General features: G+C 38.6%; 3 protein-coding genes across 7 annotated transcripts; 2 read left to right on the forward strand and 1 right to left on the reverse strand.

Moving 5' to 3' along the window:
- Positions 1-36669: 36669 nt before the first annotated feature.
- MMUT (methylmalonyl-CoA mutase) lies at positions 36670-67602 on the reverse strand. 3 transcript variants are annotated; one of them, XM_040983513.1, is made up of 13 exons: positions 67519-67602; positions 63892-64312; positions 62222-62589; positions 59052-59209; positions 56689-56860; positions 54681-54929; positions 53044-53155; positions 51243-51358; positions 50206-50321; positions 48448-48579; positions 46719-46866; positions 42522-42689; positions 36670-37988 (listed from the first exon to the last, which is right to left on the reverse strand). In XM_040983513.1, the coding sequence occupies exons 2-13, from the start codon at positions 64274-64276 to the stop codon at positions 37860-37862; spliced, it is 2253 nt and encodes a 750-aa protein (XP_040839447.1). In that variant the 5' UTR covers positions 64277-64312; positions 67519-67602; the 3' UTR covers positions 36670-37859. The 3 variants fall into 3 exon arrangements, with proteins under 3 accessions (XP_040839447.1, XP_040839445.1, XP_040839446.1); XM_040983511.1 differs by having other exon boundaries at positions 67454-67602; XM_040983512.1 differs by lacking the exon at positions 67519-67602 and having other exon boundaries at positions 63892-65633.
- Positions 67603-69577: 1975 nt separating this feature from the next.
- On the forward strand, positions 69578-81334 carry CENPQ (centromere protein Q). Of its 3 annotated transcripts, none has more exons than XM_040982995.1 (8): positions 69578-69688; positions 70403-70454; positions 72008-72119; positions 72688-72756; positions 75255-75384; positions 79132-79249; positions 79391-79470; positions 80431-81334. In XM_040982995.1, the coding sequence occupies exons 1-8, from the start codon at positions 69590-69592 to the stop codon at positions 80560-80562; spliced, it is 792 nt and encodes a 263-aa protein (XP_040838929.1). In that variant the 5' UTR covers positions 69578-69589; the 3' UTR covers positions 80563-81334. The 3 variants fall into 3 exon arrangements, with proteins under 3 accessions (XP_040838929.1, XP_040838928.1, XP_040838930.1); XM_040982994.1 differs by having other exon boundaries at positions 79132-79242; positions 79393-79470; XM_040982996.1 differs by lacking the exons at positions 69578-69688; positions 70403-70454 and adding an exon at positions 70478-70555 and having other exon boundaries at positions 79132-79242; positions 79393-79470.
- A 6776-nt stretch (positions 81335-88110) lies between these two features.
- Positions 88111-99832, forward strand: GLYATL3 (glycine-N-acyltransferase like 3). The gene is made up of 5 exons (XM_040982998.1): positions 88111-88212; positions 91882-91989; positions 93088-93214; positions 94250-94376; positions 99402-99832. Exons 1-5 carry the CDS (start codon positions 88135-88137, stop codon positions 99823-99825), a joined length of 864 nt encoding a protein of 287 aa, XP_040838932.1. The 5' UTR covers positions 88111-88134; the 3' UTR covers positions 99826-99832.
- The last annotated feature ends 18257 nt before the right edge of the window (positions 99833-118089 follow it).

A 118089-nucleotide genomic window follows, 5' to 3' on the forward strand; every position in this document is an offset into this window, starting at 1 on the left:
CAACATCCCACAGGTTTTGACTAGAATAAGATAGGCTGATATGATTGTAGCTTGGTTGTGCTTTAAAAAAAAAAAAGTAATCTAGATGCTAGTTTTGTTTTCCATGGCAACTCAAAAGCGATTGTCAAAAATGATTAAATTAGACCAATACAAATGACAAATGTTTAGAAATGAACTCTTAATAATTTCAAAACTTTCTGAATCACTTGTAATCTAACGGTCATTTTTGTTCATCTAAGTAATAATAATTCATTAGGTTTCTAATAATTTCTATGTAAGTGAAAATATTAAAAAATGAATCTTGACGTTTATTTTTTATATAGCACAAAGAAGCAGTGAGTTTAAGTCTGTTCGTAAATATGTCTGTTCATACAAAAGAAAATGGGAAATCAGCCATTCCTATAAACTGTGAGATGATGTGAGTCATAGAATGCTGTTTCACATTTTGGGGGATTAAAATTCTAAAATCAACAGTTCCATCCATTTTGTTGCAAATGACAATTTAATTACTTGCACTGCAGGAGTGTAATTCCCTGTATAGACATACCACATTTTTTTACCCAGTCACCTGATGACATCATACTGTATGAAATGAAGAAGATGTGCAAAGAAAAGACCACTAGTTCTCCCCGGCATGGCAAGCTAAAAGAGTTGTAGAAAAAAAGACAATTGGAGTCTGAACATCAAGTGTTTGACTTCCAGAGGCTGTGGCAGGTAGGAGTGGACAGAAAGAAGTAGAAGTGGACACTAACCAGAGTTAGATCAAAGGTGTCACTTCCAATTAGGTACAAAATGTGTATAAGCATGTTTTATTTTCTATAGTTTCCAATTATGAAAGTATAAAATATATTTATATATTACATAGTTTCCAATTATATATTTTATGAAAAAAGGAGTGCTGCAATGTGGCTTCAATCATAAAATATCAGCAAAATAATAGGAGATGCTGATTTCCATGATTGAGTCAGAACACATCATCTACATGTGCTGAAATTGCACACTCTAGTCTATAATTATGTATGAATATTCAGATGTAGAAATGGTCTGAAGTCCAGGGAAGTATTTGTGGCCTGAGAATATATTCACTCTAGCTTTACTGCTGTTAAAATAACGGCTTCAGAGAATGAATGAGCTAATCTGCATTTACATAAAATCCCTCTTCATCATGAGCCCAGATGCAAAGCACAGCAATTCACTAGTGCAGACAAACTCAGGAGGATGCAGACTTGTGAACTCACACTCTAAAAGGTTTCTAAATGTAATCACAAATAATTTAGGTGAGAGCATGTTCTGGCTTGGAGCTCAAAGTTATCAGTGAGAGCCAGAGAGCTTCTCACCAACACATCCACAGTAGGGCACCTGGAAAATGGGCAGTGTGTGTGTCGTACTTGAATGTGTGGAGTGGCAGGGTGGTGGTACTGGCTGAGGGAACAGTCCTGATCAAGGAACAAATTTTAGCTGCAAATGCCATTAACAGGCCAGTTGAGAAATGCACAGGTATTGGGAATAATACCACAAGGGCATTGTTCATTATTGTTTTGATTTAGTTCCTTGGAATAGAAGTATTTCTGTATTGATTAAACATCCTTTTTTCTTTTCAACAGGATTATGACTTCTTATTTGAAGTTGCTGTTCAAGTGCTCGATGACCTTGAGAAATGTTTGGCGAAGAAGCAGCAATCAGTATAACACGCTCCTCTCACTAGAAATTTTCTCTAAAAATTGTTTTCATAATAATTAAAGCGAATAAGTTCTTACCTCCTGTTTAATTTCAACAACTGATATATACTTTCCTTGAAAGCTTTATACTTATAATCTTTACTTACAAACATGTTGTCACGTTGCTAGTAAGTATTCATGTAGAGTTGCATCTTAACAAAAAAATTTTAAATCAGTCTTTAAAAACCTTTCATAGTTGTATCTTATTATGTAGTGGTACTATTTTTTAAACTGATTGTCATTTATCAGAGATACTTGCTATAAACAGATTCACTTTTGATTGTATGAATGGTTATCTAACAAGAAATCTGACTAGTTCCATTCTTTAATTTAGCATTACTTTGACATGCACATCAAACACTGAAATTCATACATTAGTAAAACAATACTTTGCAAAGCAAAGTGGGGAATATTTATGTATACGCTGATTGTGATTGTGGCTTTTGGCCACATTATCCAGAACTTCCTCTCTACAAGAGTATTAAGTCAGACACAACAGTTTGAAATAAACAAATGGCAGACTATTTCTTCATGTCTGATTTTACTTTGCTCCTTAGTGTAAACATGTGACCTTGTTGGTGTTCAGCTTGGCTTAAGACACAGGAGAGTAGAGGTTTATGAACATTTTCTTAATTACAAGTACCTAGGGTGTTAATATAGCGCCTTTCAAAAAGGTGATGCAACCTGTGAGTATACATCTTTTGGTTAAAGTAAGTGAGTATGTATGCTGAGTGAGCCATTTGGGAAAAATAGGTGCTGCTTGCTGGTCCTTTCTCCACCATTATGTGTCTTTTATCTGAACTCCAAAGTGCTAGTTTCAATAACCCTACTATCTGGAAACCCAATTCTTGAAAACCAATGCATGACCCTTAAGAATTAAATGTGGCTCGATCCTAATTTTTATAGTTTCTCATTATTATCTGCACAACATCAAAAATTAAACACTTAAGTATTTATACCCGAATATTCTAAAAGCTAGTTTATGTTTACCTTTTACTGTTGTCCTAATTTTGGGATGAATTTCTATGACCACCAAGCATGACACGTTTAGAAATGGGCAGGATAATGACTAGACGTGGAAGTGTGCCCCCAGAACAAGTCTGACAGATACCCGAGGACCCCAGAACTCACACACGCTCAGCTGACTGAGAGTGCTAGCAGGAAGCCCACTCGGGCTGCCTGGCTGGCCAAGCATGGCTGGGGAGGAGCGGCGCCTCCCTGTGCCTCCTTCCTCATTAGTTGCTTGTAGCCAAGCACATTCCCTTCCTCGGTTAATTGGTTTGATCATCAGAATCGGTTTCTGGAAACATGTTTACTCCTTTGATGCTATGGTGATTGTTATTTCATTTCCTTGTTTGCTATCTTTAGAGGGACTTTCCATGGTTGCCTAGGTAACCTGCCTAATATATATATATATCCTGTTGAGATCAATAAAGTGTGCATTGCTTCATTTGCCTTGCATTCTGTTTCCTGATCTTTCTAGCCATGGTTGTCATAACTTGGTTCCTGGTCTCCTCAGAGGGCACATCCACAGCTAGACATTAAAAGAAATGAGTATATATCTTTTACATGTATCATATGCTCACCAAATGCAAGGTAAATCATGAAGACTCCTTAATTTATTTCTGATTAAAACATATGAAGTCAAAATAGAAGATTCTGGTGATAACTAGAAATCACAATCAAAATATACTTGAAAGAGCAATGTTGCTTATTAAGTATGTGTGTGTCACATGTCATTGTCAGGAAATCTTCGTAATTCAGCATGTTTAGGCCTGGGAATTAAGTGGGCTGTGGCAAGTTGGGTGCAGGCATGAGGCTTCTTGTCTTCTCAAGGTTAGGCACTCTTTCCTTGTAGTGTCACCCTTGGCAACCTGATCAGATGCACGGGAACTCCTGATTGGCAACTCAGGAGCTGGCCGACTCCCTGAGAAATGTGGCAATAAATTTACAAAAGACTGGCTGGCCAGGGTAACAGCAGAGCTTATGTAGTTGATTAAGTGCTAATCTGAGGGTAAAGGGAAGTTCCCCACCTGCAACCCATCTGCCCAGAACCACTGGATAAACAATAAGACCCTATCAATTATGTAAATGTGTCTCTGTGATTTTTTACTTTCCTTTTTTAAAATTTTTATTTATTTATTTATTTATTTTACAATAGCTCAGATCTTTGTAATGATGTATTGGAAGAAACCTAATAAAACCAGTGTCTGGGAGTGACTCTCTCAGCACCCTTCTCAGCTTAGTTTTTAAAAGCTTTCTCCTAATTTTTTGAAAAGATTTATTCTTTTTTATTGGAAAGTCATATTTACAGAGAAGAGAGACCGAGATCTTCCATCTGCTGGTTCACTCCTAAGTGGCTGCAATAGCCACAGCTATGCTGATCTGAAGCTAGGAGTAAGGAACTTCTTCAGGGTCTCCCATGAGGGTGCAGCATCCCAACGTTTTGGGCCATCCTTGACTGCTTTCCTAGGCGAGTAGCAGGGAACTGGATGGGAAATGGAGCAGCCGGGATACGAATAAATGCTAATATGGGATCCTGGTGCATGTAAGGTAAGGACTTTAGCCACTAGGCTACCATACCAGGCCCTCCTAATTTTATTTATTTATTTATTTATTTAGGATTTATGTATTTTTGTTTGAAAGGCAAAGTTGCAGAGAGGGAAAGAAAAACATAGATAGTTCTTCCATGTTTTGGTTCACTCTCCAAATAAGTGCAATGGCCAGAGTTTGACCAGTTCCAAGCCAGGAGTATGTCCCTTCTTCTGGGTCTCACATGTGGTTGTTGTTCCTTGAGCTGTCTTTCATTGCTTTTCCAACAACATTAGCAGGGAAGTAGATCAGAAGTCAAGCAGCTATGACTCAAACTGGTGCCAAATGGGAGGACCACAAAGGCAGGTGACAGCTTAACCTATTACCGGTCACGCTGCCTCCATCCCCAGCACAGCTTATTAAACATTAAACATTATTAAAACTTGCTAAAACATTTACATTATATTTCTAGTTATATCCTCTTGAAAAAGATCAATTTTGTGATGCATGATGCCAGGAAAAGCAACATTTTTCATTTTTCATTCTAAACCATTTCATGGTTTAGATATATTTTCCTGCTTTAGGTTTTTACAGACTAATGCTCAATCGCTCTCTGAGCAACTTATTTGCATACCTCCAGATTAAACAAATAAAGAACCCAGAAATCAGCTAGTATAAATGGATTTAATCAAAGAACAATCATTAGAATAAGTGTGTGACATGTGGATGTGTTTATCCAAGAGGTCTTCAAAACAGAAAAAAAAAAATGTGTTATGAAAAAAAGCATGTTTTTTTTTTCAAGAAACTACCATCATTTAACTTTTGCCAAGGAGTTTTTGAAAGTACCTGACATGTGACTCATTGCAAGGAATTGGCATACACACTTTAAGAAGCTGGCCTACTCTCAGGAAACTTACTGGGCAATCAGGCAAGAACTCGAGCTGGCTGGGATCCCACAGGCACAGGCTGAGGCTTGCTGTCCTCGGGCAGGCAGGCAGCAAGGAAGCTAAGAAGCTGAAAGGAGAACAAATGTGGGTCCAAATGCAGTTTGGAGTCATTGGGCTCCGAACTGAAACAAGCCCTCTTCGAGGGGTTATACACAATCAAGTCAAATGAGCCACTTTGATCATCTGCTTTTCATCAAAGTTAACTGAGTAACGACTTCACGCCTACAGAGTTGGTCCCTTCATGGCCTCATAGTCCCTCTATAGTATCATTTTTGCACCATTGTAAACTTGAAAAAGCATACATTGTGCTATCATAAGTCAAGGACCAGCTGCCTTAGTCTTCCAGCATTACAGGGTTAGTCAAGTCATACAAACACTGTGAGTCACATGTATATTCCTTAACAAAACGTGAGAAGGCTGTTTTTTAACATTCTTTTTTCATCCAACTATTGTTATTTCTCAGGACATTCCAATAGGGTTGCTTACATCTCATCTATATTGTGTTAGTCGTGTCCTATTCATGTGTGAATATTTTCTACTTTATATGTGAATATTTTCTAAAATGATAATTAGCTCGGCTGAGGTTCCTATATGATAATTCTATTATTTCTATCACTTTGGATCCTGCCTCTCTGCACTGATTTTCCCCTTCAACATATGGGTTATGGTACTTCTTTCCACAACTAAGAATTTTCGACAAGAAGGCAGATATTATGAGTTATATATTGTGAGGTCATTGTGTAGTTTGGCTAGGATTTGGTTCCCTCAGATCATGCAGATGTTCCAACCCCAAAGTGTTATGTTAATGGTCAATGGAGTAACAGCAATAGATTAAGCATGAAGCCGTGATATAATTCAGGGGTCCACTAGGTAATTCTAGTAGCAAGTCTAAATACTGTGTGCCAGCCTTAGAAAGGTAGTTCCCCATAGAGGACAGGCTATATAAACCCAATGAGCTGCTGGTCCCTGTTTCCTGGCTTGCACGTGTTTGTCCCACCACCATCCTCAAGCCTCACCAGATGCCTAAGTCCAATTAGGCTGCCCAGAATTGGTCTGTCAGCTTCCAGAAAAAGCCATCTAAACTTCTAAGTTACTCTTGATAAATTGTTAAAATAACCAAAGGCTGACTAACACAGTGCTGGTTTTTGTCGCATTCCCTTAAAGAATTGAACTTTGACTCAGTACATAGTTAAATTACTTGCATATCACTTTGGTTCTTTCTATGCTTGTTACCTTTGTTAGGGTGGATCAATAAGCGCTAATTGAGACCACTTTTAAGGTAGAATTCTTTCTAAAACTACACTATGGATTCTCTGCATTCTGCCTGATAGAGGGGTGAATTATCCCCAACCCTGTTTAAATGCCAACGATTGTTTGGCCTACTGTTCTTAGTTGATGCTTTGCTTGGTCTTGGGAAATTTAACAGCAAAAATACACAAGCAGACCTCAAAGTCTGCATCCTCGTGTCTCATTCTGCACAGCGTCTCCCTCTCTGGTATGTGCCCTACGAATTCTAGCCACATTGACTCTTACCACTCTTTTCAATTCAGTGAAGTTTCTTTGTTCTACTTTAATTTTATCTCCTGCATCGTACCCCAGAAATTACTGCCATTCTGCAAATCAGAGTGATCAACAAATAGTTCTGGAAAACTAGATATCCAACACACTGAAACAATAAGTTGGGTCCTCCCTTTATACCATAGTTATACAGTTAAAGTTATAAAGTTAACTTAAACTGTGTCAAATATCCAAATGTAAGACCCAAACAATAAAACTTTTAAGGAAAACAGAATTTGACAGTGATTTATTGCATATAACACCAAAAGCACAGGCAACAAAAAAAGCAAGATTGATTTGGATTCATCAAAATAAAAATGTTTTTTCATCACAAGACACTGTCAGAAACATGAGAAGATTCATTGAAGAATATATTTACAGACTGTACATCTGACAAAGAACTGATAGAAATCTATTATGCACAAAGAACTGTTAAAACCCAAGAACAGGGCCCGGCGCGATGGTGCAGTGGTTAAGGTCCTCGCCTTGCACGCCCGGGATCCTATATGGGCGCCCGTTCTAATCCCGGCAGCCCCACATCCCTTCCAGCTCCCTGCTTGTGGCCTGGGAAAGCAGTCGAGGACGGCGCAAAGCTTTGGGATCCTGCACCAGCGTGGGAGACCCGGAAGAGGCTCCTGGCTTCGGATCGGCATAGTATCGGCCTGTTGCGCTCACTTGGGGAGTGAATCATCGGACAGAAGATCTTTCTCTCTGTCTTCTCCTCTCTGTATATCCGCCTTTCCAATAAAAATAAAATAAATCTTTAAAAAAAAAAAAAAGGAAAAGGAACAACAAAAACAACTTTCTTGATTTAAAAATAAAAATAATCCATAGAGAATTTCCAAACTCATACAAACCACCAACTGGCACTTAAAGATACTCAGCATCACTTGTCATTAAGTAAATGCAAGTCAAAACCACACGAGACACAATTTCACACTCATTAGGTCTATTAAGCAAAATAAAGGAGACAGGTATCACTAAACACGCACAGAGATTGAAATCTTATGCATTGATGATAGGAATAGCCACTGAGTTACTGTAGAAAATGACATAGTGAAAGAAATGAGATGTAAGATTACTATACAATCCAACAATTTGTCTATGAATAAATACTCAACAGAAAAATCAGGGACTTTGCTCACATAGTGTTAATACTGAATACGTCTTACTGAGATTCATATTTTGAAAACTTAGCCCCTAGTATAATGATATTTAGAGGTGGAGCATTTGGATGTGGTTAGGTTTATATTAGTAGAGTAGGGCCCTCATCATGGAATTACCGAGTTTGTAAAAGAGGCCAGAAATCTTACTTTCTGTCCATCCTCTGCTCTCAGCATGTGAAGACACAGTAAGCATGTGAAGATGTGAAGACAGCCATCTTCATGAGATCCTTCGCAAGGAACAAAACGAGCTGACACTTGAACCTTCTATCTTCCCTGACTCCATTACTGAGACATGTTTAATATACTCAGGCTGTGGGCATGGTGCAATAGCCTAGTGGCTAAACCCTTGCCTTGCATCTGCCAGGATCCCATACAGTGCCTGTTCATAATCCTGGCTGCCCACTTCCCATCCAGCTCCCTGTCTGTAGCAATTGAAAGCAGTCGAGGATAGCCCAAAGCCTTGGAACCCTGCACCCACATGGGAGACCCGGAGAAAGCTCCTGGCTTCGAATCAGCTCAGTTCTGGTCATTGGAGAGGATCTTTCTCTGTGTCTCTTCCCTCTACATCTGCTTTTCCAATAAAAAATAAGACAAAATAAATCATTTTAAAAGTATACTCACTCTATGCTTTTTGTCATAATGACTCAAGCAAACTTAGACACCAATGCTCACAGCAGCACTTTTTTAAATATTCATTTTATTTTTATTGGAACTGCAGATCAGATCTATGGAGAAAGGAAGAGACAGAAAGAAAGATCCTGCATCAGCTCATTCAATCTCCAAATGGTTGCATCTGTCAGAGCTCTGCCGTCGGGAGCCAAGCACCTCCTCTGGGTCTCCTTTATGGTGCAAGGTCCCCAAGCCTTGAGTCAACCTCTACCTTCCTTCCCAGGCCTCAAGCAGCGAGTTGGATGCCAAGTGGAGAAGCTAGAAAATGACCCAGCGCTCATGTGGGATCCCAGCACTTGCAAGGTAAGGGTTTAGACATGGAGCCGTCATTCTGGACCCCACAGCAGCATTATTAATAATAGCCAAAAGGTGGAAGCAATCCCAGTATCCTTAGGCAGATGAGAGGCTAAACAGAAAGTGGTATATAGCTTAACATAAAGCATCATTCTGTCTTACAAAGAAATCAATACATTCTACAAAATGAATGAAACTCGGTAAACTTGCTGCAAAAGGACAAATGCTGTCTGCTCCCACTTACCTAAGACTGCTAGAATAACCAAACACATGGAAATAGAAAACAAGGTGGCAGTTGCGAGGGTCTGTGCAGGAGGTGGCGATTTAGGAAACCAATGGTTAGGCACAGGACTTGGGGGAAGGAGAGACTCATCTGAAGATGGATATTGGTTGTGGTTATTGGTTATGGATGTACATAAATGCATGTAAAGCCACGGAACTACACATCTAAACTCATTAATATGCTCAACTTTATACATATTTCACTACAATCAATAATGTATTCAGGAAATTCTTGGCATGTGATAAGGCTTGATTAGTTTCATTTAATATTATTTATTATCATCCCTATCTTATTGCTTTAAATGAGTGGGTAATAACATGTGAAGCCCTGGAGGGCGGTGTGGATGGCTGATTTTAGGGGTTGAACAGTTAGGGAGTTTTGATATTTAGTCCAAAGGCAATAGAGAGCCACTTAAGGGTTTCCACCAGCAAAATGTTTTTGTAACACTCGGGTTTAAACACAGCAGCTGCATGGCAGATAACTTGCTAATGGGGGCAAGACTAGAGATAAGTCAGTCACAGTGATGTAATAGAGAAATTCTAAGTACTTAAGCTTATCTGCTTAGGTACAATTCAGAGACGGCAGTGATGGAGAGGATCTGATCTTATTTTGGAAGATTGGCTTGATAAGCTGGATTTTATCTCTTAGAAAGGTTTTCGATCTTTGGGTGTTCACTGTGAGGAGGCTGCTGTCTCGCCTCAACTATTGTGGCTGCTCCCATGTGGATCTATTTATGTGCAGTGATTTCATGACTAAGGACACTGCTGCAGTGTCAATATCAGAACAAGATAAAATTACAAAAGTTTTTTTCTCCCGTAATTTCAGTCTGTGCTTTCCATCATTAGGAAAAATGCTGTCAGCTACAAATATTTGTCAAAGGAAAAATGGCATGTTAGTTTTCCTGATTGTGAGTTGTTTACTGGCCCTCACGACTTCTTTTCTTTTCTCATTTGTACCTGTAGGAGTCTCTCTAGGTTCAGGATTATTCTACATGCTCAAAACTATATTTGCCTATCCTAGAAACTCTTAGGTGTCAGACATTCAGAAAAACACATCTGTTATGTAATGTAGTTAGCTGTTCTTCATTTCATTCTTTGTGACTGTGATCCACGTCCAACAAAAACTAAATACAGAAATTGCTTATAAGCTGTGTTCGTCATTGTACTAAACTATATTTCAAAACACAGTGACACTAGAATAGCATGAGATGAATATTGAATTTTAGTTTGTAAATTCATCAACTTACCCTTAGTTCAAGATACTAATTGTTCCTGACCTATTTTCCACTTTGCATTCAAACCTCCACTGCTGTACTGACCCTGTCTGTTTATGATTCACCATGAGATCACCACATGACGTTCAAGGGATTTACACTGAAAAAAAAAGGAACTTAATACACAACTCACTCAAAGGTCTCAAAAAAGATGAAATGTAGAATTTAGCAGTTTCTTTCAAGATCATTCTAATACCCTTTGATTCTGAAAGTATACATGCAAACTATTATTTCAGATAAACACAATAATTAATGTTAATGTATATGTAATTGCTGAATTGTTAAATTCTTATATGTTGTTACTTTTGGAAAATTAAGACACTAGACATTCTTGTGTTTTTACAGAATTACACATGTACAATAAATATTTTTCTGCTGCAGACACAGTTTTTGCTGTCCAAGGTCTTCAATTGAAGAATAAAGCAAGAGTGATAATACTTTCATATTTTCTGGACCATCTTTATTTCACTTTAAACACTCTATCTTATGGCATCACTTTGTTTTGTTATTTTTCAGCTCATATGTAAAGCACAGTGATATTAACGTCAACTTTCTGTCAAACAGAAAAAAATTATTATCTAGGCCCTAAGTATTGAAGGGCAGTAGAAGCTAACCCCTTCAGCCTTGAGAATGCTTCCTTTGGTTTAATGGACTTCCTTTGTTTTGTTTTAGATTTTTTTTATTGGAAAGTCAGATATGCAGAGAGGAGGAGAGATAGAGAGGAAGATCTTCCGTCCACTGATTCACTCTCCAAGTGGCCGCAAAAGCCAGAGCTGAGCTGATCCGAAGTCCAAAGCCAGTAGCTTCTTCTTTCTCCCACATGGGAGTAGTGTCCCAAGGCTTTGGTCCATCCTGGACTGCCTTCCCAGGCCATAAGCAGGGAGCTGCATGGGAAGCAGGGCGGTTGAGACACAAACTAGTGCCTATATGGGATCCGGAGTGTGCAAGGCAAGGATTGCAGCCACGAGGCTACCACACCAGGCCCTTGTTTTGTTTTTTGCCAAGGGTCATTTGTATAGCCATTCACAATTTACACAAAATTAACAACTTAAAATTTAGCTCTCTAAAGATTTATTGGATTTTCTGCCGCACATACAGTTGCCTTAGCATGATCAGAACAAATGATGTTATGGAACTTAGATGGCAGTGGGCTTGATATTTCCCACCCCTGGTAGAATATAATGCTTGCAAGCATGTTCTTTAAGTTGCAGGTACATCTGAACAAAACCTAATGGTAAGTTGACTAAAATTGTACATGGGTTGTATAGTCTCTTGCTCCAAGGGCGCTGTTTGCTTTGTCATTCTTTAGTGATGTATCCCTGCATACATTGTGCTGCAACTATGTCACAGAAGAGAGAATAACAGAACCTGACTCAAATGTTTATCATAAGAATTGAATGTGATTATGCAAGCAAAGTCTTTGACTTTGCACCATATAGTAGAAACAAAGCAAATGTTCACGATAGACATTTTTATTACACTTTATAATAGTCTCAGTTTTGGGTCCTCTAGGAAAAGAAAATGCTTACAGCATGGTTCTTCTCATTGGAGGAACTAGCAGTGAATTTGCAAGGGATGAACTCATTAATATATATATATATGTTTATATATATATATGAAGGTGTAAAGGAGGTCTCCACAAAATGCTTTGCAAACCAAAAGAAACTAGTTATTTTCTCCTGTAGGAGAAATGAAATATTCAAAGAGAGAACACTTGGAGCCTGATTAAGTGACAGGTGTTAAATGGACAGAATCATGAACACGCGTGAAAGAGATGTGTCAGTGCTGCACATCTTCAGGAAAAGGGAAGTGGCTGACGTGGCAGAAGCAGACAATTCATGGAAAGGGGTAAGGTTGAAAATTCAGGGTTAGGATTGTCATAAATTTTTTGCTATGGATTCCTTTTAAAGACTGGATTTCTTGCCAGTTTCAAGTAGAAGACACTAATATTATTGATATAGTGAACTACGTATAAAGACAAATGTGTGTGTATATATATGTAGATTACATACATGTAATAATTCAAGCACAGATGTTGATAATTCATCTTAGATCATTTTAAACACATACAATTTTACCTGGGAGAGTTTATGAAGAAGCAATGGATGTGGAAAGGGCAATTTATGATAACAGAAGCGGAAAAGAGGCAGAAGTAATAAGACAATTGAGGTACCCTCCTTGCAAAGGGTGCTCATGAGCAACAGGCAATTGATACCTTTTAGTCATGTGCATGATTTAGGATCTTGTCCAATCTGATATTCACCATTTACTTTTAATAAAAATATGACTTTATTGAGGCTAAAATTGTGTCGAAAGCAAAGAAACCCCATTAAGTGAAGGATAAGGCACTTCCTCAAGAGAGTGTCAACAGGAATCATATATTTCACAAGGAACCATAAGGGGGGAAGAAACATTTGGCAGAAATGTCACCTGCACACCTCCTCTGCACAAACACATTTGCTCTTTCAAATTCCTTTTTCTCATTAAATAATTTGTGTATTTTAATAGACACACATATATGAAATTAAAAGATGTGAATTTTGGTGTGAAAAATTTTTAAAAATTCATACATAGCTTTCCTACAACATGAATTTCCCCTGAAGATTTTGAAGATCCTTCACCAGCAGGAATTTCAAATAATGTTATTTTTTTATTCCATTTTGATGAACTTTTGAAATACTCTTTTTTTCTAGAATTCTGATTTCAACTGAAGAAGAAATGTCCATTTCCTGATTCCTGTGCCATTGCATAAACGCTAAGTATTCATGCTTTCAGGATTGTACATCAGGATGCAGCACCTCAGCCCAGTTCCACTGAACCATAGTGAATGGGAAAAGAGTGTAGACATGGATTTAAGGTTGACCTATATTCTAGTTCTAGTTCAAGTTCTTACCAGCTGTTAGACTCTAGCAAAATTATCTGCTTGCCCTACTGGGCTTGCTTTCATAACACTTTAATAATCCTGAAGTAATGTTAACATGAGTGCATATTTCCAAGTAAACTGAAGAAACGTTGGTTTTATTTCTCTTAGGGAGAAATACGCAACTTAACACATAACAAAGTGGATAAGTTTTTCCACTAGGTTAAGTCTGCAGAGAACCAGATTTTCATTTTGTTCTTATTGGCTACTAGAGATACCAGAAGATATGATTGTAAAAGATATTGACTTAGTCCACATATAAAGCGTGGATATATCACATACAGAAATCTACAGCAGCACCCCCAAAGAAAATTCTTCAAATGAAGTTTTATTTCAGTCACCTTGTCAGTTTTGCAGCAATGTCATAAATATAAATGACAAAATCTCAAGGAAAGGCAACAGACACGTCGCTTTGCTAGCTTTCACAAAACCTAATTTTCCATGCACTCTCTGGTGCAGTAAAAACAAAATGTAACATCAGTGTTGAAGGGTGTTTCCAGATGGCCTTTTATTAGCTACTGCTTTTATTCTCCATCAACTGCACACATCACAGCAACGATTTTCGCTTTTCTATGCAATAAGCTATTGTGTTTTAGAAGATGCTAAATGAGACATGGGGGACTGTCTATTGAAATATTCACTCACATACCACAAACCTGAATTTACTCTATTTACTCGAAGGTCAGACAATATCAGCAAACACTACTACCCTGTCTTCCCACTATTTCTGCATTTGAACCCCTTTATGAACATGCCTTTGAATGTAATGTATCAGGAATTCTAAGTTGGTAAAAAAGGCATTCTTATTTGAGAGCTTATTCAGCTAGGTATGCTCCCTATCCGAGACTCAAAGTTCCTTTTTTAATGTAAGCCAAGTATTGTTTTAAAATTCCAAGAGTATGAGTGATCTCTTCTTTTATTTCATATTCATGTAAATAAATCTTTGTCTATATTTCATTAAATTTCCTGTATTTTCCAAGGGATTTTCTGGTGGCAAAACTTTCACAAAGATCTGACCAAAATGAACTCAATATCCCTTAGAGATACAAATTGCAGAGAAAAGCCTAGGAATATAAAGAAATCAGGTTATTTTTTTAAAAGCTAAAAAACAGATTTTTCCTAGATCTTCATATGTACAGATTTATATTTATGAAGAATATAAATAATGTCAAGGTGACTCCTTGATCTCCATATGTAGAATTAAGGATCACCAAGACTAAAGTGCCTAATGAAATACAAACCAAGAACTCTGTTTTCTAACTATTGCCATCCTCCCAGAACCCTGCATGAAAGCATGGGATGTCATTCCCCAATTCATTTGCTTATCCAAATGTTTAGAGAATTAAGAATATAGGATACCAGACAGCATTCATCCTGATTAATTGGTGTTCATGTAAATGATCTGAACAACAAGATAATAGTTTTAGTTTTGATTTGTTTTGTTTTAACAAAAGAACAAATTTCATTAGCAATAAATGCCCCACATGAGGGAGAAGAAAGCTGAATGAAAAACTTTGGTATCATGTTACCATGAAGTGCTCTGTTAAAAAGCAAAGATGTGAAGGATACAATGAGGAGTTAGAGCAGAGGTAGAACAAGGGACATTTGCTCAGGACCTTCTGTTCCTTTATTTTTTAAAGCTATTTTCATATTCTTTTTTTTTTTTTTAGTAAGACTTATTTACTTGAAAGTAAGGTGGATGTGGGAGAAAAAACAAAGATCATCTTTCCATCTGCTGGTTCAGTCTCACATGACTGAAACTGCCAAGTCTAAGCCCGGCTAAGGTAGTGCCCAGGAACCCTCCTGCTCCCTACATGGGCTCCAGGGGCCAAGTAGCCGGGCAATTTCCTGTTGTCTCTCCAGTTGCATTAGCAGGAAACTCAACCAGAAGTGGCATAGCCGAGACTTGACTCTGTTCTTTGATATAAGATACTGGCATCACCAGCAGTGGTTTCATTGGCTTCACCACAGTGCCAGACTATTCCCACAATGCTTTTAACTGTTATTTTCCAGTTACTAGGTGAAATGCTAGACACTTGACATGTTACAAAGAAAATAGTTTTGCTTTGTTCATGATTTGGGGGATTCAGATGCATCTTGCTGATGCCACAGCTCTGATGTGAGACTCACAGCAAATGGTGTCACAGGTCACAGTGATGGAAACACACGTGAGATTGGAGAGTGGGGCATGCACATCAGGGAGTCCAGGCTGCTGTCATAATAGTATTTGTGTGTGTGTGTGTGTGTGTGTGTGTGTGTGTGTGTGTGTGTGTAAACCAATCCAATTTCATGAGATTTGCATTCACTTTTTTCAAGGATGGTACTCTCCTGATCCAGTGTTCTCTCTGTTTACCCAATCTTAAAGATTTCACCAGCTTCACACCACCACATGGGAGAACAAATTTCCACAGCATGAACCTTTGGGACACACACACTAATCCCATTCAAACCCTGCCATTGTCTGAACAAAACCCTGAGAGCCCTCTCTTGGATACTGCAGTGGGAAACAGAGACTCTCAATTCTTTGATATTTTTCTATTTCCATTTGTTGAAATTTATTTCCCACTTGTCTGTCACATAAAAGCAACTTACAACTTGCTTCCTCCTCTTGCTCCTTGACCAAAAGCCTCTAAGCCTCTTAACAATACTTAATTTTCCCTTTAGAGGCAACAAAGGGAAACAAAGAGATCAAGGTAGCATCCCATCAGGAGACAAGGGAGGAAGAGATCATCTAGGAGATACAAAGAACTGACTAAACAATATTGAAGAATACCTAGGATACTCTGAATAGTCTTAAAATAGAAGACCTTTAGTTCTTATTCATGGAGGTACAAATAAAACACTGTAAACATATGTTGTCAAGGAGCACAAATGGAACTAGCTTGACTACCCTGAATTCAGTTAGGGTATGTTACCTTTCCTGTTGGCCCTCTGTCCTCTCCTCCTCTAACGGAGGAGACCTGCCACTGAGAAGACAGAGTAAGTTCCTGGATGTTTAACAGATTGGTTGTAGTGAAACCAGTCTTAAACCTGCAGCTGCCCATATCAAACCATGGTGTGAGACAGGATGAAGGTCTACAGACTCTCTTATGACATCAGCCTTTGCGAATGTTCCTTGCTTCACTTTCTTTCTCTGTCCAGCCTTCTAGCTCAGGCTCTGTTCAGTTTCCAACAAGCTAGACTCCTGCAAATGGCCCTCTGAGTCAGTCATGTCCTACCATCACTTGAGGGTAGACACAGAAGTTTTCATGGTACACAGGTAACAGATGATGATACACTTTAAATGCTGAAATTGTGCAGAGAAAACATAAGCTTCCTTCTTCGCTACAGTCCTCGGACGTAATCACTACAAAATGTTATCTGTGCACTGGTTACATACAGTTCAATGACTAGGCATTGCTTTTGTTTGTATGCAAATGGGAAATTCAACATCTCTAGTTCCATGAACTGCATTAAATAAACATTCCATGTGCCTTATGCCAGTGTAGTAGGTCTACATTATTCTTTTTAGTTTGTCGATGATATTTCAAACCTGGAATTATAGAGCAGTTCTTTTTTTGAGAAATTTTGTGTTGTTTTGAAGTGTGTGCCAATCTGAACATTTATTTCAAGATGAGCTCCAGGATTGGAACTGTTGGCTCAATGCTTTTCACCATTAATATTCATGCTTATGTTTAAAATAGAAGCAGCCTTCTCTTCCTTACCTGATTAAAGGAAAACTTGTCATAGCATGTCATCTTGGTCAGTCTTGGCTTTATAAAAAAAAAAAAAAAAAGAGTGAAGTGACCTCACTCCGGGTGAGCAGCGACCAGGACACATCCTTGAACTTTTGTGAAGATGATGTTCTAACTCTTTCTAAAATGGGTGGTCTTTTTTTTTTTTTTTTTTTTTTTGCTCAAATGTATGAAGCATGGGGAAACTCTTGCCTGAAAGAAAAAATATAATTATTTCTTAATATCATCTTGAGGTAGAATCAGGAAGAATTATTTGCCCTTTGGAGTTCCATGCTTAGTCCCCATCTTAGAGAAAGAATCTGTACTTAACTGGGACTGACAAAAAGGAGGCAGCTGAGTGTTCTTGCTGTTCTTAGTTCTTTGCCCAAGTATTCACAAAACACCAGGATGATTTACTGTGATATTTTGAGCTTGTGCTTATGTTGTAAGCAAGGCCAGATCTCTGGGGTCAGAGGCCTCATTCAGAGGGTCAACGGAAGGGAGGGTTTCACTGTCTCAGTATTTAGATGGATTGGCTGCACCCAGCTGAGCGCAGGGCCTACTCCAACAGGCAGGCATGTTCAAATCTTAACCCTGTTTGTCTCTTCTTTGTGGTTTGAAATACACAAGGGAATAAAGGAAAGGTGACATTTGGTAAAATGCTTCCTTTGCAGAATTATTGAAAGCTTTTTAGTGGTTTGACTATCAGATGAAGGGTACAGCACCAATATTTTCTTACTGAGGAAAACAGATGTTATGGCGATGATTTTTCTATTATTAATTAATTTTCTACGATAACCTCAGAAAAACATGATTACCACTTTTTGTGTCCTTTTTATTTTTTAAATATTTATTGACTCATTTATTTAAAAGACAGAACAAGAGAGACATAGCAAATGAGGGAAAAGAGAACTATAACGCTATCTAGGTCTGCCACATGGAAGATGGGGATCTAAGCGCGTGGACCATCCTCGGCTGTTTTCACAAGTATACTAACAGGAAGCATTCATATGATTGTTACTGTGAGCTTATTGTGGAAATGAGCTAGACACTGGAAAAGTAATGAGTACTCAAAAATTATTTAAAAAAATACATATTTTGAGAATTATCAGGACATTCTCTTCACTAGTGAAAGGGAAATAAACAAAACAATTCGAAGAGTAAGGAAAACTGGATTTGCACAAGTCAGCACGCTAGGCTGCAAAACCTAGCAGTAATTAATTAAGAAGGCAGTACAATAAGTCTTTCAAATTAAGGGAAAGCTGAAGAAGCAGACTCAGAATGCAGGCTAAAATTTGGAACTACACGGCAGCAAAAATTGCAACTTGTGCAAACTTGGTCATGATGCTCCTTTTGCGTCATCGGGGCTATGGATGCCCGAGATGGCACTCCCTGGTGCCCCCACCACAGCATCCGACACACTTTGCTTTTGCTTCACTCTCAACATCACCACAGCTATAGTGAGCAAACACCAATTGTTCATTTCTTCCAAACACGTTTTCGGAATTTTTTCAGGTTGGACATTTTGCCCTTACCTAGAGTTTACGCCCAAGCGTTTTTCTTAATGTTGCTGCAAATGGATTCCTTGTTTTTTTAATTTCATAATAAGATTGGTTATCACTAGTGTATGACAAAGTTTTTGTGGTCCAGAAATTACTAAATACATTCATTAAGTCTATAAGAGTCTTTTTTTTATTTTGGAAGAATCACTTAATTTTTTGGAAAGTGCAGTATACAAAGAGGAGGAGAGACAGAGAGGACAATCTTCCATCCAATCATTCACTCCCATGGTGGTCATAATGGCCAAAGCTGAGCTGATCTGAAGCCAGGAGTCTGGAGTCTCCTCCAGTCTCCCACACGGGTGCAGGGTCCCAAGGCTTTGGGCTGTCCTCGACTGCCTTCCCAGGCCACAAGCAGGGAGCTGGATGGGAAGCAGGGCTGCCAGGATTAGAACCGTGCAAGGTGAGGACTTTAGCCACTAGGATACCGTGTCAGGCCCAATTAGAGTTTTTAATGAATGTATTAGTATTTTCTACATGCAAGATCATATTATCTGAAAATGGAGGTCATTTTGCTCATTTTTTTTCCTTTTCATTGCCTTTTTTTTTTCATATTCTTGTTCTAGATCCTGACCAGAATGGAAATCGCAAGAGAGAGAATGTCTTCTTTGTTGTCCATCAACCTTACTTCCATTTTTTTGTTGTTGTTGTTGCTCATAATGTGAAGAGCACCTCAGGACCACTCTGGTTGTCCCTACCCATCTGGTGGCCCGAGCAGTGGGAGCTGCATCCCAGGCTCCAGCAGTGGGCTCAGTACTGCAGTCTTCAGCAGGATGTTGTAATTGAGAGTCAAGCCAGGTCGGTAAGCCAGGCACCCGTTGACGATAAGAGATGCAGACATGCCAAGCAGCTTCTGCAGGTTCCTCCAGCATTTTCACTTTCAGATGTGCGATGCTATTAATTCAAACACAATGGGACCTCTGTGATCTAAGTTACACATGCCAGCGGCAACACGTGAGAGGATCGTTGATGAGATGCGTTTTATGTGACAGAGATCCTCTTTTCGTCTTGAAGCCATTCCCTGTTTCTGAAGGAATACGGTGTCATCTCAGAAACACCAGAGTTCACCTTTTTCGCCATTCAGTTCCGAAGCTTCTTTGTAATTCTTCCTCATTCTCCTTATTTCTGATGTCAACACGTCTCTACATGTTTACTACCAAAGAAAGCATGGAGATTCTTAGAAATACCTCCATGAGACTTGAAAAATGAGTCGGAGGAGTTGCGTGCTCATTCAATCTTACCTCTCCTGGGAGAGAGAGCTCGTCTGACGTCACATGAGCTGAACGTGACGACAGTTCATCTTAAGCTCTTTCCTTTAACACGGAGATGCCACCCCAGGGCAACAGAGAGAGAGAGCAGGAAATTTTGTTGTTCTGAGTAGAATCAGCTTGAAGGTCTCAAAATCAATGGCCCTGCATTTGAGTTCTCCTCCTCTTACCTTTTGGTTGACGCTGTGTGGAGGGAAAGCTTCGCTGATAATAAGACACATTCATCATCCGGTGACAGAACGTCTAGCCTGTTTCCCAGTACAATAGTCAGAGTAATGAACTCACTCTCTGATTATACAGGAATGCAAGCTAAACATGCTCTGACATTTAAAATGAACCAAGCATTTTTTCTTAGAAATTCAGGTTTAAAGTTTAAGGAAATCCTTCTGAGTCGTAGTGTAGACAGATCAGTGGGAAACTGAAAATCATTGTAAGGTCATTTACCCTTTTTTTTTTTTTGAAAATAGAGTTGAGTCAAGTTTATATTCTTGCCATAGGAGAAATCCATTCTTGGATGGATTTCTTTTTAAATGTGAAAAATAGCCCCTAAAATGTGAAACTCCGTTAGTCTACTCTCATCATTAAGATTCACATTATGGGTTTCAGTCATTATTCTTCTATAATGCTCTCTATCCTTTAAAATTATATAAATTCTTTTTATCTTAACATGAACTGTACTGTGTATGTTTGAGGCTCAAAACTAATGGTGCAAGCATGAACATTGTGGCACAGCAGTTTTAGCTGCCTCTCTTGACTCCTATATTCTGCACTGGGGAGCCTGGGATCAGGTCCCATCTCTGATTCTGATGCAGCTTCCTGCTAAAGTTCATCCCTATAGGCTGCAGGTGATAGTTCAAGCACTTGAGTCCTTGCTACTCGTGTGGAAAGCCCAGAATGAAGAAAAGAGATAAATTATGAACAAAGAAAAAATAACACCTCATAGAATATATAGAGTCAGTGAAATATTTACTCTGTTGGTAACAAGAGCAGCTAAAATTGACTTATTTAACAAAAATTTCAAGTATAATTTTAGTAACTGTAGATCTCATACTCCACATTATATCTATAGACTCATATTATACATCTTTTGCACTCTCTTCTTTTAAAATGCAAATATTCTTGGAAGAAGAAACATGGCATTTGTAGTTACATTTTCTTTATTTAATAATTTGAAACATTTAGTTTTTCCTTTGTTAACATAAGACATCTTTAGCAGCTATAACATGAGGTACTCTTTGTGGATGTGGGGAAAAATAGAGGATACATTACAAAATATTCCTCTAGAACATAAAGACTAATTAAGGACATGATGCATGCATATAAATAACTTGAATGTAAAACAAATACTTGGAGCAAAGCAAAGGTAGACCACTTATTAGTTCAAAAGTTCAATTTGGAGAATACATACAGAGGCATGCTATAGGCTGGGCATGCATGAACAAAGTGTAATTTCTTCCTTCAGAAGTCAAATACGAGGCTGTTACTGCATATGTGGTTATAAGGTAAATGCTGAATATAGTGAAAGGAAGCAAACACATGAATGGAAGTAATGCCTATTTAGTCTGGAATGTATCGAAGCAACACTGAGTCGGGATTTAGTACGGCAGAGCAATTATGTACTTGTTAATATTTACAGTGCTGGACTCAAGGCAGAACAGTGGGTGGTTGGTCCATCACTGAAACAAAATGAATTAGAGATGGCTCATTTCATTGTATGTGGTTTATGTCCACTCTTATACAGATCTATATTGTTGCTTTTGTATTAGCCTTCTTCCATAATGGATTGAGAAGGAACACTACTGAGAGATAATTATTAATTTAAAAAAAAGTTATAGTGTAAGTACAACATACACCTACTTGTTTAAGATACTGCAGATTGCAATCATATTATACTTTGTCCCTCATTACAAACTGGATATAATTCATCAAAGTGTCCTAATAATAAGAATAATATTCAGATCAAACCCAAAACGAATGAGATGCCAGGAAGTAGTAATATCTTCAATTAACCAAACAAAGGAAGAGTGCTCTTTTTCCAAGACTTGCTAAGCTTTTATTCATCTCAAGGAATTCATGCAAACGTTAGGCTGTGAATGTGAGTTTCAAAAAATCAATTCTAATTAAACAAGAATAGAGGCTCTTCTTTCTAATAGTGCCACTGAGGAGGGAAAGTCTGACATTGGCCACAAAGCTTCCTGATAGCACATCAGACCTTAGTGGAGGTGATGGCTGCATAGCTGCCCAGAGAATCCACACATAACCCACCTGGAGTGTGAGCATGTTCCAAAGATGAGAAGTTGTGTATTCTATCCATTTTATGATTAGGTTGTAAAAATTATAAGAGGTTGATATTACACACAAAATAATTTAATGATAGCTTTGTAATTTTGTCGTCTAAGGTGTAAACGATATAAGCAATCAAATTTTCTTTTTAGAATCAGGTCAATATTTTACTGTGTCTCCACTTCATTAAAAAAAGAAATTAAGGAGCCAGCACTGTGGTGTAGTGTGTAAACTCTCTGCCTGGAGTACCAGCATCCCATATAGGTGCTAGTTCAAGTCCTAGCTGCTCCACTTTCAATCCAGTTCCTAATAAAACACCTGGGAAACAAAGTGGAAGATAGCCTAAGACTTTTGTCCTCAGACCCATAGGAGTCCTGGATGAAACTCTTCACTCCTGGCTTTAGCCTGCCCCAGCCTTGGTTATTTCAATCATTTGGGAAATGAACCTACAGATGGAAGATTTTCTCTCTCTCTTTCCTTCCTTCCACTCTCTCTCTTTCTCTGCATCTCAGTGTCTATAACCGTATTTTTCAAATAAATAACTAATTGTTTTTAAAAACGAGGCTTTGATGTGCTTGCTCAAATTCTATGTCCTCATTTGTATATACATGCTCAGCTCCTTAGTTCTATTTCTGGGTTACTTGACTGCCCCATTTACTCTTCTAGTGTTTTTATTGTTATTTCCATTTTACAGTTTTGTAAGTATAGGGCAACCCCCCTTTCCAGCTTTCATCTCTTTACATGTGTCATGACCTTGTTGGTAGAAGCAATGGTAGAGAGTCTAGTGTTGTGTTGTTAAGGAATATTTAATGGTTTTATTGGAGGCTTACTTTTATTTGGGAGTAGAGATACATACTGTCCATCTTCTTTGATTCTGAATATCCCAGTCTCTGTTACACCATCTGTTTATGAAATTACAAGTGTACCTTTGTTTACCTTTATATCTTATCATTTTGTATTGTGGATGAAAGCTGTCTTACATACAACAACTTAACTACATTGCCTTTTTAGATGCGTCCTCCATTTTCTATGTACTTTTACCGTTTCTCTTTCTCCTGGCTTGCTTCTCTTAACCTTTATCAATATCCTTGCCAAGAGACGCATTCTCTGTAACACAGTAATTCTGTTCTTCTCTGATGTTCAAAAACCTTGAGCATACACTCTACCCACCTGTTCTCACTCCTTATTTACACTGTAATCCATGAATTTCTAGTTTCTGTCCTTACTGCTCAAATGAAACTGCCTTCATTGAGGGAATTACTGATTTGCTAATTAGAATTCCACTGCACATCTTTTACTAATTGCCTTTTTGGGTTGTTCTGCTTAACTGATCACTGTCACCTTGTCTTTTGAATCTTTTTTAGCTTCTAATAAAAATTTCAATATATTTAATATACATTTTAAAATTTGTAACTGAAATGTAAAAGTTGTATGCTGGGTAATATCTAATCATGATCAGGATGATATTCCTGTCCCCAGGATGTTGATCTCTTTTGAATTCTCAAAACGGCATTCTGTTTCTTTGAAAACAGCACCAAAGTCTATAGCTGCTCTTGATACTTCGCTGTCTATTCCTTTACACTTTTTTGGTAGATTCTTGCTGCACATACATTTTCCAAGTGACTACCCGAAAACCTACGTGAAACTCAGCTGTTAAGATATCACTTGTTTTATGTTTTCCATGACTTGCCAGTGATAAATCCTTTCATGTGACAAATATTCTCATCCACACTTTATCCTCTGCCTGGTCTGACAGCCTCTTGTCTCTTAGTTCTCTGCTTTGTAATTCATAATCTACCCATGTAGACCTTTCCATAGCTCTGCACCATGCTTTCTTTGTATGTTGCTTTTGCTCATGTTACCCCTTCTACCTGAATGTGCTTCCATCCACTGTGCTCCTCCACCATCCTTTGCCTGGCTAACACCAGCACATGTGTGTGATTTCTGCTAAAGCAGATGCTCAGGAAGCCCTTCCGTTAGCCTGAAAGTTAGGTTAGGGATAGTTCTCTGGTGTTCATCTTGTAATTGTATCATCCCCATTAGTATACTCACCTCATAATAGCATAATTCGGGTATTTATATTCTCCATAGACAATGAGTTTCTTGTTATCAAGAACTATCTACTCATCTCACCAAACTCAACACAGCATCTGAAATATCAACTTGGTTAATCCTTTATTTTGATTGTCAAAAAGGACTTCTCAAGAGATAATCATGTTTCTTTGAGTTATTCTGCCAAAATTTTTTTGCACCTGAGTTAATTTCTGTCATATTTATTTGTTGTATTTATAATAATTAAAGGCTTGAGAGTCTGGAAAACAGAAAAGTAAAATAGTTGAAAAGATATGCTGTTTTCTACAAATTCATATAATGGGAATTAAATAGATTTATTTTATTCCATAATGCCAAAAACTTATAGAACTTATATAGTGGCATTTCTATTTATGAAATAGTACCCATTGTATTTTTTTCTTTTTAAAAGACTCATTTGTCATCATTGTAAAGGCAGATTTATAGAGAGGAGACAGAGAGGAAGATCTTCCATCCACTTCCATCACTTCCCAAATGGCCCCAATGGCCGGAACTGAGCTGATCCAAAGCCAGGAGCCCAGAGCCTGTTCCAGGACATGAACTAGTGTCCCTATGGGATGCTGTCATGGCAGATAGTCTTTAATAGCTCTGCCCCAGTGCTGGCCCTTAAGTATGATATTTCTAAATATTGTCCATGTGACTCATGAACTAGGAATACAAAGATCAAGTTACACTTTCCAAGTGGAGCAGTTATCTATAAGTGTGTTGTCAGCCAAACATGCAAAAAGAATACACAATCTGGATCTTCCTTTTGTAATCCCAACATTCGTGCTTCAGAACTTCCCCCATTGCTAAGGCCAAATCAGACCTCAGAAAACAGGTATCTCCAAGATTGTAATGCTTGTTAGAGTACTCTAACTCAGATCCATATGCCTGAGTTACTGAGTGCCTGGTTTTACTCTGCTAGTAAAATATGAGACCCGGGTGCAAACATTTGGTACAGTGGTTACAATACCACCTGGATGGCTGTGCCCTTTTCTAAGTGCCTGGGTTTGAATCTTGGCTCTGATTCTGATTCCAGCTTGCTTTTAGGGTGTAAACTGGGTGGCTGAGACAAGAGCTCAAGGAACTGAGTTCCAGCCATCCATGTTGGAGTCTTGTATTGAGTTTCTTGCTTCTGCATTCAGCTAACACAGTCCAAGGTATTGAAGGCATTTGTGAAATGAACCAAAGATAGATCTGCGTGTGACTTTGTCTCTTTTTTGTCTTCCAAATAAATAAAACAATTTTAAAATATGTATGAGTCCCAGAGATGAAATCAGCTACTCCATCTACAGTGTTATATAATCTAAGCCTGTCCTACTTTCCTTATATACCCTTAGCATTTACCTTTGGGTCTACCTTCTTTAATTAAAGATATCATAATAGTCAAACATAACACCCCCAAAATACTGCAGATGGCATCGACTTTAATTATTAAAAATGCTGTATAAAACATGTGAGACTTCACTTACAATTACGATTTTTGTTGATACATTGCAACAATGGGCCTTTCTTTCCTGACTCATTCCTTCTTTCACAGCCGCTAAACCTTCTCTGATTGTTGTTTTATTCATGGACTCTTGGGAGGCATTGCTGCCAAATGAAAGAACATATTGCAGGAAAGGAACAAGTTTCTGTCCCTGAAAATCATCTGGGACCTTCATTAAAAAATCAGGCAACTGTCCTAATAAATTATAGGAAAGGCAAGTTGATTAGGCCTTGGTATCTCCTAAAAACATATTCTCCCGAGATAGAAATCTCTTCTATGACTTTCATAATTGCTAGCAATTCAGCTCCCATCTGGACAGAGCAGTGAGGGACAAGACAAAATTCTTACTCAGTGTTTATTTTCAGTACTAATTTTGAGTAATTTCTCAGGGATCTTTTTTATTTTATATTTTATTCATTGCTTCACATTCGCCTTAAACATTTCCCAAATTCAGATGGCTGGCTCTCTTCTGATGCTTACTTTTGTTTAGCGTGCATCAGCTTTTAGCAGCAATAGAGATTTCGAATCATACAGATGTTTTTCTGAATCTAAATTCCATCACATGGGTTGTCTAAAAATCACACAAAAGGAACAAGTTCCACTCAGTTCATACAGGCAGTTTTAAGAATATAACACTTTCCATCCTACACTCCCTCCTTCCCTTGTTTCAACATTCCCTCTTTCTTCCTTATTTTGAACTTTTACCGGTGACATCATTAAGCTTACTTTATAATCACAAACTTAACCCACCAATGAAGAATTCAATTATTCCCTTTTTTAAGATTTATTTATTTTTATTGAAAACTCAGATCCATAGAGAAAAGGAGAGACAGAGAGGAAGATCTTCCATCCAATGATTCACTCCCCAAGTGACCGCAGCGGCTGGAGGTGAGCCAATCCGAACCAGGAGCCAGAAGATTCTTCCAGGTCTCCCATGTGGGTAAAGGGTCCCAAGGCTTTGGGCTGTCCTCGACTGCTTTCCCAGGCCACAAGCAGGGAGCTGTATGGGAAGCAGGACTGCCGGGATTAGAACCAGCGCCCATATGGAATCCCAAAGTGCAAGGCGAGGACCTTACCCACTATGCTATCGCTCCAGGCCACATTATTTCTTAATTGAGGGACGTTAATTGAGTCACCTAAACTCTCTAAGCTTCATGGATTTTTTCCGTCTGTAAAATGGGGAAGAGAATGATTACAGAGTTCTGTTAATAATTAATTTTGTTAATATGAGCACATATTAATTTCATCCTCTTTACTTTAAAAGGAATTGGGAACCCAGTATAAAACAATATCCCTGATAAAGGAATTCAATGTTTAATAGACCAAATGACATGTGTTGATTAGTACACCGTTTAGTGTCTTACCAGAATTAGACATACATTGCTAGTCTTTATATAGGAAAGCACTTCAGAAAAACTCATGAGAAATATGGAATTAATTTGTTTAATATTTTAACGTTGAATTACTTTTTGTTGCAATATGAATTTTTCATGAATTTTAAACACTTTTTTATGAAGCAAGGAGATAGAAGGAGAGAGAGAGAACGAGAGGGAGAGAAAGTACTTCCATTTATTGGTTACTCTCCAAATGCCCCCAGTGGCTGACAGCTGGTGTCAGGAGGCAGGGACGCAGTGTAAGTCTCCCACAGCAGTGGCAGGGAACCAATGACTTCAGTGCCATTCACTGCCTCAATAATAGGAAAATCGATTGAGGAGAAAAGGTGAAATTCAGACCCAGGCACCGTGTCTCGGCTGGCAGGCATTCCAATCAGCGTCTTAACTGATAGGTCAAACAGCCAGCCCTCCAGGAACTTTTTGAAGATCCTGTGTATGTCAAGATTTCAAAAAATGAACTTAACATTTCACTGTGTTTTCCACTATTATTGTTATGTATGCGTTTATGTCTCTTCATTCATCAGATTGTCCGTATTTATTTAAACATAACCTTTAAAGGTTCAAAAGTTATATGTATATATATATATATATATTAAAAGGCTGAAGTCATGAAGAGGGAAGCAAATCATATTTTACTCTGAACACTGGAGCCATCTGGTGGTGCTTATTTTCAATTGCTTTTGTACATCTGACAATTTTAGGATCTTTTATCTCGGTCTTCTACAAATTAGGATTATCTTTTACGCATTTATAAATCAGAAGAATCCCATTCAGCATTATTTTAAATGACCTTGATTTCCACCTCAACAATCATATGTGGATTGGTTCCCACAACCAGTTTTGAAACACTTTTTTTGCTGCTGTTTCAGTTTTATTTTGCCAGAGCGTTGCATTTCGCATTTCCCTGTCCCTGCTTCAATGCTTCTGTTCCACCCAGGGACATTCAGCCTCTCCTCTCTTCCAGATATGAGGAATTCCTGAAAAGTGACTCATTGTGGTAGCAGTGCACCCTTCATTTGGTTTTCAGATCTCTAACTGTTGCTGTTCATATCTGCTATGCTGTTTGAGTCATGTGGAAAATACTAAAGACAGGCCATTCTTTACCTTCCTCTTTCCTGTTTCTTTTACCATCGTCAGTACCGCAGTATCCAAATTGATCGTGTTTAAAGAGGCTAGTTAACTGAATCCAAGAACTTGAATCCTACACTAGTCCAGGCAACAAGGCTGGTTTTCTGTTCCATTTATGAAAAAAAAAAAAAGATATTTCTATACATACAGATACATGAAAAGAATAATTAGTATTCTCAAAAAGAAAAAAATTCTTTTACATCTTTTGGGCATCATACTTAATTACAAACATTGCTTACACAGATATATTTTGAAACCATTGTTTATAGCCTAAGTATGTATTAGTTTTCAATAGAGTGAGATGAAAAAAGTCTTCTCTATTATTTATTATTAACAACATATCAAAAGCTGAATTTATTAGTACCTATGGCAAAGTACTTAGTGTTGTTGAGTCATAGTTTGACCCACTATGAGAATAAAGTAACTTCTGCAGTGAGGTCGTTGAAAGACTGAGAGCAAACACTGTACAAATTTTAATACAAACTCCTCTTATTAAGTCCCATCTAGTGTATGAACTTTGGCTTAACATTGTGCTTGCCTTTGAAACACCACGCATATTCATTCTTGCACAATCCAAAATGTCCTTTTTCTTGGAATCCTAGATACGATGGCTCCTTGTGTCAATACGCTTCCATTTGTTGCTCTAACAGGTAATATCCTTACTAAGTCAATACCCCGTTAAATTCACAGAACATGACTGTTTGAATGAATATATCATGGATAAATTTGGCCAAGAAATGTTCCCAAGAAAAAATTGAAGATGGAATGTAATTTTGGCCTAATATCTTTCATTTTCCATCTGTGCTTAATGAACCTCCCAGTTCTCAAGTGGGCTGGAGACAAGAGCATATGATTCTGTGTAAAGACGGCTGGTGTTGAAGGTTCCAAAGGCTGCTCTCCTACATGACTCAGAGAGTACTGCTTCCACAGCTCAGGGTCAGTGCAGATGCAGGATCAGCACTTTCCTTCCATATTTGCAGTTTGACTTAAATTTTGCTCTGAATAAACTGATAGGAAAAACACGGTGATGTCAGAGATACTGGGCTTCTTCATGATACCAGGCTGCTTTGTCGTGTGAACAGCTTAATGCATTTGATGCAAAAACATGACTTCATGCTTACTGCACTGATTTGATTCTTTTTTAAAAATGAAGCAGCTGATTTGAATTTTAATTTAGGAATAAAGACAACTGGTCTTCCTTCATAGTTGATGAAAAGGGACCTCAGTGCCACCAAATTTAAATAATGGACTTTGCAATTTTTAAATGTTTTATTAATATAAGGAGAACAAATTTCATTAATTTTATAAGTACAATTCTGAAAAAAAGAACAATACTTTCCCCCTTCCTCCCTTCATTCTTCCTTCCTTTATTTCTTAAATTTTGCAAAAGCATAATTTCAAGCTACTATAAACCACAGGCTTAATTTCTACTTTTAATTTTTCTAGTATTATGGTTACCATAATTTCTGAGTTCCACAGAAGCACAAACAAGGATTAAAATCAGCAAGCAATCAGTGAATCCCTGTCCAGTTCCTCCACTTTCTATTTGTATTGTATTTTAACTCCCACATATCAAAAAATATGTGTTTGTCTTTGAGTTCTGGCTTATGTCACTAAGCAAAAGTGTTTTCAGTTGCTTCCATTTTGTTTCCAAAGATAGGGTTGCATCTTTTTTATGTCTGAATGCTATTCTGTACTGTATCTATGCCACATTTCTTTATCCAGTCATTCATTGATGGGCATCTGGGTAGATTCCAGATCTTAGCTATTATGCACTGAGCTGTAGTAAATAGGGGAGTGCAAATCAGTTTTTCTTTCATATGTGGATTTTATTTCATTTGGGTAAATCCCCAGGAGTGTCTGGCTGGGTCATACGATAGATCTACTTTCATATTTCTGAGGAACCTTCACAATGTCCTACATAATGATCGTATTAATTGAAATTCTGGCCAACAGTATATTACCTTCCCCCCCCCCCCCACATCTTCATCAATACTTTTCTACTTTTTTGATTCTTTTGGCTAAGCGCCATTTAATTAGGATGAGGTGAGACCTCATTGTGGTTTTCATTTTCTTTTCCCTGATGGCCAGGAATCCTGAGCATTTTTTTATATGTCCATTACCATTTGTATTTCATCCTTTAAATAATTCCTATTTATGTCGTCTGCCCATTTCTTCACTGGATTGTTTGTTTTGTGTTGGTGAGGTTCTTGAGCTCCTTATGCATCCTAGACATCAATCCTTTCATGGCTACCTAGTCTGCATGTATCTTCTCCCATTTTGTAGTGCAGAAGCTTTCCTTTTGTTCAGTATTTCCTTTGTAGTGCAGAAGCTTCTCAGCTTGACCTTATTCCATTTACTTTATTAGCCTATCTTTTACTTAGTTTCCTATGCTTCCAGAATCTTTTCCAAGACACTTTGGCCTACGTCAGTGTATTGCAGTTTCCCAGGTGTTTTCCTCTAGCAGTGTCAGCGATGGTGTCAGGCCATAGACTCACATTTTTGATTCACTTTGAGTTATTTATTTTGTATAAACTGTAGGTTACAGCTCTTGTTTCATATTTCTGCATGTGTAGATCCAATTTTCCAAGACCTGCTTGTTAAAGAGATCGTCCTTCTCCAGGCATTAATTTTAGCTCACTTGTTAAACACTAGTTGGTTGTAGATGTGTAGATTCATTTCTGGGGTTTCTGTTTTGTTCAATTGATCCATACAAGCATTTCTATGCCAGTGTGTGGATGTTTCAATTATAACTGTGTTGTATGGCTGGGAGCATGTCTTGAAGCGTGGGATTATAATGGTGCCAGGTTTGTTTTCAAGTTTAAGATTTCTTCAGCCATTCAGGTTCTCTTGAATTTTTTTATAATTTTATAATTTTAATTTTTTTTAATTCTCTAATTCTTGATAGAGCTGTTCAGGTAAATGACTACATGTCTTAAAGTTACCGTCCTTCTTTAGGCAACTCTATTGTTGCGTTATTTTCATTATTGTCGTCAAAGGTGTCTTTCCTCTCACTCCCTCTCCATCTGACCACACACTCCTTCTGTCTCTTTTGTCCTTTCTCTAGTGGAATTTAAAAGACCCGCTTCTTTTTTCCTTTTTTTCATCCATTTTCTTCTGTTAATCTCTGTCACTTGCCAGTTTCTAAGTGGAGTCCACCAACAGGAACCAACAGCTCCGTGTTTATGGCCTGATAAGGTACTGAAGAATGGCTTACATCCTTAGGCTCCTGCACCTACATGGGAGACCTGGAGGAAGCTCCCCGCTCCAGGCTTTGGATTGGCTCAGCTCCAGCTGTGGCAGCTAATAGGGGAGTGAACCAGCAGATAGAAGACCTCTCTTGCTTTGCCTCTCTTTCACTTAGTAACTCTGCCAGTCAAATAAAAAGTTTAAAAGCTCAGAATGTAACCTTACCTATACCATACAGATGAGAAACATTGGACATAATCAAAAAAATTATGGAGAACGAAAGAACAAGCCTGGAAACTCATATTTCTGCATTTCAAGATTTCAAGATTAACTGCAGCTTTCAAAAAAAGTATAGTGTTAAGGCCTAGTGCTCACCTTGCACACACCAGGATCCCATATGGGCACCAATTCTAATCCCAGCAGCCCAGTTTCCCGTCAAGCTCCCTGAGAAGGCAGTCAAGAACGTCCCACAGCCTTGGGACTCTGCACCTGTATGGGAGACCCAGAAGAGGCTTCAGGCTCCTGGCTTGGGTCAGCACAGCTTCAACCAATGAGGCCACTTGGGGAATAAAGGGAGTGAATCAGCGGACAGAACATCTTTCTCTTTGACTCTCCTCCTCTCTGGATATCTGACTTTGCAAATAAAAGAATAAGATCATTCTTTAAAAAAAAAAGTATAGTATTAGCAAAATGATTACATAAATCAATGGCATTGACAAAATTTTTTATATTTTCCACATGACAATAAGTTATAAAATCCACAAATAAATCTATGCGTGCGATTAATATATTATTAACTGACAAAGATAATTTGATGAAGAAAAACTAGTCATTTAATCCGTGACCTTGGGCTATTTGCAAAAATAAATAAAACTCAATCCATAACATATGCCTTGTAAAAATGTCCCTAAATGCATTATCAATGAGAATGTTAAATACAAAACAAAACAAAACAAAATTGTGGAAAGAAATATTGAAAAAAAAGGGTGGCTGTGCATTAAGCTAAGATTTGCTCACTAAAACACACAAACTAGCTGTTATGTAAGAATAGAACAGAAATTGTACATTATCAAAATTAAAAGCCTACCCTTCTGGAAGCAGTGCCATGGTGCAGTGGGTTATGCTGGCACCTGAAGTACATTTTGCTAGACTTCTGTGGACTTAGGTAAATCAGGACACCTTTGCACTGCGACATTTGCAGTCATCTCCCATGGGAGACCTTGCTTCCAAATCCATCCCTCAGCCGGGAAGACAAATGACACAGTGTTATTAGGCAAGAGGGAAGGAAGGAAATGAGCAATGTGATCGTCCCTAATTTGGAGATGATTGGTACTGTATTTTTCAGCCATTTCTTATCACTTGCAGATTCTAAAATTTTATAAAACTTGTAAATAATTTATATAAAATTTTATTACATTTACATAAGATATGGACATTTTTATATTAAAATGATGTAAGATTTATGTTCTAAAGATTTTTAAGTCTTATAATTTCTGTGAGTATAAAAAATAAAATATACACAATTTTATATCTTTAAACAACACTTACAATAACCATATTATATAATGCAAATTACATTAATTTTGCAGATTAAGAAAATATTTTAATATTTTACTAATTTTAATTAATTAATATTACAATTACAGATATTAAAAAAGTATTTAAATGTTAATATTAACACATTGATGATTTTAATAAAATTTTATAAGATTTTAATGAAATGTTAACAATTTTTTTAAATTAATAAAATTTTTATATTTAGGCAAAACAAAACACTTTCAATTTTTAAAATTTTTAAAAATCATATTGACTTTATATTTCTTGAAAGTTGTCAAAAATTTAATAATCTTAAATGTTACAAAAACTCTGATATAACTATTTATGCTAATAATTTTTGGATTTATGTAAATTTTACTAAAATTTAAGATAGTAATTTTATTGAATCTAATTTTAGATTTCATTAACATTTTGTAAAAATTCTTGAAAATGTTAATGAAATTTTGGACATTAGAAAAATTCTGGTGAAATTACAATAAATCTAGAATTTTCTCAAAAATGCTTAAAATTATTAAAAAATTTTTTAAAATAGTAATTTTACAGAACTACATTTTTTTCAAATTTTATGGAAATTTTATAATTTGAATATTAAAGAAAAATTGGCAAAACTAAAGTAATTCCAAAAATTTTTCTAAAAATTCAAAAATTCTAAATTTATAAAAATTCTTGAAGGTTGTATAAAAAATTTAATGAGTCATAAATGCAATACAAATTCTGGGAATGCTACAATCATCGTAAAATGTTTTCAAAACTTTAGTTAAAACAAAAAACTACCCATTTTTTAAAAATGTATTAAAATTTTAAAATATGTAGTTGTTTTACAGAAACTACATTTGTTTTAAAATGCTTAAAAAATTGGGCCCAGCATAGCAGCCTAGTAGCTAAAGTCCTAACCTTGTATGCACCGGGATCCCATATGGACGCTGGTTCTAATCCTGACAGCCATGCTTCCCATCCAGCTCCCTGCTTGTGGCATGGGAAAGCAGCTGAGAACAACCCAAAGCCTTGGGACCCTGCAGTTGCGTGGGAGATCCAGAAAGGACTCCTGATCCTGGCTTCAGATCAACTCAGTTCCAGCTATTGTGGCTACTTGGGGAGTGGATCAACAGATGGAAGATCTTCCTCTCTGTGTATCTGACTTTCCAATAAACATATGCATTTTTTAATTTTTTTAATTATACTGAAATATTAGAGTATGCTACAACTTTATGGAAAGTACAGTGACTAACTTTTTTGTAAAAGTTTCATATTCTAGCACAATTTTTAAAATTTTGAGGAATCTTTAAAATTTCAATAACATTTAAGATAATTCAAATATGATAGTCTACATTTTTTCAGAAATATTTAAAATATTAAAATTATATATAAATACGCTTTCAATTTTTTGGTAATATTTTAAAGGTTATTAAATTTTTGGCGAAGCTACAAACCTGAAAATTTTTCAAACATTTTAACATACAGTAACTTTAGGGAAATTACAGTAGCTCTAAGAATATTTTTTAAATGACAGCCTCTGAAAAAGTTCCTCCCCAGATCTGTGAGTATTTGAGTCAACACAAAATTGTTTCTTCTTTCAAAATTTTTATTAGCAGCTGTGCAGGCATTCTCTGTAATTTTGGGCTACTCAATTGTGTCATAGAAAACAATGGGTTGGTATAAATAAGGCCGATGCACTTTTATCACATATAAATATGAAATGCATATTGAGTCTCGGAAAACAGATCCAGGCTCTAAACATGGCATGAACACAAGTGTTGCATTTTGTTGTTCTTTTCCTCTCTGCATCAGTTGCATTAGTTAGAAATTGAGACGAAACCATTCCACTCTGTGTCGAGCTAGAACGGACTACACTCCCCCAGTCTGTTTCCAGACTGAAAGGGGAATTATTCTCTAGTAAGTTTTCAAGACAACTTGAAAACGCGCGCGCACACACACACTCACACACACAGCCTTCTACCAGTTCATCAAGCATTCCTCTCTAAATAAGGTTATGGAGGGACCGTTCCTGTAGATGAGAAGTTGCTACTCAGCTAACTTTGATTAGAAGATGATCAAAGTGGCTCATTTGACTTGATTGTGTATAACCCCTCGAAGAGGGCTTCTTTCAGTTCGGAGCCCAATGACTCCAAACTGCATTTGGACCCACATTTGTTCTCCCTTCAGCCTCTTAGCTTCCTTGCTGCCTGCCTGCCCGAGGACAGCAAGCCTCAGCCTGTGCCTGTGGGATCCCAGCCAGCTCGAGTTCTTGCCTGATTGCCCAGTAAGTTTCCTGAGAGTAGGCCAGCTTCTTAAAGTGTGTATGCCAATTCCTTGCAATGAGTCACATGTCAGGTACTTCCAAAAACTCCTTGGCAAAAGTTAAACGATGATAGTTTGTTGGGAGATTTTTTTTTCCCATTCTATATAGATATATATATTTCGTTCATATGAGCTGTTTGAAGGCCTTTTGGATACACACATCTACATGTGCACTCACTTCTACTGATTTTTGGTTAAAATAACGTAAGCTAGCTAATCTCTGAGCTCCTTTACCCTTAGAGCCATGTAGGTGACTTTCTCACAGTGACTCATCATTGGCCTGTCAACCTAAAGCAAGCGAAGATACCTAGATTATCCTGGATAGGAATGTAAAAGGTTGTTTTTCCTGGCATCACGCATGACAGCACTCACCTTTTCCAAGATGAGATAACCAAGACCGCCATGTGGTCTCTGGGTGTTCTAACCAAGCTGCCTAATGAGCTGAGGCGGGTGATGGCCTGGGATTAACGCATACTTAACAAGTTAAATTGCTCTGTGAAGCATATTTTGATTGTGATTTCTAGTTATCACTGGAATCTTCTGTTTTCATTCCACGTGTTTTCATCAGAAATAAACGAAGGAAGTAGTCTTCCTGATTCATGCTATTGTCTATTACTTTTGGTGAAAATGTGATACCTGTACAAGACACATAAGACACATATCAACTCTTTTAATATCTAGTTATGGTCCTGACCATATGTAAATGTGTCATCTTTGGTGGCCAAAGTTTTCATCCAAAAAATTAGGACAACGATGAAAGCCAGATAAAAAGTAAAATTTACTTTGGAATTTTCTGGAATTTAAATTTTGCTTAAGTGTTAAAACTTTGATATTGTCTAGATATAACAGTAAGAAACTTGAATCTTAGGGTCAGGCCACATTTAATTCTTAAAGGCACAGCACTGATGTTTCAAAACAGGCTTCCAAACAATAGTGTTACTGGAACATTACATTTGGTGGTGCCATTTTCAGCAAGCCGCTGTGCTTCTTCCTAGATGGGCAACTCAAAACACACCATGAGGCTGCTGCAGTGGCATAGCAAGCTAATCCTCTACCTAAGGTGCCAATATCTCATATGAGCACTGGTCCTATTCCGGGCTGCTCCACTTCTGAACCAGCTCCCGCTTATAGCTTGAAAGAGCATCACAAGACGCTGTAGTCCTTGGGCCCCTGCACCAAAGTGAGAGACCGAGAAAAAGCTCCTGGCTCCAAGTGGGCTCGGCCCTGGCCACTGCAGCCATTTGGAGAGTGAACCAGCACATGGAAGGGCAGAGCTTTCTGTCTATATACTTCTTTCTGAAACTGCCTTTCAAATCAAAATAAATAAATCTTAAAAAAAAAAAAAACAAAGACATTACATGTCAACTGGCACAAATACCTTAAAGAATTAATTTATTTCACATATTGCTTAGAAAAGAACTGAACACATCACAGAAACCAAGCACCTACTGAATCCACATGCATTTCTTTATAAGAAAAAGCAAAGAAAATGCTAAAGTAAATATATCATTGCACTTGAAGCCATACCACTTATCTGTAAAATGGGAATAATCTGAACACCTTTCTAATACTTGTGTTCTAAAAATTAAAACAAGCTATGTTACAGTGCAGCTTACAACTTTCACAGCTATATGTGTGCATAATACCCAGCAAAAGATTATTTTCTAAGGTAATAAAATATAAAATTACAAAAGAATTTGTTTTATCACTTAATATCTGATATTAAGAAAATAAAACAATTTTCCTTATTAAATAAGCAAATTTTATTAACAGCATAGCACAGGATTGCTTTGTGATATTTTATTTTTGTGGCTTATCATTGGGGAGCAAATTGTACAAGGCGGCCTCTTCCTGACACACTCACAGCTTGCATGTCACTCTGGGAGAAGCTGTACTAACACCCTAAGCACATGTACTTAAGAGAATTGTCAGAAACATCTACTCTCCTGAGTTTTGAGCCAACCTCAGCAATAACAAGGTCACATGCTCAAGCTGAGGAACCAAGTAAAATCAGACTTGCAGAAATATTCTGCCATTTATCTATTCCAATCTGCTGTGCCTGTTTTGCAAATCCGATAATGTAGTTAAAATTTACAAGCATAATCGGCTTAAACATAAGTATTCTCCACTATTCCTTTTCCAAACAGGCATTATTTTGCTAATGTCTGAGTTTCATTTTCTTCTATTCAAATCAATGTATTGCTAACTTAAAGAACTGAACTACTCAGATTTTTTTGTTGGATAAAACTTAATTCTTAACAGCAAATGTATAAGAAACATTTCCAATAAATAATCACCATGATTTGTAAATATAGAGCCATTTTCTAATAAAGTATTACTCTGGAGGGTTTTTAAAAAATTTTAAATTTCTTTTGAAGTGCAACTCTGCATGCTTATAGCATGACAATATTCTTGCAAGTAAGGAATTTCAGAGTAAAGCTTTTGAGTGAAGTACGTATCAGTTGTTGAAACTGAACTGGAATTAAGAACTTATTCTTTTTATTATGAAAAGAACATTTTAGGAGAAAAAAAAAAATGAGACCAGCATTTTATGCTGATTGCTGCTTCTTTTCCAAGCATTTCTCAATGTCATCAAGTACTTGAACGGCAGCCTTTGGAATTCGAGTCCCAGGACCAAATACATTAGAAACACCAACTTCAAATAAGAAGTCATAATCCTGTTGAAAAGAAAAAAGTTTGTTTAATCAATACAGAAATACTCCTATTCCAAGGAACTAAATCAAAACAATAATGAACAATGCCCTTGTGGTATTATTCCCAATACCTGTGCATTTCTCAACTGGCCTGTTCATGGTATTTGCAGCTAAAATTTGTTCCTTGATCAGGACTGTTCCCGCAGCCAGTACCACCACCCTGCCACTCCACACATTCAAGTACGACACACACACTGCCCATTTTCCAGGTGCCCTACTGTGGATGTGTTGGTGAGAAGCTCTCTGGCTCTCACTGAAAACTTTGAGCTCCAAGCCGGAGCTTGCCATCACCTAAATTAATTGTGATTACATTTAGAAACCTTTTAGAGTGTGAGTTCACAAGTCTGCATCCCCCTAAATTTGTCTGCACTAGTGAATTGCTGTGCTTTGCATCTGGGCTCATGATGAAGAGGGATTTTATGTAAATGAAGATTAGCTCATTCATTCTATTAAAACTGTTATTTTAACAGCAGTAAAGCTAGAGTGAATATATTCTCAGGCCACAAATACTTCCCTGGGCTTCAGACCCTTTCTTCATCTGATTACTTGTAGCTATAGCTCAACTTTGGGTCATGCATTAGGGTCCTGCTTCTTCTCCCGTCATGTCATCACGTGCGTACACCGCAACAAGGTCCTGGCAGCGTTTATTGTTGCATCGACCTTTTAAATAGCACCCAGCATCTCGCTCAGGTGATCATATTTGGATGATAAGTTGATCTCTCAACTATTTATTTTCTTTCCCTACTTTATCATTACAGCATTCTATTAATGCTATAATTTTGTATTGCCACTTAACACTTTATAGAACTTGCCTTTTCCTAGTCTACGAACTTCTTAGAGCACAGCATGTTCTATTATATACGAAACATGAAATCCACAGAAATGCTCAAAATACAGCACTGTTCTTAAGCAATGTGAAATATTTTAGTAACAATCATCTCCAGATGAGGTATGGTCAGATTGATAGTCAATATCCTTCCGTATTTCCTAATCACACAGCACTCTGCATCATCTGTCCTCACTTCCAAGTGATGGATTTGGAGTCAAGGGCTCAAATGGGAAAGAAAGGCAAAACACTGCAGTTGAAAAATGGCTTCTGATCAACCCAGGTCTTACACAGTATGGTAAAATGTACTTCAATGAGGTGTCAAAGGTTGGCACCAAGTGAATTTAAATAGAGGATATTCATGTGTCCATTTTAGTGTTTATACTTTGGTGTCTCATCTTGTAGTAGGAATGTCTTACAGTCTGCTGTGCCAGGGGCACCACATTGTCTGTTCCATGATGGAAGAAGGCATTCTGAGGTTGCTCAACTTGCCTCAAGTACCTGGCAGTCACTGCAGCCTTTATAGAGCTGAAAGCTCTTGATTATTTAACACACTCGTGAGGACAGACTATTTATTTAATGAGGCTGTGGAAACTGTACGCTGTACATAGGTAGTAACTCTCCTGATACATGTTACTGCATTTTGATTTTAAAACGAAGTGACTTTCTATTGAGTCACAGCAGCAAATAATCAGAGAAAACAGAAGGGTACAGAAGCACTGAGACAGAAGTGTGCCATACAAAGTGGCCTTTACATTTTAACTTCCAAAGAAAAGATAAGACAAACTCTTAGAATGTTCCAAATAACTCAAACATCAAGATGATTACTATGACTTGTGTCAAATAGATCTCTTTAAAATGTCAGCTTACTGGAATTGCTGTGGTGAGTTAAACAGTCGCCCCCGATGCCGGCATCCCATATGGATGCTGGTTCAAGTCCTGATGCTCTATTTCTAACCCAGCTCCCTGAAAGCAGCAGATGGCCCAAGTGGCAAGGACTCTGCCACCCCACAGGAGACCCATGTGGGATTCCAGGCTGCTGAATTTGGCCTGGCCCAGCCCTTTGTGGTTATCTGAGGAGTGGACCAGTGAAGGAAGATCTCTTTCTCTCTCTCACTCTGTAACTCTGCCTACAATCAGGAAAAAAAAATGTGAATGGATCTACATGTTTTTCTCAATATATATTTCAGTTCAAATACTTCCTGCTATCTAAGTGTTTTGCTTCTTACATTTTATTATCATACCTAAGAGCTGAGGTATTTTAAACTTCATGAATAATTTAGATAGAAGAATTCCATAGGCAGACAGCAGTGGAGAAAAACACTTGATTTTCTCAAACATTAAATACATTTATGAAAATAATAGGGAAGTATGTTTTAAACAGGAATTTTGTGTTGAATGCATCACAATGAATATTGTTAGAAATTAAAAGAAAGTTTTGACTAGTATCACTCTATGTCCAACCTCAAGACCTTCTACATTTGTATTTTCTCATTTCCTAAATATTAAATATTCAGTGTTCTATATTTAGCATTGTAAAGAAAAAACCTCTAGATTTGGAAATAAGGTCATATTACTTGAAAGATTCTTGCTACCGGACATGGCTCAATGGCCTAGCAGCTAAAATCCTGGCCTTGAACATACCAGGATCCATATGGCCACCAGTTCTAGTCCCGGCAGTCCCACTGACCCTGCACCCATGTGGGAGACTCATGGGAGGATCCTGCTCCCAGCTTCGGATTGGTGCAGTACCAGCTGTTGTGATCACTTGGGGAGAGAATCATTGGACTGAAGATCTTCCTCTCTGTCTTTCCTGCTTTCTGTATGTCTGCTTTGCAGTGGAAATAAATAACTCAAGAAAGAAAAGAAAGAAAGAAAGAAAGAAAGAAAGAAAGAGAGAGAGAGAGAGAGAGAGAAAGAAAGAAAGAAAGAAAGAAAGAAAGAGAGAGAGAGAGAGAAAGAAAGAAAGAAAGAAAGAGAGAGAGAGAGAGAGAGAGAGAGAGAGAGAGAAAGAAAGAAAGAAAGAAAGAAAGAAAGAAAGAAAGAAAGAAAGAAAGAAAGAAAGAAAGAAAGATCCTTGCTACAGTGCTGAGGCCAATATAGCACCAATAAATTATTTACTTGGGGACTATATAATTCTCTTAACCCAAAAATTTTTTTCCATTCTAAGTTAAAAAACAAAACTGGAAGCTGTAATGTAAATGTTTAACCCGATCCGAAATGTAATACTTGTGCATAGGAGGTGTCCTCAATCCCAGGCCAACAGATGCTAATATGACATCAATGACTGCTATTGAGCACACATTTTACTGTCTAAGAGGCCCCACATTTTTGTTTAAATAGCCACCTTCCCTCCATTCTGCTTATAATTTTCAATTAGATGATTTTTGGTTCCAAGAAAACTATGACTTAATCAAACAAGCTAAAATGAGAAGGGGCTTTTAAAAGCCTATGTAATTGACACAGCTCTGAAGGAAAACAGAGGCGGAAAAGGGGAGGAAATAAGCAGGACAATTCCTCCCTGACAGACGTGAGCTAGAAGACTCACTCTGTCCCCATGGTAAGGAGTCCCATCTTGTGCAGTCTGTCCTCTACATACACCAATGTTCTCTAGTCCACCTGTGAGAGCCTATTACCTTTATGTTCTTCTTTCTCCCTCACTCCTATTAAGTAAGAACAAGATAGAGATTATAAATTATCAGTTAGTAAGAAAGTCGTTCCTGGGTACGTGTGTTGGCTCAATTGGTTAAGCCTCCACCCCCAAGCGTTGCCTTCCCATATCGGCGCTGATTCATGTCTTGGCTGCTCCACTTGCCATCCAGTTCCTTTTCTGTGGCCTGGGAAAGCAGCAGAGGATGGCCCAATACCTTGGGACCCTGCAGCTGTGTGGGGGACTAGGGGAGGCTCATGGCTCCTGGCTTCAGATCGGCTCAGTTCCTGCCACTGCAGCCACTTGGGAAATAAACTAGGAGATAGATCTTTCCGTCTCTTCTTTGCGGATCTGTCTTACCAATAAAAATAAATACATAAATAAATCTTTTTTTCTTAAAAGATTTTATTTATTTTTATTAGAAAAATTTATTTTTAATTTTTATTAGATTGACAGATCTTCAGAGAAAAGAAAAGACAGAGAAGCTGATCTTCTGTCCACTTGATCACTCCCTAAGTGACCACTATGGCAGGAGCTGAGCTGATCTGAAGTCAGGAGCCAAGACCCTCCCCCTGCTCTCCCACACAGGTACAGGGTTTCAAGGCCTCAGGTCATCCTTCTCCGTTTTCCCAGAGGAGGGAAACATGGGGCTGGATGGGAAGTGGAGCAGCTGGGACATGAACCGGTGCCCATGTGGGATCCCGGTGCATGCAAGGTAAGGATTTAGCCACTGGTTCACTGCACCAAGGCCCCAAGATAAATAAATCTTTAAAAAAGAGAGATAGAAAGTTTTTCTCTCATGGAATCTTTGTAACCTGTAAAAGTACACATGACATATTACACTAATGTTTGAGTAATAAACATCATCATCTATTTTTGGATTCCACAGAATTGACTTATACAAATCACTAGGAAATAGGTTGCCTACAAATCTATAATAAATTTATCTTTCTAACTACATAAAAGTTTTATTGTCCAGAATTCCCATGATAGATTTAAATAAATGTAAGAGAGAGAATACCTGTGGTGGTATCACCCCTCCACACATGACAAGAATATCTGGCCGTCCCAGGGAGTTGAGCTCTTTGATGAGTTCGGGCACCAGGGTTTTGTGACCGGCAGCCAGTGTGCTCACACCCACAGCATGTACATCTGCGTCCACAGCCTGCTGGGCCACTTCATGGGGAGTCTAAACAATCAGAAAGGAAATAAACAAGCCATTGTTTACCTCTGGGCAGTGATCAGAAGAAAGAAGATTTTGTTTTAAAAGCGTTTGACTACTTAAGCGAATGTTCCAAGACTGTCCTCACTGACATAAAGATCACTGAATCTTTCACCATTATCAAACTGTAAATTGCACTCACATTATTAACATAACTAACATTAATTCTGTTAGTTCCAAGAATTAAAATTCATCTACTTGGTCTAAGACCAAAACAAAACACCTCCTCCACACAGAATCTTCCAGAACCAGAAGAAATACAGAGAAACGAATAGTTCTCATTACATTCTCTTTAATGCGCATCTATTAATTTTGTTATTAATGTTTATTGGATGGCTGTGTATCATAAGTCAATATTTTACAATGTCTATGAGGAAGTAAAAGACTTAACCCAAAGTGCAATGTAAAAAACTAAACAGGGGGTGGTGCTGTGGATGAGCAGGTTAAGCAATCACCTGCAGTGCTAACATCCCCTATGGTCACTGGTTTGAGTCCTGGCTGCTACATTTCTGATTCGGTTCCCCAATGCACCTGGGAAAGCAATAGAAGACGGCACACATTCCTGCACACATACAAGATATCTGGAGGAAGCTTCTGGCCTCAGCCTGTCACAGTCCTGGCCCCTGCAGCCATTTCAACAACAAGCCAGTGGATGAGAATTCTGCTCCTCTGTCTCTCCTTTTCTCTCTCTCACTACCTCTCTGTGTGTAACTCACACAGATAAGCAATTTAAAAAAAAAAAATTGAGTCCTGGTCTTTAAAATATGATTGGCAAGTGTGATGTCAGTAAAATGTGGAAGACTCAGGAGTTCCAAATCACTGTTCCATGGAGATTCCTGGTTAACAGTAATATGTGAATCAAAATACCTTTATGAGAACTACAGAAACTCGCTAAGGGACTACAGCACTAAAGCAAGTGCATAAGAAAACGAAGGGACGAGAAAAATGGTGTGCTTTGCATTTACTAACTGAGTCTCCATGCTGGAACATGAAATCGCAGAGGACATGTTCAAGCGGTCTCTTATTAGCTGAGTGGTCCAAGATCAGATCCGTGGTCAGCAATGATGAGTCTGCGACACAGCCCTGGTAATTTACATGTACTTAAGTGCTTTCACATAAAATGTGCCTGCAGATTTCATTCTTTCAATATTCTAACTATCATGCTTGGTTGGTAAACCCCTGTGTCAGAAAACATATCCTGAGTGCAAACTTGTGTCACATTCCACTCAGAAGCTAGTATATGCTCTGTGATAAATTTGAAGTAGATAAATCTTTCAGTATAAGATGTTTTCGTGTAAAGAGTTTTGGGGCTCGGGCATGATGGCTCAGTAAACTAATCCTCTGCTTGCAACATGGACGCCAGCTGGAATGATCTTAGCTATAGTGCAATGAGCTGCAATAAATGAGAGGGGACAAATCAATTTTTCAGATGTTGATTTTATTTCAAGGAGTGTATAACTGGATCACATGATATGCCTGCTTTAGGATTTCTGAGGAATCTCCACAATGTCTTCCAAAATGATGACATTAATTTAAATTCTGGCCAAAAGTGTATTACTGTGCCTTTTCCCTCTCATTCTTACCAGATCTCTCCCTGTCTTTCCAAACAGGCATATCTTACATGTTCCTGAAGGCATGGAAAGAGATTGGATTGGAATGCCTATCAATGACATTATGAAAAAAAAAAATTCCCTAATATGGAGAAAGAGACAGATATATAAGAAGTACAGGAGGCACATGGACTTCCAGATAGACACAATCAGAAAAGAGCCTCAACAGTCAACAGTAAAACACAAAGGACAGATTCTCACACGTGTGGGAGACAAGCCATTTTATCTTCAGAGGATTCTCAATTACACTAACAACTGGTTTCTCAGCAGACATCCTATAGAACAGAACAGAACTGATGGATGTGGTCCATGGCCTAAAAGAAAGAAACTGCTAACCCAGACTACCATACCCATTTATAATTGAAGGTGAAATACAGACATTCTAAACACACAGAAATTGACAGACTCTGCCACGTCTTGCCCAGCCTCACAAATGATTCCTAGGGATGTGCTACACACAGTAACAGAAAATGACAGTCATGATTATAAAAGAATATGAAGGCAGAAACCGCACAGTGAAAGTCAAAAGCAGGCTTCACCTCAGCCCAGACAGAATGACTATCATGTGAAAATCAAACAGTAAATACTAACAACAAGGCAAGATAAAAGATGTCCTAATCCACTTTTGGTGGAAATACCAGCTGGTTCAGCTTTTATGAATGACAGTAGAGAGATGCCTCAGAGATCTGAAAAAGGCATATACCTTATGACTTGGAAATTCCACTCCTGGGAATTTGCCAAAAGAAAGCAATCAGCATATGAGAGAGTTATTTGTATCTATTTATTCCAGCTCATTCACAACAGCTAAGATACAGAATCAGCTCAGATAACTGGATAAAGAAATGTGTGTATGCACTATGGAATTCTGCTCGGTCGGAAACAGAATGAGTCCTGTTTTACCCAACATAATGGATAAAACTGGAAATTATTTTGCTTAGTTGAATAAGTCTCAAATAGATAAATATATTTTTCTATGTGGCAGCTAATATAGGATACTATACATATATATGCATGCATACACATATACACACATACAAATGAGATGGTCACTGTGGGATATGATTGTCCTTTTTAGCTGAGTTTGTAATTCAATGGAACTGGTTCGGTCCTACTTTTTAGTTGTTATTTCTTATAATTAGTGGAAAATGAAGCCTTACTATAGAGTGGATCCAAATCATATTTCTGCAAAACCTGATGAAGCCAGTGGAAGTAGAGGTGCTGGGGCACGGGAGCAAGCGAGCGAGGGAAGTGCAAAAGTTGCCTTCTTGGAACTGTATCTTCGGGAAGCAAAATATCTGTTCTCTTAGTACTGAAAACATTTTTTTTTAAAAAAGGTAGCAGAATACAGACAGAGCCAATCACATAGGGAAAACTCCACGAGGAATTTAGAGTTCCTCGTGGAATTCTCTGGCTTGAATTCTAAAGCCATATATGACAGAATTTGCAGAAGCTAAGAGAAGGCCTAGAGTATATCCTTCAGAAGGATCCACTGGTATCTTTCTTTCCGCACATCATTCTTAAGACACCTCTAGAATTGTGACAATAAATGTGTATGTTAGAGGGGGAAAAAATAAAACTGCCCAAGATACTTCACTGTAGCAGAATGAGCACTGTGTTATCACTTGCAGAGAATTTTAGGTTCATTGCAACAACTGATTTTTATGAGCTTAACATTTTGTGACTAAAGAAAAACTGAGGCGAATAGAATAAAACCCGAGGAACTGAGTAGACTATTGTTTGACTTCCTTTTTAAAAATACTTTCTACCAAGCCCATGTCTGTTCTCTTTCCCTCAAAGCATTAACTACTTCTTAAAGAGTGCATGAAGATTTCTGGGCCAATTTTCAGTTTCAGAATCCTCATAAAAATTTTGAAGCTACTTCCCGGACACTGGTATTCCAGGAGGGCTCCAGTAGGAAAGCTAGGTACTCTACCTCTGAGCCAGCCTCCCTGAAAATGGCCTCTGGGAAAGCAGCAGAAGATGGCCCAAGTGTTTGGGCTCTTTGCACACAGATGGGAAACTTAGAAGGCCTCCAGGCTCCTGGCTGCAGCCTGGCCAAGCCCAAACATTGCAGCCATTTGGGAAGAAAACAGACAAGAGAGCGATCTCTCACTCTCTTTCTTTCTCAGCAACTCTATCTTTCAAATAATACAAAACCTTAAAAAAAAATTAACATGAACTAAATTTAACTTTTACTTCTGTCATAATTATTTAAAGTTTTACTTCTGTCATAATTAAAGCAATATACATGAAGAAATAAATTGAATTTTTAAAAAAATATATTCATTGATAACTTTAAAAACTATCTTTTTCTTCTATGTTAATTTCTCTACATTTAAGTGACTTAAGGCATACCCTTGGAAATTGTCCCCAACAATTTTAGTACCTGAAAAAGAGGACCTATATCGACATCAAAACCAAGGTCGGCAAATCCGGTAGCGATGACTTTTGCTCCTCTGTCATGGCCATCCTGTCCCATTTTTGCCACAAGAAGACGAGGTCTGCGACCTTCACGTTCCATAAATTTATGAACCCTAAGAAACATTGTAAAAGACAACAGTTAAATATGATCTTTTCAATGGTAGACTTAAAACCTATAATTCATACATAGAAAAACCTTTCAAGTTTACTTAAAAGTACTCATTGGCTTACTTGTGTATCATTAATATGTCAAAGCCTGCATTCAAGCCCGAAAGCATTCACCATCTCCCACTGAAAGTTTGAAAGGCAGCATACATACCCTGTCATCACTCACATATAATGTGGGCCCCATTGGCCATTTTGTGTTTGTCTCAGAGGCAGAAAGAGAGTTCCCACGGCTTGCTAACCCCCCCCCCCCCACCCCCCGCACATGTCTGCAATTACAAAGGCTGGGCTGCAGCCAGAGTCAGATCCTGGAATGCAGTCCAGGTCTCTATTGGCAGGAACGTAGTTACTGAAGTCACCATCGCTGCCTCCCAGCACTTACACTGGTAGTAAACTGAAGCCAGGAGGTGCAGCTGGAGAAGTCCAGGCACTTGAGTGTGGTATCCAGACACCCTGACCATTAACCTAAGCACATGTCCCTCGCTGGTTCTTCTAAATCGCTCACATCACACTTACTCCTCACAAATGTGAATTCTTCCTAGCTGACTGAAACGTCATTTTCACAAATAGTTTGCTCGTTTAAAGTGACAAACTTGCATACAATGTAAAAACTTTTTATTTCTGTTAAAACATTCATTTGAATGTATACATATGGTATAGTTTATTGCTTCTCTGGCTGTGATAAACCAGACAACTCAGCATTAAATCAAGCACAATGTCAACTGATGCAAATTAGTGAAACTATAAACACAAGATAAAGAAGGAATCCTCGAAAACCTCATCAAAACTGCATATTATAGAAAAATTATATGTGAATTTCAGTTTCTTGTGCTAAAATAAACTTATGTTTTAATTTCATTTTCCCACAAATTTTCTAACGTACTTACATATGCAGCTGCTGCCTGCATAACATGGAACAGTTTTAGAGTAAACATTTTTCAAAGCAGAAGTACAATGGAAAAACTGATTTAAAACCACAAAAATCAGTAACATAGTTGTTTGTACTATTTATCCAGTATTATATACTGTTATAATATTATGCTGTGTTTTTCTATGATTGGTAGAAAACCTAAATCCGTACTGCCATGCACATGTAAGTAACATGCTAATGTCCAGAAGAAAGACATCATGGGAAGACAGAAATCTTCCAGTCCTGTTACAGTATCATAGAATTACTTTAACTTATACAGATTATCATTCACCAAAAATGCCATCAACGTTTCACCTGTTAGTGAATAATCGATGCATGTATAATCATATATTATATATTATAAATGAAATGTATATAATGCATATTTAAGGAATTATGTATAAATTGTATATTTTAATAACCATTGTGCATAATTCACTATATTCAATATAAATGCTCTAATTAACATTTATTAGTTTTACCAAAACTACAGAATGATAGGAAAGTCAATTCAAATATTTTCCAGGCTGTGCATGACAAAGCTAAACTCCAGCAGAGTCGAGGTAATTGTGTTAACAAAAAAATAAATTATGGCTTTAAGAAAAATCTGACATTTTACCTCTTTATAGCAGATGTTATCTCTTTACTTTCTCCAAATTCCTGGCGATAGGCTCCGCTTACCATACGGTCACTAGCTTTATGTTCACCAAACACCTTCTTCATGGCATCTGTGATTTCTCCAACTGTACATCTAAAATAGTAGATGCAGGTTCCAATAACATTAGTTTCAAGTAAAGATATTTAATAATCAATTCAATTAAACATACTTTATTATACAAGTAGAAAATAGGGGTCAAAAACCTAAATAAAGTTTTTAATTTATTATGGAAATACCTTTCCTGATAGTGCTTATGAAAAAGCAATGCTTGATGTCTTTACGTATTATACTCTCTTTTCAATACTAGTCAACCAGAAGTAATTGAATGAACTTAAAACTTCAAGTAGAGAAGTATCTGAAGGTTACTGAATAATTCACCATTTAAAAATACAAATCAATATGGGGACAAGTACAGTGGCTCAACAGGCTAACCATCTGCCTGCCAATGCTGGCTTCCAATATAGGTGCCAGTTTCAGTCCTGGCTGTTCCCCACTTCCTATCCAGCTCCATGCCTGTGGCTTGGGCAAAGCAGAGAACAATGGCTGAAATCCTTGCGAGCTGTACCCATATGCGAGACCTGGAAGAAGCTCCTGGCTCCTGGCTTCACATTGGCTTAGTTTTGGCCAGTGTAGCCATTTGGAGAATGAGTCAGTGGATGGAAGATCTTTCTCTCTGTTTCTTCCTCTTTGTGTAACTCTGCCATTCAAATAAAATAAACAAATGAATACAACTCAAAAAAAGTGTTAAAAAACATAAATGACTCCCACTAATGCTTTTTCATAAGAAGTGAATCTTTCAGCACATTCCACTCAAAAAAGGAGCTTTGGTGAAGATGGTGCAATCTGAGAGAAAGCAGATGCGGGCCCGGCGCGGTGGTGCAAGTGGTTAAGGTCCTCGCCTTGCACGCCCGGGATCCCATATTGGCACCGGTTCTAATCCCAGCAGCCCCGCTTCCCATCCAGCTCCCTGCCTGTGGCCTGGGAAGGCAGTCGAGGACGGCCCAAAGCTTTGGGACCCTGCCCCCGCGTGGGAGATCCGGAAGAGGCTCCTGGCTTCGGATCAGCATAGCATCGACCCTTGTGCTCACTTGGGGAGTGAATCATCAGACGGAAGCTCTTCTTCTCTGTCTCTCCTCTCTGTATATCCACCTTTCCAATAAAAAAAATAAAATAAATCTTTAAAAAAAAAAAAGAAAGCAGATGCAATGGGGAAAAATGTCAACAGGAGACACAACACTGTGAAAAGTACTCTACTCCTGAAACAATAAATGACTTTTTTAAAAAAGGAAGAACGAAGTTGGTCTTTTTTTGGTTGCTTTATGATTGAAAATAATTCAGAAGCAATGACAGGGTAAGTTCTTCCCATAAAATTTCAGATAAATGTGCCCAGCCATATACTTATTGAAATATCAAGATTACAAACGTTAACATGACGATATAAACACAGCAAATTTCAACTTGCAAATTTCAACTTGCAAAAATAGCTTCAAATGCCTTAAAACATGGTAAAACACACAGATTTTGTATGCACTAAATTCCAAGTACATAAACATTATAGATGTACAGATACATAAGGGAAATTAGAATCACATTGATTCCGATTTTCATTATTTTCCTTTTGGATTTACATGGTTTATATGCTCAAAGTTTTATTAAAAAAAAAAAACTACAAAGGCCACGTTCCAGAATTCGGAGATCTCCACACCTACACAGCTTTACCTTGCACGAGCTGCATCCACCGCAAGAGCCAGGATATTCCCATCTCCACTGGCAGCGCATTCCGTTAGTGCCGTAAGACAGCGTTCAGCCACCGCTTGATCCCTGCTGGCTTTGATCTGAAGCAAAAGGACAAGTACACAGGTAGGATTGGGCCCTGACATATACTAAACAGACTTGTTCAACAATCCCAACCTCAAAAATAAGAGACAAAAAATGAAAGGGGGCAGGCATTCTGGTGTGGTGGGCTAAGTCGCCAGCAGCAACACTGGTATCCCATTTCTGGGTGCTAGTCTGAGTCCTGGCTACTCCTCCTCTGAGTCATCTCCCTGCCACTGCACTCAAGTCCTAAGGCCCCTACACCCACATGGGAGCCCCCAGGGAGGTCCGGGTCCCGGCTTCGGTCTGGCCCAGCCCAGGCCACGGCAGTCATTTGGGAGTCATTTGGGAAGTGAACCACTGCACCGTTCCTCCTCTCTCTTCTGTCTGCCCCATCCTCTTGGTAACCCTGTGCTTCACATAAATAAATAAATGTTAAAAAGAAAAAGAATAATATAGAACGAAGGAAATTCATTCATTTGGTGAATTTATTGACCCAGGGTTTTCTAAAGTAATATTAGTTTGATAGAGCCCTGATAAATCAGAAACAAGCAAAGTAGTTACATTTCTGATTTTCCCAAGCACGCTTTAGGCCTTTGTTTTTTCCTAGAGCAGAAAGACACCAGAAACAAATGGGTCAATTACATAAAGTATCTTGAAGAAACACTGAAGATTACTAAAGGGGGAAAAATAGAACTTTTACAGAATATTTAGTTATATTTCAAGTTTCCCTTAACTAATTAACAGGCTGGATTGAATTCTGGCTGCCAAAATTACTTATCCTGAGCAAATTTGTCAGTTTCTTCTTTAGTTTTCTTATCTTTAATATGATAGGAAATAAAAACAATCTCATGCATTGTCATAAGGAGTAAGTAGGACAATGTAAGGACTTATCCAGTTCCTAGAACACAAAAATACCAAACAAAAATAGCTGTGAATACCTTTTTGATTTTTTCAATCTGCTTGTTACGCACTGAAGTGTTATCAATTGCCAGGACTTCTACAGATTCTTCTTTTTCCAACTGGTACTTATTGACTCCAACGATTACTTCAGAACCTATTAATTTCCCAAAAAGAAAGTAGCATGTTGATTCTATTTATAAGCAACTGCCTACAGTCACACTCTAATGACAAGTTTAATCTTAGGTGGTTCTCCTTACTCTCAGTAAAACTGCAATACAGATCAGCAAAGTCCAATCTAGCCTGGGACCATAAGGAGAAAAGGAATATACTCAATTGCACATAAGGGGCCAGTGTCGCAGGTTAAGCAGGTGCCGGGAACAATTGCATTTTATATCTAAATGTAGGGTCGAGACCTGGCGCCTCCACTTCTGATCCAGCACCTGCCAACAAGCCTGGGAAGGCACTAAATGATATCACAGTTACTTGAGTGCCTGACACCAATGTGGAAGGTTCCATGGGCTTCTGGACTTCTGGTTTCACTCTGGCTAGCCCCAGCTGGGAGAGCATCTGGGTGCATATCTAGCTGGCCTATCTTTCTACTTCTTTCTGTCACTCGGCCACTCAAAAACACACTAAGAAATCTCTGTAGAGTAAAACTTGTAGTATTCTCCCAACCAGTTTCTGAGACTTTCTGGTAAACTCTCTTCAATCAGAGGCCCAGCACAACTGTTCAACTAATACTCCCCCTACAAGTGTCAGGACCCCATAGAGCCACCGGTTCATATCCTGGCCTGGGAAAGCAGAGGAAGATGGCCCAAAGCCTTGGGACACTGCACCCACATGGGAGACCCAAACGAGGCTCCTGGCTCCTGGCTTTGGATTAGCTCAGCTCCAGCCTTGATGCCATCTGGGGAGTAGAGTATGAAAGCTCTTCCTCTCTGTCTCTCTTTCTCTCTGGAAGTTGGTCTTTCCAATAAAAATCAGTAAATTAAAAAAAAAAAAAAACTTCAAACAATCAAAGCAGTAATTAACTTAGTAATCAACTAAGATTTATAAGGTAGAAATATTTTTGGTTAAAGGTTAATTCTCTAACAGTATCTGGAATTATGTTACAGCCAATAACTATTTTTTTAAATATTTAAAGTATTATTTTTAAAAACACTATTTTTAAATAAGCATTGTTGTTGAACTGAATCAATGAATATCTCCAAACACAATACGATGACTATCAAGAGTCATTGAGGTTATCGTCAAAACACTGGTGCCATCCACTTACAACGTACATGACAATATCTCAACATTTTTGCAAAAACAAATTAAATTATATATTTTGGTGCAAGAAATGTAAAATGCATATATGCTTTTTAAATAATAAGCATTTTCCATAAACTTTTTTGAAGTCCTTCACATATATGAATTTCAAAAATTTCTGCATGAAAATAAATCATCTTTTAATTCTCTTCCCCAGAGACTTTCGAGGTTTTACTGATTTATTTATTTATGCATTTACTTATTTGAGAGGCAGATTAACAGAGAGCAATCTCCTTCTACCGGTTCACTCCAAAAATGACAACTATAGCTAGGTCTGGGACAAGACCGAGGATCCTCTGCCAGGCTCCTGCAGAGAGGCCATCTCGCGCTGCCTTCCCAGGCACGTTAGCAGGCAGATGAATCCAAAGTGCAGTGAAGACTCAGACACAATTGGGGCATCACAGACAGCAGCTTTTCCTGCCGCACCACCTGACTCCTTACTCTCCACCAACTTATGAAGTATCCGGGTCAAGCAAAATCATATTTTTAAATCCTAGCTCTCATGTATCATTTGTTTCACTTTCTTACCAGAATCTATTCTAGCCTGTCTTCGGGCGGCACATTCTTCAATCTTGAGTTTAGGTATTCCCTCGGCAACAGCTTTAGCCATTCCACCCATTTCCTCAATTTCATTGATGAGCTAAAAAGAAAAAAGCAGATTAATAAAACCAAAGGAAAACATCAAATTTTTCTAAAGTGCATGAATTATTTATGAATGTTGTATAGTTACCCTAATAAAATGATAAGTTAATGTTTCACAATAAACATTGATGGCACCATCTGGGATTTCTATGTTCAAAGTTACACATAAAAAAAAAAAACAAGCAAAGGTGCTTCAAGAAGTTCACAGAAGGAATTGAAAGATATTTTTTTTTGCAAAAAAAAATATTTGAAATCTACAAATTCTTGTCGTAACACATATTTTCCATGGACTTTTTGAAGACCCCTCATGTTTTGGAAAACACAGTCGTCTCATTCAAAACGTGGGAGGAAAGTGCAGACAGCACCAATGTTCTCAGTTACCTTTAGTTACATAAACCAAGACAAAATATGTTTCAAAATGGAATTGTACTTTTGATTTGAGAAAGAGAAAGGGTGTAACTCCTTCTTTAATGAAACCAGGAACAATCTAAACCTTCAATCAGTTTCATATTTGATGACAGAAAAGAAGCGGTAGGAAAGAACAAAAGAAGTAGAAAAGAAGATCAAACTTAATTTTCCCTGAAGAATTCAAGAAAGAATCTATCAGATTTCAAGGAAGATATGGCCGGATGGGAAACTGAAGAGAAGGAGACTGAGACAACTTGAGTACTTGCAATTGCCTTCCTGATTCTGTGAGAAGAACTGAAGTTTACTTTCTGAATGAAATCCCAAGAAACACAGGGAAGGCAACAGTGAGATACTTCACTGAAATAAAAAGCTGTATAGTAAACAGCAAGCCTACAGACTAAAAGCAGTTAAAACAAAGAAAACACAAAAAAGAGACAATACAAACTGTATTAGAAAACTTTGAAATTTCTGAGTGGAAACAATTTCAAGCCGAATCAGACTATGAATCAAGTATAAGAACGAACATGGAAATTTCCAAACAGAAAATTTAAATAATTGATCTCTTATACCATTTTTGGAGGTTGCTGCTATATGAGTGTCATAACAGAATTTAAAATTCATCCCAGGGCCCGGCGGCATGGCCTAGCAGCTGAAGTCCTTGCCTTAAACGTGCCAGGATCCCATATGGGCACCGGTTCTGATTCCGGCAGCTCCACTTCCCATTCACAAGCTCCCTGCTTGTGGCCTGGGAAGGCAGTCGAGGATGGTCCAAAGCTTTGAGACCCTGTACCCGTGTGGGATACCCGGAAGAAGTTCCTGGATCCTGGCTTCGGATCAGCATAGCATCAGCCATTGCGCTCACTTGGGAAGTGAATCATCAGATGGAAGATCTTCCTCTCTCTCTTTCCTCCTCTCTGTATATCTGACTTTGTAATAAAAATTAATAAATCTTTAAAAAAATTTCATCCTAGAGAGAGTGTAAAGATATTCTCAGGATAGTCACAGAGAAGTTCAGGACCTATGCCCAGAGAGAAACCAATTCAAGCAAGGACGGGATGGGAGCACTTCAAGAACAAGCATAGGAAGCTGCTTCAAAAGCTTCCTTGAAAACTGACCTTCAAAGCGGCGTTGTAAACATCGTTAGTGAGGCACTCCATCATGTACGAGCCTCCCCAAGGGTCAGCCACTTTGGGAATCCCAGATTCTTCTTGAATGATAATTTGAGTGTTCCTGGCAATCCGAGCACTTTTCACAGTAGGCAAACCCAAAGCTTCATCAAAAGAGTTTGTGTGCAAGGACTGAGTCCCGCCAAACACAGCTGCCATCGCTTCTATTGCAGTGCGGACAATATTATTGTAAGGATCCTAAAGTGTTTGTGAAGAAACAAAATAAGCAAACAGTTGATAGTTCCTGTAGCTATAAAAACAGTATCATTACCCATGACTGATTTATATTCTCTATACCAATATCTATATTAGGTTTCTGAATACTTAATAAAATTACCATCTTAGTGAACAAATCAGAACTAAAATTAAGAGGCCAAAGATTTAATCTATTTTGAGGCAATAAAACATTGCCTCTTATAGTCCTCTCAAATATGAAATACTTCTTATGCCTACTCTATCATTAGTATATTACAAAATATACCTTTTTTTTTTTAAAGATTTATTTTTATTATTTTGTTATTGGAAAGGCAGATGTACAGAGAGGAGAGACAGAGAGGATGATTCACTCCCCAAGTGAGCGCAACGGGCCGATACTATGCCGATCTGAAGCCAGGAGCCTCTTCCGGGTCTCCCACGCGGGTGCAGGTTCCCAAAGCTTTGGGCCGTCCTCAACTGCTTTCCCAGGCCACAGGCAGGGAGCTGGAAGGGAAGCGGGGCTGCCGGGATTAGAACCGGCGCCCATATGGGATCCCGGGCGTGCAAGGCGAGGACCTTTAACCACTTGCGCCACCGCGCCGGGCCCAAAATATACCTTTTTTTAAAAAATTTATTTTTTTCTCAAAAGCAGAGTTAAAGAAGGAAAGACAAAGATCTTCCACCTGCTGGCTCACTCCCAAAATGGCTGTTACAGACAGAGCTGAGCCGATGTGAAGCCAGGAGCCAGGAGCTTCTTCCAGGTCTGCCACACAGGTGCAGGTTCCTGAGTTTTTGGGCCCTCTTCTGTTACTTTCCCAGGCCACAAGCAGGGAATCAGCAACCCTGTGATATGGTAGTGCTTACAGGTAGATTAACCAGGTGGTGGATAAAGCCACCAGCTGTACCGCTGGCATCTCCTATGTGCTCTGATTCAAAACCAGGCCGCTCTACTTCAGACCAGGTTTCCTGCCAATGTAACTGGGAAAGCAGGAGACTGGTCCAATGACTGGGAACCCTGGACCCATGCTGGAGACACAAAAGGACCTCCTGGCCTTGGGACAGCCCTGCTCCAGCTGTTACAGCCATTTAGGGAGTAAACCTCTGCCACTCACGCTCTTGAATTTTACCTTTCAAATAAATAATAAATTAAAAATTATAGAAACAGATTAAAGCACAGGACACAAACTGGCACCCCTATGAGATCTTCAGCTACAACCTCCCACACCAAACTTTTTAGATAGGAAAAAGGGCACCAATTTGACTTCAGTGATCTTTATACTACTAACCACTAGAGGGAGCCCAGATTACTTGTTACAATATGGGTAACTACAAATCAAAGGCCCGAAAATATCTAGGATGCAGGGCTCCTGACTATCCCATTGTTGCTTAAAAGAGTAACTTTATTAAAGTCTCTATTTATTTAAAATCTAGTATTTATTTTATTTTAAAAATTGATTTGAGAAGTAGGGAAAGGAAAAGAGACAGAGAAATCTCAAATCTGGTTCACTCCTCAAATGAGAGCAGGGCCAAAGCTAGGATACAAGAATTTAACGCAGGACTCCCACGAGGGGAGTGGGGGGGGCAGAACTCAATTATCTGAACTATCACTGTGACCCACCATGTCTTCATTATCACAAAGATTGGAGTCAGGAGACAAGGGTGGGTAGCAAACCCAACCCCTTGCATAAATAACATGTGCATCTTCACCAGCGTGTTAACCGCCAGAGCAGTCACCGCCTGGCAGCTCTGCTTCCAAGCATACCTGTTCAGTAAGGGACCATCCTGATGTCTGACAATGTGCTCGTAGAAGAAGAGATTTAGAGTCCTTAGGCTGGAACATTTTCTCTATTAAGTGAGCCCAGAGTCTTCTCCCAGCTCTCATCTTTGCTATTTCCATGTAGAAATTCATCCCAATTCCCCAGAAGAAAGACAACCTTAAAACAGTCATGTGAAATCCAGAGTTTGGTTAAACTTACCAATACAAAAAAGAAACTATATGATAAAGCTATATGTGATATATCAGAAACAATATAAAATAAGAACACAAAAACACTAAGAAACCATGGTCCAGGTTTTATATAAAATAACTGAATTTGAATTAAAAGCACTAAACATATATTCACGTAATACAGATATAACTTTATGCATGCAGAAGAGATAACTGATTATTTGCTTCAAGCAAGAATTATTTATTTTCAAATTGGTTTTCTTTAGGAATTTAAGAATTTTTATGTTCTTAACTATTAAGAAAGATCCATTTGCAAAAAAGAAATTTTGGGAAAATCTAATATGCATATATAAGGCCAGGATCGTCTATGAAGGAAACAAAACAATAAACTACCTTTGTTTGAACAAAACAAGTTTTTGTAACGAGTTTTTTTTTTTAATTTTTAAAAAAATTGGGGAGGGCTGGTTGGTGTTGTAGCATCAGCTTAAGCTGCCACCAGCAACACCAGCATTCTATATGGGCACAACTTCTTGTCCTGGCTGCTCTACTTCCACTCCAGCTCCATGCTCATACAGCTGGGACAGTGCAGAAGCTGAGCTCCTGCCATCCATGTGGGAGAACCAGCTGAAGCTCCTGGCTTTCTTCCATCTGCCCAACCCAAGCTATTGCAGTTACTTAGACAGTGATCTAGTGGATGGAAAATCTCCTCTCTTCCTCTCTCTCAGTTTCTCTGTCTGTAACTCTGTCTATTTTTTAAAGATTTATTTATTTTTATTGGGAAGTCAGATTTACAGAAAGGAGGAGAGAGAGAGGAAGATCTTCCATCCGATGATTCATTCCCAAAGTGACTGTACTGGTCGGCACTTAACAGATGTGAAGCCAGGAGCCAGGAACTTCTTCCAGGTCTCCCACATGGGTGCAGGGTTATAAAGCTTTGGGCCATCCTCAATTGCTTTCCTAGGCCACAAGCAGGGAACTGGATTGGAAGCGGGACTGCCAGGATTAGAACTGGCGACCATATGGGATCCTAGTGCATTCAAGATGAGGATTTTAGCCATTAGTTTACCACACCGGGCCCAAGGAAAGACATTTTTAAATAATTTATTTGCAAGGCAGAAAGACAGAGATCCACTTACTAGCCAATTTTCCAAATGCTTGGGATGGTCCCAAGCTGGTATCTGCTGAAGTGGAAAGCTAGGAACTCAATTAAAGTCTTCATGTGGCAGGCAGCAACCATATTACCAAAGCCTTTGAAGCTGCCTCAGTCTCAGAATTTGCTTGACTCTAAAAATTACTTGAAATTCTATATAATATTATAATATTTCTGTGTTTGGGTGATAATATATAAATATTTTATTTACTAGTTCATTTAGAATAACAGTCCTACATAATAAAAGTAACATTACTTACAAAAAGATAAATACACCTCTTGTACACTTGCTGTACACTTAAGAAAAAAAAAACACTTGGAATCTTGTATTTGTTTCTACATTCAATCTGTTGCAACATCATGTATCATGTAACTTCCAGAAAACACCACTATAAACTCTTGAAAAAATGAAAGTGAAAGAGAAGTTTCAAGGTTATCAGAGAAAATAATGTTTACTTCAAAGACGCTAGAAGTGATCCTGGCTTATGCCAGGAGCCTATGGATGATCTTTTGAGAATTGCTGTTGTTAAAGTTTACAACATCCTTATGTACAGGAACAATCCTTGCTGAAAGAACTTTGTGAAGGCAGAAGCCATGGTTGCTCTGTTACATTACCAGCATCTGGCTTGGCCTTCACAAAGCTTAACAAGTGACTGCTACGCTAACCGAACCATTGACTGATTTTTAACCCCCACATGGAAATACTTTATAACTTCATGTATGCAAAAATAAAAGTTCAATGATCCTAATATTATGGTAATATATCAGACTAATTCGTAAATAAACTGTGTTCTGAATAGCTGCTGATATGTGTCTAATTTACAAAGCAATATGTCCAAATTGAATTATATTTATTTTGCTTATAAAGAGCATTCACTTGTTCTCTTATTGCTCATATACAATGTAAAAGAGTCTAAATCTAGCATGACATTCTTATATAAAAACTTTCATCTGTATTTTGCTGTATACTCATAAAACGATCCTATTCATTTTCTTAATAGTGAGACAATATCTAAATTTAGCTTACCTTGGTGCAAATTCATCAATTGTGAGGCCAGCCTGCAGTCCAGTTCTGCAGTACTCCAGTCCGTCTGCTATAGTATAGGCCAGCTCCAAAATGGCATCAGCCCCTGCTTCCTGCATATGGTATCCACTAATTGAAATTGAGTTGAATTTTGGCATGTTCTGTGTAAAACAATAAAAATATAATGGTGAATGAAGGTCCAAAAAGGTTCTCCTAAATCTATTTTGCAAAATAAATACTATCTTAAAATCATGTTCAGCTCAGATATCCTCAGTCATGTGTTACCTGAAAACATGGAATGCTTTTACTTGTTACATGAAATTTACTCTCCAATTTAATGATCTTTCTAAAATGTTCTTACTTATTCGAAAGGCATCATGATAGAGGGGGAGACAGACAGAGAAAGAACCCTTCACTCCTCCGAGGGCTACAAGGGCTGAGACTGGGACAGGCCAGAGCCAGGAGCCAGGAACTCCCACTTGGGTGACAGGGGCCCAGTGACTTGGACCGTCTTTTGCCACTTCCCCAGGCACATCAGCAGGGGCCTGGCTCAGAAGCGCAGCAGCTGGCAGTTACACCAGCACATGTGATGTCATATCCCAAGAGGCAGGTTATCTTGTTGTGCCACAAAGACAGTCCATACTCTCAAATTGAAATGATTCACCCATGAACCATCATCAAATTTATACCTGTTTTCCCATTCCGGTGGGAAAGAACAGGAACAAAACATTAAGGCTAAAAGTTTAAGTTTTTGTTTTTTAAAGATTTATTTTTATTATTTTTTTTATTGGAAAGGCGGATATACAGAGAGGAGAGCCAGAGAGGAAGATCTGCCATCCGATGAGTCACTCCCCAAGTGAGCACAACGGCCCATGCTATGCCGATCTGAAGCCAGGAGCCTCTTCCGGGTCTCCCACGCGGGTGCAGGGTCCCAAAGCCTTGGGCCGTCCTCGACTGCTTTCCCGGGCCACAGGCAGGGAGCTGGATGGGAAGCGGGGCTGCCGGAATAGAACTGGCGCCCATATGGGATCCCGGGCATGCAAGGTGAGGATCTTTACCACTGTGCCACCGCGCCGGGCCCAAGTTTAAGGTTTTTTAATTATCTAACTGAGGTTAAAAACACAACCTTTGGCTTGAGAACTGAACAAGGACATCTTTAATTCTAAACTATTCGGACTTTAACTCCACAAGACTTCACAGAATTTATAACTGGTTTCATCCGTTGAAGATGTATAAACTTAATGGTACTTACTAGTTGCTAATTTCCTTACTTGAATGAAAGTATCAAACATGAATAAGCACATAATAAAAAAATCATGTCCTATATATTGAAACAAAGCCAAAAAAAAAAACAAGGCCTAGAAATGAGATTTTAGCTTAATTTACTATGAAATTTAATGGTACGCATTTCCAATATGGATTCCTTCTGCCACAATCACTACGGAAATTAAAAATTAAAATATTTTCCCAAGTTTATACATTAGGTGGAGTATATACCACACATATCCTAGAGAATTAAAAAATTATCATCCTTCCCATGACAATAAAACATAAGTCAAATGAAAACTTTGCAGAAGCTCAGTACAGTGATAGTCTTCGAGTCACACCACTTAAATCATTGTCATTTAAAGAGCTGAGGCTGTAGTTTCCTAAACTACAAAATAGATAAAATAACTGTAATCTTCCTCATGGATTGTTTTAGGATCATTAATAACTATTCATCAAAACTAGCTGATATTGTCATTCCAGTACATAGTAAGCACCAAAAAAGTTGCTTTCATCGTTAATGTATGATATGGATTAAATAACCATATGCACGTATGACATGCATCAATCATACGCATTATATGAGCACATACACCTCAAATATATAGCGTACATTTTCAAACGTTTCATATACAACTAACCAAAATTCTTAATACGCCCTCTCAAATCAGTCACATAGACCTGCAAATCTCCTTTTTCCCTGGACTGTACATACAAGAAACAACACACAGGCACTTGGTTATGCAGCTTATTTGCTGAATTTAAGAATAGCAGAAAAAATACAAAATTGAAATATTATTCAACCTCTAAAAGGAAATTCCAACACATGCTACAACATGGGTTAAGTCTTGAGGATATTACCGTAGGTAAAACAAGCCTATCGTAAAAAGCAAAATAGTACATGAATCCACTTATATGGAGAAACTAAATTAGTCCAATTCAGAAAGACAGAATGCGGTCCCTGGCACATAGGCACACCTAGAGGGACAGGGAGGAGAAGGAGAAGTTACTGTTTAACAAGCACAGAGTTTCACACTAAAGAGTTCTGGAGTTAGGTGGTTGCACAATGTAAACATAACCAACGCCACTGATCTGTACACTTAAAAATAGCTCAGATGACAATTTTGTTAAATGCATTTTGTCACAATTAGAATTTTTTAAATATAAATGAACATTTTCTGGTCTGTGTCTACAAGCAACTATAAATTGGTGGATGACATTTTACAAAGTGAAATGACTAAGCATAGATAGTACAAACTGGTCCTCTATTTCCCTCCTCCTGGAACAGAGGAACCATACATGCAGAGTGCAACGAAGAAAAACTACGCTCAAGCTTTCCTTGCTATGTGTGAGAACACATAAGGCTTTTTAGTGTTCCTCCTGCACATTTCCCCTAAGTCAGAGATACAGGTTCTGCTTTGCTACAAACTTAATCCACCTCCTTCCTCAACAATGAGCTGACACTCTGACAAGAAAGTGAGAAAGAAGATGGAGTCCTGATAACTGTGCAGTTGACCATATCAGCGAGCTCCTAACCCACAAAAACAGGAACAACTGTTATTTGTCTTTGTCATACATTCCTAAATAAAATTCTCCTGTGTAAATGCTTTTGCAATTGAAACAAGATAATAGAACATACAATTTTATTCAGTGCAACTCATCAACAGAAGTAACTAAACAGTACAGGTAATAATAAATATCTATTGCTCAGGTTCCTACAGCAAATGACAGACCATAAAATTATTAAAAAATAAAAAAAAGTAAAGATAGCTTTACCAACACCCTAGCTTTAGACCGTAGCTATTACTCAGACTTGACTACCAAATTCAGATCAATTCACAGCATTGTGCAAAAATGTCTGCATTCAAAAAACAAAAGCAAAAGTTGCAGCCATTAATAAGCTATACCTGTGCTGTGTACTGGAAGATGTCAGCAATGATCTTCATGGACGGCTCTGGAGGAAAAATGTAAGTATTTCTGACCATAAATTCTTTTAAGATATCATTTTGGATTGTACCAGTGAGTTTCTCTTTAGGTACTCCTTGTTCTTCTCCAGTTACTATAAAATTTGCAAGAACTGGGATAACTGCCCCATTCATGGTCATGGAAACTGACATTTTTTCTAAAGGAATTCCATCAAAAAGGATTTTGGTGTCTTCCACGGTGTCAATGGCAACTCCAGCCATTCCAACGTCACCACGAACTCGGGGATTGTCTGAATCATAGCCACGGTGTGTTGCCAGATCAAAGGCAACCGATAATCCTTGCTGACCAGCTACAAATACAAAGACAAGCAATGCAGGGGTAAGAGTTGGCCAGCAAGATCAACTGTTTACTAGTAATTCTACTAAAATCGTTAACTCATTTCAACATTGCGTACATTTACAACAAATCTTTCTATGCACAAACTCAAACAAATTTACCCAGATACCTAAGTTCCTAAGAGACTCAGTTGTTTCCCACATGCCAAATATACAAATTAAGTCCTGAATTTCATTATAAGAATGGAAAAATCACAGGATTTAACCTATCTCGGATCTGAGTCTATTTTTTAAATACGAATAGTTTTTGATGGAAACATTCTAAATTTAATGAGAAGATCTAATGGTTCATAGTTCACATGTGGCATTTGGATGGTCACCATTTCTGCTTCTTTTATCTTACATGATCGTAACAGGTGTCTTGACTATTCTGGCATTTCAGAACTGAATTCTAAAAAAATCACACCTCACTTTCCAGAGCAAAATTATAAAAGTCATACAAAAATTTTAAGTAACCAAAACAGTCCACACTAAATATAAATTCAATCCTCTATGAGCAATATAAACTTAAAAATCCTCCAATTTAGCACTCAAATAATAATTGCATTCTAGATAAGAAGATTTCATAAGTACAACTTGCAGCAAATGAATGCCAGATTGTACTAAATTTGTTAGCAATACATTCTAATGTTTCTTATTTCCTTTAGGTGGTAGGCTAAGCATCAGCCTGCAATGCCAGCACCACATGCAAGCACCAGTTCTAGTCCAGGCTGCTCTGCTTCTGATCCAGCTCCTTGCTTAGGGCCTGGGAAAGCAGCAAGGACGGCTCAAGTCCTTGTCCCCTTCAACCACATGGGAGACCTGGAGGAAGCTACTGGCTCCTGCCTTCAGATCAGTCCAGCTCCAGCCACTAAGGCCATTTGGGGAGTGAACCAGCAGATGGACAATCTTTCTCTTTTCTTCTCTCTGTAAATCTGCCCTTCAAATAACAATAAAACTTTACAAGAAATAAATACTCTCCCCTGCAATTTTTATCCTAACGTCCTATCTCTTTGTTCCCATACAACTTCACTTCATCTAAGTGTTTTCAAATAGCATGTACATGTTTTTCATTTTCAAGGATTTAGCACTTCATTCTTACTCGTCTATTTGACCATGGAAGTTAAACAGCATACATTTTTTTTTCCAGAGTATGGATTTAGCTAGAAAATTAAAAGTATCATCTTAACAGAAATTAACTAACCTTCCTTGCTTAAAAAAATAAATAAAAGATATGCATCTTATAAATACAATGTCTCATATTTTTAAAATCTCACCCTTAATATTATCCTTATAGAATTTGTTGCTCTCTTCCACGGTGCTAAAGCCAGCATACTGGCGAATAGTCCAAGGCCTAAAGGTATACATGGTGGGATATGGCCCACGTGTGAATGGCTTTACTCCGGGAAGCTCTTCAGGTAAGTCCTGAGTATCCCTCCTGGAATATAAGGGCTTTATAGAGATGCCTTCTGGGGTGTGCCATATTAGGTCTTCTGGGTTTTTGCCTTTCAGCTGCTTCTTAGCAAGGGCAGCCCATTCTGGATGAAGTGGTTGTTGCTGATGCAGACACCGTGTCCTGATTAGCCTGGAGCTCCTTGACTCTTTTATCCCCTTCAGGCAATGGGGTGAAAGTGAAAACAGCTGAGTCTTAGCTCTCAGCATGCTGGAGCAAAACACTCAACAGTGATCAGAACTGACCTAGAAGAGAAACAAAATACATATATATTCAGCAGACATGGGGGATATTGACAAGACGGCTAAAAAGAAAGCACAGGGTGTATCAGTCTGATTTCACCTATTCCTGGTTCTATTCACTGTGACTGATACTTCTGGCCGCCCTTCTCCACACTCAGGGTCTTTGTTCCAGCCTGTCTTCTTTCCTACCCTCTTGGCTGGCTTTGCTAACCCTATCTTTCACCCCCTCTAATCAATTCCACACTAGGACAACATTTTCACAAAATGTTTCAGAGGCTCTGTGTCATTTAGAGGACACAGTATAGCATCCAAATTATTGCTTCATGCAAAACATTTGTATTTAATATCTACTTTGTGACAAATATTATTCGGTGATAGAGATCAACCTGGGGAAAAAACAGACAGAAGTTCCGGGACCTGGTCTCCACCCACACCCTGGATTCACTTCTGCCTTTGTGCTCCAAATGTTTCGTGTTCAAAAAACACCAGATTACCCGTTGTTTCCTGCAAAAGCCAAGTTCTATGAACCTGTTGCTGCTCTTATTCTTGTTCATAATCTTCTTTGGCTGATTGAGGTAAGCCACTGACTCCAAAATGCAAGGTTTCTGTGTGCTGAGCACAGAGAGGACGCTAAGGACTTCTCAGACAGCGGTAATTTTAGTCCCCACAACACCAGCAAGAAGTAGGAACCAATATCATCTCCATTTGACAGAGTATCCAGCTGAGGCACAGAAAAAGCAGCAGTTGAATCAAGACAACTGCATTTCAAGCCCATGCATTTATTTAACTAATAGGCTCACAAACTGTCCATGAACCCCTTAGGTTGGGCTGATTGGATTCTGCATTGATCCAATTCCCCATCAGTCTAAACTGTTCCTACATTATGACTAATTCCCAGTAAACAGCACACAAAATTCACAAAGTGACTGGATCCAATTTCAACATTTTATAGTTTTTTAGAAATCAGGATTCAAAAACAAAGGGCTTAATCAAAATTCCACATAACATTGAACCATTCACCTGAATTACGAAATGCTTGTTAGAATTACACAGTCTCAATATAGTGCCTATTATTTTAACAGGTTTGAGGTGTATACTTTCTTAATATATTCATCACACATTATAATGGATAAGACAACAACTAAAGTAACTATAAAATCATATTTTCAATGCAATGTATCAACTATCAACTTAATTGAGCTCAAGTTAACACTTATTTTCGAGTCATAAATAAGGTGCACAAACCACCAGTGTATTTACTTAAACTACTTTATAAAGCAAGTCATCCCTGGTGCGGTAGCCTAATGACTAAAGTCCTGGCCTTGCATGCGCCGGGGTCCCATATGGGCACGGTTCTAATCCCGGCAGCTCCACTTCCCATCCAGCTCCCTGCTTGTGGCCTGGGAAGGCAGCAGAGGATAACCCGAAGCCTTGGGACCCTGCACCAGCGTGGGAGACCCAGAAGCTCCTGGCTCCGAACTGATTCACCTCCCCGCCATTGTGACCACCTGGAAAATGGAGTAGAAGGAAGCTCTGTCTCTCCTCTCTGTATATCTGCCTTTCCAATAAAAAATAAATAAACCTTTTTTAAAATGTAAATTGCCGGGCCAGGCGCGATGGCGTAGTGATTAAGGTCCTTGCCTTGAATGCCCGGGATCCCATATGGGCGCCGGTTCTAATCCCGGCAGCCCTGCTTCCCATCCAGCTCCCTGCCTGTGGCCTGGGAAAGCAGTCGAGGATGGCCCAAAGCTTTAGGACCCTGCACCTGCGTGGGAGACCCGGAAAAGGCTCCTGGCTTTGGATTGGCTCAGCTCTAGCCGTTGCCGCCACTTAGGGAGTGAATCATTGGATGGAAGATTTTCCTCTCTGTTTCTCCTCTCTGTATATCCGCCTTTCCAATAACAATAAAAATAAATCTTTAAAAAAAAATGTAAACTGTCAACATATATTAAAAAGTTTTAGAAATGTCTCAACCATTCCACTGAGAAATACCACACCGGGGAAAGTTGCTATAATAACACATAAAATTAATGTTTTCTGAGGTTTTCATAAAGTGAAAACTACATCATGTGAGTTATAGCCTATACAAATGATAATTTTTAAGGAGTTACTAAACTATACTTAGGGAATAATCTCTGAAATCGTAACAGTAGTCATGTTTGGTACTAGTACAAAGGGAAAAGCAGCAAGCTCTGAGGGCTCACACTGTAACATTGTGAGTTCAGCTGCCAGCGCCTGTTCAAGTCCTGGCTGCTCCACTTCCAATCCAGATCCCTGCTAATGCACCTGGGAAAGCAATGGAGGATCGAGCGGGCCCCTGTACCCTTGTGGGAGACCTGTAAGAAGCTCCTGGCTCCTGGCTTTGGCTTTTGCCGCAATTTGGGGAGTGAACCAGAAGATGGAAGAACTCTCTCCCTCTGTCTTTCAGGAACTCTACCTTTCCAATCAATAAAATTTTACTGAGAATATTCATAGAACTTTCTTAAACCCTAGCAAATGCTTGCAAAGTGCCTTAACGACAATTTCTTGAGAAGTGCATGGCAAATTGGCAGAGCCTGTAAAAAATCGTTTAGGTAAGAAGGGAACTGCTCTTAGTGGCAATAAACACTCAAAGTTATCTCGGAAGACCCACCGAGAGAGAGGTTAAGAATTGAGAACAATGCGCAAGGAGAACACAAGCTACTGATGACCAGTGTTTCCCACAGAGCAATAAAACCCATTGGTGATCTCCAAAACACATCTGTCAAGGGCTTCGTGGTTATTAAAAAAAAAAAAAAATCGCCCTCTTTCTAGGCAAAACTGAGAACTCGTTAGTGACTGCCACTTCTCCGTGACTTGAGGCTTTTTGTTCCCATTCCATGTTTCTCACCCACCGACATTCAGAGTCACGGTGAGTGTCGCCACCTCTTACAAAACCTCACAATAACCCGAAGCGCACCACAGGGCAGACGCAGCGAGCGTGCAGTGTCTCCCTCAGCCCCTCGGAATTTTTGGGGGGCGCAAAGACAGATAATCCCCTTCCTCCAGACAGTCCACTCGCGTTCTCGAGAGCCTCGATGAAAACTGTGATCCGAGGAGCTCGGTTCAAGAGGAGGAACCTGTCACAGCAGAATCAGACAAAGTCAATAAAGGACAAAGGCTCACAGGAGACCAGAGGTGCCGGGAGCCAAAAGCGTGCAGAGATCGCAAAGGCGCACAGAACTACTCACTGTCCAGCCTCCCTTCACCTCCACTGCAGCCGCAGCTGCTTCACCCGGCCTCAGCAGCCAGGAGCGGACCCACTCCGCCTGACCTCTTATCCCTGTACTGCGCAAGCGTGACGGGGGCGTAGCCCGACACCGCCCTCCTTCCAGCCAATAGAATCGCGCCGACGCTGGCGCGTTTCGATGACGTTAGCAAAGGCCTAGAAGCCGCCTCTTGCTATGGGCTTTCCGCTATGTGCCGGTCAACATCCGGTTCTTCAGAGTTTTGAGTGTTTGGGCGCGAATTGAGTGACAGGTCTGAGAGACGTCGGTGGAAGCGGTAAGTGGCGGTAGGCGCTCATCCCGTGGGGTGGGTCCGCCCGGCGGGATCGAGTCCTTGGAACCTGAGCAGAAACGAGTGCTGCTCTACCAGGTCGGCACTTGGGAGCCGCGAGGGGCGACGCCAGCTCCGGTGGCCCTGCCCGGCAGCCCGGTGGCCCTGCCCGGCAGCCCGGTGGCCCTGTCCGGCAGCCCGGTGGCCCTGCCCGGCAGCCCGGTGGCCCTGCCCGACAGCCCGGTGGCCCTTGCCCGGCAGCCCGGTGGCCCTGCCCTGCAGCCCGGTGGCCCTGCCCGGCAGCCCGGTGGCCCTGCCCGGCAGCCCGGTGGCCCTTGCCCGGCAGCCCGCGGTGCGTGGGCTCGGCGCGGAGCCGGCCTCGGTGTCCCGCGGAGCTGGAGATGCCCGACCTCCAGCCGACGGGCGAGGGAGCAGCTCCTACCTCCCGCAGTGACCCTGCCCGGACCAGCTCAGCCTTCCTTGGACCTCTGCTGTCTTCCTTTCCTGAAAAGCCTCGCTGGAATGTTCTTGGCCCTGAACACACACCACAGTCTTTCCAATTGTCTTGTCACCCAACTCTGGCTGTTTGCTCTTGAATGTTTTATTTCTCTTCTTTCTGCCAAAATATAGCAAAACGTGATTCTAGCAATTTTTCTCTGGATACTGCATGTTCTCACGCATATCACACACACAAGCCAAATCTGAAAGACTGATTCACTCCTTCCAACTTCGTTTTTCAATCTTATTGAAAAGAGAAAGAAGAGGGGTTTGTGGAAGGTTGGTGTTTTTAAGATATAAAGAAAGAGATTCACCTGAAGTACTTCCTTTATTGTCTGTGTCTAGCCCTACAAATTACCTATATGATTTAGCTATGTTGTGTAATTAATTCCAGGGGTCTAGTGGCAGGATGGTTACTGGTTTATCTACATAGGAGGCTTTAAATACATACAGAAAGTAGCACACCCGTATATATGTATACATGCTGCTTATCTGCTGCCCCTAACTTCTAAGTTACATTCTTTATGGCCTAATACAAGCGTAAGTGAACTCTCCTCTGTGCCTTTTGTCAGAAATGAGCTTGGTAATAAAGGATCATTAGAAAGAGAACAGGAATTACTCTCACTTCTGCCGTTGACGTAACCATCCACACTCTCATGTCCGTGTTTCCATTTGTTGGAATACCAGATTCCATTTGAAATACCCAATTCCGTCTGTTGGAGGACAGAGTAGATCGGTATCGCTTGTACCCTTAGCACAGAGTGAATCACAGCCGACTGTAACATGGGTTCCCACAGCAGAGGTGGACAGTGTAATCCTAGAAAAGGTCTCCTTTTGTTGGCATAAATTGAGTTAATGGTAAGTCTGTTACTTAATGTGACGCCTGCGTATTACTCTGGACGGACAATACACATACCACATTATATTTCCATTTTGTTGTATTTAACCATGGAGATATCGTCTGATGAGTGTAAAGAGTTCAAAAACTTCTCTAAAGCCATACAAATGGAAGTAATTTCAAGAGGTAATATTTAATTTGATGATTTAGTTAGGTTCTTCTTTCTAATGAAAACCAACGTTATTTCTATTAAAACGCATTTAAAATTTTAAAAGCCCAATATACAGTTGCCAAAATTGTATTTACTATTTTGTTTATAAAAGAGCTTTTGAAAATATTATAGTTAATCTTTCAAGCAAAGCATTGTGTAAGGCAATACCTTGTGTGTGCTTTTCATCTGCGCAGATTTTTGAAGTGTTTAGATCAAGATGCTTGGAAAATCAAGTGTATCCAAGAAGACTCCACAGGGAAAGAGAAATCCAAAAAGAAAACTTGATAATGAGGAAGCAAAGCTGCCAGAGAAAGAGGTAATGAACGTGTCAAATTAACCATTTAGAACTGATGGAAATATCAGCTGTTCTTTTAAAGAGGAGAATGTGAAGACTAGGGGTCATTTTTACTACAAATTGTAATTAATATTGTCTGGGAGCTTTTGCAACATGATTTGTAAAGTTCTGAGATGAAAATTGTTTACTTAAATTTCTAAAAAAGTGTTTTCTGTAATATTATTTGGAGACAAAAGACATTGCTAACATGCTTAAATAGGACTCTAGAAATAAAGTATGCAAATTCATATAGCATTCAGATGTTAAAGGACAATAAAAATCGTCAGTTGATGAAGGGGATTTTTTAATTACACAGCGAAAAAAAAAAAAAAGTAAGAAGTACTTTAGAAGGAATTAGTTTCTTCCTACCATAATCTTGATCTTGTTTATAGGAATAAGAAAAAGAAATGATTTGATTCTTTGGGAGGAGCTGGGTTTTACGCTGTTCCTTGGGCAGCACTTCTCTTTGTTTTGCAGATAATGTATCGATATCTTTAAAACGGTTTTGACCAAATACAAAATTCCATCTGTCCCCCGCCATGGATAGACTGGTTGTCTGTGTGCGTGTCTTCCTGCTGTACAAGGAGCAGCGTATCTTTATTCTCAGAAAGTATGATTACTCTTAGATCAACGAGACAAGTCTGTAACCAAAAACTTTTCACTCAACACTTTACTCTGTATGCTTGTGTCTTCTAGGTTAAAAAAGCAGTGAAAAGTAAAAACCACACAGAGCGCCTGTCTCTTGGAGGTACTTACTCTGTCTGCCTAACCTGTGAGCTTCTTAAGCTAAGTGTATGCTTAATGAAAAAATTCCCAACATCGTGTGTATGAATCCTGCAAAAGCAAAAGGTAGTAAGAAACAGCTGCATTTACATTTGTGCAAAAATAGGTAATGTTACTTATCTATTTCGGTCAGCTGGGATTTACTAAACATCCCTAGTGAAATATTATTAATGCTTGTTTTCCACTAAGCTGATATGAACTGGTTTGGAGTGAGTTCCTTTGGGGTAGGTAGTCATGTTTTCTTAAATATCACTTTTTCTTTTTTTTTTTTTAAGACTTATTTATTTTTATTGCAAAGTCAGATATGTAGAGAGGGAAGGAGAGACAGAGAGAAGTACCGTCTACCCAAGTGGCTGCAACGGCTGGCGCTGCATGATCCAAAGCCAGGAGCCAGAAGCTCTTCCTGGTCTCCCATGCAGGTGCAGGGTCCCAAGACTTTGGGCCATCCTTGACTGCTTTCCCAGGCCACAGGCAGGGAGCTAGATGGGAAGCAGGACTGCCGGGATTAGAACCAGTGCCCATATGGGATCCCAGTGTGTTCAAGGTGAGGATTTTAGCCCCTGGGCCTTTTTTTTTTTTTTTAAAGATTTATTTTTATTATTTTTTCATTGGAAAGGCAGATATACAGAGAGGAGAGACAGAGAGGAAGATCTTCCGTCCAATGATTCACTCCCCAAGTGAGCGCAACGGGCCGATACTATGCCGATCCAAAGCCAGGAGCCTCTTCCAGGTCTCCCACGCGGGTGCAGGGTCCCAAAGCTTTGGGCCGTCCTCGGCTGCTTTCCCAGGCCACAGGCAGGGAGCTGGAAGGGAAGCGGGGCTGCTGGGATTAGAACCGGCGCCCATATGGGATCCCGGGCGTGCTAGGCGAGGACCTTTAACCACTTGTGCCACTGCGCCGGGCCCAGCCCCTGGGCCTTAACTATCACTATTCCATGGAAGTATTCCCTACCTTCCCTCACTCGGGACAGGGTTCTTCCTTTATACTTATGTAATGAACAGTGCTTTTTCTTTTGTCCTGTTTTACACATATATATTTTGTGTAGTTTTCTTCCTCACTAAAGCTATTTTTTTCTTGACAGACAGTCCTGCATCTCCCTTTTTCATGTCTTTTAGGTATCATTAGTACTGACCAGTGAGGTTTCATTAAACTGTTTTGTTACAGTTGCTACCTTGTTACATGGCAGAAAAAATGTTCTAGTCTTCCCAGTGAAACTTTTAGGGAATTCATTTTTGAGAGCCAAATGTCTAGTAATTATAGCTTGATTCTTCATTTTAAATTATTTGCTTTGAGTTTGTATTTTGATGTCAGTATAGAGTATACATTTAACACAATAGCAAGTTCATATTCACCACCTAAAATGTTTTGGCTGTGAATTAAAAGATCAGTTAAACAGCTTATACTGCTTCATAGAGCTCGATCCTATTTCCATAAGCTTTTACATTTAATAAATCACGTTTTACATAAAAGCATGTAACTTCTGGATTGGTCAAAGTCTCTTCTATAACCATTTACAGGGCAAATAAATCTAAAACGGGTAAAAATAAGTGTCAACAAGAGAAGAACTTGGCAGCCTCTTTCAAGTAACACCAGGGAACATTTGCAGACTGTGATGGAATCAGTAATAATGTGAGTATAAACTCTTTCAGTTTTACTCTTGGTTCCTACATATATGTTTGCCATATACATCGTTCTAAAGATTAATATATAGAGAAAATAGAGCAATTTCCTGTATTAAAAGCTGCATTCCTAGTGTTGCGATAGCATTAGCCATCAGTTAAAAAAAAGTTTTAATGGGTTCTAAAATCTTGGGATCCCATTAGTAAAACAGAAATGAAGTCTAGATGGCCTGATATGTCCATACATTTTCACTTATTCTCTCAGCAGAATTTAATAAGCAGTTGAGTTCAAAGTGACACTTGCTGTGGCTCCTCTGTCCTTGAGGGAATGCCAGGTAAGTGAAGCACTGTTTGGCTGTACTTGTCAGGAGAGGCGAGCAGAGAAGCTAATCATTACTGTACAATAATCAAAGGAGAACTGCATTGTACATTTGTGTAAAATGTAGTTTAAAAAGAAAAGGAAAAGTGACTGACCACGGCAGCTGTGATGGGGAACATCTTGAGAAACCAGAGGGAAAAGGAAATACAGATCGTATTACTTGTCTTTTGGATTAATATTCAGTCATTTTTTTTTCTAGAGCAATTTTGAGTAAAAGCGTTAAAGACAAAGAGCAAATCCAATATCATCTCAACCTTCTGAAGAAAAGGTAATATAGTTATGAAATCTGGAATAGGTAAAACTTCATTCTACTTAAATAGACATTGATGAAATATAGAATTTTGTATGATGAACAATTTGGAAATATTTATTCTTTCATACCTAAACTATTGCTGCATATTTTTCTGGAATGAATTGTAGAGATGGTTACAGAAATACATGCATGTACTGTGTTTATATTTGAAAGGCATTTTCTCAACTACTTTAAATTTTCATTTTTCATTACTTTATCTGGTATTTTTGCATTGCTTCTTTTTCCTTCAGAGTCTGTTATTTGCAAATACAAGCAATAATTATTTTCTAAGCTGTCACGGCTTTTTGTCTTGTAGCACATCAATAGTAGAGTTTTCAAAGTTTTTATTTTTAATTTTTAATTAAATTTTAAAGAGCAGATCAGGTACAACTCTAAGAATATAATTTCTTTCTACCCCTCCCACTTCTTTCTCACCCATTTTCAAGTATATTTTAAAGAGAAAAGTACATATTTATTTGAAAGTTAGTATTACATAGACAGGGCACTTCTATTATCTGGTTCACTCCCTGAGGCCAGGGCTGGGCCAGCCAGGAGCCTGTTTGCCACAGGACAGTGCTCAGTGTCAGCTAGCCCATCTCAGGTCTCCCACAGGGGCAGGTACATTTGTCTGACCCAGGAAGGTCCTCTGGTCTCAGCCTGCTAATTTATCTTCAAGTGCAGTGGCCCAGTCTGTGGAAGTCCCCACGGAGGTCCCGGAAGTCAGTCCTCACCTGTGATGCATTCCTTCAGCAGTCCCCCCACCACACATCCCGAAACCTCCTTCTCTGGGCAATCCACAGTCCCCACACCCCGAATGCACATGGGTCCCTGGTCCTGGTCTCTTTTCCACATATCTTGGAAAAAAAAAAAAGAAGAAAGAAAAGAATATACAACTATCCTGACATACTCGAATCATTAATACATAAGGTTGACATTAATCAGGCCCAGAATGCCCACGAGCTACTGGCTGCTGTTCTCCCAGCAGTGTAACACTTGTTGAGGTACAAGCAACCTGGGGACTATCTTGAATATAACTTACCAATATTATGTTTTCAAAGATTTTGATAATGCTTTAGAACAAAATTTCAGTCGTAGCATTTTATATACCCTAAACTTGGTTTTCTTTGATATTATGTCAAGTAACTAATGAAAATTCTTGGTTGTATTCTTTTTTAAAAACAATTTCTTTATTGTTATTTCAAAAATAGATTTACAGAGAAGGAAAGACAGAGAAGAGATCTTCCTAAATGACACAATGACCATTGCTAAGCCAATCTGAAGCCAGGAGTTTTCTTTAGGTCTGCCATGTGCAGGGACATAAGGTACAGGGGGCCTTAGGACCAAACCATCCTCTGCTGCTTTCCTAGTCCGTAAGCAGGGACCTGGATTGGAAGTGCGCCAGCCAAGATATGAACCAGTGGCCATATGGGATGCTCACACTGTAAGCAGAGGATTAGCCTTCTATGCCACCACACCAGACCTCGCTTTCTTTTAAATGAGATTCGAAGTTCAGGGTCCATAATTAAGACTTTATTACTCAACAATGCATAATACATTATAGATTTATATACTATAGCATTTAAGAATTATATTTGGATGATATAAGACATTTAAATTTACAATGTATACAAATAAATTATTAAATTAGAAATTGTTAGTAAAACAGCCTCCGTGCCCTATGGTGTGGGGAGCGGGGTGCTAAAGCCGCTCCTGGGATTGGGAAGGGCCGTTGTATGATGGCAGCTGGCCCACGGCCAGGAGGTGGAGTTGGTCTTGCCAGCAGGTAAACAGGAAGTCAGAGGGATGGGCTAATGCCCCGCTGTGATTATGTCATTACTACTGGCCTTACAGATAGCGCCAAGTGGACCCACAGGGAGCAATGATTGGTGGAGAACAATGTAAAAGTAGCTGGTAAAAGCTAGGCAGACGACAACCACGGACGGACTAGAACAGACGCTGCTGGGCAGCAGCGACACTTTGGTTTTAAATATGTGTGAATGAAAAGAATATTTAACTGATGATCTATTAAAAAATCAGATGGTTAACAGTTATCACTGTTAGGAAAAAATAAATAATGTATCCCTTAGAAATAATGACAACTTGTTAGAAAACTTAGAAAAAGAATATTGATAAAACTCAGAATAATCATGTTTAGGAGCTGGCATTGCAGCGCAGTGGGGTAAGCCACTGTTTGCAGTGTTGGTGTCCTCTATCAGCACTAGTTCAGGTCATGGGCCGCTCCCTGCTAACGCTCCTAGAACGATGACCCCAAATAGTTAGGCCCCTGTCAGCAGCATAAGAAACACACATGGAGTTCTGGGCTCTTGGCCTGTCCCATGCCCAGCCTTGTGGCCATTTGCAAAGTAAACCAGCAGATGGAAGATGTCTTTCTCTGGCACTTTCTTTCTCTCATTCTGCCTGTAAAATAAGTAAATAAATATTTTTTAAAACAATGTCCATATTATATGCTCAAGGTTGCTACGCCTGTATGAAACTCTCAAAGCCCCTTCCAAAAAGCTGAAAGATCTCACCAATGTGCCGAATCTGCTGAAAATGGAAAGAGCACGGGAAAAAGTAAATGAAGACGGTCTGACATCACTGCAGGTATCAATTCAAGAAAGAACCTATAATGAGAGGGTTTAGGGACAAGGGAAAGGGGTTATAGTGCCTTTAAAATTAGCATAATAGTCTCTCTAGTAATGAATAGTAATGCTTGGGCAAAAGCTTTCATTTTATTCTTTTGTTGTTGTTTAATCATAGTCAAAACTGTAGCTGATTTTTATAGCTCTGAAACTGAAGTATTCCTAATATTTGTTGTTAAATAATCGGAATTGTTTCACCAGGCTCATTACTTTAACTGTGTTAATACTTTTAATTAACAGAGTATACGAAATGCTCACCAAATCTTTGAAATTTCAAAACATGTATCACATATGACAAAAAATCTAATCACCTATGTCATTGTGACAGCGAATGAGCAGTGAGTACCTTTAACCGTTGCACTGTATCGTTACATCCGTTAGTTCCCACAGAGGCTTGAAGGGTGTAACCTAAATAATCCTCATTTTGCAAATTGGGTAAAAAGAGTGCAGAAATTTATAACTGAGCTTTTCAAACTGCTTAAAGGGAAGATGTAAACCTTGTCAGGCTGACTTCAGCACATGATTTTTAGCTTTGATATGTTTCATCCTAACAGGAAATAACATTCGCTGTCATCAATAATCCCCAGCATTTAATTAGTAGATATCTAAACAACTTTAATGACTTACCAAATAATTAAGACTAGAGAAAAAAGAAGGACCCAGCGCAATAGCCTAGGAGCTAAAGGCCTCGCCTTGAAAGTGCCAGGACCCCTTATGGTCGCCAGTTCTAATCCTGGCAGGCCCACTTCCCATCCAGCTCCCTGCTGGTGGTATAGGAAAGCAGTCGAGGTCAGCCCAAAGCCTTGGGACTCGGAAGAGCTCCTGACTCCTGGCTCCTGATGGGTTTAGCTCTGGCCATTGCGGCCACTTGGGGAGTAAACCAGCAGACGGAAGATCTTTCCTCTTTGTCTCGCTTCCTTTTTATATAACTGACTTTCTAATAAAATAAATAAATCTTTAAAAGAAAAAAAATTAGGCCTTATGTATCCTTTACACTATTTGAAGTAGTTTGTAGATGTGGTACTTAAATATTTACTAACAATTCAGTAAATTTCAGGTAGTTTATATAAGGAATGTATCACCAAGAATTTTTAGTAATTCAAAATTCACAAATAATGTACTTCAGTTCTTCCATGGGATTGAAAATAAAATTGAAGAAACAAGTATCTAGAAAACAAATCTACATATATTGTCAGTTAATGGGGATGCATTTAAGAGGAATTGAGGGGCCCGATGCAATGGCTCAGTAGGTAAATCCCTGCCTTGCATGCACTGGAGTCCCACTCGGGCATCAGTTCATTTTCCAGCTGCACTGTTTCCCATCCAGCTCCCTTCTTGCAGCCTGGGAAACAGTAGAGGATGGCTCAAAGCCTTGGGACCCTGCACCCGCATGGGAGACCTGGAAGAAGCTCCTTGCTCCTTACTCTGGGATCTGCTCTGCTCTGGCCAATTAGGGAGTGAACCAATGGATGGAGGATCTTCCTCTCTGCCTCTCCTTCTCTCTGAATCTGATCTGCCTTTGCAATTAAGATAAATAAATCTTTAAAACAAACCAAAAAAAAAATGAATGAAGGAAAAACACGTATAAAAGATTTTGGCAAAGAAGATAGAACATACAAGAAGTAGCATTATTGAAGGAAGATAACTAAAGCTGTGCTTCCAGGTCAGCCTTTTAAATTACACTGAAGAAAAGAATTCTTACTGTACTTAGCTCATCATTCAGTGCTATTATTCATTACCTTGTTTAGCTCGTTCAAGTATAACCCCCGATAGAGTATCTCTATGGTCCTTTGGAGCCCATGAGTGTGACTTCACTGGAAGACTTTCTGGATGAGATTTCCTTGGATTATTATGTATGAGTGCTAAATCCAGTAGCAAGTGGTTTTTTTTTTTTTATAAGAGGCAAGAGCAGGCACAGGAAGTAGAGAGAAACCCTGTGGTGACGAAGGCAAATACTGGGCAGGAGGATGCAGTCAGATGCTGTAAGAGACCAGAAACATTCTGCTCTGATCTTCAGAGGGCTCAAAGCCCTTACAACGCGTTGATTTAGGACTTCTGCCCTCCAGAACTGTGACAACAATTTTGAGGACATAGTGTTAACAGTAGCCACAATAAACTAATAGATGTGATTACTTTATATTAGCACCCTTTAGATGCCATGACCAGTCCACAGAAACATAGGGATAAATGTCACCAAGAAATACAAAATTCATTTTGTGAAAAATTCCACAAAGCACAATATCCAATCCCCTCAAAAAATAAATTGTAATAAGCAGCAAAAAACAGTTGCGACCAATAAATGAAGAGACTTAAAATTAGACACATGAAAATTATATCAACTCAAAAAAAAATTCACATTTAAGATAAACAATAAGGTAAAGAGATTTCAACAGAATGAGAAGAAAGACCTGTAAGCTATTTAGAAAGAAAGGATTAATATACAAAATACATTAACTCAGAAAGCCCAAAAACAAGATAATGACCAGTCCAGTTGAAAAATGGGCAAAGTACTTGAATAAACGGTCCTCAAAAGAATAAATACAAATTATTTAAAAATTTTTCAACATCACTAGCCATCAGGGAAATGCAAATGAAACCCACAGTGAACTGATCTATCAAGCAGAGACCTGCTCCACCATGTTTGTAGCCACACTTTCCACAATAGCCAAAATAAGGACTCAACCAAAGTGTCAGTCATCAGACGCATGGCTAAAGACATTGTACCATATATGCACAACACAATGCTGACTGTTCAGCTGTTGGCAAAGGGTGGAATCTTATCATTTGCAATGTTGAGTGAAATAAGCCAAGATTGGAGCATAAACACCATATATTCTTTCTTATATATGGAAGTTAAACTAAAAAAAAAAAAAAAATCGGGCCCAGCGCAGTGGCGCAAGTGGTTAAGGTCCTCGCCTTGCATGCCCGGGATCCCATATAGGCACCGGTTCTAATCCCTGGCAGCCCCACTTCCCATCCAGCCCCCTGCTTGTGGCCTGGGAAAGCAGTCGAGGACGGCCCAAAACTTTTGGACCCTGCACCTGCGTGGGAGACCCGGAAGAGGTTCCTGGCTTTGGATTGGCATAGCATTGGCCATTGCACTCACTTGGGGAGTGAATCATCGGACGGAAGATCTTCCTCTCTGTCTCTCCTCTCTGTATATCCGCCTTTCCAATAAAAATAAAATAAATCTTAAAAAAAAAAATCAAGACAGAATGCTTGATTAATAGAGAGTAGAAGGATAAAGGAATTTAGATTAAAAAACAAAAGGGTAACTGAGGAATTCATGAACAACTGAAAAGTTCTTAGCTTGAGAGTTCTCTCTGCTATACCAACTTCATGGTTCTTAGGGAAGGCTGCTATTTGCTGCTGTCAGTCCTCGGGCTGGGCAGTGGTCACTTTGGGCTGTTCAGAATCTCATCCTGGCAGCTGTGGGAAGTGTTTAAGGAAACATTCATGAACATGGGATATATATATTTTTTTATTTCAAAATTTATATTTTTTCCTTGTAATGAATTATATCAGAAAAGCAGCTTGCTACCAAGTCTTTTTCCTAAGAGAAAAAAATAAAGTCATAAAATTCTTTCAAAAAGTTCTGTAGTATCCAAGATACATAAAATGCATGTAGATAGTAACATATGTTAGGAATATATATATATATATATATTGAAATTTTTTAACGTTTTTTGTTTGTTTCCATCCAATTCAGGAAGAAATAGATAAAATAGTAGAGAATGCAGAGATGATGACGGGGAATATTCAGAGCCTGAAGAAAAAAATTCAGATTCTAGCAAATGAAGTGGAAGAAGAGGAGCAGAAGGTAAAACATTTTTAATTGTTAGAAAAGGATATGGGTAACATTTGGGTATCATTTTTAGTATCTAAATTTTGCCCAAATCACTTGTGTGCATGCGTGAGATGAGAGACACAAGCCTTTTGAAATCATCTTTAGCTTTCTTTTTTACTTTAGATGCTTCAAATGGGTGCTAGTGAGGTACTCTCGCTTCCACAACTGCCTCAGGACAGCCTTAAAGCACCTACACTCCAGGTAAGTACCCATTTCCCATTGTCACTGTATCCCTAGGTAGGCCTGGATAAGCATACTAGGTTTTCTCACTAGCTGTGTGACATTTGATTACATGCATATATAATACTGTAATTTGTAAGTTGCTGATACAAATCACTTTTATATTATGGATAATGCAGGGCATACCCTAATACATATCTCTGTATTTGTTACTCCTGCCTGTAGAATACTTCTGGAAGTGAATTTCGGTGCTTGTATTTATTTATATTCCTAACAGTGGCATATAGCTCTTTATAAAATAGCACTGAATTATTTGTCATACATTCCACTGCGATCATTTTTCTTTCTCTTTAAAAAAATTCCAGTACATAGTATAATATAAATGTTTTTAGCAGTAGAAAGTCTTCATACTTTCCCAAAAAGCATTGCAGAATTTTCCTACCTGTAATCCAGCAGTGCTGAAAAGAGCAGACGAAGGACAGGGAAGGACAGCTTGGCAGAGAGAGTGACTGGGCTGGCACTTGGCTGTAGCACAGAGGGTTGCTGCTTGTGACACTGGCATCCCCTCTGAGCACTGGCTCGAGACTAGCTGCTCCACTTCTGATCCAGCCGCACGCTAATGCACCTGCGCAAACAGCAGAATACGGCCCAGGTGCTTGGGCCTCTACCCACACAGGACACCCGAATGACCCCGCAGCTGCTGGCATAACCCTTGGTCAGCCCCAGCCACCTTGGCCATGTAAGGAGTGAACCAGCAGGTGGAAGATGTCCTCTGCCTTTCCCTTTCTTTCTGTAACTCTGTCCTTCAGATAAATAAATCTTTTAATAAAGGAAGGAAAGAAGGGGAGGGAGGGTGGAAAACAATGAATGTTGAGTTGATCATGACTGAAGTTGAGTGATACATACTTGAGATTACTATACCATTCTCTCTAATGTTGATTTAATAACACATTAAAACTGATTATACTCTCTTACCCACAGAAAGAAATTCTGACATTAATTCCAAACCAGGCTGCTCTCCTGAAGGATTTGCATGTTCTTCATCATTCGTCCCAGGTGAAGAACACGCTAACGTTCATCGAGGAATCCTATAAGAAACTAGATGCCTCTTAGAAAGAACTTTTTAATATTGGTCTGTATTTTAGGTTTTTATATTTGAAGTTGTTAGCATATGATCATATTACAAGGATAAAACTTAATATCTACTAATATGCACTTTAAAATTATCCTCCGGGAACAAGTGTTTGTCTTAGTGGTAAAAACCGTTGTGCCCCGCACTTCAGTGCCTGTGCTCAGGTAGCAGATGCGGTTACTGGAATTCCTTCTCCAACGTCCCAGCCGCCGCTGTGGGAAGCACCCTTAAGACTCAAGTGACCGAGCTCCGGCCCTCTCCGGATGGCTGTGATTGTGTTCCGGGCCTAGAGTTTGGCCCAGACCCTTTCCTGACCTTTACAGACATCTGGAGACTCAAGCAATCAGTCTTCTCAAATAAATAACATTTTTAAAAATAAATGAAAAATTATAATTGTAGTATAGCCCTAGAAAATGTGTTGTCAGCAATTGCTAATCCTGGAGGTCAGTATTTATATGCCTGTACTTATTTGCTTAAAGCCGTAAATGAAACGTAGTTATGTTAATTTTTGTTTGGAATGCATCTGTTGGTGAGCACAGAGGACTTATAATCGGATTTAATGTATATAAAGTATTTATATTAGATGCCTAGTGAATAAAAGCACAGTGTTTGTTTTCACTCATTCTATAACTTACATTTTCATTCTGGTCATCCAGAAGGTGAGACATCCTCAAATGCCTTCACCGTTTCCTAACTCCCTCGTCTTTGTGATTATGTCATGGTTATTTTTGCTTGTAAAATTAATAAAAGAACTGCAATTTTTACTGTAATTTTCCTGATGTAACTTATGTTGTCAGTTAATTTAGAAGTGCCATGATTGCATTAGTACTCAGCACATCAGACAGAGACCATCAGACACACCCCTGCAGTTAAACAAGGAACATTGAAAGCTTATCGTAATGGCGGAGACCACACGTCACGGGGACTTTTAAGCATTTCAGATCCAGGGTCAAGAGCAGTATCCTCTTAGGAAATAACATCAAGGAATATCTTAGTAGATGTGAGGGGTAATCCAAGTCAAGAAAATTAGGCATGGTAAAATAAGTGAAACTAACAGATACTAGAAAATGTGTTGAAAACCCTTCCCTGGGAAATTTAAAGCTTCCATGTTTCTAGGGTGAATAGTCAAATCCTAGCTCATTATTCTAAGCTTAATGATGACATTTATAGTAACTTGGTCTGAAGGAAGGATTTACATTGTATGTTTTGTATCCCTCAGAACCTCAGTTTAACAGGTTACGGAAAGTCAACCAAAATTTTTGTTTGCTGTTGCTGCCTTATATGAACTGGTCATGCTGGCCTCGTATGTATGATCTAACTTTGAGGAATCTATAGTGTTTTCTTTAAAGGTGACATTTTGATTGACTCTTTGGGGGTTGATTTAGGGTTAATTACAGAAAAAAATGTCTTAATGTCTTATTTTTTGTTTCTGATGATGTTTACATAGTTGACCTGGGTGGGAGGGGACAAGGACTAGAAGAGAGTGGGTGAGACCATTGTTTCAGAATTTTCCTTTTCTCCCTCCTGCCTCAGGGGAAGTGGGGAAATAAGGGAAAAGCTACACCCAGCCTCCCAACTACCCCAGTATCCAGGGATAGGGAATGGCTTCCCCCAGTGTCATCCAAGGGTCCCCAATGTGGAGCATGCTCTGAGAGTTCTGCTCAGGTGGTTTTGATGTTATGAAATGCTGTTGATCGCACCGATCCAAGGATGAGGAAATCTTTCTGAGGTCAATTTGCTGTCAAGGACATCACAAAAGCCTTGTGACCCTGCACCCATGTGTGAAACCATGAAGAATCTCCTGGCTCCTGGCTTCAATTTGGCTCAGCTCCAGCCATTGCCATCACTTGGGGAGTGAAGTGGCAGATAGAAGATCTTTCTATCTCCTTTCTGCAAATCTAACTTTCCAAAATAAATTGTTTAATAAAAATTTTTAAGATAATAGAATTTTCAAAATATCTATGCCATACTAAAGACAATATAGAATGGAAAATACTATATATATATAAAATAAGCAATTTCCTATTAATGAAGGGTCCTAGGAATATCAACCAATAACAGAATGATAATTCTCAAAGGAATATTTATAAATGATCAATAAGGTATTTAAAATATTACCAACCCTGTAGTAATCACATATGCGAACTAAAGTAATGATATGTTTTCACCTATCAGAGTCACAAAGATTGAGTAAAAATTTAAACTAGGTGTTAGATTTGTGGCACGATGTTAAAGCACCCTTGTGACACTGGCATCTCATATGGGTGTAGTTCTTTGTCCAGGCTGCTCCACTTCTGTTCCAGCTACCTTTTGGTGACCAGGGAAAGCAAAGTAAGTTAGACCAAGTGTGTGTGAGTCCCCGCCACCTGTGTGAGAGAACCAGATGAAGATTCTAGCTCCTGGCTTTGAACTGCCACTGCCCCAGTTTGTGGCCAAATGGAGAGTGACTATCAGATGCAAGATTTTTCTGCCTGTCTCTATAACTCTTGACCGAAAATACATCAGTCCTAGTAACAATAATGATAAAAGGGAAAATTGCTGAATGTATTTTAAAAATGGGTGTAGGGTAATCCTGAAGGAAGGGAAATGATATGATGAGACATTGTATTAGGTATTCATTGCAGAGCTTAGTGTAATGTCACCTAAAGCTCTTTATGTATGAGCCTTTTATTTTCTCCAATTCATATGTGTTTAACAAATGAATTTTGTTTAAATATGAGCCACCTCCATTGGATCCTATAATTAAGGGATTTGCTTTATTTCCTGGTTTGGATAGAATTTCTTCACATTCTTTGCTTACCAAAAGTATGCAGTTGCACCTGTCAAAATTAGTATTTGGTTTGTTCACTTTGGTTTGGTTTCTAAGCACAAGCCTTCTAAATCCTCTCATGTTTCACTCATCAAATAAGATTCAGCTTTGAGAAAGAAAAAGGAACTACGAAAAGCAAAAGCACAGAGAAATTCCGATTTCTTTGTTGAGTTTTAACCTGTCTTAAAATGGGCATTTTTGTGTGTTTTTCTTAAGAGTTGTGACCAGTATATATGCTTCTTTGCTACGAAGGCATCATAGAACTACTTTTCTTAGCCTTGCTTCTTATTACCTCATTACAGTGATCTCTGCTGTAAAGTTTCTGTAGTAAACTTATCAAAGATTGGTTAGAAGTGGCCTAAGATGTAGTTGTTAAGATTGAACAAAGAGGAATATGAAGAAGAGATATTATTATCCCAAGACAGACTCAGGTATTGTGTTGCATGCTGAGATGCCCAAGTAAATACCTACACGGTTGTTGATATTACAGTCATTTAAGGGAAGTGAATAAATTCTGAATAAATTCTAAATAAGATCAAGTGTGTATGAAAGAAGAAATTGAGATTCTCATAATGGTTCCAAATTCTTCAGGTAACCTCTTTAGACGTTAGACCCTTTCTAAAGCCTTGGGAATTTAGGACACCAAAATAATTTCCTTCAGAATAGATAGGCAAGAATACATCAGACCTCAACGTTTCTATCTTATTTTGTTATAGTACTCCGTATTTACCTGGTACTTCCATGCCTTTTTATTCCCTTGCATGAGATCCTGGTGAATAATCGCTCTGTGTGTGTGTGCAGAAAGTGTGATTCTCTAAATAAAGAAGAGGATTAACTGAGTTTTCCACCATAACCTAAATGAGACAGAAGAGACAGGAATAAATTACCTGTGCTGTGATTGGATTTTTCACCCAACCGATATCATAAACCCCTCCCCATCCACAGGTGTGGGCATTTTTTTCTCTCTCTCTTTCTCCCTACTCATTTCACTAAGGACTAATTAGGGAAGTAGCCTAGAAGTATAAATTTACCATTTATACAACAGGAGCTTTGCACACTAGTGCACAACTAAAGGACCTTGGCTTCAGACTGCAATCTCAACATCAGGTAAGCATTTTTTATTAAAATGATAAAATCAAGTTATGGATTTAGTTTATAATCACAGGAAATAATACAGAAATAGGTAAAATTTACCATCTATAGAAAGAATAAATTACATTTGATTTAATTACATTTAAGATTAGAGGATAAATGTGTTATTTGGGTGTGGTTTTGTTTTTGTTGGGGGTTTTTTAAAAACATTTCAGACTGGCTTCTTATTATTTTAAACTTAACAAAACAACAATTTTGAGGTAGTAACATAGCAAATTATATAGCCTTCCACTCATTTTACCTGTTAACATCTGGTATTGTAATGTTTATCACAAACAATGAACTGTCCCCGGTTTTGCCTATTTTTTATCCAAATTCCTTTCATGCCTCCCACCCTTACCAGCCTCTACTAATCAACATCTTATATTCAAATTTTGCTCTTTAAGAAAAATAAATAATACACAATATTAGATTATTTTCATTGTGATGGGAGCACAGCCAAAGCTTTGGAGGGTAAACTCTAAACAAAGAAGCTGACAGTTTGAAAACTAATTCTAAGTATTGATTGGAAATATTTATTTCTTTCTTCCTTAACAAATGCTCATGACTGTATTTTAAATGGCACACTACACCACGAAAACAGATCTTTTATTTGTAAGAATTAAAACTTTCTCGAGGAGGAAAGATCATGCTTCCATTGTATTATTAATAGAATATGTTAGGTGCTTGCTCTGTGCTGTTGAATACTCAAATATCCCAAAGAAATGTTGGTTTTTATATCACCTCTTTCCTTTTCTTGACAAACACATTTGACAACAGTTTGGTTAAGGGAGTTGCAAACCTTTTCCATTCAGTTCTAGAACTGCATTCTGATCATGAGGAATCTAATTGAGAGCTAAGGATGTGACATTATGACCGTGTAACTGTCAGTGATAATTGCTATTATTATGACTTTCTAACATAATTTAGAATATATAAAGTATTTTCTACCTCTGAGAATTTCTGCATCCTCTTTTGTGACATTTAAAGACACTCATATGACCACAGAAAATTTGACAAGTTTGTGTTAATTTGTCAAACGTTGAGTGTTAATTATAGCGTTCTTTCTGTGCGAAACCATGGGAGGGACACATTTTTGATTTTGTCATGCTGACTCATTTTTTTGTATGTTAGTCTAGAAAGATACACTGTTGTCTGATCAAAAAGGGTTTGTTCCATTAAGAAACTGGACAACAAAGCTTTAGCGGTGACACAGTGGAAAGTAAATAAAAGCGAAGAGAAATCACGTTTGTTTTTTCTGTTAACTATTAGAAAACTTGAATCAAAAGTGGGTTTTTTCCCTACTTCAAATATAGTAGATTGTCACCGTTTGTAGTACTCACGCTCAATAAAGTCACACCAAACATTGATTTTGCCAGTATGGAAACATCACACCATGTGGAAATACAAAACTGGATTTCCATAAACCTTTGATTTCATCAAAACCTGAATCCATAATCTAGCTTTTTGGGAGTGTTTTACATAAAAGCACAATATATTCTGTTGAATAATTGTTGCTGAACTCATGACAATAGCAACTTAACTCACACCTACTATACCTAACACATGTATTTTCTCCTTAAGACACATCAAGGCTTTATTGTGTTTAGAAGCAATAAAACAGTAATTAGACCCTAGCTTGGGAGAGTCATTCTAACCAGCAAAATCACTGGCCAAAACAACAAAAATGCAAAAAATAGACCATATAAAGTACGCTAAAGTATTTACAATGTAAGAACTGAAGTAAGAAAAACCATAACGAATGCCCTGTTAAAACTCAACTGAAAATGTGTGTTGGGAGAAAATGCGTGCTGGGAGAGTCCTGTGTTTCGCTGCTCTGCACATATCTGCAAGTGACTACCAAAGCATTGCAGGTACTGATTTGATGGTTACAAATTTGATGGCTACAATTTTAGCAAGAAGGTGAATTGTCAACTATGGAATCCAAGAATAAGGAAAAGCAACCATTTATGGTAGTCTATTCCATTTGTTTTGCATGGTAATTTCATTTTTTACTCTGAATTTATTTTATATCTGTGTTTTTACTGTTACTTGGATATTAGCTTTAGCTTGTTCTTCCTATCATGATACATTTTATCTATTTTCATAATAGTGTTGTGCCTTTTAGAAAACAAACTAGGTAATAAATAAGCAAATCATCAATTCTTTGTTATTCCTATATTTGCATTAGCTGCTTTACAATATATTATATTATAAAACATCTTCTATACATCAAACCTAATAGAGATTTATGATCAACTGCTCTTTGAAACAATTTTATTTCAGAATGGATTTAATAAGAGTATCTAGTAAAAGGGATAATATTTTTATCTAGAGATTACTCAAATGAGTGAAAAAAAATCAAACAATACTAAAATAAAGAGATGATAGCTAATCTTCCCCTTTCTTTGCTCATCTTAAAATCTGGAAACTTACTCTTTTCAAAGTTTGTTACATTGCCTTCACTGTGAATATGAGGATTTTTTTTTTTCTTACACATCTAGTGCTGCCCTGGTTCTTCGCATCTCTTCTGATTTCTGCAGAGAACACAACACCTCAGTTGAACTGCTCAGTGAACTAGTTCCCACAAGACTCGATTGAACCTCCTAAGATTCATATTCACAAAAACTTCAAGATAGTTTTGCTGTGGTTTTTAAGTAGATCACAAGCAAACACTTGAGTGCTTTACAATCACACAGATAAACCACGAAGAGAGAGATCAAGTAGCTTTCTCTGGCAGAAACTGCAGTAAAGGAATAATTCCCAAAACATCACGTTCTCATGTCTGAGTTAAGTTAACCTCCCTAGTGCCAACTGCCAAGAGGTGTCTATCGCTCCACGAAGCTGAAGGTCGGGGTTATTTGTTTGTTTATTTGTTTGTTTATTTATTTTTGGCCCATATAAATCAGCCAAGTCCTGATTGGAACTGGAGGGAAAGGTTTTCTTGAGAACAGCACTTCAGGGGAAGTAGAGACTTTACTATCTAGAAAATGTAAATGTACGAGAATAGATGTGCCTGTATGAATCATGTTTATGTCTTTTCTCTTTTCAATGTTACGCGGAATGAGACTGCCCGCTCAGACTCTTGATCTTCTATCCAGGTGTATACCTAGAGGCTGTGCCATGTAACCACCTGCGTTTCTCAAGTGTTTTTTTTTTTTCCCCAGTCTTTGCCCCTCCTTATTTGGGGGGATTTTCCTCATTTAGCCGATCCCATCATTTTTACCCTGAGCTTCATATTAGCTGTTCGACCATTTAGAATGTCCCTGCCATGCACCAGGCCCTGTAGGAGGCGCTGTTGACACAGTAAAACAAACAAACAAAAAAAAACACATAAAGGCTAGGTTCTGGCAGCTCAGTGGCTACCTAAAACAGATTCAGGTCAAAGAAAGAACAGATAAATGTAAAATTAGAACTGTTCTAAGTGCCCTGAAGGAAGAGTTGAACACAATTATATCACTGCCTCTCGGTTTCCAATGTATTGGGTTGCCCACTGAATTACACCCAATGACAACAATGATATTCCTAAGTTAACATGAATGTTAACAGGCAGAAATTTAATGTGCACTCCAAATTTCTAATTAGGTGTGGCATTGCAAGAGTTCTGGAGAAGATGTTGGTGTTAAATTGTTCTGCCAAGTTGATGATACTGGAGAAGATGTTGAAGAGTCATTTTCCTGAGTCACTCAAGGTACCATGACCCTAAGAACATCATTCAATTTCTTTATTGTACCAATAATGTGACATAATGTCAGGCTTGTGGTTGCTTCCATGTTTTTTTCTGATCAGACTATGGACACTTTTTAAACTCACAGCTTCCCAACTGTCCCTGCTAGAGACGAATTCAGTAGAATGGAAATAAGGCCCAGGGAACTGTAATTTTTACAGTCACACTAGATGACACCTAGACAAATTTAAGCAATGCTTATTTCTGAAACAAATTCAACTTTTAAGATGTTTAAAGTGGCAGATGATAAAATTAAGATGTTTTGCAATTTAAAAGTGAAATCTAGGGACACAATAGAATTGAAGTTCAGGTTTTTATTTTATTATTATTTTATTTTATTTTATTTTTGGTCAAGGGAGAGTGAAAAAATTATTTAAAATTCACAGTTGTACAGAGAGAGAACTATTCCATGCACTCCCAGATGATTGCAATGACTAACACCGTGCCAGACTGAAGCCAGGAGCTTCTTTAGGGTCTCCCCTGTGGCTGACAGGACACAAACACTTGAGCTGCCTCCCACTGCTTCTAGCCGACCATCAGCAGGAACAGGATCAGAAGTGGAGTGCCGGGGACTCCAACTGGCTCTCCTATGCGATGCCGGAGACCCAGATCCAGCCTTTACCTCTGTGCCACAATACTAGCCCTGAGGAGTTTTTATAAAATTATGTTTCCATTTATTTCAAAATCTTTTTTGAAATTTTGTGAATGACTCTATTCATTAAAAAGCCTCCATCTGTTCTAAAATTCAGAAGGGCCAACTGATAACACTACTATGGAAGATGTCACTAATCAAATATTATAATAAATGTAAAATTGAAATATAATAACTTAGCTGGGGGAGAAATTACAGAATCCAATAAAATTACTCCTAAGCATTGAGTTTCCTTAGCAGAGCCACAGTGCTATAATGGTGTTTTCCCGTGATAGTGAAATGTAAATATCCCAGGAGAAAAACCATCAGAATTTGTAAAGATAGGAATCAGGGGGCCCAGCGAGGTAGCCTAGTGGCTAAATCCTCTCCTTGAATGCACTTGGATTCCCATATGGGTGCTGGTTTATGTCCTGACTTCTCACTTTCCATTCAGCCCCGTGCTTGAGGCCTGGGAAAGCAGTGGAGGACAGCTCAAAGCCTTGGGACCCTGAATAAGTTACCTAGAAGGAGCCATATAGTACAGTGCACTGTGGTGATCAAATATGGTCGTCTTGGCTTACTAACAGCACTTAAACTGTATACTATGAAAAAAAAAAAATCTGAGGGAGTCACTGTTGCAGAAGAATGGGTGAAGCTTCACCTTTCTGGTGCCAATTCGAGTCCTGGTTGCTCCACTCCCAATCCAGCTCCCTGCTAATGTGCCTGAGAAAGTAGTAAATTATAGAACCAATGCTTGGTCCCCTTGGAGCCACGCAGCAGTCCAGGATGAAGCTCCTGATTGCTAACGTTAGCCTAGCGCAGCCCCGCCGTGGAGGCCATGTGGGAACAGGAATCAGTGAATGGGAGATATTTCTACCTCTCTTGTTTATGTATCTCTGCCTTTCAAAATAATTTTTAATATTAAAAATCTGAATGTTATTCAGTGTTTAAAATGGCACTAAATCAACCATATGACCCAAATTTTCCATTTTGAATATTAACACTGAGGTGGATTAATGGAATAAGAGGCTTCTTTGCTTTAATAATATGTCTAAGTAATTCTGCAAGAGATAGCTGAAAATATTTCTCATTAGCAGGCACAGGGATCCATTCATTCAAGGTATCACCAAATGATAAGCCTCGAACAGGAGTTTCTCAAAGGAAGGCTGTATTTGCTTGTGACAAGCAAAGGAGACAAGGGGAAGATATTTTCCTAAAGAAGATGCCTCTCCAAGAAGTAGTTTGCCATGGCTTTTGTAGCAAGAGTTGGTGGAATGTCCAGTACATAGAAAGGGGGAGAGGGATGTCTCTCTCTCCTTGAGCAATTTTTATGCTGAAAAATATGTCTGTTGTACTTCTGGGGGAAAAGAAATCAAATGAGTAAAGTGCTTTGTATTCTGTGCTCACGCTCCTGCTCCTGAGCCTAAATCCTGTATTCTGTGTTCGCCTGTCCTCCTTTCTTTGGAGTTGATAACTATATTTTGTAACTGGTTCAGTGTTTAAGTGATCAAATGTTCCAATCTGCTGACCTGCCCTGGATTTTCATTTCTCACTCCTCATTCAACGCTTACTCTTTGAATAAATAAGAATTGGGAAAGTTCCCTTTTTTAAATCAAAGCTAAATCTTTCAATTCATTCCAAATCTTACACAAATACATTATTTAATTAAATATTGAGTGTGTTCCCAAATGATTGAACACTCCAGTGAGATATGAGTCATTTTCTTAAAAGATGAATGTCTAATTTCCTCATTTGAAACCATTTTGATAAACATCACTTGGCCTCCTTATGGTAACAGCTAGAGAATGTAATGATTAACAGACAAGCTGAGCCCTTCCAGGTTACTTCAGTTCTTGGATTTACACTGAGTGTCATCCATGCTGCACACTGACGTCAGCCAAACTGTTTTAAAAGAAACATTCTGTGAGTGTTTGAGTGAGGTCATGGCTTGGTGAGATAAGAGCATTATGTAATGTTCAGACTGAAAAGAGGTGGGTGATAGAAGGTAGTAATACACTAAGTAAGTAGACTCCAACACCCTTAACATTTTTTTAAAGATTTCCATTGATGTCTAAACACATTCAAAAAATGTATGTGAAATAATCTGTTTGATGAATTTTCACAAATATATTCAGTACCTTTTCTTCTGATGCCATCTCTTCCCAGCCAAAATGCTCTTTTCTAATCAGTTTCCTGCTTTGCCAAAACTGATCGAAAGCCTGACTTCCAGACCATAATTTAGACTTACTTGTTGAAGGAAATATTAAAAAGTGTCCTCTTTGTATCTAGCTGCTTTTATTCATTTTCTTGTGTGTTCAGTGAGGTTCATAGAGATCCAGGTGCCTTTAGTTTGCTGGTTTGCATTGCAGTTTTATAATCCATTGTATGAATATACCACACTTTATTTAGTCATCCCACTGTTGGTATCCATATAGATTGTTTTCCATGTTTATTATAAAATTACTATGGGAGATGGTGCTGTGTTGTAGCATGCTAAACCTCAACCAGCAACACTGCCATCCCACGCAGTACCAGTTCAAGCCCTGAAATATTGCCTATATTTAAATTTAGTTCATAATTGAAGTAGTTGCACTGGGCAGGTTGTTTTCAGATAGAATTGTCAACTTCAAAAGCAGCTGAGCAACAAAGTTATCTGTAGAACTTTTTAAGTATGCATGAGCCTTAAATTCATACAGCTGTTTCTGGTTATTACTGCAAGTATTTATTGCCGGTCTAAGTATCAAGCAACCCCCTAATAAGCCTATCAATTTGGTAGCTTTTGCTGTTGTAATAAAAACATAAAAATGAAAAGCAGGTTTTTGTGTGGAGAGAATTTCATAAATCCCAATACACTTTCTAAAATAACAACAGCGGAATATGTAGATTCTATGTGAATGTGCTTGCGGTCTCCTCTCTCTGCTCTGATTGTATAGAAGGACAGGAACTAAGAAAGGTAAGAGGCAGCGGTGTGATTGGTTTTCTCTCTGGAATCCCTGGCTCAGGTGTTTGGAGCAGTGATGAACATAAACCGTGGGAATCCCTTTCAAAAGGAAGTGGTGCTGGATTCATGGCCAGATTTCAAGGTTGTCATCACTCGGAGACGGAAAGAGGTACAGTTTTGAAAAGAAATAAAACTGAGCATGAGCTGCATAGGGTATTTAGCCTGCAGTTAAGATGCAGATTGGAATGCTCATGTCCCACATTGGAGGGTCTGGTTCAATGACTGGCTCCAGTTTCCTATAAATGCATAGTGAAACCATAGCTGCATGCCTTGTTTTATTGTGCTACACATTTTATCATTGATTTCTCAATTTGACTGGCTTCATGGTGTCAGGGATTTGAAAGACCTGTAGCTGAAACAATAAAATATCTTCTTAGTCTTTCAAAAATCCCTAGAAGAAGCATGGGGCACACATGGCTGATATGTAGATACTTTTCGACTGAGTGAACGATTCTTTTGGATTCGTGACTTTAGTTAAATCAGTAAATATGAAACAAAGATGAAAAGTAAAACATCAACCTCATTATTCTTCTGAGACCAGAGATAAGTTCAAGAGATCAAAGAAGTGCTGTCCTGCCTGGGCACACTGGGAAGACTCTGAGAGTTCTGATTCTCAGAGGCAGATTCATTGAGCTGTATGTTTTTAGGTAAATAAAATAGTTTAAAATGTGAAATAGGGAACCATGTTTTGAACACTGGGTAAAGCCATCTCCTGTGATGCCAAGATCCTATATGAAGGCAGGTTCAAATCTTCTAAACCAGTTCCTTACTGATGACCTGGAAAAGCAGCAGATCATGGCTCAAGGGTTTGGGCTCCTACCAACCATATGGGAGACGCAGATCAAGCTTCTGGCTCCTGGCCTCAGCCCTAGCCACTGTGGGCTCTGGGAAGTGAACCAGCAGATGAAGGTTTCTTTCTGTCTCTCCCTCTGAATATCTGATTTCAAAAAAAAAAAAATCTTTTTAAATGTGAAATATCTTAAAACAGTTATTATCCTCAGAAAAAGGAATCAAGCAGAAGTGTAAGAATTTTCCTTCCTACCCTCACTACAATTTATTAGCCTCAGACTCACATGCTTGTTTTTAGGTAGCTGATATTGCTAACAGAAAATTAGGTATGCATGTCCAGCTAATAATATCCAATCTACCTAGAAGTTAGGTTATCCAGACAACATGTTTGTTTTTATGATTGTATCTTCTGTCCTAGGCTGAGGCGGATAATCTTGACCATTATACTAACGCCTACGCTGTGTTCTACAAGGATGCCATGGCTTACCGACAGCTCATAGAAGATCATGACGTTATTAATTGGGACCAAGTTTTTCAGATACAAGGTGAGATCAAGAGCAACTGCATACACTATCCAGTCACATGTTTCTCCTTTTTATCATGTACTAATGTGAAGTAGTGCCCAACACATGGCTTTAAACACAAGTACTGAATAAAGATTTATAGATAATGTAGTACAATTATAATAAACAAGTGGGATCTGAGTGAATTAAGTTTTGGATAAATCTTACCAGCAACAAGCTTACACTGCAGTGTTTTGGTTTTTTTGGGTTTTTTTTTTTTTTTTAAGATTTGTTTTTAATCTGAAGGCAACAAATTTACAGAGAGGAAAGATACAGAAGTTCTTCCACCTACTGGTTTACTCCCCAAATAGCTACAATGGCAGAACTGGTCCAAAGCTGGGAACCAGAAGCTTTCTGTGGGTCTCCCACATCGGTGCAGAGTCCCAAGGACTTGGGCCATCTCTGCTGTATTCTGAGGCCATAAGCTGGCAGTTGGTGGAACAGCTTAGAAACATATTGACATCAATATAGGATGTAGGCACCATGGATTAGCTTGTTAAGCCACAATGCTGGCACCCACCCCCTTCCAATTTTATAATGTACATTTTGCCAGCAAGCTGGAAAAGAGTCTATCAGTTTGGTTTGCTGTTGCAGTGAAATCTGTATTCCTACACTTCTACCCATATGGTAGATCACAGACTTTTAGAGCTATGAAATATGATTCTTCACTTCATAAGGTTCAAGATTAATCTGAGTAATCAAAAAATAAAGTAAAATCCATATGAGAAATTACAATATCTTACGGGATGGTCCTATCAAAAATTTCCAGAAAAAGAAGATGATAGGTCATCATAATGAGCATCATGATTGGAATTTGAAAATTCCCCAGAAGTTTTGAAACAAGGCAAGGAATACCTTAATATTCTACATATAAAGTAGTTGAAATAACATGGGTGATAATGATCTTATTAATGATACCCCATGTAAAAATACAACAAATTTACCTTCTTTTCAGATAAATGTTTGCAAATGCTTTCTCAAATAAAATGTCATGTTTCTAATTATGTCTTTATATAGGGCTTCAAAATGAATTATATGATGTTTCTAAGGCTGTTGCTGACTCAAAGCAGTTGGCTACAAAGCTAACTTCCTTTATGGCTGTCCATTTTTCTCCTGTTTCATCTCTGCCAGACACCCATTTTCTGTATGTATAACTGCATTCTGCACTTGAGGGTGGGATTTATAGCTATGAAAATATATAAAAAGTCATTGTGTGTCACTGAGCCTAAATTTGTGTTTAAGTGTGTGTGTGTGTGTGTGTGTGTGTGTGTGTGTGTGTGTGTGTGCATGTGTAGAGACACAGAATATCACAATTTTCTTCTCTGGACTTGGTTGCTTAATTTCCTTAAAAACAGTATCAGTATTTTCATCTATAATTAGAAATGAACTCAACATATCTGGATTTTCATAATCTATATAGAGAAAATTATTGCTTAGTATCCTGTTCCTTAATAATTCACTCTGCAAAAGCCCACAGTAGCCAGGGTTGGACCAAGAGCAAAATCTGGAGCCAGGGAACTCAATCCAACTCTCACAGAAGGGAGCAGAAAGCTGCACACTGCACCCATCACACAAGCCTCCTGCAGTCTGCATTGATGAGAAGGTAGGATCAGGAGCTGGAGCTGGCAACTAGACCCAATTACTCCAATGTGCAACATGGGCAATTTTTACCCCTGGTCTTAATACCTACTCCTTGTTTTTTAAACAACTGAAAAAAAAAATCTACAAATACTGAGAGAACAGTATAAAGAGCCTTCCATCATTATTTGGTGGATTTTTAAAAATTCATACCCTTATATGCTTTTTCTTCTGTCTCCTTGTGTATCTAAAAGGAAATGTTCCAGATATCATCCTTAAATATTTCAGGACTAGATAGTGTCACTAAAAGTTATGGGCTTTTTTTGGGGGGGCGGGGGGCAGGGAGAACACTGACTCATAAGACTCAGAAAATATAGTCATAGTGATTGCCATGGTTGATCACAACGAAACCATACAAAGTAAAACCAACACAAAGAAAAGATGGATTGGTCCAAAGAAAACTACTGAGGCTTTCAAAAGTGTTCTTCCTGTAGAGTCACACAGAATGTGCTTAACTTCTCAGATATTAATTATGACAACATATGTCAAATATTGGCTACCAGGGAAGTTCATTAGAGGCTCAATGTCCAAGATCTTTATCGAAGGCACCTTCTGCTTAGAACAAACTGGTTCCCTAGAATCCAAGAAAGAAAACAGGTGTACAATGTGAGCCACGTGATTTAAAGAGTTCAATCATGGTGAGACCAAGAGCTACTCCTGTCAGTCTGGAAACAGCAAGACTGTTCCAGGTCCAAGTTCCCAGACGCCATTCCAGGAACTTGCCATCATACCTTTCTAAGGATGATGACCTTACACCTATTATGTTAATTCTCTCTGCACAAGCCCTTAAAACTTTGTTGACAATATTTAGCATTCACATTTCCCAAATTGGCATAATGTTTTTAAGAGTTTGTTTTGAATAAGCATCCAAATATTGTCCACACTTTGGGATTGGTTAATATTTCTGAAGTTTGTTGTAACAAATCAGTTTCCCTTCATCTTTTTATTTATTTTTGTTGTTGTTGTTGTTGAAGAAGAATCCAGGCCACTATCCTTTTGAGCTTCCCACAGTCTGCTAACAGTTTTATCCCCAAGATCTAATCTAAAATGTTTCTCTTTCCCTAATCAGGACTTTTAAATTGAATTTTGTTGGTTATTTTTTCTATTTATTTAAAAAATTATTTGTATTTTGAATTGACACAAGCTATGTATGTGTGGTATAGATGATGCTATTTCAATACAGGTACATAATGTGTAATGACAAAATTGGGCAACTGATACTGTCATCTCTTTAAACACTTATTATCACCATGTGAAGTCTAATTTTAACCTGAATTGTTCTCTTTTGCAAAAGAAGGTGAGGCAATTTGGCTTTAATAACTGTCATTACTCAAATTTGTGAACTCTTAAATACCACTTCGTTTAGCTGCAAGGTCAAAGCATCCTGACACATTTCTGCCTGAGCCATCACTGCCCTTGCTTTAAAGTATGTTTTTGAAATGGGATTAAAAAATGCTATCAAACCAGTTATGTTTGTTTTTACCCTTGCTAAGTGGAGGGCTGACGAGCCCAATGCCAAAGCTGAGCTTATGCTAGAAATGTGAGCTCACGGCACACAGCTCAAAAGAAAAGAAAATGCAACTGAAAGTTTTATAAATTATATCCAGTGATGTAAGTCACTGAAGACGATCTTGTGAACTTGAAAACTTCAAGAAAACAAATTCTGAAGCGTTATCAGCCTTGTATGTTTTCTACTAAGTAATCTGAGTTTCTAGAAGTTGCAGCAATTCCCTTTTTATCTTAATAACTGATTTTATACAGTAAATTAATAGAAACTTGCATAACATTAGTGGCCTATAAAAAAGGAAGTGGAAAAACTGGAGATTGTGAATATTCAACCTAACGAAGAACACACCCAAGCAAGTGCTCTGGGGAAAAAAACTAACATTTCTAGAAAGTATGTGTTTATGGCTAGCATATTAAGCAATTTGTAATTATTTTCTGGCCATAGATATGTAAAAGTAAGGTTCTATTCGAAGACATTTATTTACTGAACAACAACAACAAACAAATAGCATTTCAGAAATTTAGCCTTGCCCCAAACCTCACAAAATGTTTCAGTAGAACTCAGGATTTCACAAAAAGAATTCTATTATATTTTTTTTTTAAGCAAAAATGTGGTACCAAAAGAAAAGCTTTAGTCAATTTAACTTTAGCTAAGTTTGTTTGATTAAAGAACAGTTCATGAGTCTTGCTACACTCCAAGCAGAGGCCTTTTTTTTTTCCGGCCAGATGTAGGAGAAATGTAGAGAAATCAGAGGAGATTAGGTGCGTTCAGGGTGGTATGTCTATAGACAAGTGTATTTAATGAAACAATAAAAGAAAATTTTCCTAAACTGGAGAAAGAATTAGCAAACAACATCTAGGAAGGGCACAGAACTCCCAACAGGGTTGACCCAAAACAATCTTCACCACGAATCGTGATAATCAAGCCCTTGTCAATCAAACATAAGGAAAAGATCCTTAAATGTGCTTGAAAAAAAATCAGTTGACATACAGAGGAAAGGCAATTAAATTCACAGCTAATCTCTCACAGGAAACTCTACAAACCAGAAGAGAATGGAACAACATAGTCCAGATTCTAAAAGCAAAAAAAATTGCCAGCCCAGGATAACATATCCAGCAAAAGTTTCCTTTGTCTGTGAAAATGAAATAAAACTCTTCTACAGTCAAGAAAAGTTAAAAGAACATCCCTCTTCCAAACCTGCTGTGCAAATGATAAAGATGTTCTCTTGACAGAGAAAAGGAATAGTGCCCACCAATACCAAAGGCAAATATGAAGAACGTCACAGTAAAATAAGAACAGAACACTAAATCAATGAATAACCCATTGCTAAATGACAGGACAAAATTATTACCTATTTATATTAACCCTCAACATAAATGGCTTAAACTCAACAATCAATAGATTAGTAGACAGGATTAAAATAACAAAACCCATCTGTTTGTTGCCTCCAGGAGATACATCTCACTGACAAAGATCAGTGGAAACTGTATCACATGGATTTTGATATTTTGTCTTCATTTCATCAAAACACATTTTTTTCCCATTACATTCTTCACTGACTCATAGATCATACAGTAGTATCATTTTCTTCAGGAAGGTTCTTGATTTTCTTTTTCATTTTTTCAGCAACACATTAATCATTCATTATATACTCATGGCGTTGCTTCTATTTTTTTCTTCCTGTTGCTTTGTTTTGTGACTTTTCATTTAAGGGGATGTATAATAACTGTGTAATGGAGACTATCACATCCAGATGTGAGGACACAATGCAGTATGTATCTCTACTTCCAGACAAAAATGAACTCCCAATGAAACTGTTTACTATATCTTGACAATAGGATGCTGGACTCTCTGCCATTGTCCATGCCCACAATGATGGATTTAAGACTGCTTATGAGGAACTATGCTGTTTTAATGCCAGGGGAGAACCCTGTTGTGGCTGGAGGGGCGGGGAGGGAATAAGGGAGGGAGCGGAGAAAACCCCAGGGTCTATGGAACTGTGCATGAGGCATGAGTCCAGCCCGGCAGGGTTCTGCAGACAGCTAGCTGACAGGATAGCCATGAAGGATATCAGCAAGGGCTGTGAGAGCTGTAAAGTGCATACAGTGACCGTGCATGCATGCCATTGTGCACTAGGGCAAGGCTATGGAATCCCGAGGCTCCCAGATGGGTGCCTGAGCCAGGTTTGGACTTCAGCTAATGCCAGTGTCCCCACAGGATTCCGTCCCTCTCCATATCCCCAGTAGTGCAGAATGTGGGAGAGACATACATCAGCATATTCACCCAGATTTGCTATAGACCCAAAACTGCTTCACTTAAGCAGAATTTAGCTTAACACAGTCTCAGGATAAACCTCTGGATCTTTGAGTATAGTTTCCTCAAATGATTTTCTAGATAAATTTGAAATAATATAATTGTGTTGCTATTAAATTTGTCGACTCCCAATCCAATGTTTTTGCTTTATAATAAATCTGATGAGTTTTACATTAAAAAAGAAATATAGCGAAACCACTTGATTCCCAATAGGTGGATGCCCGCCTTATTTGGGCGTGATGTCATGACGCATTTACCTTGTTGGAGCATGATCTGATTAGTTAGCTGCTTGTGAGTGACCCTAGGTTGGCTGCTTGTAATTGCGTGAAACTCAGGTCTTTGTTTTAGTCCCAGTTAGGTTTTGGTGTATATTACTGTAAATTGCAGTTGGCTATATGCCAGTATGGAATCCTGGGATGCAGGAAACCTTAGCCCTAACTTAACAAAAAGAAACGCATTCCTTGATCTGTATTGAGAGCAAAACAAGTGGTCATAAAATCAGAAGGAATACTTACTTTGGTTAAATCAAATATTCTCTTATCTGAAATGAAACTCTGAAAAAGGAGAGGAATGGTAGATTCTAACTCATTGAAAAGCGTTGAGCATGGTCCTGGGGATAGTATCACAGTTTTGAATCAGTACGAAGAGATTTGTTTAAAGTCACACGATTCTGTGCTTGCACTTATTCTTATGTCATTTGTTTGTTTTTAGAACAGATTCTCCCCCACGACTAACCTACCTGAGTGTTGCTGATGCTGATCTGCTCAACCGTACTTGGTCAAGGGGTGGCAATGAGCAATGTCTCCGGTACATTGCCAACCTCATTTCCTGCTTCCCCAGTGTGTGTGTCCGTGATGACAAAGGAAACCCAGTCTCCTGGGCCCTCACAGACCAGTTTGCCACCATGTGCCACGGCTATACCCTCCCTGATCATCGTAGGAAAGGTTACAGCAGGCTGGTGGCCCTCACGCTAGCCAGGAAATTGCAAAGCCGGGGATTCCCTTCTCAGGGAAATGTCCTGGATGACAACAAGGCATCAATAAGCCTCCTAAACAGTGTTGGCGCTGAGTTCTTGCCCTGTCGTTTTCATAGGCTTATTCTTACCCCTGCAGCTTTCTCTGGTCTAACTCAGTGAAACTTCAGTAATTCTCTTTTTTAAAAAAAAATATATTTTTATTTTGAATTTTTGAATTATAGTTACAATTTTGTATAGACTGGGAATCCCCTGCAAACTCCCACCCGGATAGATTTTCCCCATTTTGCTACAATGGTATAGTCCTTCAGTAATTGCCTTTGCTTGCCTGACCATAAACACACTTTTACATGACAATGAGGAGGGTAAGTAAAGCTAGAATCAGAAGCATTTGAGTTTTGAAAAGGGACGTGGAAAAGACATGCTGGGTTAACCCACACAGCCTTGCAGGTTTCCCCAACAAATTGCTGTGTGGGTTAGCACAAGTTATCCCAAAGAACCGTGTCATTGTCCTTCTTAAGGAAAAAAAAATTATTCTTCTTAGGAAAAAACAATTTTTTATCAAGTCAAAAGTTCATAGCACAGTAGCAGAAATGAGTGTATACTAATAAATAACAAAGGACTTGTGGCTTCTGTGTGTGTTATTGTTGAGTTTGGGGCTTCTGCTTCTCACCACCACACCAGTTCCTCACTGCAGAAAAGCTGTGCATCTCCTGCTGCTCTACCTCACCTCTGTGCCTATCATTCCACCCCACGTTCTCTAAGTTTTCTTATGTTTACCCTTTCCTTACTGACTTCCCCCAGGGGATTAGGCACTCAGCAGCAGTTCTCCCCTGGGGCTGTTTAGATGCAGTGGTTCTCACCTCTGAGTGTTTCCCTGAGCCACCTGGAGGCCTACTTACAACACAGAAGAACAGACTCCTCCACCATCACTCCTGAATCAGCCAAGTAATTTGCATCTCTGAGAGGTTCTCACTGCTACTTAACTTGAATGGGTGAAGAAACAGACATTATAATGCTATAAACAAATTCAGCAGGGGACTAAACCCTTCCTAATAACCTGTTTCAGGACCCTGCTCTTACAATCGGCTTTCTCATCAAAAACTCAGGCTCACTTTGTGGTGTGAAGATGAGCCAATTAACATAAGTGTATTTACATACATATCCTATTCATATTTCCCATATGCATATATACACAAACTTGTGATAAAGTAATAAACTTCAGCCCTCTCATGTAAAACTTGAGGACCAGGAAGAACAAATAATTTCTTCAAAATCATAATCTACATAATATCAGGGTCAAGCCAGAAGTCTGTAATTTTGATTTCAATTTCTTTTTTTTTTTAAAGATTTATTTTTATTATTTTTTCATTGGAAAGGCGGATATACCGAGAGGAGAGACAGAGAGGAAGATCTTCCATCCGATGATTCACTCCCCAAGTGAGCGCAATGGGCCAATACTATGCCGATCCGAAGCCAGGAGCCTCTTCTGGGTCTCCCACGTGGGTGCAGGGTCCCAAAGCTTTGGGCTGTCCTCTACTGCTTTCCCAGGCCACAGGCAGGGAGCTGGAAGGGAAGCGGGGCTGCCGGGATTAGAACCGGCGCCCATATGGGATCCCGGGCGTGCAAGGCGAGGACCTTTAACCACTTGCGCCACTGCGCCGGGCCCTGATTTCAATTTCTTATTTCACCAAATTATGTATAATTTTTATTTTAAAAAGTTAAATTTTATTTACATTTTATTATATTATTCTATTATCTACCAGCACTTGTTTCTAATTAAAGTTTCAATTGTTTGCATATATCTGCCAAAGACAGTAGAGGATGAAAAAACCATCCCAAGCTGTGTTCTCAAGTTGGAATAAAAGGCATAAACGCAATGATTGGATTTATCTGGTCTAGAGACAAGTGTGTGACTTAACAATGTATTTCCATCAAGACCATAAAATCCTGACTGTGGTCATGGAAAATCCAGTATTTACTCTGAGAAAAAAAGAAGCAAACTTGATGAAGTAAGGGACATTTTCATTAAAAATGAAGACACTTTGAGAAGGAACATAAGCTGACGTCATCCCGAGCCAGTGGTTACCTGGAAACTTATCCTTGGTGGCAGAGTGGAGAGACTCTAAGTAACCAGTCCATAAACCTCTGGGGGGAATGTGGGCTAGTGTCTGCTCCAGGGATGCTCATTATCTTTAGCACTGCTGAAGCACAAGTTACTTCCATCTTCCATATGGTGATATGGTAGCTTTACTTTCTTCCTAGGGATACTTAGCCTGTTATCTGTTTAACATAACCTAAACCTTATTAAGGTATCCTCTCACTGCGAGAATTGTGGCTTACAGGTGTCATGATTCATCAATAGGTATGTATGCTTTTAAGTGGTCAAGTCATGATCATAACCGGGTTTGTCAGAGTCCAAACAAACTGTGTAATTATACTATGCTATTAGTCATTATGCTAATTGGCTCTTAAGAAGCTTGGGGCACTTTGCAGCTCAGGTAATTATTCCATCAGTGCATTGCTTTCTAAATTTTCCACCCCAATAATGCATCTTATATTTTGGAACTTTTTTTTTTTAACCAAATTGCACTTACCACCTTATTTCATTTTGTCCTCCAGATGACCATGTTGAATTTAAGTGTTCAGCTTTTAACACTGTGCTGGACACTTTTAGGAAATACGCAGAAAAATATCTGGCATAGGAGAGAAAGACAAAAAGAGAGAGGTTCCTCAAGCACAACGGATCTATGTTATTTGCTAATTAAAGGAAATTCTCTAGTATAATATACAACCAATCTCTTACCAATGAATATCAGTTTTATGTGGTGTCAATCTGTTTGGAAATTAGTAGGGAGTCTATAACACAATTCAAAATGACAGTAATCTAAATTTGAATTCTAGTAATGATGATAGTGAGACATGGATGATTCCTGAGCTAGTTAAGATGAAAAACTGACAGCTTAGAAATCAGATGACTGTAGGAGATGTTAGAAACCTCAGATGTTTCTGTTGTGAAAATCAAGGCCTGTTGTATTTTGACTCAGATCAGAAGCACTGGAAGAATGCCAGGTCGAGGACTACTGGGAGCAGGGAGAAGTCTTCATTTGAGGAATGTTGAATTTTGAAATATGCAAATGATGGGGCTGGGTTAGATGCCTGCAACTTAAGCACAGAGAAATTATCTGGAGAAATGATCAGTGAAGTGAAATTAATATCAAGAGGTCAAGAGCACATGATGGGGGTCTGGTGCAGTGGCCTAGCGGCTAAAGTCCTCTCCTTGAACATGCCAGAATCCCATATGGGCACCGGTTCTAATCCCAGCAGCCCGACTTCCCATCCAGCTCCCTGATTGTGGCCTGGGAAAGCAGTTGAATGGCCCAAAGCCTTGGGACCCTGCACTGGTGTGGGAGACCTGGAAGAAGTTCCTGGCTTCTGGCTTCGGATTGGCGCAGCACCGGCTGTTGAGATCACTTGGGCAGTAATCATCAGACAGAAGATCTTCCTGTCTCTCCTCCTCTCTGTATATCCGACTTTGCAATAAAAATAAATATTTTAAAAGGATTTCATAAGGAATGAAAATTTTCATTGAAATAATACATACTAACTATAAATCAGAAATAAGATTATACATTTCAAGAGTCTATTTACATTCATAAAAAGTCCAAAGCCAGACAAAACTAATCTCTATTTCTAGGTAGTGACAAGAAGAGGAGACAAAAAAAAAAAAAAAGGCCAAAAATTGGCCCTATACAGTCCCCAAATGGTGGACGGAAAGAGGAAAGGCAGCCAGTTTCAGCCCCTGCTGTTTTCCTCTCTGTTTCCTGCCTCAGCTCTCAGCTGTACCAGTGCCACGAATGTTTCCAACTCTGTTCCATTTTTATCCACTTTTTAAGTGAAGTGTTTTTTTCCCCCTATTTGGGGAATTCTTAAATCACTTTTTATTCTTAAATCACTTCTTTTTTTTTTTTTATTGTTGCTTACATTATATTATGTAGTACAGTTTTATAGGCGCTGGGGATTGCCCCCACCCCTCCCATGCCCCTCCCCCCCCCATGGTGGATTCCTCCACCTTGTTGCATAACCATAGTTCAAGTTCAGTTGAGATTCATTGCTTGCAAACACATGCCTAGCATAAAGTTCAGCGTCTTATTGTCCAGATAAGTTCAGTGGCCTCTTGGGGAGACCTTCTATGGTCTGAAGATAGGTCTAACAGAGTAAAGATCCAGTCAGTTAAAAGCCCCAACAAGGCCTCAGTATCATTATACAACATTATGGAATTAATTGACATAGTATTGGGTAAACAATATGTTAAAAATAATGCAAGTTCCATTCTTCGAAACATCTGGGTTGAGACAGTATCAATGACAGGTTCAAAAAATAACAAACCACCAAACAAAAAATTACAGGTTAAATCAAGGCAAACATGTGGTATCTAATCTTTTGGGATTCGCTCATTTCCCTTAGCATTATAGTTTCCAGTTGTGCCCATTTAGCCACAAAGAACTGCATTTTGTTTTTTTTAATAGCTGAGTAGTATTCCATGGAGTAGATGAACCAAAGCTTTCTTATCCAATCTTCTGCAAGACCTAGGAGTAGGTCCTGACTTTCTAAGAAGGACACCAAAAGCAATAGCAGTTGAGAACAGAATAAACAAATGGGACCTCATCAAACTAAGAAGCTTCTGTACAGCAAGGGAAACAATCAACAAAGTAAAAAAGCAACCCACAGAGTGGGAGAAGATCTTTGCACACGATATAGGCGATAGGGGGCTAATTTCCAGGATATACAAAGAACTTCAAAACAACCAAAAAACCAAAACAAACAAGCCACTCAAGAAATGGGCACGGGAAATGGGCAAACATTTCACAAAGGAACAAGTCCAAATGGCAAACAAACATATGAAAAAATGTTCCAGCTCCCTAGCAATAAGGGAAATCCAAATTAAAACATCGATGAGGTACCACCTAACACCAGTAAGATTGGCCCACATAAACAAGAACACCAACGACGCTTGCTGGCGAGGATGCGGGGAAAAGGGAACCCTACTCCACTGCTGGTGGAGCTGCAAATTGGTACAGCCTTTATGGAAATCAGTCTGGAGAACACTCAAACAACTCAAAATCTGCATACCATATGACCCAGCAATAGCACTCCTAGGAATATATCCAAAACACCTGTTTTACAACAAACCAACATGCATCCCTATGTTCATTGCAGCACAATCAGTAATTACAAAAACATGGAAGCAACCGAAATGCCCATCTTAAATCACTTCTTATCCTATGATTTAAAAATTCTAAAAAAATAGATCTGGGTGATCCCTTTATAAAGAAAAAAAGCGCAACTTCCGTTTTTGCTAACAAGGCAAACTGCTTTTTTTTTTTTAAAGATTTATTTTTATTATTATTTTTTTTTATTGGAAAGGCGGATATATAGAGAGGAGAGACAGAGAGGAAGATCTTCCATCCGATGATTCACTCCCCAAGTGAGCGCAACGGCCCATGCTATGCCGATCCGAAGCCAGGAGCCTCTTCCGGGTCTCCCACGCGGGTGCAGGGTCCCAAAGCTTTGGGCCGTCCTCGACTGCCTTCCCAGGCCACAGGCAGGGAGCTGGACGGGAAGCGGGGCTGCCGGGGATTAGAACCGGCGCCCATATGGGATCCCGGCGTGCAAGGCGAGGACCTTAACCACTTGCGCCACCGCGCAGGGCCCCAAGGCAAACTGCTTTTGAGTTTAGGTCCTATTGGAAGACATTGCTTTTGGTTCACATCCTGACTGCCCCATTCCCAATCCAACTCCCTGCTACTGGCCTGGAAACCACAACAACAAAACAAACAGAAGAGTGGCTCCTACTATCCACTCGCAAGATCTGGAAGTTCCTGGCTCTGGGCTGGCTCAGCGATGGTTGCCATGGCAATCTGAGCAGTCAAGCAGTGGACCCAAGATTGCTGTTCTTTCCCTCTCTGTCATTAACTTTCAAGTAAATTAACTAATCTTTTTTCACAAGCCATTGCTTTTAATAAGGCTTTCCTTTAGTTGATATGATGCAGTTATGACAATGAACGCTAGATGTCAGATTTGGGGTCGAAGTTATTTCCTAATAGTTGGAGGATTTGCATTATTTCTAGTTATTTCATTATAATTTTTGCTAATTTTAGGCTATTCCTAAAGCCGATTCCTGTCAGGATAACCACCACATCAACGGAGATGAACATATAAAAAGGTTGTTATATAATGTGGAACTTATCTCAAATGATTTGGCCATGTTTTCTCACTTCACCCCACTGTCCCGTAGCTGAGTAGTTGCATTTTATGTTATAAGCAACAAATAAAAACATGTTCTTAATGTTATGGTAGGAAGAGACACTTATATTTATTAAAATTTATGCTATCTGGGGCCCGGCGCGGTGGCGCAAGTGGTTAAAAGGTCCTCGCCTTGCACGCCCGGGATCCCATATGGGCGCCGGTTCTAATCCCGGCAGCCCCGCTTCCCTTCCAGCTCCCTGCTTGTGGCCTGGGAAAGCAGTCGAGGACAGCCCAAAGCTTTGGGACCCTGCACCCGCGTGGGAGACCCGGAAGAGGCTCCTGGCTTCGGATCGGCGTAGTATCGACCCGTTGCGCTCACTTGGGGAGTGAATCATCGGATGGAAGATCTTCCTCTCTGTCTCTCCTCTCTGTATATCCGCCTTTCCAATGAAAAAATAATAAAAATAAATCTTTAAAAAAAAATTTATGCTATCTGATTTGTAATACAATTATCTTCATTTTTAATTCTTTAAATATTGCTAATTACTTTGGTATATCTATTTTTTTGTTTCTTTGTTTCAAGAGGCAGAGAGTCACAGAGACAAAGAACTCTTCAAATGCCTACAGTGACAAGACGGTGGCTGAGGCCAAAGCCAGGAGCCACACTCTTGATCTCCCTCTCCCACATGAGTGGCAGGAACCCAATAGACTTGAGTCGATTTGTCCACTTCCCTATATACACACAGTTGGGAGAAAAGAGAGAGAGAGATGAAGAATTCTAGGTAGCTACACAGTTTTTTAAAAATTAAATAATAATTTCATTTAATCCTTTTCAAGTACCAAAGAGACACAGATCTTCTACCTACTGGGTTATTCACTGTTTTCGTAGAGTTGTCACTAACAGAAAGCTGGAGCCAGGGCCAGATAACAAGCCCGGGTATCCAGCTGTGGAACCATAGACACTTAAAACTGCTAGGACAGATATCCACCCCTTTCCTATATCTGTGTAATCATTAATTAGGACAGATTGTTTACTTGTTGAGCATATAAAGCCTTTCATTACTTGTTTTTTAATTTCTATTCTTTGACTTTCACATTACATTTATTTTTAAATTAAGATTATGTTAAAGTATGTCAAAATATCATGAAAATTGTTAAAGTTTAAACTATACTTATGTAAAGCACATAGTGATTTGATATTCTCATCTCCCAGTCCTGCTACTTTTTAAGAATACAGCTAGTAAACCTTCCTGTGTCTAGGGTATGTATGTGACACAGTAGCTATGGTATTGCCTTGAATGCTTTTCTATGAATGTCAGCTACTCTCTTCTGATGCAGCTTCTCGCTAATACATACCCGAGGAGGCTGCAGATGATGGCTCAAGTAACTGAGCTCCTGCATCCATATTGGAGATCCAGATTAAGTCCTGACTCCACTTGGCTTCAGACTGGCCCAGCCCTAGTTGTTGGAGGCACTTGGTGAGTAAACCAGTAGGTGGAAGATCTGTCTGGCACTTAAATGAGATTAAATAAATAAACTATTTAATTTTTAAAAAGAACTGTGTATCTGCCTAGAGCTCTTCATCTCTCTCTCTTTTCTCCTTTCTGTATGTGTGTGTGTAGGAAAGTGGCCTATATAATAAAGATGTGAAAACCTTGATTATTCGTAAAATGAATTTATGCTATATACATGACATATATTGCTTTACTTCTTATATTTTTTCTTAATATAATTTGATTGTTTTCATGTTCATAGCAATTTTTCTTTTTATGATTATACTAAATGGTATATTCCACCCAAGATTTAAATATTAGCTTTTGACCTATTGTAAGGATATAATAGTTTGATTTTTCTTTTTAGCTATTGCATGAAAATGTAATGAAATTTAGTGGTATGAACTTTTGTTTTTAAATACAACTGGAATTTATTTTAGTTTCTGATGTGTGTTACATTCCAATTTATTTTATAACTATGAATTAAGTTTGCTAAGCAAAATTTACACAAGAGGCTTGAACATTTTAAATAGTGAAAATGTATTAACTTATTCAAGCCACAAAAAAACTATGTCACAATTGACTTGTTTATTAAATGAGCTTATATCTTAGAGTACCTTTAGCTTTTTACCTTAATTTTCATTTTTATAGCTAAAAGTTGGAAAATGACATTAATTTTATTTATTTATGTATTTATGTATTTATTTATTTATTTTTAAAGATTTTATTTATTTTTTTGCAAAGTCAGATACACAGAGAGGAGGAGAGACAGAGAGGAAGATCTTCCATCCTATGATTCACTCCCCAAGTGACCAAATGGCTGGAGCTGAGCCAATCCAAAGCCAGGAGCCTCTTCTGGGTCTCCCACGCGGGTGCAGGGTCCCAAGGCTTTGGGCCATCCTCCACTACTTTCCCAGGCCCAAATCAGGGAGATGGATGGGAAATGGAGCAGCCGGGATTGGAACTGGCACCCATATGGGTTCCCTGCGCATTCAAGGCAAGGACTTTAGCTGATAGGCCACTGCACCATTGACATGAATTTCAAAATATTTCATTGATCACATAAAGTTCTTGAATACAGGATTCAACATAAAAAAACATGAATTAAGAAGGAAAAAACAAAAGTTACTGTTGTTTTATCTATGTAAGAATAGATGGATCCATTCTAAAGCACATGCATAGAATATATAGATAAGAATAACCATATAAAATGTGAAAGACAAAGAAAGAAATTGAGATTAATCCCATATATAATGAGGCCACAGTTATGTAATGCTCTACAATTATGTGAAGCAGGAAAAAAAAAGTACAATAGCAGCAAGTATTTGGGAAAGATAAAAGTGTCATTTCAAATCACTGAGATAAACATGGGATTTTAAATCTATGACAATGAGAAAAAAATAAGCAAATGACAAGGCGACAGTTGAACAATGATTAGAAAGAATAAGTAAAATGGGATACCTACTTCACACTCTATTCCGGGATAAATTTCAAGCTGATCCAAGGAATAAATTAATTTGAAAAATGTGGAAAGAAGGCTTACAATATTAGAAGCAAAAATGGCTTAAATTTTTAGTGTATTCTAGACAAGTAGAAATCTTCCCAAAAAAATCTCCAAATATGGAAGCAATAAAGGAAAAAAAATTATTATCAATAAATTAAACATGTATGTGTACACGTGTGAGTTTTCAATGGCAAAACAGCAAAACTACAGCTAAAGTAAAAGTGACCAACTATGTAATGAGATTTACATGGATAAAGGGCCATTTTCTATAAAACTAAAACTGAAATGTGGAAAAATGTTCAAAACCCAACAGAAAATGTACAATTACAGAATTGAACAATGTGGTCCTTAAACACATGAAAAGATGCTGAACTGAAAAGCAAAACATTGTAAGGAGATAACATTTCTTATATATCTGACTGACAAAATTCAAATCAGGTTGAAAAAAATAAAAAAAATTGAAAGCACACGGTTAATGATACTGGGTAACACAGCTATAATCATACAATAACTGCAAGCCAGTGAAATGAATCTGGTAATATCTAATCCAACACATATGCATTTACCCAAGTGATTCAACTTCTAGGAATTTACACTAAAAATCCCTAGGAACTTTATAAAATAAACATTTACATAGGACCATTCATACAATTTAATTTGTAATAGTAACACTGGGAAACAACCTAAATTCCCATCTTTCAGGCTCTACCAGAATAGATCATCCATCCACAAAATGGAACATTAAGTTCTCTATTACATGAAATAGAGTAGTTACAATTGTTTTCTTCTGCTTTTATGTTTGTTCAGCATATAATACTTGCACACTTTCATAGGCTACAGTACGTTATTTCAATATATGCATAGCCTTGGGAACCTGAACCCATGTGGGGGACGCAGAAGAAGCTCCTAGCTATGGATTGGCTCACCTCTGGAAACTGTGGCAAATGGATGAAGAGCAGCTATTGGACAAAAAGAACATCAAATTCTCATCCTATCTATTGTAAAAGATTGTTTACTTAACTGCAGCTTTATGCAGAGATAATTAGAGCTTACCATTTAAACCCATGATTAGCTTAGCATAAGTAACAGCGGAACAACCTTGCACTTTGTCTTCTAATACAATCCGATGAGAAATACAACATATCACCCCCAAGGAAGTACGTTAACTTAGGGGTGACCATTTAGCCTAGAGATTAAGACTCTGGTTAAGAGGCCTCTATGATACATTAGGATACCTAACTTTTCGTACTTGGCTCTAGCTCCTGACTCCAAATTCCTATGATTGTAGATGCTGAAAAAAAAAAAAAAAATACAATGATTCAAGTGACTGGGCCCTTGCCACCCATGTGAGAGACATAAATTTTGTTCCTGGCCTTAAGCTTGAACCCAGTTCAGCCCAGCCCAGCCCAGCCCAGCCCCAGCTCCAGCAATTGTAGGCATGTATAGAAGCAAAAAATTAAATAAATAAATTGCAATGGATAAATAAATAAATAAATAGTGGTGAGGTATGAAGTTTGTAACTTAATTTCAAGTAATTTTTAGTGAAAGAAATTCATATACAATCGTATATGCGTATGAAGAGAGAAAGAGAGGCCAAATGCAGCAAAATGTTAATAATGAGGCCAGAGGAATAATGAACAATTTATTATGCCATTATTTCAACTAGTTTTATATTTGAATCAAAGTAAAACCAACAAAATGACTAAAGATTAACAGTTTAAACTCTGTACAAAACATTGAAACAGAAACCATTGTACATTTAAGACAGGGCATTACATAGAAAATGTCACTTATGCAATTAATTATTAACTAATTTTATTATTACTAATGATTACTAACAAATTTGAGTTTTCAATGCTTTACTCTTTTCAAAACCTTAAACCCAGACATAAGAGACACGAGTGGCAGCAAAACATGATGAAAACCTAGTAGGGAAATACTGCACAAATAGAAACAAAGTCATCTCACAGACTAAAGAAAGACAGCTTCTAAAAGAGGAAACAAAATAACACAAATATGACAGAAGCTAAGCAAGGAGCACATCACCAATTCAACAGTGGTGTCTAGTGTTGCTGTAGTTATCCGGAACATAGCAATGAAAGTTACACTATTGTGAACAAAAGAAGCAACCCCCATCCGTCTAGTCAGATGATGCACTAGTCAGTCACTAAGTGGCAGCACTATTGCATGAGCTTTACATATCCTTACACATTTTAATTTGCCCTATTAGACTGGTACTCTCTCTCCCTTTTTTTTTTTTTTAAATTTTCACTTTCACTTGATAAAACTAAGGCAAAGTGAAAAGTAAGTATCCCATCCAAGACATCTTAGAGCTAGTCGATAGCATAAGCAGTAATTAAGTTTAGGGAGTTTGTGGCTATACTACCCACACGTAACATTAGAGAGTAAAGAAAGGCTATTGGGGATTTCTCTGCAACACCCATCCAAAAAATGTTCTGCACCCAAACTGTTGACTGAATATAAACCAAAATTGAAATGTCTATGAAGAAGTCACAAGATGTGGTTAAGAACCTGCATTTTCCTATTAACATATTGGTTAATCAATACCATGTCAATTAATACCATAATGTAGTAATTCATTGTTGATGCTATGTTGGGGCTTTTAATGGATCTGGATGATACTCTGTCAGCTCTACCTTCAGACCAGAGACGGTCTCACCAAAAAACCGTTGAACTTACCAGGGCAATAAGATGCTGAACTTTATGCTTGGTAGATACTTCCAATGAAAGAATCTCAACTAAATTTGAACTGGGATAATGCAACAAGGTGGAGGAAACCACTAGGGGGGAGGGTTGGGAGAAGGGTGGGGGGAATCTCAGTATTTATAACACTCTGTCACATAATGCAATGTAATTAATAATAATAAAAAAAGAAAGTAAAGAAAGGTGTACACAGAATGCAAAAAATATATATTTTAAAAGGCAAGAGAAATATAGAAAAAAAAAAAGAAATAGAGCACTTGGTCAGAGGCTTACATTCTGTAAGTTTCCTGTTGAGTTAAAAGTGGAAGTTGAATAAGAAAAGAGGAATAGAGTTAGAGAGAGAGGGTTGGGTTGACTAATGAACAACTACCATTTGTCCCATTTTGCCAAAACCTTGTTCTTAAGGCATGAATTATGAAGTATATACAAAAGATAAAGAGGGACTATTTCTAACCATTTTACTTGAGCTTATGGACATTCCGGATCAACTTGTTTGAGAACTTGCTAAACAACAGACAGTGTTTTCCACCGATCTTTTGCTTTGTTGATATAACATAGCAGATTCATAAATGTTTATATGGAGCTAGCCAGTTACGATTTGAAAGTTCCACCAATGCAAAAGGTGGATTATTGGTGATTCTTACAATTGTCAACCCCTATTCTGGTCATGTACGTAGTGGTTATATAACAATAATAAAGAAAGAAAATGACCTTACTTCCCTAATATTTTTATTATAATCTTATTAGGATTGGTACTGATATAACTTTTATTCCACTAACCTGAGTGATTGCTTTGCCCAAAATACACAATAAACATTTGACCTCCATTGAGTAAATGATTAAACCCTCATTGAAATAACAGAAGGTGCTGCTGTTAAGCAGATAAACATATTTATGCTCAATATAGATATGAACTAAAGGGCACTGATTCTTTATGACCATCATTAAATGCTGACTTGTCACTAGTGATGTAATTTCCTGTCTAGCAAGTTGCTTATTCATACTCAGTCACACAGCTTAGTCTCAAATCCTGACCTTTGACAGGAGAAGGCCATGATTAATACACTTTGATAATCTGGGAAGCTGATCTTGAATTAGAGTTTTAAAAAGCTCATTTAAGCAGTTGTTGTTACTCAGAGTGCTATGTGAGTCATTCCTTACAGTTCTCTGGAAAATTTCATCTTGGTCTTTTAATTTCAAATATCAGAATGTTGCTTATATTAGTTTGGGAATTTCCACTCTGCATGAAATGTAAGGACCTAAGTTTTATTCAAAGCATATATGTAAGTTAGTGTCACAGCCACGTGTTGGGTAAATTTAAGCCCCTTCTTTATCCCAGAACATTCAGGCTAGTCAATCAAAATTTATGCCACAAATTCCCATCTTTAAAAATTATATTATTTTCATTTTATCTCACATTCTTGTGCTAAACTACTTGCTATTCACTGAATTGCCACTCTCCCACTCTTCCTTATATGACTCCTCAATTTCTAACTATCAACATTTATTTTTCTATCCCAAGGTTTGAGTTTGGTTCTCATTCCCTAGAAGCCCCTTGATTCCTGCATCTTTCCCTAGGAATCTCAGCAAAAGTTGTGCCTTAGATTTCAGTTCTAAAAAACAATAGGACGGCCAGTGCAGTAGCTCAACAGTCTAATGTTCTACCAACAGCACTAACATCCCATATGGTAGCTGGTTCTAGTCATTCCTACTTCACTTCTAATCCAGCTCCCTTATTACAGCCTAGAAAAGTAGCAGAGCATGGCTCAAGTCTTTGGACCCCTACACTAATGTGGGAGACCTGGATGAAGCTCATGGCTCCCAGCTTCAGAGGGGCTCAGCTCTGGCCATTGTGGCCATTTAGACAGTAAACCAATGCAATAAAGACAACTCTCTCAGGAAATTTGCTTTTCAAATAAAAATGTATATATATACACATATATGAATCAAAACAATGCACTTTAAAATTTTAGAAGTATTTTACAGTTTTTATATTTTTAAAGAGGCTACCAGAATTGTGTCCTTGTGTTAATGCCATTGTAACACTGGAAACAAGCAGTGAAGCTATGATTTCTGCCTCGTGGGTGAGAACATAGCTGTGGAAACATTTGGAGACTTGCCCAAGATAATATAGGACATCCAGGTCTCCTGATGCTTATTAACACAGTGTTGTTTTGTTTGCACAGACTGTGTTTTCCAGGTCATAAGAATCTTAGTTATAACAGGAGATATGATTGAAAGATCTCCTAAATGGCTCCGTGGTTTGAAAGTTCATCTATAATCAGGTTAGATTTTATTTAAATAGAATAATCTCACAAGTCTCAAAACTTTGCTTTGTGATGTTTTAGATTTTTGTCCCTTTTACCTTTTTTTTTTTCAGTGACAGACAGTGATTAACTGGGATAGGATTATGGGATCATGTATGCTTTTGTTCTTGTAGTTGTAGAAACCGAAAGGAATGGGACATGGGAAAAAAAAATAAGGGAATAGCGTGTTAGCTGTCGGGGACGTAGCAAGCCACTGTGGGAAAGGGAAAGTACTTGCTAGTCATGTTTGTCATTCTCTAGTCCTAACTGCAGGAAGTGGAAGCATTTTTAAAGAGAATAGTACATGGCCATACCACCAGGAACACATTCAATCTCATCTAATCTAGGGAGGATAAATAGTAAAACCAATTATAGGCATTTTAAACTTAGAGTGGTGTTTTCAAGTTAGTGGGAAAGTAGTTTCTCTAGAAAATTGAACAATATATACATGTGCATGTATCATACTATCGATTTATTATTATTATTATTATTATTATTATTTTATTTGAAAGGCAGAGTTACAGAGAGAAAAAGAGAGAGAGAGGGAGATCTTCCATTCACTGGTTTGTTCTCCATTTAAATGGCTTGCAATAGCCAGGAGTGGGCTGGTTTGAAGACAAGAGCCAGGAGTATCCCAAAACTTGGACCATTTTCCATGGCTTCCCTGGCTGCATTGTCAGGGAGTTGGGTCAGAAATGGAGCAGCCAAGACTTGACTCAGTGTCCATATAGGATGCCAGTGTGGCAGGTAGGCTCACCGTTCTAGCCTCCAAAATGTGTTTATTTGAGAGGTAGAGAAACAAGGAAGCAAAATTAAAACAGAATTTTTATGTATCATTTCACTGCCCAAATGCCTTAAATTGCTAGATCTAGATTGTGCAGAAGCCAGAAGTGGCAGCTCAATCCAGGTCTACCGCATGGGTGACCCAACTATCACAGAGACCCAGCAAATTGAGCCACCTGCTTTTCCAGTAATCATCATCATCATAATTTTTTAAAGCCTCTGAATTTCATCAGTTTGCAATAACCAAAGTTGATAGAAGCCTTGACCTGAGCTATGCCCAGAGACAGCCCTGAGATGACTTTTCAACCTTCTGCTCAGTTGCCTTCAATTTTACATCTCCTTACACTCTATCAACTGCAATGAGTCATGCAGCATTGGCAGTTATTTTCCCACAGAGAGAACTTTACAAATGATACCACAAACACACAAGGAAGTATGATTCTCTTTCAGAAAGAGGAAGCAAATTATTTGAGCTAATAATACAACTTGGGCCTGGCTTTGTGGCATAGCCAAGTAGACTTACTGCCTGAGATGTCAGCATCACATGCGGGTGCTGGTTTGAGTCCCAGCTGCTCTGCTTTGTTTCTAGCTCCTTGCTATTACTTGGGGGAATGTAGTGGAGGATGACACGAGAGATTTGCCCCCTGGCACCCACAAGGAAGACCAGAATAGGTCTCCTTATTCCTGGTTCGGGTCTCACCCAGCCCTAATAAAATATTGAATGGAATCTCTCTCTCTCTTTCTATCTGTATGTGTGTCTGTTTTCCCACTCTATAACCCTCTCTAATAAATGCATAAGTCTTTTTAAAAGATTTATTTATTTAGGAAAAACAGCCATACAAAGAAAAACAGGGAGAAAGATTCACCATCTGCTATCTCACTCCCCAAGTGGCCACAAGGTCTGAGCAGAGCTGATCCAATCTGAAGCCAGGAGACAGAGTGCAGAGTCCCAAGGTTTTGGGCCACCCTCCACTGCCTTTCTCAGGCCACAAGCAGGGAGCTGGGTGGAACATGGAGCAGTCAGGAAATGAACTGGCACTCATATGGGATTCCAGTGCATATATGATGAGGATTCAACCACTAGGCTATTGCACTGACCCCCATTATTTTTTTTTTATTTATTTAATAATATGAGCTGCTACCATACTCCCATATACTGGTTTGCTTCATAAAGAGCTGTAATATCAGGGACTGGGCCAGGTCAAAACCAGGAACCGCAAAGTCCTTCTTGGTTGTCCACATTGTATGCTGACCTTTCAAACCATGGCTTAACCCACTGCACCATGACACTAGACTCACTTGGAGTCATCGTGATTTCCAAGGAAGTGCCTCAACAATAAGTATTGAAGTTGGAATGCATGGTTACATTGCTCTGATACCCCTAGTCCCCTTTATCACAGATTGGATTTCTAACCATTGTAAAGCCAACAAATATTTGCACTGCTAACTTCCTTATGATAAAATCTGTTTTTCCCCAGTTAGAGTTCCAATGGGTAGCCCAGGCTACCATACAACATCTCATCTAGAGGCTGACTTAAACAGCTGGAGTTTATTTTCTTATAGCTTTGGAGAATGGAATTCGGAGCTGAGAATGTGTGAATGGAGGAGCTTCTCTCCTCCCAGCTTACACACGGACACCTTCTCACTTCTTTTAATACTGTCATAATAAAAAATGTAAAAATATAATGTCATAATCCTTTGAATTAAAGCAATATACTCATGGCTTCATTCAACTTTAAATATCTCCTATGGACCCTATCTAAAAACACATACGTGGTTAGTGAGAATGTCATGAACTTGGAAAGATAGTTTAGGTTGTAGAAGTTGGTTTTTGTATCTTCCAAGTACCTAAACCAATGTAAGTAGAATTCTACTTTTTCCAAAAAGTTTTTCTCAATAACACTAGCTGTCTTCTCTTCATTGAGTGTCCTTACTTTTAATTTTCTAATATACTTTTTATTTTAAGTATTTCTTTATTTAGTGCTATAGACTTAAAGATACCATAATTCAGTGGGTCTTAAACCAAGCACTTCAGGCATCTTCTGCATACTTTTTTTTAACTTTTATTTATTACTTATTTATTTATTTGATTTTCATCCCTCAAGCTCTACTATAGGCCAACTCAGAAAAATTATTCAGAGTAAGCCAGATAACATTATAAAGAAAAAAAATCTCTTAGCCAGCTCCTTGGCAAAGTATAAGCTAAGCCTCTGGCTGAAATGCCAGCATCCCCTAAGGGCATCGGTTTGAGTTCCAGCTGCTCCATGTTTTTAAGATTAATTTTATTTTTATTGCAAAGTCAGATACACAGAAAGGAGGAGAGACAGGAAAATCTTCTGTCCAATGATTCACTCCCCAAGTGAGCGCAATGGCCAGTATTGCGCCAATCAAAAGCCAGGAGCCAGGAACTTCTTCCAAGTCTCTCACACTAGTGCAGGGTTCCAAGGCTTTGGGCCATCTTCACCTTCTTTTCTAGGCCATGAGCAGGGAGCTGGATGGGAAGTGGAGCTGCTGGGATTAGAACCGGCACCCACATGGGATCCTGACGCTTTCAAGGCGAGGACTTCAGATGCTAGGCACCGCGCCAGGTCCAAGTTACAGTTACACCGCGCCAGGTCCAAGCTGCTCCAGGTTTGATGCAGCTCCCTGCTAATGGCCTGGACAAGCAGTGGAGGATAGCCGATCTTTGTGCCCTTGCAGCCAAGTAAGGGGCCCAGAAGAAGGCCTGGCGCGATAGTGTAATGGTTAAAGTTCTAGCCTTGCACTTGCTGGGAACCCATATGGGTGCTGGTTTCAATCCCGGTGGCCCTGCTTTCCATCCAGTTCCTTGCTTGCGGCCTGGGAATGCAGTCAAGGATAGCCCAAAGCTTTGGGAACCCGCACCCGCGTGGGAGACCTGGAAGAGGCTCCTGGCTTCAGATTGGTTCAGCTGTAGCCGCTGCAGTCACTTGGAGAGTGAATCATCAGACAGAAGATCTACCTCTCTGTCTCTCCTCCTCTATATATCTGTCTTTCCAATAAAAATAAATAAATCTTAAAAAAAAAAATCCCAGAAGAAACTCCTGACTTTGGACAGGCTCAGCTCCAGCACTGCAGCCATTTGGCGAGTGTGCTAGTGGACTGAAGATCTCCAGTCACAGTTAAAACTACCAATAACTATTTTTCTGTCGATAATTGCTTTGTGAATGGGCATAGACTGACATAGCATGCCGGTCTCATTTATCTCTAAAGAAACTGTTAGGACAAATTTGCTTCCAACTGATCTACTGTATGTAACTAGGCCCACGAGTCTTTGCTGAAAAAGAAAACTATGTCTGAATTTTAAATTCTGTTGTTCGAGTAGCACAATGTACAGCTAATCTGCCAG

The sequence above is a fragment of the Ochotona curzoniae genome, unplaced genomic scaffold (assembly GCF_017591425.1).
Source record: "Ochotona curzoniae isolate NIBS_2020 unplaced genomic scaffold, NIBS_Ocur_1.0 contig_3819, whole genome shotgun sequence".
In the NCBI taxonomy this organism is placed as follows: domain Eukaryota; kingdom Metazoa; phylum Chordata; class Mammalia; order Lagomorpha; family Ochotonidae; genus Ochotona; species Ochotona curzoniae.

Excerpts from the sequence above, each read along its gene's own strand:
- GLYATL3 (XM_040982998.1), top strand. The coding sequence starts at position 88,135 with ATGTTGGTGTTAAATTGTTCTGCCAAGTTGATGATACTGGAGAAGATG. Across the intron at positions 93,215-94,249 it reads CCAAGTTTTTCAGATACAAG|GGCTTCAAAATGAATTATAT; the intron begins GTGAGATCAAGA and ends GTCTTTATATAG. Across the intron at positions 94,377-99,401 it reads CTGCCAGACACCCATTTTCT|AACAGATTCTCCCCCACGAC; the intron begins GTATGTATAACT and ends GTTTGTTTTTAG.
- CENPQ (XM_040982995.1), top strand. The coding sequence starts at position 69,590 with ATGCTTGGAAAATCAAGTGTATCCAAGAAGACTCCACAGGGAAAGAGA. Across the intron at positions 69,689-70,402 it reads CAAAGCTGCCAGAGAAAGAG|GTTAAAAAAGCAGTGAAAAG; the intron begins GTAATGAACGTG and ends TGTGTCTTCTAG. Across the intron at positions 79,250-79,390 it reads AGAGGAGCAGAAGGTAAAAC|AGATGCTTCAAATGGGTGCT; the intron begins ATTTTTAATTGT and ends CTTTTTTACTTT.
- MMUT (XM_040983513.1), bottom strand. The coding sequence starts at position 64,276 with ATGCTGAGAGCTAAGACTCAGCTGTTTTCACTTTCACCCCATTGCCTG. Across the intron at positions 62,590-63,891 it reads CTATAAGGATAATATTAAGG|CTGGTCAGCAAGGATTATCG; the intron begins GTGAGATTTTAA and ends TTGTATTTGTAG. Across the intron at positions 54,930-56,688 it reads GATGGTCCCTTACTGAACAG|GATCCTTACAATAATATTGT; the intron begins GTATGCTTGGAA and ends CAAACACTTTAG.